Source organism: Trichoderma aggressivum (assembly GCF_033847375.1).
Source record: "Trichoderma aggressivum f. europaeum strain CBS 100526 chromosome Unknown scaffold_006, whole genome shotgun sequence".
NCBI lineage: Eukaryota > Fungi > Ascomycota > Sordariomycetes > Hypocreales > Hypocreaceae > Trichoderma > Trichoderma aggressivum.
Window position 1 is genome coordinate 1 of NW_026946372.1, and position 138,228 is coordinate 138,228.

The following is a 138,228-nucleotide window of genomic DNA, read 5'->3' on the forward strand; positions in this document are numbered from 1 at the left end:
CCCCCCCCCCCCCCCCCCCCCCCCCCCCCCCCCCCCCCCCCCCCCCCCCCGCGCGCCGCCGCAAATATATGGCATAACGGCACAAAGGCGTCTTATTAGCGAAGCGCAACAAAATATCCACGGGGATGCTGCGTTTACAATTTTCTCGGAATTTGGGTAGGGGAGATATTACAAGTCAGGAACGGTAGTTTAGTTGAGAAAAGAATCAAGAAAGATGAGTTGAACGCCGTAGTTGATGTGTTTGATGGGTGACGGATTTCATACGTGGATGAGAAAGAGGTTCGGCCGTTTCCTCATGGTAGACATGAGGAACATCATATAGACGTCCTTCTTTGCATCTACTCGTCATGCATGTTGTAAGAACTGTAGCTAAAAAGAAAAGTGCAATTGATTTGCTTCTTTCGGAACTTGTATTGAAATATTGAATGCGGGGAGATCCCTAGCAACCTGACTCTAAATGCCATTTTACGGGCTATGCGTGATTGGCGGCGATGCGCCAGAGGCGTGTTTGCTTTGGCCTCCTCAACGGGCTTCATTGAATCACACAAAGACAAATATCTGCATGCATGTGCTCGGGAGAAGGAGAAACACGTCCTTCATGAGTGAGGACTTATCCACGGGAAGCCATGCAAGGGGGAAAAATGCCAATCGTTTGAATCGTGTAGGGTACGTTCTCACTGCCCCCCCACGCGGCTATATCATTCTCTGCGAAATAAGCGTGAATGAGACATGAGAGGTTTAGAAACCACTTGTGACGATGAAAGTTGACACGCAATGAGATGGCAAAGCAGGGTGGCCAAGCCAATCGCCGTTGGGACACCGAGGACAGATATGATTGAAACCCTTAGGATTCATCGTAGACTAGGGTTCTGGGTAGTGTCATCACACCAGCCTACTTGTAAGCTCGACTTAATTGTGTCGCAGCTTTTGTCAGGATTTCAGGCAGGATGAAGCAGGTGATACGTTCTCCTATTCGACGTAGGTAGAGCCCATGACCTTGGTAGTGGCATCGAGTTCACCTACCTGTTCACATCCAATATTGTGTCAATACTTATGCCGTAGGTGGTGACACGTCCACAACGGAGAGATCGGCAAGGAACAAGGAAAAATTTATTCGTATATGCAAGTGCTGCTGTGTTATAGAGATTGAGCCACAGTGGTTTCGTGGGCTCGGGCTTGGACTTTGGCCGCATCGCCAGGCTGTCTCCGCCGTTGGTGAGCCCAACATGCCCAGGTAAACTTACTTGTCAACCTATGATGTGTTGGGTGCTGATTCCGCCTTTGCATCAAAGTATCTTGATCCCAATGTAGGCCGAACAGCAACTCAATAGACCCGTGCCAGTACGCCGCTGATGGAAGTGTGTTTCTCCTCTTGCTGCCTCTCATCCAGCATCAACTAGCCACAGTCTCGTCACTCGCTTGACGAGACAGGGAATGCTGGGCTTTGGAAAGGCGGCCGGTAGCCAACCAGACAAAGCCACCTGGCCAAGAATCCCCCCGAGGCACTCGGGTAACCTCCTGTACCGGATGAATCGCCAATGTTATTGCTTATGCAGATGGGTGAATGAATGACGTGTGTGTACACCAATAAACGAGTTCTCGTCCCGTTTACTGTCCATACATTGCCTCTGCATTGTCGAGGATCCCGAGATTTATGAGGGAGCGAAATTCAACACCGTTTTATGCACTTGAATCTGTCGGGGAGGGAGATACCGTTCCACCGTGATGCTCTTTCATAGAGTGAATATACTGCTCGGACAGCGCCGGTCACAGACGCTTTGCTAAGACATCTTCATAGTACTCGCTCAACAGGACCATGTTAAAATAAAGTACGTGCATAACTAGCATAAAGGCATTGGCGGAAAAGATGGGCTGTGTTCTTTGGAGGATTGGAGACTTGATAACACTCCGAAGGCTGCTCAGGATCGTAGCATCGGCCGATCCAGGGCAGTGCTTCGATTGTTGGATCGCAATCACTCCGTATCACTCCGCAGGTGGGAAACCGGTTGGTGCCTGATGAAAGGGTGGCCGGACAGCGTCAATTAACAATAAGGCCTGATGTGCCGGTGATGGGTGGGTGGAGGCGGAGTCGTAGTCGCAAGGATACCATCGACTCGCCAGCCTGCGCCGGTATGCTCCCGTGATTTCACAATGTGTGCTCATGTACGCTTACGTGTAAACCAATGGCGCAGCGTACGGAGATGCACGACGCCTTGTTGCTGATAGTGTACTCTGCAGGTGTAGCAAGTACAGGCCCGTAGTACAGTTTTGCTGGGTTCCTGCTTCGCGATCTGCCGAGAAGCTTAACCGGCAATCTCAGGCCATTGTCACCATGGTCCACAAGCATCGTTTGCTGTTGAAACGTTGATGTTCATGTAGCTGGGCCAGGATGGAGATGTGACGCGTGTATTACTTGGTATAGGACCATGAGGGTTGGGAGATTTGGTCATGTTTCTTCTATTGTATAGGCGACAGCATCAACGTAGGCGCAAGCGGGATAAAGTGATGCCTTGGCCTGCCAGAGAAGAAACTGGGTGCACCGGAACTCGCCTGCAGAACAGAGCTAGATTTGTAAGAGAGGAATTCCGTCGTACAGCAGTGGTAACACGGGAGCCCTGCTGCATCGATATTGTTTCATAAAGGCGGGATGAGAAGCCAGAGCGTCGGGAGGCTGGCAAATCAGACGTCTCCAAGCCCACGGCGAAGCTGCCATTGTGGCTTGCTTCTCTGTCCCGCATTGCCTGATCGAGGGTGATGGCATGACGCCAGAGTGCCGTGTAGACGGAATCAGGCTGTGGCTTGCTTGCCTGGGGGCGCGAGCTGGCTCATGAGGTTCAAAGCACCCCTGTTGATGTCGTTGTGGCCTTCCCTGTGATGACCGCTTTGATGTACATACTCAGTCCTTGCATCTAGTACACATAAGCAAATAAGGTAGCTTTGGTCCAGTCATTGAGCAGGACGCTCGAGATGGCGCCGTTACCGATCGCCGGTAGCCGCCATGCCGTGTTGATCTCTGCTGGCAAGAGGAGCAAGAGGAGATTGTGCGGTCATCGATTGCAACTATCTCAAGGACCCGGCCAGATGAGGTTGATGGACGGATTACCTGTTGCCCAACCATCCGTGAAGAGCTGTCCCACGTGGGCGTGTATTTTTTTTTTTTTTTTTTTTTTTTTTTTTTTTTTTTTTTTTTTGGGAACGGAGCTCCGGAACCCTCTCCCTCTGTATTGTCTTCCAGGTCGATGGACATGGCTGAAGGCTAGCAGTTCCTGTACTCCCCCAGACCTGGGGCAATAAGGCTGGTATGGGATTGGCAGTGGAGCTCCCCCATGCCTCTGCTCTTCTTTTGCCCCTCAGAAGCTTCTATTTTTGCGTCAAGGTGAGACATCGGCGCTATATTGGCTGTAGTGCTGCCAGGCCAGGCTTCCAGACCATGGAGGCGGCAGAGAAGCTGGAAAAACTTGGAAATCTGGGCGAGGAGCCGAAGAGCTGAACGGCTGATGGACAAGGATATGCCGTGGCGCTGGGTCGAGATCATGACAGACCGTCCAGAACCAGAGTTGCTCAACGGACGCCACGGCCTCAACCAGACGAGCTTCAGGGCCTGGTTCCGGGTGAGACTGGCGGCGGCATGCGAGCAATTGCTCTCAACTGCTCCAACTACCCCAGGCCGGGTTGATTTGATCAGAGACATTTTGCTGCGTGGAGGCTGTGCTGAATGCGGCAATGCGCATGAGATTTGGGTGGCTGATGGCGGAGGGAGGTTTGACGTTATTGGCCTGAGGATTCGATGGTGGTGACGGCAGGTTAGTGGAAGGTTGATGGATTGGAACAGCGCACATGACTGCGGCTTTGTGGCTGTTGGTGGTCACCTTGGGAGAGAGGCTGCTCGCTATTGGGCATACAGCATCAATCTATCAAAGTTGATTGTTCAATGTCAACATACGAGTAGTTGCTACCTTATGCAAGTCCTATTTGATGGCTGGTATCTCCATGTTGTATTCACAGCTCTGGTCAGTGAATCACCTATCGAACATATGCAAGTCTACACGTGCCTGTACATTGCATCAAACAAACTCTCCGGTGACAAACGCTGATAAGAGCTGAGCCAAGGGTACCTATGTTTCCATTTGGAGCTGGGGCCGGCATGGGATCAATCTCATTCCGGCGTGATGCATCAATTCATTATTGTCATGGAACGACAAACGGAGACACCCGCCACCACCTTGCAGTACCTACTCGTAGCGTTACGCGCCCGAATCTCGTCTGCCGTGGCTCAGGACAAGGGTTGCTGCATAGGTACCTATACAAAGTGGCATTTGCATCATTACTCCGTGTCCTCGCACCTGTACGAAGCAGCGGCAGCGGCAGCAGACCATGGATGGCATCGACTTGCATGGATTAGTGGCCAATGTACGAGCACAGCAAGTAAGACAGGATAGATGCCATTTGCTGCTGCTGCTACAATACCGGGCTGTGATCTCTCCCTGGATAGAGATCCTGTGGCTGCCAAAAGTCTCAGCCTCTCTGGCCGGGCAATGGAACGGCAGCACGCGAGAATTCCGAGACCTTGTCTTGATTCCACGGCTCTGGGTCATCGTCATGGCTGATTGCCACTCTTTTGCGCCCAACGGTTTTAACCCATCCATGCTGAATTGTGTTATCAATCTGTCACCCCCTTAATGCTGTTGGCCTTTTAAACATCATATACAAACTGCATATAAATAAAATATTCTGCATGATACCGCCTGTTCAAGCATATTGCAAGGCCATCAATCCATTAATACACCATCATTTGACGGATAGGCACATACACGGAAGTACATGTAGATATCCACAGCAGCGAGTGGGCGCAGAATCCCACTAAAGCTGCCGGGTTACAGGGGTCTCGGTACCTGTACCAGCACCCCCCCAAGCTGCACCCCCCGCTACCTAATGTTCCTGTTTGGGCAATGCATTACCCATCGCTGGAGCTTCGCCCCGACTGCTCGAGTCTTGTGTGGCTTCCATTGCTTGCCTCGCCTTTTTTAAGCTTGCCGGATGCCCGCTCCTCTCTTAGTACCTTTCACTAGTTTCGTAGTTTGTGCCATCATATTGAACTCTTGTTTTTCTCCTCATTCTCCCATCTGCCTATATCCTTGATTCCTTCATCACAGGATTCGAGTCTCACTGTTAGTCGCTATCGATACTTGATCGAAGCTTGCATCTTCACCAATCACACAAACACAAACATCCGGCATTGAGAGCCCCACAGCCTCGTGGCAATATCAGTATCCAACATACCTGACCTGACTTTACTCCCGTCTCTTTTTCCAGCTTCACACATGGATCAGCTCCTCACCACTCTCTGGAGTAGAGGCGGCTGGTTCCGCGCATTTACACCTCCTTCACCTCTCGACGATGCTCCCCAGGCTCCCCCATCTCCCCAAGGAACTCCTATTCTCGACGTCCCATCCGATGTTCTGCTTCTCATCGGAGACTACCTCAATGATGCAGAACTCCTCAGTCTCAAGCTCGCCTGCCGGAGCACCTATGCTCTGTTTCCACAAACCTACAAGTCGCTGCCGCCATATCTGAAGAAGCGTTTCCTCCCCATCATCGAAAAAGACCCCTTGGGCAAGGGGACGGTCTATTGCCACGTTTGCAACAGGCTTCATCCTTTCAACGAGACGACGGGACCTCATTCTGGGCCTGAGCTCGGAGTTGACGGGAAAAGACTCAAGTGTATGAGCCGAGATCGATTCTCTCCAACCGGCAACCCCTTTTCGCTCAGCTACACCCATGCCAGGCTAGCCATGAACAGCCACCTATACGGGCCCGAATACGGCATCCCGCTGGCCAACCTGTGCACCGAGCAGAGCGAGCGTCGAGACCTGATGACGATACGGTGCTCGACGTCGGCCAAGATCATGGACGACGAGCTGTTCTTGCAGCGCACCTATGCCCTCACAGTGGCTGATGGAGATGTGGCCGAGTTCCGCAAGTGCACCGGCGCTCGCGACATCAAGCTGTGCGAGCACACCTCTCTGTTTCCCGCCTCATCGCCCTTCCGCCAGTCCATTCCCGAGCTGCTCAAGAAGCCCGCAGCTGGAGGCGATGGCCTCGTCCCATGCCGCGAGGCTCCGGGATCGTGTGGCTTGTGCCTGATGGACTATGACATCACGATCCAGCCTTGTGCGGACGAGCGCTCCAGCATCGTCATCCGAGCCATCCACCAGCTCGGATCTTGCCGCTCTCCGCGCGACTGGAAGTGGGCGAGGTTCAGCGAGAGCTACCGCATTCATATCTTCTACCCCAGCCGGCCCAATCGTCGCGGATCGGCCTACAGTCCCGGCTCCCTCCATAAACGATGGGACGATGACGAGAGGGAAGCCTGCGCCGTGCTGGGCGGAGAATCCGGCAGTGCGGTAATGGGCCTGCTTGGGTTGTCTGTGTTTAGCTAGAGGGAAGGGTCCTGTTCTCCATGGTTTTGGTTATGCGTGGCCGCTTTCGAACGATTGGATTGCGGCCATGGTGAGACAAAAGGCGTGTACTTGGCCTTGCACAGCCACTTGGGAAACGAATCCTGTCACACGGCAATTCGTTGTGCTTTTTTTTTCTGCATTGGGTCGGAGTTGGATCTTGGGCACAATTTTCTTTTCTTTTTTGTCTTGTACTGGGCGTATGATACGGAAATGGACACACACGGATTGGGCCGGAACAAAGGAATCTGAGACGTCACGATTTACGACACCACTCTTGTTTTTTTAATGTACGAGCGCGGCATTTGGGCACCTTTTATCTCTCTCCCGTTTCTAGTCGGCACTCTTTACAGATGGGATATCGGTGGATTTGTTCTTCTCTTGTTTCTTGTATTCAATCTGCCCTCACTCGTGTATTTGTATTATATCAATCTCTGTTCTTTCTCACCTTACTTCACAGTCTGGACACCAAAAGACGCATCTTCAATTCTCATCTCGAATACCAAATTGCAATACAAATCTACTTGGTTCGCTCTCAAAGGCTACCTACTCCATCCACCTCTTAGTCCCAATCCGGTGTACACTTGATATCATACCATGACAGATGGATGTTCTTGTAATGTCACCACACAGCCTCCCTGCTTCTCTCGCGCATAATCAATTGATCCCCATGGCCCAATCCGGCACACACCCCATTATTACCGCACCGACGGGATGGGTCAATCTGATTGATGCGGTGACACCCCTAGGATATGACTTCATAGGCGTGTTTCTTTCTTATATTGGACGATTTCTTTTGTTTTGATGCTGGGATACCCGAACTACGTCATATCCTGCGAGTTTGCAAAAGTGAACACAAATTTAATAATCATGCAACGCTCGTCTCTTCTTTAGGTTGGGCCAATGTTTTTCCGTGTTTCTTGTACGCACGTCGGATGTCGCTTGTGTGGTAGTGCAAGAGAGACAGGCAGAAGGGTATGACCGTTTTTCTTCCTGCTCGTGTGACTTGCCGGCGATATCCTTGCCGCATGAAAAGCCAGGCTACTGACCGAGTAGTGCGTACAGAAATCATACACGCCAGCAAAAGACACAGACTGATGAGATTCTTTTTTTTTTAAACTTGTTTTTTGGTTATTTTACCATGCCGTGAGTGAGATATTCAAGCAGTGAAGCTCAAATATCCACGCACCGACACACGTTGTAGTAAGGTTGTACATGCATACATATTCTAAACCGCTTTCTTTTTCCTCTCCTCTCTCGACCCTCCCTTTTTTGGGGTCCTCAAGGTACTGAATGCTTGCTATATCTCAATACACTTTTTGGAAAACCGTGATGAAATGAAATCCCCCTCCTAGTGACATGTTTTTGAAGAGTGAACAAGATGGTTGTATGGCGCGAGTAAACTGGGGGCGTTCGATTATACGTACGTTTGGGAGCAGCCCCAGTTACGTGGGTGAGTGTGTTTATGAGTTTGCGGAATAGTGGGTTGTGTAGTTGATGGTTTTTGCGTAGTTTTGCAGCGGTGCAAAAGGCAGCGGTAGAGGTGACAAAGGTATCAAAAAGTGATGGAAAAAAAAAAAACTCGTTCTTTTCCCCCGTTCTTTACAGCTTGCCAATGATGGCAGCGGCGTACTCGTGGGTCTTGGCCTTGCCGCCGAGATCACCAGTCAGAGCCTTGCCCTCAGCCAGGGTGTCGAAGATGGCCTTCTCGATCTTGTTGGCGTGGTCGTTGAGGCGCATGTGGCGCAGCATCATGATGGAGCTGAGCAGCAGAGCAGTGGGGTTGGCGAGGGCCTTGCCGGCAATGTCGGGGGCGGAACCGTGGACGGCCTCGAAGATGGAGCACTCGTCACCGATGTTGCCGGAGGGAGTCAGGCCGAGACCGCCGATGAGGCCGGCGCACATGTCGGACAGAATGTCTCCGTACAGGTTGGGCATGACCAGGACCTTGTCGTTGTAGGGAGTGGGGTCGGTGACCATCTTGAGGCAGGTGTTGTCGAGCAGCTCGGCGTCGAACTCGATGTTGGGGAAGTCCTTGGCGACACGCTCGGCAACGTTGACGAAGAGACCGTCGGACATCTTCATGATGGTGGCCTTGTGCACGACGCGGACCTTGGTGCGGCCGATGGACTCGGCGTGCTGGAAGGCGAATCGCAGGACACGCTCGGAAGCCTCCTCGGTGATGAGCTTGATGCTCTGGACAACACCGTCGACGACAACGTGCTCAATGCCAGAGTACTCGCCCTCGGTGTTCTCTCGGATCAGGACGGTGTCGACGCCGTCGTAGGGGGTCTTGAAGCCGGCGACGGATCGGCAAGGTCGCAGGTTGGCGAACAGGTTGAAGGTTCGTCGCAGAGTCAGGTTGAGGGAAACGTGGCCCTTGCCAACGGGGGTCTGTCAAGCGTGTCAGCACAATCTATCCATCTCCATCGCATTCCCAAGTATAGTTCCTGCACGTACAGCCAGAGGACCCTTGAGAGCAATCTTGTTCTTGTTAATGTTCTCAATGGCGGCGTCGGGGATGGCGGTCCTGCCGTCCTTGATGATGGGGTTGACGTCGACGGGCTCCCAAGCAATTGGGGTCTATGTCTCATTGTTAGCCATCGTTGGTGTCGCTTCTCTTGCAGGATCATTCTATCCTGACTTGGGGAATCATGTTTGTCGTACCTTGGCAGCGGAGAAGATGTCCTTGACGGACTGGGCAATCTCGGGACCGATACCGTCACCCTCGATCAAGCTGACGAGGAAGTTGCCCTATTCACATTCATTGTAAGCATCTTGTTCAGGACGGCTGCACCAGTTCCCAGCTCTGCGCCTTGAGTGAATTTTATTTCCCCCCACCCTCGATTTTTTGGTGACATGGGTGAGACGCAGCAAAAGTCGTCCAAAGAGGCCGCGGATTGGGGGGAAATGCGCATATTATGCGTCGAAAGGACGTACATTGGAGTCCTTGGTTCCCTCATACTTGGCAACACGCTCCTGGGAGTAGAATCGCTTGTTCTGGACCGCACGTTAGCCGATAACTCCCATCGAGGGCCTTCCGTTGCGCCGTTGCTTCATACCGAAACGGACCAGGTGGCGGCAGCGCGGGGAGCTGCTCGCAGGCAGTGCCTGGCAGGGTTGGAGAGAGAGCGAATGGCCAGCATTGTGACGATGATGTGCGTGTGTGTATCTGGAGTATATATGGGTTATCAGGGAGAGGAAGAGAGAGAGGGAAGAGAAAAGGTCGGCCGGTGGCACCCAAGGGGAATAAAAGAAAATGGAACCGGAATAAACATGGAACTTGGCCATCTGAAAGTTTTTTGGCTCGGGTCCGGCATGGGCGACTCTGAAAGCCGGCGATATGCACGCTTCAGCCTTGGTTGCTGCGCTGCGAGTGGCTCAATCGCGAGCTGAGTGGAGCGCACCAGCCACACGGCCTGTGGCGCGCCTGTGGAATTTCCCTCATTTCGACGCTACTTCCGCTCTGCCGCTTCGGTCAGGCGCCTCGGAGCCGGTCGGTTTGCGGGCTGCAGGCTCCGAGCTACGCCTAAATTGGTTGAGCTTTTTCGGGCGAGGCCGAGGCAGAAGTGTCGCAGGTTTTGATTGGATTTTTTATTTTATTTTATTTTAATTTTTTTTTTATTGCGCACGCTAGCGTCAAATGCCAGTGTCAATGCCGCATGACTTAGCAAGGAATCAAGATAAATTGAGGACTGGGAATGGAATCGGAACTGGCAGCGGGTGTGGCTGGTGGCCCCTGTGGCCTGTGGCTGATGAGGCCCCGACAGTTGGGCGCCGTTGCTGTGGCTGTATCTGTGGCTGTATCTGTGGCTGTATCTGTGGCTGTATCTGTGGCTGTATCTGTGGCTTGTTTGCAGCTGGCGTCTCTTGCAGTACGGGGTAGGTACCTCGACTACTGTACTCCGTACTGCTATACCTACATGATCTTGCATCCCATCTCATCTTGGTAGCGGCTGCGTGCTCGCATCCTGGAGCTGATATTGCTGCGAGCAAAGCAGTGGTCCTTGCAATACTCACCAAACACGCATCTCGACTCCCTCAAGACTTCCCCCAGCAATCTGCATCTCCGCATGCATGGGCTTGTTCTGTCATCCTTGATCCCGTCCCCAAGCTAAGCTCGCGAGCTTCATCCTCCCCCGCGATTGCGTCGACGCCGCAACAGACAACATGTCCGATTACGAGCGAACAATCCTCGAATTCTACCAGCTCCCCACCTCGTACCCCTCGGAATGGCCTGCGGAGAAAGATGACCACGACTCTTCCGGGGACGAAGCCGGCACGAAGAAGCACAGCCGCCAAAAGTCGCGATACCAGGCCCTCGAGGCGGCCACGGGCGATGGCAAGGCCGCGGTGGGAAAAGGAGCTGCCAACAACCACGTTCTAAAGGATGAACCAGACCCCTTGGGCACCACAGATAGCGTCGTCCGCTCGCTGAGAGAAATTGGCCTCCCGGCACAGGATGACGTGCGACTTCGTGAGTCTACCCTACCACCCCGAGTCTACCTCGGCAGGGGCTGATCGCATCTTGATAGGCAACCGGTTCATGCTGTCCTCGACTACCTTTTCGCCGACCCTGTTCTTGTCGCAGATACACGCTCACGCCGACACGCGCACGTTGCTTGAGGGCTTGGATACGCTCTCGCAGTCAATCGATCAAAAGTCGGCCTCCCTCAAGGTTCTCGTGGAGAGCAACTTTGAACGATTCGTCAAGGCAAAGGCAACGATAGACAATGTGTATAAAGAAATGAAGTACCGTGGGACTGAGGCCAACACCGGCAGATCTTCCATCCATGGTCGCCATTCCAGTCGAACGAGCTTGCGTTCTGGCAGAGCTGGCCTGAATAATCCCTTGGCTATGTCGTCCGATTCTCGAAAGAAGAACGCCTTGATTAAAGAGAGCGAATATGGTGTTTTGGGTATCAAAGTTCCCCTGCTGGACGTTTCTGCCAAAGCCGAAGATGTGTGGGGGCCAGCTCTAGGAGGTCGAGAAAAGGAGGAACACCTGAGGTCCTTTCAGAGATATGTACAACAGTTTAAAGATCCACTGGAGCTGAGCACCATAATATCCGACTGCATCAAGAGGAAAGACTACGAGACCTTGGTCGAGGCATACAACCGCGCCAGGAAGTTTGCCGACGATGCGCGCGAAGCATCAAAGTACATTGACCGCCAAATGCCAGAAGATGACCAGCTCTACCAGATCATGGTTGCGGCCCGGGTGTGGTATGACGTTGATCGCCAGATCCAAAGCTTCAAACGGGATGCATGGAAGAGATTGTCTACCTTGCATACACTGTCGAAATCCGAGAGTCATGTCGGCCGAGGTCCAGACCAGCACATGGACATGATTTCCCTGCTGCTGGAGCTTGGTGTCGAAGAGAATCCAATATGGGTGTGGCTAATGAGTCGATACGAGTACCTCAAGACCAAGATTCAATCAACAGCCGAGCACACAAAGGCCGAGATCGAAGTGCTTCGCCGAAGGCTAGCGGGTAGCGAGAAGCCTTCCAACAAGGTTGTAGCCACTCATCTACGTACATTGGGCCGACAGAGCATCGACAGCAAACCAACTTCGGGCGATTCGGCGGATGTCATTGAGTTGTGGGAGAAGATGCTTGCTTTTCTGACCGGCCTCATCTCTCCTCAAGGCATTCTTGGAGACCTCCTCGAATTCTGGCAGACTGCGCAAGGCTTTATTGAAGGCAGAATACAAAGGACGCTACCTACGGGCTACAATGATGAATCTCAGGGGCATCACCAGCTGACACCCAAAAATGTTACGGACCTTGAGAAGGGCATCGTGGAGCTGGTAGAGTTGCTGCGTGGACACGTACATGAGTTCTTCGCCGGGTTGCCCCCTGAAGATCTTAGTGTGGTCTTCTCGCCGCTCCCCGTCTCACCCAACTCACCGGCCTCAGCTGGCGGCTTTGGCCATTCCCTGAGCCCAACCTCTACGCGCGACCCTCGATTCAACTTTGATCCGAATAACCCGCCGCCATCGTCGCCAAAGAAGGGCGAGCCGTGGGAAAAGCTAGCGTTTTGGCCTCCTTGGTCGAATTCCATCAGCGGAGTGTACTACCTCTGCAGGATGCTGGCACTGGTCGGCTCAGGCGCCTCTGACCTCGCCACCATTGATCCCATTCGTTCGGGAAATGGCCAAGTCCTCGAGCAGCTGAAGGCCTTGACGGGTGTCTCCAGGGAGCGATGCGTGACGGCCCTGTGCGCTGCGTGGAACCGGGACGCCGAGAACATCAAGTTCATAGAAGATTGGCTACCGTCCGCCGAGTCTGGAGATGTCACTCGGATGCCTGCCAGCTTTGCCGCGTTCGAGGGTGCTCTTCTCACCGGCATGCAGAAGATTCTCTACATCTCCGAGGCCATGTCGAAGCCAGGTGCTGGTGACATTGTCTTGCCGCCGCCGGCCAAGCTGCTCCAGATGGTTCGGAGTCAGTATGTAACCACCTTGTACAAGGCTTTGAGCGGCATGGTGGAGAATGCAGAGCGATCAGTCAAGAAGACGGAAGACGAATGGTCTATTGGTCAGGATGGGGTCATCTCCAACATTGCTGCGTCGTCGGTGGGCAAGAGTACGCTTGATGCAGGAGACCGAGTAAGTCTTGAACGCCCCCTTTTTATCCCTTTTCTTTTTTCCATCTCGTCCCCAAACTAACACTGGCGCCAGAATGTCCGAATGCTCCTTACCCTGAGCAACCTGCAGGCTCTACGGTCACAAGTAGTCCCCAACCTGAACTCGCAGTTTGAGAATGCATTTTCCGTCAAGCTCACGGATGAATCCAAGACTATCAAGGACGTGCTCGGCCAAATCGACGCTCGCCTCTTCCAGTCCTACACTAAACAGGCTACTGAGAAGCTGCGTGAAATCATCCACTCTGGCCTCGCGGACCATGACTGGGCACCAGCGCAGGGCGAACGGCCTCAGACAGCGAAGCCATACGTGTACGAGACGCTTCTGACTCTTGTGCTCGTCCACTCCCAGGTTTCCACTACGGCTGCCTCACTTACGCCTCAGGTTCTTTCGTTCCTGCTTGAGCAGACGTCTCTGCAGCTGCTGGATGCGTTCCGCAAACGCGCTCGCTATTCTCTCAGCGCCCTCATCCAAGCTACACTCGACGTCGAGTTTATTGCCCAGACGCTGAGCCACTACACCACCGACAAGGCCTCGGAGCTGCAGGGCCAGATCTACCAGGAGCTGGACAGCCGCACGGATAACGATGCCCGCGCACGGCTGCAGAACGAACTCCCTGAGATGCGCAACGTGCTCAAGAAGCTCAGGGAGGCGAGCAAGAACCAATTCGCTTGCTTTAGGAAGCCGAAGCGCTCGGGGCAGGGCGTTTCAAGGGTGGATAGTGGAAGCATGTCGCCTACCTAGAAGGTTCGGGTTCATGGATAGGGGGTAGATGCATAAAAGGTTATAGGAGACATCGTAGAGATGTTCAAGTATTAATGATGAGTTGGAAATTTCACGCATATGAAGGGGGAAGAGTATAAGTTGTCTAATATCATATTGTTCTCCCCTTATTGTGAACTCGGTGGCTAAACCGCCCTCAAATGGTTTCGATAAATCAGCGCGCGTGGGCGTCTTGCAAACGCCAGTATTGCGCCATCGCTCTATGTAATTTTTGAATAAAAATAAAACACAAAGGAAAAAAAAAAGAAGAAAACAATCTCTCCCCACCCATACAAAAGGGAGAGAGAAAAAAGTAATCCGAGCAGGCCAAATCTATCATGCTTTTTTTGTGCCTCGCTTTTTGTAAAAGCCCGATATAAAACCGCGGGGGGAGGACCAGAAACAAACGCCGAGTTCATGCGAAAGAGTTTTGTTTCAGAGACAAAAGAAAAAGGGAATGGAAAAGTAAAGTAGAAGTTTTTGCCCCCTTTGGTTTCCTCCGTAATCGTGAATGCGTTTTCGTCTAAGTGGTGCTTTTGTACTTTTTGTTCCCACCTGCCAACCAAGTCTAAAAAGCGCGCCTCTCCTTTTTTTTTCTCTCAAAAAAAAGTAAGTAAAGAAATCCTCTCTGTGCCAGTGAGGCAAAAGTCAGTTTAGTCATCTAAATGGAAGAATCACAGATTGTTTTGGTAATTAGAGTGATGAAAAATAATGGTAAAAGAAAAAGAAGAAGTTTGCGCAAGGTCGTAGTCTCATGTCTCGTAAGTTTTTTTTTAGGCCGGGAGGTTGGGAAGTAAAAGGTGGGAGCAAAACGCCAGCTCGAGGGAACGGGAGTCGGCAGGGGAGAATTGTGATGCCTTTTGGCGGGCTTCAATGGTGTCGACTGTAGGTAGTATGGTTAGCATATGAAGCGGCAAAATTTGAGTTGACTTGGAGAAGGAGGAGGAGGGCTTACAATCAAGATCAAGAGTCTGAAAGTATTCCGTGATTTCCGGGTCTTTGTCTTGAACTGTCAATTTCCCATCCAGGCCCCTCAGGGTTTGGGGCAGCGCCTTGCGAATAGACAAGAGCATCTTCAGCAGCCCGGCTAAACTGCCGCCCTGCTGGGTGAAGACACTTGGGTCTCGCTCAAGGGGCCAGCCCGGGCGGAGATGGTCCTGCTCCCAAGCCTTGAACGCCCAGGTGGACTTTTCCACACAGTTGAGGAAGATGATGGCGGTGAGGTAAATCTTGAATCCGACCTTTGTCTTGCTGTCAGTGAGCAGCCTGTCCATGTGGTTCAGCAGGCTTTTCGAGGTGCTGTTAGCCTTTCGTTCAGCGGCGGCGTTGAGCTGCATGCAGATCATGGTGTAAATGTCTGCGTCGTTTTCGTTTTGTGCCTCTTTTATCCATCTCGGCTCTTCTCCCTCAGTACTTGGCTTCTCCAGGATCGTCCACTGCCGTTCGCGGTCGATGCTCTCGACGAGACCCCATAGCTCCAAGGCCTTCCTGAGAAGGTCGTCTTCTCCCTTTGAGAGCTGGTTGCATGCAGCTTCGAGCGTCACTTTCATAAATTTTGACGGCTCGCGCTCAATAAAGGTATTCAGCACATCGCGCATGTACGACTCGGCCTTGGCCGGGATATCCTCCGAATCCTGGTCAATCATGATGACCTGGTGAAACGGGGTCTTGTCTCCACGAGCCTCCGCCTGTGTTTCGCTTGGCTCCAGTGGATAAACCAGGGCTCCAAAGACAATCTTTTTGCCTGCCTCTGGAAAGTGGGATACTTCAATCAAGCTTCCATCGTTGGTGAGCTTGAGCTGATCTTTGATGAGGTTGATACGGTTTTGAGATAGGACGACCTGAACGCCAGCAGCATATAGGTCGAGCTGTTCATGTAGACGAGTGCGGACACAGCCAGTCCTCCAGACACGGGGTGCCAGAACCTTGCGGCACGTATCGCAGGGCGTTCCTTTGCCACAGTTTTTCCTCAGGATCCGGCATCGAATACAAGCGCCTATCTTGCGGACTTCTTGAACCTCCTTGCGTCTGGCAGGAGTAAATCTCGACCGTGCGTGACGGGCTCTACCGTTGATGAGCCCGTCGCTTGTGTCCATTCGAACACCACCGCGGCTCATCAGAGGCAGTGCTGGCGAATTCTCCGTGAGCAACGGAATAGGGGTAGTAGTGGCCAAGTATGTCATTTCGCCCCACGGCTGGGAAACGTTCGTATCGGAGAGGGTGGTTGGTAGGGAGGTGGGTAGAGTGGTGGGCAAGGAGGTTGGCACTGGATCGATGGGTGCCTGCGCCTCTACGGTTGGAGGTGATGAAGTCGGCGGTGGGATGTCGGTGTTGACAAGCTGGGGGTCGAGAAAGGACGGATTCAAGCGGGCCGTGGCAGCAACGGCGACGGAGATGTTGGATGGATCTGGCGACGTTTCGCTGGCGGGGAGGAGAGCCTGAAGACGTTCTTCTGGCGAAAGCTCAGGAGTCGGTGACGGCACCTGCACGACAGCGTTGCCAGCAAAAGCTGCCAGGTCAGCCCCCACACCCGGCGTCGAGCGAGAAGGGGACTGCTGTAGGCCTTTCTTAAGGCTGGTGCCTGTCTGCGGACGGCTGTCATAGGTAGCGGGAGGGTTCTCCAATGTGAATTGCTCCTGCAGCTCCAGACGATCTGGCACAAAGCCGCCGCCATTGATAGCAGCAGCAGCAGCAGCAGGATTAGGGGTCTCGGACGCCTTCTGGCCGCGATTGTTTTCATTCAGATCGACCTGGCGCGATGCCTCGGCGAGAGTCTCGAGGGCACTCCATCCCTGCGGCAGCGCGAGCTGGGCGGTGGGCTGGCCATTGACCTGGGCCCCGCCCTGAGGACGGTCGATGGCAGCTCTGGCGGTGGTGATGCCGTGAAGCTCGAGGCAGGCTCGCATGCGGTCCGAGTCGGAGATGGCTGGGCACTTCTTGGTGATGTGCGTCGTCAGGCTGTCGATACGGCCCTTGGGGAAGTTCTCGCCGCACTGCTTGCACGTGTGCGGATAACGGTTGCTGTTGTCGTTGAGCTTCGGCCCGCGGACGAAATACTCGAGGATGAGGGGATTCGGCTTGCGACCCATTGCGCACGACGGGCCTCGATTGGGGGCGCCCGGCTCGCGGTGTGATGCGCACAAAGGGCCTGGCGACTCGATTCCGCCCGTTGGCTGTGAATCCAAGCTCTCCGTGACGAGGCAGCTCGGACGATGCTTTTGTCTGGCTGGTGGCAGAAAAGGCGGAATACAGCAGCAGTACGGGTTCAGACGTGGGCCTAATGGATTCTGCCCGCGTTATCGACAAAATATTCAGACCGCCTGGTCGGTGGCAAGCGGTATGCAGGGAAAAAAAGAGGGACTCTGAGGGCAAACACGCGCCTACATGTCCGCAATATGGGCGTGCAGAGCCTCAGCATTTGGGAGCGGCGATGATGTGGGATGATATTGTCATTGTGTGTGGATAGTTTATGAGGGACCGCTTTTTTGTGCACGCCGCTAAGGTTAGGCTACCGGCGGTATGTTAATCCGACCACGCGACAAGATTGGCTGAAATTCTCCGATCCGACGATTTCGATTCTCAAGCCCTGAAGAACAACCCCCCACATTGTTGTGCCTGTTTGGCCTGCGTGTGCAGTGCATGTGAAGAGAGAGAGAGCCAATCACGAGATATCTCCGTACTTCGTGGGTTCTGCTTGGTTGGTGCTTGATGTTGTTTTTTTCGTCTGATGCTGCTCGTTTCAAGCACTGGGAATCGATACACCCCGCTTCTACTGAAGAATGCCATCAGATGGATCACCGAGACGCCGACGAGAACAGACGAAGCGGGCAAATCACGATTCACAACATCCCCAAGACTCGACTCGACTCGACTCGACTCGACTCACACGGCGTTCCTGGGCCTAACTTGTTTAGGGTCTACACCACGAGAACAAAAAAAGTGCCTCGAGATGAGAATCCTACCTCATGCAGTGTTAGTCTTGGTCGTGATGCTACCTGTTGAGCCATCCCAAGTCATGCGACACGTTTGTACACTCACTTACAGGCTTCATCCTGGGTGGCGCGTGCTCTTTTGATGCCCTTTTGTCGAAGCGGCGCCAAATCTAATTTCCAGCATGAGTACTACTTCGTACGACTTATTGCCGTGTCTTGGATGCTCCGAGACAGAGACTCGGCGTCCTTTCTCCCGACCTGGCATCCCCCTTGCTTGTGTAAAAGCGCGCATCTGCATGTTTTCCCCGATTATCTCAAGATTCAACTGATAATCATGTTGTGCCACATCGGCACTCGACTGCCCTTCTCCTCACAGATCTCCGGCCTTTTCCACTAGCGTTTTGCCTATTCCAGCACAAACCTGCCCCTCTGGACCATTCACATGGCATGCACATCCCACGTTGTCTCTCAGTCGTCGCCCACTTACGATGATCCAACAAAACAGGAACGTGACTGTGTTCGGGATGCCTGTTGCAACCACGCCATTGCAGCTTCTCGTGCGGAGAAATGCATCGCCGTGTTGCTTTCCGCTTTCCGCCCTTGGGCACTTTGTCTCAGTAGGGGGGTAGGATCCATGGATCCATGGTCCGAGGGTTGCATATAAGTCTGGTAGGATGGACGGCCGCAGCGGCTCGTTATTGCGAGTATGTTGTGTGCTTCTATTGGGCTGTCCATATTCGTAGTCGCAATGTATTCTTCATTATTATTATTACCTTTGATCCCGTCGTTGGTCAACTCAGCTGCGATTCGTTCCGCTGACTTGGCTGGCTATGTGTTGACCAGTGTAAGTGAACAATTCGAATACGCAACTCACCTCCAACTGAACCAATCTGACTCTCTACAGACGGGGACTGTCAATGGCGGAAACACTTTCCCCGGTGTTTCTCGACCACTGGGCATGGTGAAGCTTGGTCCTGATCTGTACTCGGGCACCGATGCTTACTCTGGCTATCTTTCCAATGGCAACTTCACGGGCTTCACGATGCTCCATGAGAGCGGCACTGGAGGCGCGCCGAAGTACGGCGTCATTTCTCAGATGCCAGTTGTTGGAACTGTCGCGAACCCTCTGAGCGACGCCATCAATGACACTCGTGCCGCACCTGATTTTACCGAGATTGGCTACTACAAAGCAAGTCTTGGCTCTGGAACTGTCTTGGAATTGGCGGCTACCAACAAGGCTGGCATGTTTCAGTACACATTCCCTAGCGTTGGCAAGGATCTCAATGTGCTTGTTGACGTGTCTCATGTCTTGTCGTCCTACCGTGGCCAAGGGCTGGAGCAGCATTTCTTAGGAGGTGGCATTAATGTCCAGCAAGACACCAAGCCCGGATATTATTATTATACCGGCAACGGAACTTACAATAATGTAAGCCAAGATAGTATCCTTTTGACAGCTCTGAGCACTATGCTGAAATGCTATGCTGAAATGAATGCAGGGATGGAACAGAGCTGGCCCGTGGACGGTTTACTTCTGTGGATATTTCGATGCTCCAGCTTCTTACAAAACATTCATTGGAACGAGCCTAAACTCGTCAACCTTGTCTGAATTTTCCAACAAGACAAGCTACAGCTCCCAAACAGCAAGGCTCGGAGCCCTCCTCACATTCCAGCAGCAATCTGTCATCTCCAGGGTTGGAGTTTCGTTCGTCTCCGAGACGCAAGCCTGTGCCAACGTCAAAGCCGAGATTCCCCAGGGGACCAGTCTCGCGACTGTCCGCCAAGGAACTCGAGATGCCTGGAACTCTCAAGTCTTACAAAAGGTGACAACAACCGAAACTAACGTCACCAAGCTGAACCAGCTTTACTCAGCTCTGTATTTCATGCATCTACTCCCGACAAACAAGACTGGAGAAAATCCTCTCTGGACCTCTAGTGAGCCTTACTACGATGATATCTTCACCTTTTGGGACACTGTAAGCTGCACGACCATATTGAAAACGGACTGTGATTAACCGTCTTGACAGCATCGATGCACAACTTCGCTACTCCACGTCCTTCAGCCGGCATACCATGAAGAGCTTCTCAGATCCATGGTGGACATTTACCGCCATGAAGGCTATGTTTCGGATGCTCGCTCTTCATTCTGGAATGGCGCCGTCCAAGGAGGCTCCAACAGCGACAACGTCTTTGCCGATGCGTTTGTCAAGGGTGTCCGTGGCAAAGTCGACTGGGAAGGCGCCTACGCTTCCATGGTGAAGAATGCTGAAGTCGTTCCACCTAACAACAAGGACCCACGAGATCCTACGGGCTCAACCAAGGAGGGAAGAGGTGCTCTGTCGGATTGGCTGAAATATGGCTACATCACTCCTTCGTTTGGACGGTCTGTTAGCAGAGCTGTTGAGTAGTAAGTTAATCCGCTTATAGCATTCAAGCTGCGTGTCTAATTTCTCTGACAGCTCGGTTAATGACTTTTCGTTGGCTACCGTTGCCAACGGCCTTGGACTTCAGAATGACTTTCAAAAATATCTCAGCAGATCACACAATTGGCGTAATCATTGGAACACTAACATGACTGCTCTCGGATTCTCGGGCTTCCTTGGCCCGAGAAACACCAGCGGCTTCATCTCTCAAAATCCAATCTCCTGCGGTGGCTGCTACTGGGCAGATTACTACTACCAGGCTCTCCCGTGGGAATACTCCTTCAATGCCCACCACGACTTGGACACCATTGTTCAGTACTCTGGCGGAGCAGATACCTTTGTGCAGCGCCTCGAGATGACCTTCCAACCCGGCGTCTACTCCGGCAACAGCGCCTTTGGCAGCACAATCTTCAATCCCGGAAACGAGCCCAGTTTCGCCACTCCATATCTGTACAATTTCGTCAACAGACAAGACCTCGCCGTCAAACGAAGTCGCTTCATCGCCAAATCGTACTACAAGCCCACGCCAGGTGGCCTACCCGGAAACAGCGACGCCGGAGCCATGGAGTCGTGGCTATTGTGGAATATGATCGGCCTGTATCCCATGACGGGCCAGACGACCTTCCTCATCGGATCTCCCTGGTTCACCGACCTGACCATCTCCCTAGGCGGTGGCAAAACGCTCAAGATCACCACCACCGGCGGCAGCGAAGATGTGTACTATGTTCAGTCGCTCAAGGTCAACGGCAAGGCGTGGAATAAGAGCTGGGTGAGCTGGTACGACATCTTTGCCAACGGAGGAACGCTCGACTTTGTGCTTGGTAGCTCGCCCGCGAACTGGACGACTGGTCCGACACCGCCGAGTCCTGGGAGTGCGAGCGCGGCGAATGCGAGGAAGATATTGATTGACATGTCCAAGGCGAGCTAAGTCTTGATGTTGTAAATACAGAATAAAGAAGAGGAGGAGGAATATCAAATAGATATAGTACATAGGCAGCAGTAGTATATTGAAAAATTGGTAGCTATACGCTTTAACCTATGCCTCTCTTGTCCATATAATTGAGCAAAACACGCATCTGGTAGGAGGCGCAGAAAGAGAAAAATTGAAAACAAAAAGAGCAAGCTGAATAGTGATAGTTGAATGAATAGCGGCTGGTATATAATGAGTACATATCCGCATACATCAAGAAGAAGAAAAAAAATCTGGTATTTCCCCCCTCCCTAATTTCCGACACCCAAAGAACGCCTCGCTATGCCTGTCTGGTCCAGGGTAGACACATAGATCTGAAACTCTTCTAGCAGTTATTTTTCTTTTCTTTTTTCCATAGCAGCAGCAAAACAAAACCAACTAAAGGCGCTTACTTATCGCCATCCCAAACGTTGCGGAATTCGTCAGAGTCTGCAACTTGATAACTGGGTGTATGGTCGTGATCGTGATCGTGTACGTGGTCATGTACGTGACCGTGTATGTCGTCGTGTTCAGTAGAGGCCCACGGGTAGCCCTCTTCTATGGCGGGACTCTGGTTGCCATCGTAGCTTGGTGCTGCTCCAGCACTGCTCTGGTCTTCTTGATGAGATTTTGCATCAGATGGACTGGGTTCTGTGCGCTGTACAGCCTTCTTTGCCTTCTTCTTCTTTTTGATAACAACCACTGGCGGCGGCTGCTCTGATTCGGTGTGCTGGTCCTGTTGGTGCAATGAATTGGCTGAGTTGCTACGTGACGGTGTAGGGGCGTGAGATGGTGAAGAGTAGAGCCTGGTTTCTGAGTTGCTTGCCCAGGAGGCATAGCGCTCCCTGAGCGGCTCGCTCGCAGTAATGACTGGGTACTATTCGCGCAGTGTAAGCATGGGCATATGAACAGTTTGGAAACGGACTGACAACTTACATTCCAATCCCCAAATTCGAGCTGCCGGGCGTTGTCGTACAGATGCTCGTCATCGGCATCAATTTCAGGCTCCTCAAATGTGCCATGTGCATTCTCATTCAACTGATCAGGGCGAGTGGAACTGGACGACCCATTGCCCAGCAACGGCGACGTCGAATTCACTTCGCCCGGTTTGGGAATCCAGTATTTCCCTTTGCCTCCGCGTTCATACCGCATCCCTTCTCTCAATCTAGCAGTTCTTGACCTGGAGTCTTCATGCGCCATGATCCTGTCTCCAGAGTCGAAGATTCGGTACCCGTAATTGTCCCCCCTAAACGTCTCCTTGGAATCCTCAATGAGATCTTTGACTCCAAATGCGTCGCGGAAGGCATAGTTGAGTGGCATACGGGCCGACTGGATGCGGTTGTCGGCAAAATCATGCCAAGAAAAGGCATACCAATGGGCGACGGCGAAAATGGGCATTTCCACGCAGATTAGAGCGTCTTGGATAGCCGCAGCAAGGTTGTCGCGGGTGTAGCCTTGGACGTCATCAGGGATGACGTCGAGCCAAACTAGAATCGATAGGAAGAATCCCTGCCAATAGGAAGCAAAGATGATAAGCTTGATACACAAGAACTTGGGGACCGGCCGAAACGGTACCAGGTCTCGGTGCATGCAAACCCAAAACAGTCCAAGAGAGTACAGACTGACTGTGACACTGATGTTGTAGATGATACCGCTCCAGAAATAGCCGGATTTAGCTCCAATGTATCCCTCCTGATAGGTACCTGTAGCCTTCATGATGATGGCTGCGAGAGCCAGGATGGGCTTGAGCCATGCATACTGAAGGATGCCCCGCTTGATGGCCAAGAAGGTATACGGGTCTGAGATATCCACCTTGGGCAGTAAATGGTTCATGGGCCACAGATGATGGACTGGCGCCCGACCGTGGGTGTTGATGATGACTGCTCGCTCTCCACCCATGTAGTTGATAAGAAGCTGGAAGAAGGTGTAGATGGTAAACGCTTCGTAGATGTCTCGGATCGGGTCCACGAAGGAGGCGGCCTTTAAGGAAACCATGCTCGTCCACGACGCGATCGAGTAGATGGGCACCATGAGGAGAATGCGGACGACATAGCGCTGCAGCAGCGGCTTGCGATAGTTCTTTGCTTGGAGTAATATTGAGCTGTCGAGGCTGGTCAGCAAGCTGCGCGGCCAGGAGAAGAGCACAGATGGCTTACATCACCGATAGCACCGTAGCTACTATAGAAGCGACACCTGCTACTATGGTGGTGGCGGTGGTGAACTTCTGGCCGGTGCCATGATCAGGCATGATGGCCACGACGCGACCCTCTAGAGATCGGGGGAGAGACTCTGGATAAAGCGCTGGGAGGAGAGAAGAGCTGGAGATTAGCTCATGGCTTTGCTGAGCTGGATTTAACCAAAGTCTGAAGTTTGCTGTCGAGGCACAACACACAGCACTCGGAGCGATCAAGACAAGCTCCGTGGCTATGGAGGAGGAAGAAAAGACGAGGTGTGACGAAGCTCACAAGATCAGATCGACTGGTCATGGCCTCCCCCAAACCAGGCGTCGCGGCCGGAGCTTGGACCCGGGGGATGTACCCGCCCACCAGCGCGTGGCGCGGAAATACATCCAGATGATGTACCGAGCATGTGCTGCGTGCTTACAGTAGCTCGTGCATTAAAGCTCCACTGGCCGCTAGTGGATGGTCCCTGCTGAAAAGGGCAATTTAGCGGGTAGCTCCAGTGCTCCGTAGGGGGTAACCGCAGTGGATGCCCATCCCAATTCCACCTGGACCTTGAACTCCATCCAGTTGATCTGATCTTCCATCACCCACAGCAGAGCCTCGAAGCGCCTTGTCGAAGCGCACCGCCTCTATACCGCAGCTTCGGAGCCATGCAGAAGAGCATTTCCCCGGCATTGAGCATCAACCGCCGCCTCTCGCGATAACCCCCGACATTCGGACAGCGGCGGCCACGGACAATGCTATTGGATCTCCGGCGGGCGTGGGGAAGCTCTGCGAAGGTGTCGTCGAGATGGAACGTCTGGTGATCCCGGATATCGGACCTGGCCAGCCGCGGCCGGGCTTCAATTAGTGAGTTACACTGGCCATGGACGTACCCGGTTGTGAAACTAATCAGTGTCTCCATCCAGTGAGTTTCTCATCTTCATCATTTTGTCCGCGATCCTCGCCATATTCTTCCTGCTCTACTTCAACCGAGTGTTTGGCTCCATCGTGTCCTATGGCATTAGGACCTGGACTTGGCATCGATACCGCATATATCTTGACATCCAGGCGCTTCAGGTCTCTCTTTTAGCCGGGCGAATATTTTTTATGGGCTTGCGATATCACGGTTCCAACGAATCGTTTTTGGTACAGCATGGAGACATCACATGGCGATATTGGTTGCGCCGTGTAAGAGAGGCCGACATATTCGTGTCGAAAGCGGAGGACAATGTGGCATCGGCAAGAGAAAAGAATTCCAATTTGCCATGCCGCATAAACGTAAATCTTGTCGGTCTTGAGTGGTTTGTCTACAACCGCAGCCCGGCATACGACTCGGTTCTCGCCGGTATCATCGACCCAACTTCATCTGGCGCAAGCTCAAGCACCGGGGCGTTTGATGAAAAGGGCGACGCAGGCTTGCGATCGCGAAATACGACCCATGAGGACTCCTCCGAACGAGCTCCCATGTCTCGGGAGAAGGGCAACGGGCCGCTGAATGGAAACGCAAGTCGACCTAGCACTGGCTCGAATAGCGATAGTAGCGACGAAAGCGAACAAGACAAAAACGAAGAGCTGCCCTTTATCCTCAAACTATTTCCTATCCAAATAGAATGCGAGAAAGCCGCAGCAGTGTTCGGAAATGACAATACAAAGGCAATTCTTATCGTGAAAGCCGATACCCTCTCTGGAGATGTCGATGCTACAGAGACAAAGACTGTCGACCAGTATCGACAAGTATTCAAGTTCGAATTGGAGCATCCCGTGATGGAAATGCTGGACAACCTGGACTATAAGGAAGACCAGGCAACACGTGCTAAACGAGAACGGGACAGCGTGCCTCAAGAACCACAGCATGTCCCAAGGAAGTCGTATTTCCGCCAGCAAAGGCGCAAGGCGCTTAGTTCCCTGCGAAACTTGGTGCCGTACTGGCGGAGGTCTGTCGAGTCATTCTCAAGCGACGCCCGAGCTGGCGGGGGAGTTGTGCCGACTCACGTCCCTGGAGTTGTCCAATGGCAGGGTCTATCACGGTATCTTGACGATCAGGACATAGATGATAAGACTCGCTGGGCCCCCGTTGAGTATGCTGCTGTTTCGACCATTCTTGATAGCCCTTTATGCCAGTTGACTATATTCTGGGATGCCGTCAGCAAGGTCACTGAAGAAGCTCATCGCCAAAGGCAATTGGACCCGTCCTTGAACATCAACGGATCTGAACCACCGGCCTGGGGAGTGCAGTTGTCGGTGAAAGGGGGAACAATGAATTATGGGCCGTGGGCCGATAGGCAAAGGGCTGATCTACAACGTGTTTTTGTGCCCTCCTTGTCTAAAGATGGCAGTGCTACCGGGCCTCTTCCAGTTGGCGCATGGAGAGTACCTACCCAGTTTGACCTGCTGGTAGAATTGGAAGACACAGTCACGTTGCGCATCCCTATAAGGGAAGAGTCCAAGAATTGGCGTTGGCGTGGCAAAGAGCACATGGTTAAGCAGGATACGACTCGCAATACGCGCAAGCATCGGCCCAGGGGCAAGAAGAATTCCAAAAGCGAAGCAGTCCAGCCTCGCCCTGCCGGATGGCTCGAATTCAAGCTTCCTCAAAACTCCACCATCAGGTATTACATGGACATGGTTGCGAATTCGGCTGGGTATAAAAACAAGTGCAACATTCACTTGCCGACTTCTGAGCTGCGGAGCAGTGTCAATCACGATGTACTCTGGCGATCTGGTGCTCTGAAAGTCTCATGCGATCTATCAACTCCTCTCTCGTGGAACACGCTACGTAATTGGCATTTCAACCTGACCTTTGATGGCATGGATATGTATCTCTTGCGAGATCACATCTTTCTGATTGTTGATTTGGTTGACGACTGGGCGGCAGGGCCTCCCGCTGAATACCTCGTCTTCACACCTTTTCTGTATCACCTTCACCTCAGCCTGCAAAATGTCAAAATATTCCTCAACGTCAACGATGGGAACATCATCGACAAAGCGACTGCAATGGACGATAATTCATTTATTATTCTGTCTAGTCCGGAACTGAAAGCCGAAACTTGTATACCACTTGACAAGTTTCGACCGAGCACAAACAGTATTCCTTTTGACGTCCGAGCGGACACTCTTGACTTGGCACTTCATGCCTCTCAGTCCAGTACCCAAGCGACTTTTGTGAAATCCAAAGACCTGGGACATATTGAGGGCTTGGGGGTTAATGGAAGCTATCAATACAACGCCACGACTTCTCCTGCCAACACGGACACTTTGGTCTTGAACATCCACGCACAATCACCATGCCTTTACCTCTTCGGATTCTTGGTCCGATACGTCATGGTACTCAAGGATAATTACTTCGGAGAGCATGTCCATTTCAAAACTCAAGATGAATATCAGGAGCAACTGCAGGCTAAGATACAGAATCCGGACGCTGAGATGGTGGCTATTCGCCCCCCTCCTAAAAAGTCGAATGATATGGATGTCATTTTAGCCATTAGAGTGGACGACCCTCGCCTACTGGTCCCGACTAATATTTACTCTGCTAAGCGCTATTTGCAAGGCGAACTGGCCTCGTTATCTCTGGATCTGCGCTTCACAAACTACTATATGGATATGGAACTTGATCTAAGCCCCTTGAGTTTGTCCTTGGGCAGCTCTGATAGCGATTTGGATTCTCCCAGTATGTCATCCTCCAGCACGCAGCTGTTTATTGATGGCATTCGGGTATATGGCCACCGCACATTTGGCCTGCCTCCATCAGAGCCAACGTACCTTTGTAACTGGGATGTTTCTGTTGGCACTGTTGCCGGAGAATGCACACCCGATTTTTTGGCGGCTTTAACCAAAGCAGGACCAGCGTTTGGATTCACATTTGATGACGTGGAGAACGCCCTTGTCCCTTATTCCTCTCTCATCTTCTACGATGTGACATTTGTCCGTCTTGCCGTCCAGTCAGTCCGCCTTTGGATACACGTTGAAGAGAGCGTTTTCTGCTTCTCCACCGACACTATCGACGTCAATAGCAATGACTGGGCCCGTTCCCATTATTCTAAGCGGGCAAATGTGCTCATACCAAATGTTCAGTTCTCATGTATAAATGCAGAGTCAGCGGCAAGACACAAGGCGCGTCCGCAGCACCCTGTTGAAACCCAAGCATATCTGAGGACCGATGTTCGACTTGCGACCGTTGGAAGGAAATTCCACTTCACGGAAGAGCGCAAAATCCAGCAAGATCTCATCTATCGCGAGGATCAGCGAACAGACCGAACCCCATTCTTAATCCTTCCTGGTACCGGAGGCGATTATATCCCCGAGCAGGTCGACCCTCCTGCGCAGTGCATGCCACCTCCTCCCCCTCCACTCGGTGAAGCCGAGTACGATAAGGTCTCGGCTCCGAGTACAATGAGCTCCCGCTCGCGGAGGGTGACTCGACAAAAGTCGTTTGTCTCCTTTGCCAGTACTTCGAGTAGTAGCAGTTTTCGTCTCAACAGTCCACGCACCATGCGTAGACCGTCGAAATTTGGCGACAGTTTGTCAATACGATCTGCAGCTATGAGAGGTTCTCGCTCCGAGTTTGAGAAGGGCGAGCAGTCTGTTTCTCCAGGTAGACGGTCTTCCTTCTACAGTACCGTTGGCGATTTTTCAGCACATGAGAACCCTGAGCAGTCGGCCATTGCTTTCTCGAGCCAGTATTTTACGCCAAACTTCCCCCTAGAAGGCGTCAGACCAGATTCTCGAGACGCGACTTTCCCACCTATTGAACGTGAAGATATGGACTTTTTTAATCGACTGAAGACGGACCTGAACGATATTGATCCCGCTGATCTGAGTGAAGACCACGCACAGTCAAGCACCATTATCGAGTTCCCCTCTGGAATAAGTGCCTTTGTTACGCCTGAAGCTGTGCGTCATGCAACTATTCTGCTGGCCGCCCTACAGCCAACTGAGCCCGAAGATGTACTGGATTCTCTCCAATCAAGCACCATAACAGATATTTTCAAGTCTAAAAAGGAGGCAAATATTAGCGGGGAAATGACTGATATAATGGTCAAGGTGCCTAGAATCAATGTCCGGTTTCTCAACTCATCAACACTAGACTCTCCAGATCCGTCCGAGGAAGAGCTGGATCAATATGACTTGACAATATCCAAAGTCTCTCTTGTGACTCGAACTACAAAAGAGCGGGATGTCGTCAATTCCAGGACGTCGCTAGATCTGCGTCTAGGCTCCGCTGAGATGTCTGCCTCAGAGCGCCTTTCATCCGTCCACAAACCGCAAGCAGCTGTGGTGCTGCAAGTAGACGGCGTTAGAGTCTCTTTGGGAGCCAAAGAGATCACATATTTTGACGCCGATATTGGTTCAATCGCTGGAAGGACTGCATCCGGCAAGATCGAATACCTTGCTTCTTTGATCCATCGCACGGGAATTGTCGCTTCAGAATTAGAGCGGCTGCTAACCGAGGTTAATGAACACCACTCGACCTGCGTCAAATACTTTGTTCTGCGTCTCTTGCAGGTGGGAGAGGCGACAAATGACCCTGCTTTCCTCATCAGGCCTTCGGCAGCTCTTAGATCTGCACCCCAACATTTGAGGACGGTTGATTCCTGGAAGATGATAACACGACTCCGTCAGATTTGGGATACCAAAAACGAAATAGAGAAATCCCACCTGGTACAAGAATGCTGGGGTCAATCGCCGGCTCTCCCACCCGATGCAGCTCAACGTGTAGTGAGCTCCTTTGAGAAGTGGAGAAACTGGGACTTGGGAAATGTTTCAAATACTCTCCTATTAAAGAAAATCTTCGGCGATACTCAACCAAATGATGGAAAAGATGAAGAACTATACCCTCTCCTTGGTGCCTGCAAGCTTGGTAGGATCTGCCTGGTACTCGATCCAGGACCAAAGGAAAACAAAATTGGGTTTGTAGACCTCAGTGCAAGGGTTGAGAGAAAGCTGGGAGACCCTACTACCGCCGTTTTAGGGACGATTCCCGTAACGGTGTTGAATATATGCTGCGGTAATGCCTCGATCAACTTGAACTGGGAACTGTGTGTTCTGGCAGACGACATCTTGCGATTATACAACAGAAGCCAGAGTCAAGGCCCACCACCGCCATCTTCTGTCCAGAAGATAATTTCGGACCCCGCGAAACCGCTAAAGAAGTCATCATCTGCCTTTCACATTGCTCTTGAGCTAATCAAGGGATCCATTGAGCTTGAAACCGTCAACCTGAGTGCAATGACTCTGGGTGATGGACTGAAGGCATCTCTGCTGACATTTGATACGACTGATGGCGCAACCCTCACGAGTCTGATGATCAACTGCGAGGCTGTCACTTCTTCGCTGAAGAGTCATTCACATACGCTCGGCAGGTCCCAATTCTCAAAGCCCAGTCTGTGTGTCTCCCATGAACTGCGATCGGCCGATGAAGCGGCAGCGCACAAGGTCAAAGCGACGGCCAGTAGCCGGAACTTGACTCTTGCCGTAAAGCAAGATCCTATCGGCCTCATGGAAGTTCTCGATCTTCTCTTCAGAGATGAAATTGCCCAACTCTACCGCTTGAAGACACAGCTTCCAGACTCACCAAGTCCGCAATCGCCCGTGGAGAAGGCCAATCGCCCGCCGAGCTTTAGGATTAATATTGCCACATTCTTGGATGCTTACGAAATTAGACTGCCTCTGGTTCCGACTCTAACGTATCAAATCTCTGGTGTCGTGGCGCGGGCAGCGTGTGCAGCCAACTCCTCCAAAGAAATTATCTTTGACTTTGACATCAAGGAGAACTCCCATGAGATGCAGATTAATGTCAAGAATGACTCTCGCACTATATCTCTGTTACAATTGCCGCCTACCAATGGACGCGTCACAATGAGCCAAGGACAAAAGGGGGAAAACATATTAAACATACTCTGCTCTGTGGAAGTAACGCGCCTCGATGCATCGGCAATATATAACCTTCTCACAGCGCTGAACCGACCCCAGATTTCCACCGCCATTGAGGAGGTGCAACAGCAAGCCAAGTCCATACAGGAACATGTAGAAGACATCTTTGGACCCAGCGAGACAAAAGAGGTCGAAAAGCCAAGCTCGAATCTCGTGTACGCCGTCCATCTTGCTTTCGCTGGACTGCAAGTTGCTGCCAAGACGTCGCTGAAGTCTGATACTGAGGCGATTGCCCACGTTCTCTTTTCTATGGATAAAGCATATCTACAGGCGTCCAATCGCCATGAAATTCACGGTCCTATTCTCAAGTATCCGGAAGTCCATCTGAACCTCAGGCACGTTGGATTTGACATTGCAAGGGGAACTGAGGGTAACATGAGGTCATGCGGAAACTTTGGTGCCAGCTTTACAGTATCAGCCAGCTCTAGCCCTGGAGATGATGGCAAGGATGAGTGGTCGTTCAACTTCAGGAGCGATGACTTTGACGTAAATATGTCACCGGAGACGACCTCTACGGCTGTTGATGTGCTGGGCTACCTCGGAACAAAGATCAAGGACCTGGATACATCGCGAGAACTAGACTACCTAAGGAAACTTAGACAGTCGAAGCCTCGCATCTCCATCAACGATGATGAGGTACTACCAGAGTATACGGATATCCTCGACTCGATCTTGGGATCGGTTGTATATCGCTTTGAGCTACGCAACATCCGCGCTTCCTGGAACGTCGCGGACGAAAGTGGCCATCAGGAAAGCGATGAAGAGGACCTGGTGCTGTCCATCAGGCTCATTGAATTCGGTACGAGGACGAAGCGGTCCGCGCGACTGGCTATAGAAGACTTTCAGCTGCAGACCGTACCGCCTGGGCAAGACCGGAACATCAGATCTGTGCACTCTGCGCTTCTCCCGCAAATCATTTTCAACATTGCCTACTTTTCCACCCTAGACGCTCGTCGTCTAGCATTCCAAGCCGTGGGCGCATCGTTGGATTTGAGGTTGACGTCAGCGTTTATCGTGCCTGCTGCCAACTTGGTTGAATCAATATCGTTATCAGCAAAGAATGTGCGACGGGCGTCAGTGCAGTGGAATATAGAGGCGGCGCAGAACAATAACAATACCGCCGCCGGCAAGAAGCCTGCGACTGCACCAAGGACAGAGAACTCACGGAGCATCTTTGGTAACAAGCGACTTGAGAGCTTGCTCGTCGACGCTGATTTTGCAGGCGCTGTTGTTTATGTCTCAAGTGCGAAGGGTTCTGCTCGACCGTTACGAAACGACCGCCCATCACTGGCAGGGAAATATGGCCAGTTCACTACGGACGATACAGGAAGCGGCGCGGTCCTACGCAGTCCTGGGCTTGCATGGAAGGCAGAATATCGGGATAACGGCAAGAATGACCCTGCATTGTCCGGCGAGGTCAAGATCGATGCTTCGAGCAATATTCTGTACCCCTCAGTTGTTCCGCTCATCATGGATATCGTGGCGAGCGTAAAGGAAGTCGTGAGGAAAGACACTGACAACGAACCGGCCCTGAAGCTCGAGCCGCCGAAACTGAAGCCTGAGAAGTCTGGTGATGAGGATAACATCCTCACCACAGACCCCAGTGCGGTACTGGGTCGCGTCAAGCTGAATCTGGGCCTGCGTATTTGCCGACAAGAGTTTTCGCTAAGCTGTCAGCCAATAGCCCGTGTTGCCGCCACGACAAGCTTTGAAAGTGTCTACTTTACGCTCAACACGGTCTCTTCGCAAGAGCACGGCAATTTCTTTGCCATATCCGGCGTTCTTTACAAGCCACAAGCTTCAGTACAGCACGTATACTCAAGAGAGTCGACTGCAAGTTTCGAAGTCGACACAGTCACTCTGTCATTCATGAACAGCAAGCACGTCAGCGGCACAAGCGGTGTTTCGGCCATCCTAAGTGTGAGCCCCATGAAGGTTTCCATCAACGCCAAGCAAGTGCAAGACTTTTTACTGTTCCGTGAAATCTGGTATCCAAAGGACCTGAGAAGTGCAGACTCCACAGCACCAGTTCCAAAGCTAGTTACGGAGACATCGCAGGGACACTTGGTTCAGAGATATCAGCAGGTGGCTGCCACGGCAGCCTTCCCCTGGACGGCGACTATATCTATCGCGGCCCTTGATGTCAGCGTTGATATGGGGCAAGCGATAGGCAAGTCCGTCTTTGAGATCAATAACTTTTGGGTATCGTCCAAGAAGACGTCAGACTGGGAGCAAAACCTCTGTCTTGGCTTTGACAAGATTGGTATTGACTGTACCGGTCGCCTGAGTGGTTTCATTGCCTTGCGGCACTTCCGACTGCGAACCTCGATTCATTGGCCGAAGCGAGAAGAAGCGCTCAACGAAACACCCCTCGTACAAGCCTCCATCGCATTCAACGAGCTACGTGTCAAGGCCGCATTTGACTATCAGGCCTTTTTGATTGCAGACATTACCTCGTTGGAGTTTATGATGTACAATGTGAGAGAGAGCGGTGATGGGCGTGGAGACCGGCTCGTGGCGATCTTTGATGGCGATGCCGTGCAGATATTCGGCACAGCGACGTCAGCCGCTCAAGCCGTCGCGCTCTATCAGGCTGTGCAGAAGCTTATGCAGGAGAGAAGAGAGAATTTTGAGTTGTCGCTCAAGGAAATTGAAAAGTTTATGAGACGAAAATCTACGGCGGCACGTCCATCGGTCTCTGCTCCGACGAGGGTTCCCAAGCTACCGGAGGACGACACCATGGCCAAGTCACCCATCTCGCTCGACACGGATGTCGTCGTTACACTACGGGCACTTAACCTGGGCGTGTTCCCCAACACGTTTTACGATCACCAGGTGTTCAAGATGGAGGCGCTCAACGCGTACGCGCGGTTTGCCGCCAGCATTGAGCAACGACGAGTACACAGCATCCTGAGGATGACACTGGGACAGCTTCGGATTGGATTGGCAGGGGTTAGGAACATTGAGGCTCCCAAGACGCTGAGCGAAATGTCTGTGGAAGACGTGGTGCAGCGGTCTACGGGATCGCGGGGTGGTACAATCCTCAAGGTACCGAGAGTCGAAGCGGCGATGCAGACATGGCAAGCGCCGAACAGCAACCACATCGACTACCTATTCAAGAGCGCCTTTGAAGGCAAAGTCGAGGTTGGCTGGAACTACTCCCGCATCAGCTACATCCGGGGCATGTGGGCGAAGCACAACAAGTCGCTGGAAGAGACGTGGGGCCGGCAGCTGCCCCTGACGGCAGTCAAGATCACGGGTGTGCCGGAAGCTGAAGAAGGGCAGCGTGAAGGCGGCGAGCAGCAAAAGATTACGGCCGAGGTGAATGTGCCACAGTCCAAGTATGAGTATCTCGCGCTGGAGCCTCCCATTATCGAAACGCCTCAGCTGAGAGACATGGGAGAGGCTACGCCACCGCTGGAATGGATTGGACTGCACAGAGATAGGCTGCCCAACTTGACTCATCAGATTGTCATTGTGTCGCTGTTGGAGCTGGCGGGAGAGGTGGAAGATGCATATTCGCGGATTTTGGGTTCGTCCTAGAGGTGTCGGCGTGAGTCATCTGGCTGAATAGGTTTGAAAGCGAAGGAGTATGGCGTTTTATGTCCTTGTTGTTAGTTGTTCGAATGAATGAGTTGGTCGGTGAGTGATGTGGGATGTGAAAGAGTGAGGCGAAAAAAATGGAAACTTTGCGTATACAGTAGCTAGCTGTGTGTGTAGTGATTAATTAATTAATATGAGGCTGATGTTAGTTACTTATACATTATGAAGATGACTGGAGCTTGGGATAGAAGCTTCAAAGCCTCCAAATTGGAGCCTCTGGGTACGAGATAGAATGTACTCGTACCATTCCGGATTGGGCAGTGTGAGCAGAGTGGCCAATCAGAGAGTCACGGTTGACAGCATGAGCATGCAGCGCCCCACTCTGCCCCTCCTCTGAGCCCCTCCATTTGCTGCGGATCGATTTGTTGCAAGTTTGTGTGAGATTTTTTTTTTCTTTTCTTTTTTTTTCTTTTTGGGGCTGGTGATGGAGGAGGTGGATGACAAACGCTGGTGGCGAGTTGGAGATGCAGGTGATGGAATACGAGGTCGAGAAGGTGCAGTGTCTAGGAGGTAGATGTATGGTAGAAGGAGTTCGTTCAATGGAGAGGAACAGCTGAGGAGAGTAACTGGTGCTGATTAATAGCTGTGTCAAGTACATGAATATCAACACTGTAGAGGTAATAGGTACTAACTTTGATACCACCTGCTGAGAGAATGGCTAATTGTCACGGCAACAGCGTCAATTGAAGCCGACGGCAGTGCACAAATGCGCTGATAAGCCCGTTGGGCCTCTCGTCTCTTCTCAGCTTCCGCTTCCAGCACAGGCCATCGAACGACGGGCTTTAGGCCGTATCACCGTGAGGGCTTCTTGCCCTCCACTCTGAGCCTGTGAATATTTTTTTTTCCCTTTTTTTTTTTTCCTTTTTTCCCTCCCTTTTTTGCCAATTTTGCATCCAGTTTTTCCCAGTTTCTGATTGACAAGCAGCTCTTACAGGCCTAGCGGCGTCCACTCGCAGCTGTTGGCCCTAGCCCTGATGGAGCAGTTCTGGCCTGAGCAATGACGCCCACTTCTGGATTTTCATCGATGCCCGCTTTGCTGCTGTGCCCACTCGGACACTCCAATCGTGCCATGGCATGTTACCACCTCGTGCCCTTTTGTCTCCCCACCAGAGAGAGGCAAAGAGAGAAAAAATCGACGGTACATAGCAGGAACCTCGTCCTAGGGACCAGTTTTTAATTTATTTTTTCTATTTATCTTTCTATTTGTTTCATTCTTGCACTGATCCTCTTTTTTTTCTTCCTCTTTTTTCTCGCCGAGTGGATTCACAGCTGTCCAGTAAAACGCCCGCTAAGCCCAAGCTGCCCGTGCTAGTCATAGTCATGCCTCACCTAAACCTTGTGAGTCGCAAGCGCCCAATTCTGCTTCCTCGCACCAAATATTTTCCTCTCCCTCCCCCTTCTTAAATCCCAACCCACCCTCTTCCTACCTTTTCCCCGTCAAACCCGACACTTCTTGCAGAGCAGCAGTGATCGATTCGCTGTTTCCCTCTCCATCACTCCCGTGTCTCCCCTTTGCTATTCGCTCCCTCTAGGCACAAGCTTGTGCTTACGCAGCAGTAGCAGCATTTAGTTCGCTTGAGCATAAAGCGCGGGGTCAAATTCTTCAACCCCGCTTTGCTCTTTTCTTCCTTTCTTCCCTCCTACACACCAAAAAAAACCACATTCAATTTTTTTTGTAGGCTCCGAGCCTCAATACCGCCAAGATGGTGAAGTAAGTTCATTCTGCTGCATCTGTCCCATTTAGCTTTGAGCTTCATCGTCGTCCCTCTCCCCTCTTTGCTTCTCGGCATTGGTCTTTGGCTGGTGTGGTGAAGCATCCCTCTCCTGTCCTGTCTGGAGGGGCTCACAACTATGCCGCTGCCAGCGATTTTTTTTTTTTTTTCATTTTTTTTTCACCACATATACACACAAACTGTTACTATCCCGCTGCTATGCCAGCTTCCCCTTCCTTGCTCGGAGTTAAGCACTTGTTAGATCCATGTTGCTGACCGTGGCCTTCACCATGATAGCTTCACAGTCGACGAGATCCGGGCGTTGATGGACAAGCCCACCAATGTCCGAAACATGTCCGTCATTGCCCACGTCGATCACGGCAAGTCTACCCTGACCGACTCCCTGTTGGCCAAGGCTGGTATCATTTCCACCGCAAAGGCTGGTGAAGCTCGAGCAACAGATACTCGTGCCGACGAGCAGGAGCGTGGTATTACCATCAAGTCCACTGCCATCTCCCTGTACGGTCAGCTCGAGGATGAGGAGGACATCAAGGACATTGTTGGCCAGAAGACCGACGGCCGTGATTTCTTGATCAACCTGATCGACTCCCCCGGTCACGTTGACTTCTCATCCGAAGTCACTGCCGCTCTCCGTGTCACTGACGGTGCCCTTGTCGTCGTCGACACCGTCGAGGGTGTCTGCGTCCAGACCGAGACTGTGCTCCGACAGGCTCTTGGTGAGCGCATCAAGCCCGTTGTCATCATCAACAAGGTCGACCGGGCTCTTCTCGAGCTTCAGATCTCCAAGGAGGACCTGTACCAGTCCTTCTCTCGTACCATCGAGTCCGTCAACGTCATCATCTCCACTTACCTCGACAAGACCCTCGGTGACCTCCAGGTCTACCCCTACAAGGGAACCATTGCCTTCGGTTCCGGTCTGCACGGCTGGGCCTTCACCGTCCGCCAGTTCGCCGTCCGTTACGCCAAGAAGTTTGGTGTTGACAAGAACAAGATGATGGAGCGTCTCTGGGGTGACAACTACTTCAACCCCCACACCAAGAAGTGGACCAAGTCCGGCACCTATGAGGGTAAGCAGCTCGAGCGTGCCTTCAACCAGTTCATCCTCGACCCCATCTTCAAGATCTTCGCTGCCGTCATGAACTTCAAGAAGGACGAGATCGCCACCCTGCTCGACAAGCTCCAGCTCAACCTGAGCCCCGAGGACAAGCAGAAGGAGGGCAAGCAGCTGCTCAAGGCCGTCATGCGCACTTTCCTGCCCGCTGCTGACTCTCTGCTGGAGATGATGATCCTCCACCTCCCCTCCCCCGTCACTGCCCAGCGCTACCGTGTCGAGACCCTCTACGAGGGTCCCATGGACGACGAGGCTGCTATTGGTATCCGTGACTGCGACCCCAAGGGCCCTCTCATGCTCTACGTCTCCAAGATGGTTCCTACCTCCGACAAGGGCCGATTCTACGCCTTCGGTCGTGTCTTCTCCGGTGTTGTCCGCTCCGGTCTCAAGGTCCGCATCCAGGGCCCCAACTACCTGCCTGGCAAGAAGGATGATCTCTTCGTCAAGGCCATCCAGCGTACCGTTCTCATGATGGGCGGCAAGGTCGAGCCCATTGACGACATGCCTGCCGGTAACATTGTCGGTCTGGTCGGTATCGATCAGTTCCTGCTCAAGTCTGGTACCCTGACCACCAGCGAGACTGCCCACAACCTCAAGGTCATGAAGTTCTCCGTCTCCCCCGTCGTCCGACGCTCCGTCCAGGTCAAGAACGCCCAGGATCTGCCCAAGCTGGTCGAGGGTCTCAAGCGTCTGTCCAAGTCCGACCCTTGCGTCCTCATCAGCACCTCCGAGTCCGGTGAGCACGTCGTTGCCGGTGCCGGTGAGCTGCATCTCGAGATTTGCTTGAACGATCTCGAGAACGACCACGCTGGTGTTCCCCTCATCATCTCCGACCCCGTCGTCCAGTACCGTGAGACTGTCCAGGGCAAGTCCAGCATCACTGCTCTGTCCAAGTCCCCCAACAAGCACAACCGTCTCTACATGGTTGCTGAGCCCATGGACGAGGAGCTCGCCAACGCCATCGAGGCCGGCAAGGTCGCCCCCCGTGACGATTTCAAGGCTCGTGCCCGTGTCCTGGCTGACGACTTCGGCTGGGATGTCACCGATGCCCGAAAGATCTGGACCTTCGGTCCCGATGGCACTGGTGCCAACTTGCTGGTTGACCAGACCAAGGCCGTCCAGTACCTCAACGAAATCAAGGACTCCGTCGTCTCCGGTTTCCAGTGGGCTTCCCGTGAGGGTCCCATTGCTGAGGAGCCCATGCGTGCTATCCGCTTCAACATCCTTGATGTTACCCTGCACGCTGATGCTATCCACCGTGGTGGTGGTCAGATCATCCCCACTGCTCGTCGTGTCCTGTATGCCTCTGCTCTGCTGGCTGAGCCTGCTCTGCAGGAGCCCATCTTCTTGGTCGAGATTCAGGTCCCCGAGACTGCCATGGGTGGTGTCTATGGTGTCCTGACCCGCAGACGTGGTCACGTCTTCAACGAGGAGCAGCGTCCTGGTACTCCTCTCTTCAACATCAAGGCCTACCTGCCCGTCCTGGAGTCCTTCGGCTTCAACGCTGATCTGCGTCAAGCCACCTCCGGCCAGGCCTTCCCCCAGTCCGTCTTCTCCCACTACCAGGTCCTGCCCGGTGGCTCTCCTCTCGATGCCACCTCCAAGGTTGGTACCATTGTTACCGATATGCGTAAGCGCAAGGGTATCAAGGTTGAGGTTCCCGGCGTTGAGAACGTAAGTTATTATCCAAACTCGTCTGTCTCATACTCCGATGCTAACATATCTTCTAGTACTATGATAAGCTGTAAACGGCTCCCTGATTTGCCGATAGAATTACGATTCGTGTCGAAATGGGCACAACACGTCAGCCAACTGGTAGCAAAAATTAAGGGCCACTACTCGTATCCCAGAGGGCTCGCCGCCCTGCTGATCTGAATAGTAGATGGACGGTTACGGTTGTTTGATGAAAGAAGAAAAAAAATACCACCCCGTCGAAAAAAAAAGGGAATACTCGTTGAGGCTATAATTAAGGGACGCCTCACTTGGCGGCTTTCATGCATGTAGTTATGCCGATGGAGTCGGATGAATGAAATTTATGAGAACTTTCAAAAAGTAATTGCACGTGCCCATGATGTGATTAATGCGTAGACTTGAGCTGTTACTTTTCTGTGGCCAACTTGATTTTCTCTCTTTCTTTTTCTTTCCTTTTTTTGGAGGAGACAATCCATATATCATCATACCTAGGTTAACCATGCTTTGTCCAGGAGAGCTTCATGAGCTTCAGCAGCATTGTGCGGCGGATATAGTCGGCTCTGAACAGACTCGATAAGCGCCCAAGTAGAAATACAGTTTGATTTTGTTAAAACATCTTCATCCGCAATAAACTTAAAACAACATTACGGGTGTCAAACTTGAAGAGCTCATGAATTTTATCAGAAGCTTAACTGGGTACCTTGAGGTAACTTTTTTTGAGCTGAACTGCCGAGTCAAATCATAAATGCCAAGTCTCCACTTTAAAAGCCACTGAGCACCTTCCCTCGGCCATCGTCAGGCGCAGCCTCGCCTTGCAACTGTGCCAAATCAGAATCCATCCTTCCAACCTCTTTTTTCCTTCGCCATCAGACGTGAGAAGAAACGAAAAAGAAGAGCCCTTGGCTCGATTGTCCTTCTTTTCCCTTACACACAACGCCGGGTTTATCCCAATTACGATTTTATATCTCCTCCATGATTCATTGATCATTTATTTTTCTTGTTCTTCTTCTCCTTGGTTTCCCTTTCCCACTCCATACCCGAACGATGCTGTTCCCGGAGGAAGATGCGCCGCTGTTGAAGACGTGGATTGTCAAGCGCATCGAAAACACGTTTGTCTGCCCGCAGCCGGGGGATGCGCGACGCTCCCTCTTGGCAGCCGTCTTGCTGTTGCAACGCTGACTTTCTCCTTTCTTCCTTGCATAGGTCCGATGCAGATTCTGATGTGCTTGCCGACTATGTCATTGCTTTGCTGAAACACGATGGCGATGCCCAGTCGGTGCGGCAGCTTTGCGAAGCTGAGATTCCCGACTTTTTGACCGAAGGTTCGTTTGAGACGCGCTGGCGGTGGAGATTGGTTGCAGATGGGGGGACATGGCATGCTGACTCGTTTATCCTCTTGGTTTTCATGCGCTTTAGATTCAAAGGCTTTCCTCGACGATGTTTTCCAAGCGATCGCGTACAAGTCATATCGACCAGGTGCTCCGCCGCCTCCAAAACCTGCCACCGGTGCCATTGGCGCTGGAGCTCCTCCCCTTCCTGCGTTTTCGGGCGTACAGAGCACTGCGCCGCATCAAGGTGCCTCAAGGAAACGAGGGTTGGCAGATGATATGGAATACGAGGGACAGGCGACGTATGGCAGGGGACACAAACAGCCCCGGCGAGGCTCGAACCATGGGAGGATGGACGACCCGACAATGGGTGGTTACGTGTCTGTGGATTCCATGCCGGGCATGAAGCACTTTGATCCCAAGAGTGCACTTGAGACAATCATGCAGATGCAGGCTATGGGACTTCCGTACCCTGGCATGGCCGAATTCATGGCTCAGATGCCTCCTGTTGGCGGTGGAAGGAACTCGCAGCGGCGGAGAGGGCGTTGCCGAGACTTTGATACCAAGGGATACTGTTCTCGTGGAAATCAGTGCATGTATGATCACGGCAACACTTCCGTCTATGTTCCCCCCATGTTTTCTGGAATTGAAGGTACGCATCGCGAGATTATACTAACTGAGCATCGAGACCTATCAGATATGCAGACTAACATGAGCTTTCCTTTTCAGAATACGATCCCAGCAATGCTGTACTTGGCATGTCAGGTCATGCCGCAAACCCTTACTCGTTCCCTATGGATATGATGGGCCGTGGTCGAGGTCGTGGCAGTCGTGGTGGCCGCGGAGGCCGCGGAGGGAAGAAAGGGGGTGCGCGAGCCCCCTTTTCGGCAGAAGGTCCTCTTAACGATCGTACTAAGAGTACTATCGTCGTGGAAAACATCCCCGAGGATCATTTCGATGAAAACGAGGTGCGGGCGTTCTTTTCACAATTTGGCGAAGTGGTTGAGGTCTCGATGCAGCCGTACAAGCACCTGGCCATTGTGAAATATGAAAAGTGGGCGTCAGCCAATGCTGCATACCGGTCGCCAAAAGTCATTTTTGACAACCGATTTGTCAAGGTATTTTGGTACAAGGAAGAGGGCGTCAAAGCACCATTCTCGGCAGCAGGGAATGGAGATGGTGTGCTCTCTAAAATTGATGGCGACGGATCTGCTGCACCAGCAGAAGCTGAGGCTGAGATTGATATGGAAGAATTTCAACGGAAGCAAGAAGAAGCGCAAAAGCAGTACCAGGAGAGAGAAGCAAAGAGAACAGATCTAGAGCGACAGCGACAAGAGTTGGAAAAGCAACAGCAGGAGCTACTAGCAAGACACAGGGAAGAAAGCGAGAGACTGAAAGCGAGGCTGGCAGAGAAGAGTGGCGCGACCGCAGATGCCAAAGCCACGGGGTCTTCATCATCGACGGATATGCTACGTGCTCAGCTGGCGGCATTAGAGCAGGAAGCCAAGATTCTCGGCATCGACCCGGATGCCGCAGAAGATGGAAGCGGCTACAGCTCACGAGGCCGCGGATATAGAGGGCGTGGTGGACGAGGTAGCGATCGAGGTTTTGCACCTCGAGGCCGTGGTTCATTCAGAGGTCAGGCGGGAAGACACGCAGCCTACGCGCAGTACTCGCTGGATAATCGGCCGAGGAAGCTAGCCGTCACTGGTGTTGATTTTACTCCCGCAGATAAAGACGAAGCTCTTCGACATTTCCTCTTGGTAAGTGAATTTGATGAACCCCTCCCGATGCAACAAGCTTTTCAGCGACTCATCTGCGGGACATGGTATGAAAACGGCAAGACTAACTGATTATACGTTTAGAACCTGGGAGAATTCGAATCTGTAGAGACCACCGCCTCCGTCACACACGTGTCTTTCCAAGATCGTAAAACAGCCGAGAAATTTTATTACAGCTTGCACGGCAAAGAGCTACCTGGTGTTAGCGGCACGCTCGAACTCTCCTGGATCAACACCCCGTTGCCACCCGTGGGGTCCTCCAAGAAGAACGAGGATGTTGAGGATGGAGATGCCATGGCAGGGTTGAATGATGAGGAGGGGAATGCGGACGAGGGCTTGCCGGAGGAGCATATGCGGGAGCGGCAGGTGGATATGGACTATGAAGTCGGGGTTGAGGAGGGTTGGGTTGAATGATGGGGGTTGGATGGAGTAAGGAAGAAAAGATGAATAATTTGATAAGTTGGCGCGAACCTGATGGATTCAGCGCAAGACAGATATATACACGGAAAACAGATGGATACAAATCATGGATGCAAGGCCATTGGAAAGGATAAACCTTCCAAGCGTAATGAATGAGATGTCATGAATATACAAGAATCATTGCCCACAGACTTGCTTGCAAGGGTTTTGCTCACAGAGACTTATCATATGGTGAAAAGGTATATATATACTCGTAGTGTATATAGTGCATACTTATATAGATGTTCATGCAAGTATGTATGTCCCATCATACCATGCCACTTCACCAACAACTTTGTTTTCAGCGACATCCCCAGTTTTCGACTGCTTCAATCTCCCCTCTCTCTCCACACTCCTCTCATGCCAGTCTCTATCTCTACTCCTCATAACAAACCAACAAAGGAAAAAAAAAAAAAAAACCAAAAAAAAAAAAAAAAAAAAAAAAAAGGTCCGCAGGCGGGGGTATCGTTGAGATATATAATATGCAATTCCAAAGTAGAACCGGGGCTCCATGCCAATTTTCTGTGCCCAATCTTTTTTTTGTCCTTTTCTCTTTTTCCACTTTCTGTTGTGGAAAAAAAAAACCACCAGCAAAATGCCCAAAATGGATCGAAACTCGACCATTTAACCCAGATGTCCCGTTGCGCCCGCCGCCCCGGGTTAAAAGATAAAAATCCCCGTTGTTCATGAATTTTGCTACCGGTGTGGCTTTTTGTTGAAAAAGACACCGGCTTCGCCTCTGTGCAAAAGAAACGCCGCTTTTTTTTTAATCATCCGCGCCGAGATAAGATGAAGCGAGAAATAAAATATGAATAGAATAAAAAGGAAAAGGGGGGGTAATTGAAGCCATAGTTGGGATAAAGGAATCAATACTCAGAAGTGCGGATTGGTTAACCCACAACAAGACTTTCACTCCCTTGGAAAAACCATGTCAAGTCAAACTAAGCCGTGCCAGTGGCAGGGACGGCGAGGTCTTTGACTTCAAGGCCTTCGAGGAACCCGAAAATGGTGCTGTTCTCGCGGAAATCATTGTTCACTAGACATCGTTAGTCTACTAGGAAAAGAAACAAGGCGTTAAGAAACTCACCAATGTTAACGAGATACCAATCATTCATGATTCCCTCGATCAGCGCGCGGCTAGGCGTGTTGGCATCGAAACAACGAGCCCAGTCGACGCCCAATCGGAAAGCCTCATCTCTCCAGGCCAGGAAGCTGACGGACTCAACAATGGTAGGCTGCACAATCTCCTTGCCAGGGAAAACTCCCCAGGTGACAGCGTTGGGGCCGTCTGAAGGCGCATTGGACCTGAGCTCCCCGTTCTTGGTGACAGCATAGTAGGTCAAGTTGGGGAAGTCGTCAAGGCGGCTGATCATCTCCTCCAAGAGGTAAGGGGGCATCAACAGCTCGAGGTAGGCCTTTTGGTAGACGTAGCCGTTTGAAGGTCCCCAGCCGTGAACAGGATGGTTGGACTTGGCGCCGTCCACCGCAGGCTGAGAGTTGATGGTGAGGAGGCCTCGCTTGTTGAGAGCTACGAGGTCGTCCTTGATGGGATCAGCTTCGGCGGAAAGGCCTGACTCACTCCAGGGCAAGGTCTCGAGCTTCTTCTCAAGGTACTGGACAAACGTGTTGGCAATATCCTGGATCGACGCGGGCTCGCCCCATTTCTTGCGGTTCTGCTCGTTGGTGCCAGTCAAGCCAATGCCATAGGCGTCGAGCTCTCCGAAAGCGGGCGAGCGAGAGTCACCCCATCGACCGTTGGGGAACTCGTCCCAGTCCTGAGTACGAATAACATAGGACTTGTTGCGGTTGCGCCAGAAAATGGGGCGCACGTCCTCATCGCGTCGGCCGAAGCCTTTGGACTGCTTCCAGGGGAGGGCTTGCTTGAGAGGGTTTTCGGCCGAAGGAGTCCAGTTAAGCTCGTCAAGGACCATGCGAGTGGCCTGAGCAAGGTTCATGGTGTAAAAGTGAAGATGGTGAATGCCATTGGCAAGGAGCTTCCTGCACAGCTCGGCAACCAAAGTCTTGCCAATCTCGCGCACGGCCACGTCGTCGTTCTTGACCGGCTCGAGCTTGGCCATCCAGTCCGGAGGGACCCTGCACTGCATGTGTTTAGCACGACGGAGGAAACTAGCATACGTGGCAATGGGCATGATTCCGGGCAGGATGGGGATGGTGATGCCGCGTTCGCGGACCTTGCCAACCCATCGGATAAAGTTGTCCGCGTCGTAGAACATCTGGGTGACAATAAAGCCGGCTCCCATGTCCACTTTCTCCTTGAGATGGTCAAGCAGCGATTCCTCATCCTTGTTGTCGTCGCAGCCCTCGGGGTAGCCGGCAACGCCAATGTCGAAGTGGTCGCCATATGTGTCACGGATGTGCTTGACTAGATCGCGAGCATACTGGAAGTTTCCATCCGCAGCAGTCCACGATTCTTGGTCACGGGGAGGGTCGCCACGGAGGGCAAGGATGTTGGTGCATCCAGCCTTGTACGCCTTTTGCAGGGCGTCATTGACCTTTTCAAGTCCCATGTCGGTGCAGGTAAGGTGCATGCAGGTCTCGAGGCCATAGACCGCCTGAGCCTGAACGACCATTTCACAGGTCAGCTCTGCGATGCCACCACCGGCACCCCATGTGATGTCGATGAACTTGGGTCCAAAGTTGTTCATGCGGTCCATACGATCGTAAAGATTCTGAACACCCTGGGCCGTCTTCGGAGGGAAGTACTCGAAGGAGAAGGACGGGGCCTTGGACTTCTCCGTCTCGGCGACTAAACTCTTGATGTGCATGTTGGGCGAGCAGCAAGGAGCAAGACAGTGCTAACAGGATCAGCAGGAAAGGGCAAGAGACGACAAGCAGATTGACGGTGCGAGCGGCGAAGAGTCAATTTAATTGCTCGTGCGCAACAAGTTCCTATTGCCGTCGAAGAGCGAAGAGTCAGCAAGGACAGAGTCCGACAGAGGTTGGCCACGCGGATCAACCCACCACAGACAGGAGACTGCCGAAAGGACGAGAATGAGCGAATTGGAGCGTTTGGTTGCGCCGCTTCGACTGATAAATGCTGCAAAGAAGCGGCAAAGTCGAACCGACAGCGATCGTAACGATTATTCGCAAGCCAGACTAATTTCGTCCAACGCCGCCGACAGTCCGCCGAGTGCGGGTCGCAAATCTGTCGAGGATGGATTCGAGCGATTCACTCGCAGGAGAGAAGAAAGCGGCAAGAGATGAGAGGAGGAAGGGAGAAGAAGAAGGGAGAAATAGAGGAGAGGATCGAGAATAACAAGAGGAAAAGGTGCAAACAAATCAAAGAGAGGGGGGGAGAGTCACAAGTTAAAGTAAAACGGCGATGAAAAGAATATGGCCGAAATTTGTATGCGGAACAATGAATGACAGATGCGACCGACCTGGGGCTGGCGCTCTCCGAATTCTGGAGGGGCTGTGATTGGGCCAGTTGCGGGTCACCGCCCGCCGAGTTGGGAATGGTGAGGTACAGGGTACTTGCAGGGTACTCGCCAGGTGTCCGCTTTTGTCCTTCTGTCCTTGTCTTTGTCCTTGTCCTCTGCAGCCGTACAGTACCTAACAGCAACCGGGGCATGCAGTGAGTGATACCAGCTGCAAGCCATCATATTCTACAGTATGAATTCACGGAAAGAAGTCCACAGAGGTGACACAGAATTTCGAGAAGCATCTATAGATGGCAAGTAGCATTCGCTGATGATGGCCAGGGATGCAAGACGCATGCCCTTTGCGTTGCGCATGTAAGATGTGCCAAGGTAGGAATACATGCACGGAGCCTGCAAAGCGGCGCAAGGATCTGTACCCTGTACGCTCCGGGGCCGCGAAAAAATGGGATACAGCATACAAAAAAGAGCAAATGAATGGATGGATTGTTGAGCGCGCAACTCTTATACGTGGTACAGCTGCTCGTACTCGTATATAAACCGAGTCTTACTGGTCTATATGAACCACTTACCAAGTGTGTATCTTCCTTGCAGTATCTGCAGCTACTTGTGGGACATGGAAAATAGCAAACAGAGTCAATTAACAGAGTCAGTCCCCCGTGGGATTTTTTGCTGACCATCTGCGAGTACGACGCCGCTGTCTTGTTCTTCCACATGGGGAATATCTCCGAGTCTAGCGATGGTGAGCCGATTGATTGATTGATGGATGGATTGATTACAAGATGGCATAACGTACCGGCAAACAAACCCGAACGACAGCAATCGAGGGAAACTGAAACAAGAATCTTTCTCATTCAAAGCAAACAAGCAACTACTACTATAGGTATAGATTAGCCTAATCGACGTTTCCATCTACTAGAGTCAGTCAATCCAGTTGTTTCCATGTGATTCATTTCATTCATCAATTTGTTGAGCACCCCTCCCCCGCTGTCGTAAAAGTCGCATGTGGAGGTTCCCGGTACATCCACTCTACTTTCTCCTCGTCTGACAGCATCTCACCCGCACTTTCGTTCCCATGGCTCCGTATGAATAACACACTGTGCTTTGATACTACCCATTGTCATACTCGTTTGCTTTGTTACAAAGTGCTAGGCCATGATCCTATTTACATTCGAAATCTACAAAGGCCAGATCAATCTACTCAAATTACGACGCCAATGACGAAATCAAGGGTCCAGCTGTCAGATTTAAAGTTGAATCAAGGCAACACCGAGGTAGTTTATCAGAGCTTCCCGCAGGTAATCAAAGTCAAAATGGGAGCATTGCCATAACTTATACAGTTTATGGACATATAAACACTGTGGGCGTCATCTCTTCAACTCATCCTACACTGCATACACAGTAGCCGGCCACCTGCTTGTGCCTCGGTGGATTCTTTGCACTACTATGTGAAACCTAGATAGGTAGCTTATTTTCAAGTTCAAACTTGGGAAATGCTTTGATACCTGTATTGCTGTAGTAGTTTGAAGCAACCAACCAACCCTGCTGGCACTGGCCCGTGTAAGCCCACAGCGGTGTGCGTGTGTGCGTCTAAGTAATCCGCGATGCTACCCCGAATTGCGCCGACAGAATTCACCGAACAGGCTTCGTTGCTGCCAGTACCGAGGACAGTGTACGGAGTAGTGTGGATCTTATTCTTGAGACGAGACTCCACGCGGATTCGCAGTGATATATCTCGACACATATCCCATAGCTGCTATACTTGTACATCCTGAGCGCCTTGTCTGACTTTATGCCTCCTCTCTCATTCCCCTCATGTCTAATGCAAGCACCCGTTTGATTGCCGTCTTATATAGACTGCTAGGATAGCTCACAACGTGCGTTAGCAGGTGATACTAGCTCAGATTAGCTTCGGGCCTCTGCATCTAAACAAGTGGCCGAAGCTGGCTGGTCATCCTCGGTCTCACACAGAGTGAGCTGTCATGTTCCTCGCCAACGATATGTACAGGCCCGGGACTCTCTTCCTCAAAGTCTCATCTCGGCCGTTTCAAAAAGAGAGTCAAGGATAAGCGGTGTGTCGAGTCCGGATTCACCTTGAGGAAATACGCCCCTCTCAAGATGGCGTCCCCTTCAATGCCAGCGGCGGCGCTCCTCTCAGTTGGCGCCAGCGGTTGCTATTCTCAATGACATCTCGGTCAAATATAAACCACCATCGTTCAAACAACACCTGACCCACCTCCCAGCTATTCGGATCATACGGATCACCGCCATAGATACGGATCCCCTCCGAATTATCCTCAAAGTCATACGCAAAGTTGACCAAGGCAAGCGGGCCGGTCGCATTGGGCGGCCGCATCTCATCGGGCATCGAAAATATGTGAATCACTCTATCACGAACTTCCGGCCACGGCAGGAAATCCAGCATCGGGTGATGGGAGACCAGGAGCTGAGAGGCAGTGGGCTTCCATGCCGCGGGGAGTTGCTCGCTTGGTGTGGCGATTCCCTGGGAGAACGGAGACACGGCCTCCAGATTCCAAACCTGTTGGCCACAGCCGATGCGCTCTGATATTCGCAATACAGCCCGCAATAGAGTGAGTTCGTGAACAGGTAAGAGATAGCTGTCGGCAAAGCTTCCATCCGAAGACGATGATGGAGACGTGCTGTCCCAAGCTGGTGGCATCACATCCGTCAAATTTCCATCCAGTCTTTCGCTGTTGCTGAAGATGAACCCTCCCTCCCCAGAGCCTGTGATTGACGCAGATGAGAAATCTGAACTGTTTACTGTACTTGAAAGTAGAAATGGAATCGACGAATCGCTGCCCACGTTGTTGCTGAACATGGTCGTAGTCCATCCTGCCAAACCAAGGTCAATCTCGTTCAGGCTTCCGGCAATGGGGGACTGGCTAGAGGTCGAGATGATTTCAGCGTCAATTTCTCCATCATTATTGCCGTGTGATTCGCTTATAACATTGTTGTCCTCTTTGTTTTCTTCGTCATTTTCTCTGTTCCTCTCTTTTTGTCGTCGCAGACGCTTCTTCTCTCCTACGCTCACGGGTAAGCAAATGACATGGCGCTGACAGTGTTACTTCTAGTATAACACCAGGAGGTCACCGACTGTATCTGCGCTGTGCTAGCACATTAAGGATCCGTTTTCTCTCCGGCGCGTTTTCCTCTATCTCTGGTACTTCGAGAACTGGGGCTGGCTTGACGGTTCTTTGCCTCGAGCGCGGCTTACCGGCGATACTAGCTTGAGATGAGCACTCTTCGTTCGCCATCTCTGGTCTCGCCGGAGACACTTGATGGAATTAGTCGTTGTGGTTGATCAATTGGATTGCCTGTAGAAGAATAGCTGTGTCAATTCACAAATATGCTTTGGTATTTCTAAGCTCGAGATCATCGTTTGGAAGGGCTGGCTATTTATTAACTTGCATCTATTTAACTAGGTAGAACATAACGCTTTACAATCGAATTAGCGCACTGTGGCGTAGCAGCATAACGGATATGGTATACCTGTTTGCGCATATCAACTTGGCGTGGGTGTGAGGTACTTTCCATCTAGCTCCTGGCAATGGCCGTTGGGCTACGAGCCTCAAACAGTGTAGCGTCTTTGAGCTGAGGTGCCCTAAATTCACATGTAAGTGCCATCAAAACACGGCACATCATATGCAAGACAACGGCACCCCATGATAGTTTTGTACATTTACAATCAATTCTTGACAGTTCTGTCCTTTAATGAATGACGATATTTGATATCCAATTTGATATTCATGGCCGCAAACTTGGTGAGCCATATCTGGCTCTGTAAGCCGGGCAAATTCGAGTCCGACCAACCGTGTTCCTCAGTAGCAAGCGAAGTCATTTGGGAGGCAAAGGCCAATAGTGCCCTGGCCATATGAAACTCCTAGGGCTGTAATATAGGCTTCATTTTATAGTCCATTGATACATCAATTTCACTTTTAATCTCCCGTTGAGGCGAAACGATTGTCTTGGTTCGTAACGGGTTAGAGGACTGATCAATGGAATAGCTATTCAGCAACCTAGTGACTGCGTGAGGTTCAAGCGTCGAAACAACATACGAAGGGAGGCCTTGCATTCATTTCTACCCAGTAGGCAATACCTAGATATCCGGCTCTTTGGTAATAGGCTATTATTTAGTTTTTTTTTTGGTATCTGCTATTACTACATACATGTAGCTATATTTCTCTACCTGTATCCGCTACTATGGCCCAACTTCCACAATCTCCGCCACTGTTTGTCTCTTCCTCTAATACCTGCTACCATGACTATCTATCTTTATAATCTGATAATTTGCACTTGGTTCCAGTCTGAGATCGAGTTGGTGTATAGCAAATATTCAATACAGGGTACTGAATACCTGTAGCTACACGTGCTCTCCTTACCTATTCAGAGTGTGTCCTAACTTCTATACCTACCAATACATACATAAAGAATACTACTTGTATCTTTAGCTGGAGTAGGCACTCATAGCCTCCTACACGCACAGCCATTCATAGAAAGAGAGCGACATATCGTATACTGCATCATGTTAATGATTGCCCCGGCAGAAGGTCAAAGAAGACCCGGCAGCTTAAAAGATACGCGCGCCAATCAGCGGATACCAATCACTCCGGGGTACATGCACGCAGGTTATATGCTACCAACAATGGAGTTCTTTGGCCAGCCAGTTGGAACTAAAGCATGTTTATGGATGTGAATCTGGGCACTCTTCATATGATTTCATGCTATTTGCAGCATTCAAGGCCACTCTCAGCTGTGCCGATAATGCAGGCGGAGTCCGGGATACATACCGGCGAAAAACTAGCCTCTAACAAACGACACGGATGTCGCTCTTCCGTCAAAATTCTCGACTACCTTGGTTAACGCTGTCAGGATCTTTGAGAACATGTCATTTCTCTTTACCGATCTTTGTTCGGTGGAGGAGAACAGAACAATATGATTTGTCTGAAGCCACAACTTAGAGCTAACCACAAAAGCCAGGTGCTGGAGAGTCGCTCACAGCTGCGCAGATATTACGAAAAACAGCATAGAGCTCCCTCGCGGAAAATCCGACAAAAACCAACCCCTCCGGATAAATGACTACAATCATGTACGTTAAAGTGCAGACTCACGCCTATACTTAAACTCATCTCATCAGCCTAGCTGCGATGACAACAATTACCCGTGAACCCAGGATGATAAGTAGTCTGCACCTGAGCCCATGAAGTCCTGCCCATGGATTCAAAGTTTACACCTCTGATTGATGGCCTCTTTGCTTCTTCACCAGGTTTACAATGAAATCGTCCATATGCCTCTGTACTGCAGCCCTGGCGGCCGTTGGCCAGGCTACAGCAAATCAACCACTGTACAAGAACCCTCATGCCTCAATTGATGACAGAGTATCAGATCTGCTCAAGCGCATGTCTGTCAAGGAAAAGATGGCTCAATTGATTCAAGGCGACATGTCCAACTATCTCGATCTCACATACGGCACGTTCAACAAAACGGGTCTCGAGTGGAACATGGAGTACCGGGCCAACTCGGTATGGACGGGCTATTATACCAACATGACGACGGTTAAAAAGGCAGCTCAACTGGCACAGGATTATCTGGCCAAAGAAACAGAATTAGGTTAGACTTGGTGTTTTGGAATTACCTGACCGACTCCCTTTAACGCCTTCTAGGCATTCCCGCTTTTGTCCAGAGCGAAGGCCTTCACGGATTTTTGGGGTTGAATGCGACCATCTTCAACTCCCCAATTGGCATGGCATGCTCATTTAATCCTGAACTCGTTGAGGAGATGGCGAGGGCTATTGCGACGGAAAGTCTAGCCCTTGGAGTCAACCAGCTTTTCGCTCCGCTAGCTGATCTTGCCCGAGAGTTGAGATATGGCCGAGTGGAGGAATGTTTCAGCGAAGACCCTTATTTGTACGTCTTCTTGCGCATAGTGTGCTTTTTGGGTCATGTACTAACATGTGTCGCCAGGACGGGAGAGATGGCATACAGCTTTGCCAAAGGACTTCAAGAACAAGGCGTCTCGGCAACAATCAAGCATTTTGTAAGCCAGCTTTTGTTAGTTTATCCTGAAGGAAACCGACCAATTGCTGATTCTTCAACGAAAGGCTGCGTTTGCATCACCGGAGCAGGGCATCAACACTTCTCCGGTGCACGGAGGTGAACGTGAATTAAGGTCTCTGTATCTTCCACCGTTTAAGAGAGCCATTATCGATAGCGGTGCTACTTCTATCATGTCATCTTACAACTCATACGATGGCGTCCCGATTGTTGCGAACTCGGATGTCCTTACTGACATTCTTCGAGGCGAATGGGGCTATAAATATTTTGTTACTTCCGACGCTGGTGGCACTGCTCGCCTTGCCAATGCCTTTTATGTCTGCGAAATTGAAGATAACGATTGTATCACTCTAGAGGTACGCTGAAGATGTTGCGCTGTCTCATATATCACGATGAACTAACAGTCATAGGCTCTGCCTGCTGGCAACGATGTCGAGATGGGTGGTGGATATTATAGCTTCGAGTCTATCCCTGAACTGATCGAATCGGGAAAATTGAGTGAGAACATCTTGGATACTGCCGTTTCCCGCGTGCTCCGCGCGAAATTCACAATCGGACTCTTTGAGAAGCCTTTTACTGGCGTTTCTGACAAAGACATCTTCAAACACATCAACACCGAGGAACATAAACAAATAGCCCGACAGCTTGACTCAGAGAGCATCGTGCTCCTCGAGAATCACGAAAATATTCTCCCCTTGAAGAAGGATGCGAATGTCGCCGTAATTGGCCCCATGGCTCATGGCTATGTCAACGTGAGTATTTTGGAGTTGACATTTTGGGTTCACTCGAAGATAGTTGGCTGATGCATGCTGGGGCAGTACGGAGACTACGTGATTCACACCGCAATGACCCGAGGCGTCACCCCTCTCGATGGTATCAATGCTGTCAGCAAAGGCAAAGTCGCTTACGCCAAAGGATGCGAGCGCTGGTCCAACGACGAATCCGGATTTGATGAAGCCATTGCCGCCGCCGAAGCATCAGATGTCGCCATTGTCGTTGTTGGGACTTGGTCGCGAGACCAGAATGAGCTTTGGAGTGGCTTTAACGCGACTACTGGCGAGCACATCGACGTGAGCAACTTGAACCTCGTCGGCGCCATGCCTCGTCTGGTCAAGGCCATTATCGGCACCGGAAAGCCTACGATCGTTGTATACAGTTCCGGAAAGCCCATCACGGAGCCGTGGATATCAGAGGAGGCATCTGCTCTGGTTCAGCAATTCTATCAGTCTGAGCAGGGCGGGTACGCTCTTGCAGACGTTCTGTACGGCAACGTCAATCCTTCCGGCAAGCTCTCTGTGAGCTTCCCTTATGATGTTGGAACTTTGCCCATCTATTACGATTACCTCAACTCTGCGCGGTCTTATCCCAACCCGGGCCATGTGTATGATAACGGCACCATTGTGTTTGGTAGCACGTATGTTCTCGAGAATCCTACGGCACTCTACGAATTCGGATACGGCCTCTCGTACAGTCAATTCAAATTCTCCGACATTTCTGTTTCCAAGTCTCGCGTTTCCGCTTCTGATACCGTAACTGTCTCTGTAAAAGTGACAAACACATCAAAGCGAGATGGTGCAGAGGTTGTCCAGCTTTACGTCAAGGACGTCCTGGCGTCTGTAGAGGTACCACGTTATCAGCTCAAGGGCTTCAAAAAAGTGACTGTCAAGGCCGGTAAATCTACAACTGTCAAAATTGACCTTGCAGTGGAGGATTGGGGTCTCTGGAACCGCAAGATGCAGTACGTTGTTGAGCCTGGAGAATTCACAGTGCTTGTGGGCAACTCTAGTGAGAAGTTTCAGGGCAATGTAACAGTCATCGTTTCATGAGGTTACCTACTAGGTGTCTAGGTATATCAATGACTTATGTGGACATAGTGGCAAAGGGAAAACTACTAGAAGAATTCCTATTGCATTTACAGAAAAAAGTACAGATTGCATCTTCCAACTTTATCTAGATCCACGATGAGATCTCCATCTTCAGTGGCAAGTTCATCTCAAAAGCTAAAGTTGTCATTTTCGATAGCGGCTCAATGGTTGTTAAACAATTCTCGTCTTTGCAACTTCCAAGATTCACCTAGAGAAGGATTGTCTTGATCTTCGCTGATTCAATTCTGTCCACTTTCGATTCGTTTCTGTTCTGAAAGTTTTTACTTCTACACGCTAGCTCGTCAAGGCATTTTGTTCATTAAGCTAACGAGGCGGCATCATCTCCCCTCCCAGCATAATCGATGAAACGACTATAGAGTGGACCGGAACCAGAATTTAGCTGTCCGTCAAACGCCAGTTGAAATGCGACAATAGTCCATGTAATCTAGGGAATCAAAACCAACCACTTGGTGCCGTATTACTATGTCGTCTCATGCTTTAGCAGGGTTTGATTGACCGATACTAAAAGAACTTGACCCTTGTAAGATAAACCAACTCTAATCCTAAAAAGGCGGGGCGAGAAAATCAACGCTACTGGAGACGATATAAGCATTCACTACGACTCTATGATTGACAAACGATAGTTCTGGTCTATATTAGCGGATAGGTTAGGCCAGATAGGTATTCAGGCATTGTATTTCTTGTCACGTAACCAGGAGAGAGAGTATCAAGTAAACACAATCTATTGTTATAATAACAATTGACCATCCCAAATTATTCCAAATGAGTGTATAGAAGTGAATATATATAATGCGATGTTCCCCTATGTTCACTCCCTGAACATCTTCCTAAAAAAGGATCCCATTCGCCAGTGTTCCTTCTAACAATGAACGTATTCCTGATTAGCTCGGCTACCAATAGTTCTTCCGTGGTGCTTACCCGTAGGTTTGCTGTTGTGAGCCATTAAGGCTTTGGGTCGTAGCCCAACAGCTTATTTGTGAGGGGTGCATTTCTTGCTGTTTGCCAGCGAATACTGGGTCGCGTCTTTTGGAATGCCAGCCGAGCAGCCTTCAAAGTCCGATGCGGTTTGGAATGAGAGGTAGCCATTGCTCTGGAGTTGCCAGTGAGATCCGATGAGCGAGTTGCAGTTGGCGCCTCCGTAGGACGACCAATGCTTGGGAACCTGAACTTGGTTCAGGATTTGAGCACACGAACCAGCTTCACCCTCCACAACGCTGTTGTGGTTGACGCTCAGGCAGAGGCTGCTATCGTCGTTTTGCCACGAAAAGTAGTGGCTTTGAACGCAGTTGACACCGCCGCCCGTGGCACCGCCAAGTCCAATACAGCGGGAGACGCATGAAATGGACGTTGCTTGGGCACTGGCAGCGAGTGCCGCAAAAATGAAAATGGCGTTAGAGAAGAACTGCATGTTTTCTTGTCAAATCAGTTGATAGGATGCTTGATGCTTTGGTGGAAAGACTGGAAAGGATGGATGTATTAGAAGATTGCGGGAGGTAAACGAGGAGATGTACATCTTTTATAGACATTTCATAGGCGGCTCTGCATGTGTTCTAGATCTATATGGGTGATTCTGAGTTAGGTTCGGAAATTGTTTCGCCGGCGGTGAGAATGCCAACTCGCTAATAGTATATACAGATATCTTAGCGTTACCGCGTAGCATGGACTTATGGAGTATATTCCTAGGTTGTTTGGAATCTGTAAGCATCTTCCTACAGTTTCAAAGTCATAGCTTTCCATCCGATTGGTGGCCTTTTACTAGGTTGAACGATTGCTATACGATCTAAACATGCTAGTAAACTCGCCTTTGGCTCGTGCGCGTCTGAAGCCTAAGTAGTTTGTATATAATAGTTAGAAATAGGTATTATGAGTGTGACATTTGCTAGAGAGGAGAGTACTATATTTGGTTTGGTTTGGTGTATTTTACGCCATGCAGCCTAACTAATTTCTTCGCCAGGCCGGGCCTCCCGTGGGGCATAAGGCGCTTAGCGACACACTCGCCAGTGAAGCTCACTATCTAATACTATGCTAAAAGGGAGTACTATTTACATCGTAGCTGAAGGTTCGCGGAACAGAGGGAGGTTTACAGTGCTAAGACTCTAGGGCTCATCTTGTGGGCACAGGTCAGTGTCAAACACATTCGTACAGGCTTCATGAAGAGAGGGCTTCGGCCCTGGGGAGTACTATAGGCATTACGAATTGCTGTAATGTAGTTAGCTTGTAGCCAATTTCTACTATTTGGAAACATGAAGTCCTGGGTCAGTTGTGGCTGTGGATCATTGATATCAGTGGAATACTTCATGATATGGAGTCCAGTAGTATACTCCGTAATACCTTAGTAATAATTGTTATGCTTATGTATTAAGTGTGCCCGGCTGTCGTCGGATTAGTTCCGGTTGTCGTGGGGTAGAGATTGATGCAATGATGATCCGATTGTTCCCATGCCTCGGGACGAAAACAACATGTGAAACGCTGACACAAGACTGTCAAGAGACAATTCACGGCTGGTTGGCATTTTTCACAGCACTCCTGTCTACTTTGGAACATGTCAGCTCTTTTCCTTCACGATCTACTTTGAAACTGGTTGATTTTCTACACATAATATCCCCCAATAGCCCCTCAACAGGAGGATTACACAATCGTGCCATGAGGGTTGTAAAGTCTAGATACACCATGAAATAAGTTTTTTTAGGTCACCATCACAGGTTTTAGTGTAAGGAGTCTAATGTTCTAGAAGTTTATTCAAGTCTATGAAGAACTAGTGGTATTCTTTGCAGACCATTTTCCTATTTGGGGATAATTTGACGGAGTAAAGTAAGCTTCATAAAAAAGTTTGCCCCTGAAAGTCTTAATCTATTTGACAGATAAAGTCAATCACGCTAGCTGATGAAGGCGTAACTAGTATAAGAGTCCTAGGTAGCTTTAATTTCTTACCTATGGTTTGCAAACACACTGGGGTTGGAGAAAAGTGCAGCACATGAGAATACTTGACTGCTCAAGAGCCCTTATTTTGGTGTCTTATTATACGGATATATAGGTGTGTTTATATGTAGTCTGAATATCTTTTTCCTTTCTTTTTCCTCTTCTTTGGTGTAAACCGCTCGCCTGCATCTGTCTGGAGATACCCAAGTTTCATAAGATCTATGGGATAATTCATCCCTGGAAGCTTTTACCAGGCGAAAACGCTTGATTTATTTTACGGATGAATGTAAGCCCTAACTGGGGTGGGCGCATAAGCAAGATCTAGCTGAACCACACACATCAAGTAATATTGTGCTCCGTGAACCAATAGTGCGATCAGCCTATTCTTTTAAGGAAAAGTTCGCTGATATGATTCGAGCTACTATATCGGCATTCTCCGAATAGCGTAATCAACAGAGAGGAACCTTTGGGATTTACAAAGCCACACTATCACTGGATGAATTATCTTCTAGACATGAAAGTGACTCGACTTGACGAGCTGCACTCTTCCTCGGGTCTAATGACCCTTATCACGGATGAGGCCCTCGAATGTGAATTTGACCTAGATCGATTGTAATCTACTTCTGTAGTAGTTAAGGTGTTCTACTAATCAGTCTCTGTATGAAAAAGGGACATTACATGATTGCATTTTCCAATGATGGACACTATATAGATAGATTAAGATGGCCGAGTTCCTTCGAAATCAATCTTTTAAGAAATAAGAAAGGCCAGAAATTTATGAATGAGTGATTAAGGACGTCCTCCATTCCGATACTTCCATAACCTGCTTATTTGACCCATTTGTTCTGTCCCGTTGTTCCTTATACCATGGCTTGAACCATCCATGGCTGAGCTTCCCAGCACTGATTTTTCGACATCGGTTCGCTGCAATGTATTGTTTAACGCTGTCTCAAGTTCACCGGTCTGATCACAATGTGCCAGACATGATTCGGGTTGTTCTTGGCCAGCATATCGATCGGGTGTTTCAGCAGATGAGTCCATTTGCATAAAATCTCCAGCAATTGGCTCGCGAGTAACACGTCCGGTCGGGTCCAGTGGGAAAATAGAGTCAAGGTAATGCTGGTTGAGCTGATGGCCTGCCCGGGGATTTACAAACACTTTACCCATAAATCTGTTCTCGAGATGTTTCTCGGGGTCTATCCCAGTAAAGTTGAGCACTCCCCATCTGCTGGCGAAATCATAGGCGTTAGCGTAATGTTCTATATGTGAGATAGCCCTCGGGTTGGTCGCCTGAGGTGCTGTCCTTTTGGATTCCGGAGCTGCTGTAGCAGATGAGACTCTGCTGCGAGACGGGTTGCTGAAATGGTTTGCAAGGCACCCAAAGGTGTAAACTTCGAGAATTTGAAGAAGGTCTTGCGGAATTTCATCAAGAAGCCAGTCCAGTATCATTCCACCTTCAATGCCACCCTGGGAGTGCAGGATGAGGACAACCTTTTTCACTCCTGGGCGGTAGAGTGCCTTTTTGACTAACACATAGCAATCTCGGATATCGGAAGTGGCATAAAGCAAAGCCCGTTGAATTAGGCATTGCACAAGGTCGAAAACAACACCGTATCTGATCAAAATTAGAAAATTTGTTATTCCAATCCCGTAGATTAGGGTTATGGAATGATATATATGATGGGCGCAACTGACGTTTTGTTATGTACTCCGACCACAGGACGGTGAAATGTACGGGATAGCCGGTCAATATTACTTTGAAGCCAGTGCTTTCTGAGTAAGTCCGAACAAAACATTAGTTCACGTCATGCTTTTCCTGCCAAAGAAGATAATGCAACTTACCCTACACAGATTCCGTTGAGAAAAATCCAATACTCATCATCGTGAGCAGTCCATTGTCGCGAGTATTCATCCTCTGTCGACGGTAAACCGTTCTCGGGAATACTCCGATTAAAATGCCAGCATATGAGTGCATTGAGGCACAGAACTGCTGCAATGTAAAGGAGATAGACAGAAACTGGGTTAAATATCAAAAGTGGCAGAGTTACAAGAAATGCCAACTGGAGAACGAAAAGAATGCAGTGCAATGAAATGTCAAAGACGTTGTCCCATGAGGGATAAAGTTCGTCCAACGGTCCGGAGGGCCAAGGATAGAGAGGTAGAAATATAAACGGAATATACAGTATATTAGAAAAAAACAACTTGACATCTGAGATGAACAAGTGCCAAGGAGATCCTGTGTGTGCGAGTGGACGCTCTGTCTCTTGACCTGGCTGGGAACGCCAGACACTGGGACAATTTGTAGGCATTATTCTTCAAAGTGATTTTGCTTGACTTGTCTGTCAATTGACTATGAGAAAGAGCAGAGTGCTGTGCGGTATATATGCACAAATAGGTTTACTTTCAAGAGACATCTATTTTCAAGTACAAGTACCTCATCTGTCGGCAAGGTCTCACGCAATTGCGTGCCAACACCAGCAGTCAGAAGTAGTAAGTGACTGGTTAGACAATTAATACATGGAAATTCATCATAAAGCTTATGTCGTTTCTTATCATTATCACATGTCTGAACATTTGGTTACATTCCAGAACCGGGGCTGAGAGAAAGAGTTCGTTTGATGCTTTTGCGGCTGACGCAGCCAGTGTGACTAATACTGGCAGACTGGCTGGAATGAGGCACTGATACACATTACTAGAGCTAGATTTCATATTCGTTTGTCAAAATATCAGAGCTGATTCGCGTAACCATTTATGAACAACCTTGAATTTAAGCCAACACGGTGAATTCCCACTGTATCTTCAAATTTACTTTTCTCCGCTTCCACGAGCAGCTTGTTTACGTTGTTGATAACGCGCCGGTAAGACTCTGCTACTTACTGAATGCTGAAAGCTCATCAGCCCCCCATCAATGAGATAATAAGCTGACAGTAGTACGGATGTAACTTTGTAGTATTTTCCATCGCAACGCAATAACGACGCAATAGTGCACTCACAGGCTGTTCTTAACCTCCTCAATTAACTACAACATATATCGGGGGCCTCTAACGTATGACATGTGATACTCTCTTTTTATAATGAAGCATTCACAAGTATAAGTATAACATCTATGGCTTCTCGCTCAGGAGTGTTCCAGTTCCTTCTTCTATGCTTGGCTGCTTCTCAGAGTTTGAACAGCATCTGTGATATAATATCTTACTCAAATCTATTGCAAAAACGTACCATTACTTTGAGAACGTCATGCCCAGTGTAAAGAAACCAGCCGTTGTAATTAACGGTGAAAAGATGGCCGAAGCTGTGAAAGCTGATGATCACCTCGGGGCCTTGAATTCTCAAAGCTCTTCCTCGGCCCGCGATCACAACGGCTTTCGCCAGCTAGATGGCGTATCAACGCAAAGAAATCACCGGCGAAAGGCTCCTCGGCTTGCTGAAAAGGATACACACGAGCACCGATCTCGTCGCCCTTTCCCCCGAATCTCACTACCAGTTGAGCTCATGCGAAGCTCTTATGATGTTGTAGTAATTGGAACCGGGTACGGAGGAGGAGTTGCAGCCAGCCGTATGGCAAGAGGAAGACAGAGTGTTTGCGTCTTGGAGAGAGGAAAGGAGAGGTGGCCTGGCGAGTTTCCCGAAACTCTCGCTGATGCCGCCAAAGAGATCCGCGTAAGTGGCGAGTTTGCACCAGGGGATAGGAGGAGTATCCCAGGCACGCTTGTGAACGGCGGGAACCCTACTGGACTATATCATTTCGCCACCGGGGACGGGCAAAACGTGTACATGGGCAATGGGCTGGGAGGTACAAGCTTACTGAATGCGAACGTGTTCTTGGAAGCAACTCCTGCTGTTTTGTCGATGGACATATGGCCAGAAGAGCTTAGGGGAGCAAAAGAATGGACGAAATGTAAGCCTTACGATATTACTGGCTCAAGTGGCATTCATATCGTGTCCCTCCAACTAAGGAACTTTAACAAAACTCAGACTGACATTTAAATAGACTACAACAGGGCCAGAGATGTTCTGGAACCAGCACAGTACCCGACGTCATATCCCAATCTTCTCAAGGCAGATTTGCTCAAGAAGCAAGCGGATCTTAAGGGAGTTGGAGATAAATTCTATCGCGTTCCCCAGACAACCCGATTTCAAGACGGGCCCAATGCTTCTGGAGTTTCCATGCGAGCTTCAACTCTGACAGGCATGGACGCCACCGGCATTAACGATGGAAGCAAGTCTACTACCCTAGTCAACTATCTCAGTGACGCATGGAACTGGGGGGCAGAGATGTTCTGTGAGTGCGAGGTGCGGTACGTGACGAAAGCGCCCGGACGTGACGGATACATCATCTACTTTGCTTGGTTGTCTCAAAAGCGTGGGATGTTTACGAGTATGTACGACGACCTGATGTGGGTTCACGCAAAGAAATTGGTCTTCTTTGGTGCTGGTAGTCTCGGAACTACGGAAATCCTCCTCCGTAGTAAACAGCTGGGCCTGAGTATGAGTGATGATCTTGGGACAGAAATGAGTGGGAACGGAGACATGTTGGGGTTCGCGTAAGTGAATATTTTGCCCATGTTCTTCTGTTGGCCCACAGAGTTCGTTTGACTGATCTCATTTTGTGGAACAGATACAATACAGATTTCGAAGCCAACTGTCTAGCACAACCTCACTCTACGCCGGAGCGGCCTGTTGGACCTTGTATCACGTCAGTGGTTGATTTGCGCGATCAACCAAATCCATTGGACGGTTTCGTGATTGAAGATTGCGCGGTACCTCGGGCACTTGGCCCATTTATGTTTCCTATGCTGGAATACTTGCCAGATCAGATAAAGCCTTCATATCATCTCGCCCAAGCCTTTGCAAAAGCAGCAACCAGGTTGGGAAGCAAACTTTTCGGGCCGTATTTCGCCAAAGGCAGCGTATCAAGAACAGGCGTATATCTTATTATGTCTCATGATAGTAAGTGAAGATTACGAGCAATTGGTGACAATAGTAGTGCTCACATACTTTCTTTAAAGGTAGTCAAGGATCCCTCACTCTCAGAGACGACAAGCCTGTACTGAGCTATTCCGGCGTCGGTCGTTCCAAATCCGTTTCTCGTATTCATGATTTCCTAGAAGAAATGACAGCAGCCGTAGGCGGAGACTTCATTGCCAATCCTGCTTGGAGTCTTCTAGGATCTCAAGAGATTACCGTTCACCCAATGTATGTCCAACTCACAATATTACATCTCCCCATTTTCTTTGGTCATCTCTAACAAGTGCTACAGAGGGGGAGCTCGAATAAGTGCCGATGGAACTGGCAAAATGGGCGTGACGAACAGCATGGGAGAGATATTTGACGGAAATGGAGACCAAGTCCACCGAGGCTTGGTCGTGTGTGACGGATCTGCCGTCCCCGCCGCTATGGGTGTGAACCCGTTTGCTACAATAACAGCCCTTGCTGAAAGATCAGTCGAAATGGTTGGTAAAAAATATGGAATTTCGATAGACTATGACACCAAGATTGGTGAGTCACACCCACGAAACTGTCTCCAGGTTCACAGACTAACAGCTGAGCAGAGCTGTTGGACATCTACGGCTCCGCAGAGCTCTCTTTGCCGAAAGAGCCAGATATAGAAAAGCTGGCGAACACGATCAGCAAAGCCCGCGAGAATAACTATTCTGGCGTTGGTTTCTCCGAAGTCATGGCAGGATTTGTTCACGTTGGGCAAGATGTAGGTGACTTTGTCATTGCCACAAATATTGCTCGCAGCCAATGCGAATCTGCGCGCTTCTTTCTCAGTGTAAAGTCCTGGGACAGTAGCGAATGTAGGTTTTCACTCCATCCAACTCGTTGTATCTAAGCTAAGATATTCCGAACAGTGGTTGATAGCAACTCTCACTCGGCCAACTTGACGGGTACTTTCTGCTGCAGCGCTCTTGGGGGAACGTTCATCGTTCATCGTGGTACCTTCCAGCTGTTCAATCAAGATCCCCGACAGCCGGAGACAACGAACTTGACGTATAACTTCGACATGATATCTCCAAGCGGTGCGAAGCTGCACTTTAACGGTTACAAGGTCGTCAACTCAGCGGCGTATCTCAACATCTGGGAAGTCTGGAAGCAAACATCCACACTATTCGTGACAATCACAAACAGTGAGGCCACAGTAGTTGCGCGCGGCACACTACACATTCAACCAGCAGACTTCTTCCAAGAGCTTCAAACGTTTGAGGCAACCGCGCCAACACTCTGGGCAAGGCTTACATCCGCTGCCAAGTTTTTCACATTCTTTGCCAGCCAGGTTGCCACGCCGCTCTTCTCAAAATTGGGCAGTCTGCAATGGCCAGGCAATGCAGTAGATCATGCTGCTGGTGTTACCGCGGCGTCCCAAGTGATATCACTGGAGGCAACAGACGGCGTCAAGACAACAATGCTCATGTGGAATCCCATTGGAGAGAATGGGCAGGAAATATCCTCCGCAGCACCGACCATTCTATTCATTCCAGGCGCCGCGGTTGATCATACTATATTTGCGCTTCCAACAATTAAAAAGAACGCTGTTACCTACTTTCGCGAGGCCGGTTACAGGGTGTATTGTGTCACTCATAGGCTGGGCCGGACGGCTATATCTAGAGAAGGACACACTTCGTACGATGCGAGGCGAGATATTTACGCTGCCTTGGCTCATATTCGGAAAGTCAGTGATGCTCATAACAAGGAAGAAGAGAAGGTCTATATCATTGCGCACTGCGCTGGCTCCCTTGCCCTCGCCTGTGGTCTCTTGGATGGAACAATCCCCGGTGACTGGATCCGTGGAATTACCTGTTCGATGGTATTTATGAACCCTAAGTTTGGCAAGATCAATAACTTATTCTCCGCGTTCCCGGTGGATGTGTACAGCAATCTCGTCAGCTCGTACTGGGACTGTCGAAGCAGTCCTAGCGACGGATATCTTCAACAGCTTTTCAACCAGATGCTACGTTTCTACCCCACTGGCAATCGTCAGGAGATTTGTAGATCGGTTGTCTGCCATAGAAGCGAGTTGGTATTTGGTCGGTGAGTACATACTTGGGAACTACATACCCCTAGTCCAATAACACACTTTTACTAACCAGACGTTCTATTCCAACGCCGTATTAAGACTCTGGACTCACAAGAATCTTAATGAGGCTACTCACAGACAGCTTGAGCGATTTATCGGTGGAACCTCGATGCAATCTCTCAAATGGCTTACAAACTGCGGGCGTCTTGGACAAGTCACGACTAACAACCCAGGTACAAGCCTGGTAACGCCAGGGAACATTGATCGCCTCAAAGGGATTCCCATGCTCTTCCTATCAGGCTCAGCCAACATGGTGTTCACAGCGGAGAACACGGATACCACGTACACTACGCTATGCAATGCCCATGGGAGGCAATGGTACGAAAGAGAGCTCTTCCATGGCAAAGGACATTTGGATGCTTGGATGGGATCGACAGCATATACAGATGTTTACCCAAGAGTGCAACGGCATGTTGAGAAAGTCTTTAAGGGACTGAGAGAGTGAATCAGGATTATGAAGGAGAGGGTATGCGTTAGCTTTGTAATACGACAACACTGTAGTTTCTAATATTTAATGAAGAAAAAAAAAGCAAGGAGATTTATATAATTAACAGTTCTTATTATAATAAACTGGAGTTTCACGCAGGTTATATTTATTATCAACATGGTCGGTAAAACTGCAATAGCTAGGTCAGAGTAAGGCTACGCCCCATCATTTAGTTCAAAATCGAGACTCAATCCGTAGCTCAACCCGAGCGGCCACAGCCGACCAAGCCAAACCTCGAAGATTCAAGTCGCAAAGAATGACCGATTCAGGCACAAGACCAAACTCAAAAGACCACAAACTGGGTTTTTATAAGATAATCTATCACAACCTAACTATTATCATTACAACAATGGGCGTATATGGTAGGCAGAACTGGATTAACTAACTTATTAATAGGGGCATCAAGACTTCAAACCGACATAAGGTCACTCAATCTAGATTGAAACATCAGCAAAATGTCGCTTAAATAAGCTAAGAGTTTATTCAATGTCTACTATGTTCAAGCTGGACTTTGTGTCTATATACAATGTTCCTCTTTTCCGTGTAGATGACAGTAAACAGGCTAGCCAGAATATAACTTGCTAGAACGCGAATGAGACAAATGCCACAAAAATCCTGTGCAGCATTGAAGGATTAAGCAAAGCCAGCGCTGACCACGAAGCTCACGTCGTCGTTGAACAACGTAGTTGAATCAAACTCGTGCTCGCCGCCATTAGCCGCGATATAAAGCAGTGCATTGAAGTGACGCCAATAGCGGGTAGGATAGCTCCACGAGCGCAAGGAATTGCCCTGGCCGTTGAGGCCGGCCTGTGGACAAAACGTGGCGTCTTCATGGAAGAGCTTGCTGTTGTCGTTGGCATTAAGCGTAAGCTGAAAGTTGGAGTGTCGGATGAAGCTGCCAGGGGTATCAACGGATTCGAAAGAGAAGCAGGCACTATTTCCGAGACCTGTACGGACTGTCCAGCTAGCTTGTTGCTTCAGGGCAGTGCTGCTAGATGATGAGACAACCTGAGTGTTAACAGTGGCGCCAGTATGCGCAATATAGCGTGTTGTGCAGCAAGAAGTTGTAGCTCTCAGTGAGATAGAGGAGCCGACGGTGAGAGCAGGACCGCTCGTCATCAATGAAGTGTCATAGACATATTTGGCAGCCACAATATTGGCCTGAACCGAATTCTCGGTGCTGTCTGAGGGATAGCCAGAGGTCATGACGCCCTCATAGAATGTGCCTTGGGCGCCATCGCTGTTATCTCCACCAATGCCGAGAATAATAGCACCCTCTTTGCTCATTGGATTATAGCCACCTGAAGGGCGTGCGCCGCTGTAGAATGTCGAAAGAGTTCCCGACGCAGCATCGCCTCCACGGATTGCCCACTGGTTTGGCTCACCCTTGACTACTGCAGTGACAAATCGAGAAGAGATGGTCGGGTCTGCAGGGTTATTAATGGCACTAAGACCAGAGAACAGGCCGTTCTCAAGATCTGCCATGATCCATGGACCACTACCGGAGCCAGTACCGCGGCCAGAGCCATCTCCAGTGCCAAAGTAGATGGCCTCCATGTGGCCGTTACCCGTGTCGCGACTATTGGTCTCAGCGTTGCCATAGTCAAAGCAGCAAGCCGTATTATAGTGAGTTCCATCAAAGATAGCATACATGCCCTGTGATGCATCTCCCGTGGCCGTACCATTAGGGGCGTTGTTACGATATCCAGTTGTAGGCGCGATGAAGACACCGTACGCCTTTTGGCCGTTCAACCGAACCGGTGCTGCAAACGCGCTGGCCAAATTATCAAAGCCACCAGGGAGAGGTCCGCTTGCAGCACCTCCGGGAGGAGCCTGGGTAAGGTGGTTGCCACGGCCAGACTGGTCATAGATGATGGTGATGAGGCAGGTCGTGCCAGCACAGAATGAATCTTGAGCAGCGGCATTGGCAACACCACCAGCAGACAATGGCCCTACATTCGTTGTAGCACCATCAGAGCCGCGTGATACTTGATATAGCGGCCCGGAATAAGCTCCGTATAAGGCACGAGTGCTGCTATGCGCAGCAACACATGGCGTCCCACCGGATGCGTAGATATCGCAGGGCCCTGCAGCAACAAGAGAACCACTGGCAACAAGGCCAAAGGTAAGGACGCTAGAGCGTCGGTGATTCAATCGAGAGAACATATCAGAAAGTAGCGTTGTTGTGTAGGGTCACCATGAGATGGATCGACAAGAATGTTGATCTGCTGCTGGGGAAGAGGGCGATATCGTTGGGTTTTTAAGCGACACAATGTCTAACCTTTTCACCTGTGCTCCGTACCAAACATAATGAAAACTATTCTTTTGAGTAATAGCAATAGCATCTATCACCAAAGAGGCAGGAGAATGCCCTTGTAGTTATAGACAGAGTATTGCATACTCGTATGTTTGCGAATGCTACCCATGTGCGTGCCTTGCTCTAAATAGGATCTAACTCACCATGCAGGCTGCAGTAGTCTTAAACATTAATCTGGAAAGGCCGAGATAGTTCCGTATACATTGTGCTCTTGTGCCTTGTTTGCTGCTCTATAACATCTGGCAAACCGGATCTCATGACACGCGTGGCATGAGGTCACCGCCCAGGCACGGGTCAGAGACGGATCAAAGATCGATCAACAAGCTCTTACTCAGTTCGTGTCTTAGCGGCAGTTTACTAAGCTGACTTTAGAGTTTATAGAGAGCTCACCAAAAGTAAACAATCCGGCTAAAAACCCATTGAGTTGCGATATGTAATTTGACTTTCGATAATACAGCCCACATAAAGTAGGAGAGGTGTAAGCACAAGAGATACCCTGTTCAATGGGATTAAACTAGTTAAACCCCCTCAAGGATTCATAACATATTCGGCTTTACTTAGCCCTTACATCGTTCATCGACTTGTAGGTGTTCCTTTCAACTACCGGCGTCATCGGAGACTATGACGGACTACCCCAGTCCCGACTCGATATTAACCAGATCCTCCCCAACGCTTGAAACAGAATACCGCTTCACTAGTCACCAGGCTACTCGAATAGCTTCTTTTCGGCTTGCTCATTTTGGCCCGTGCGGGAATTTCCACCAAGCGTGCCAATAGCAGCAGACATTCCCAGCGCTGCCTGAAGAAGGATCAAACAAGTATCCACTGCCATCGTGGGGAAATCTTGTTAATGTCGGGGATTAAAGCCGTCCTGAGGCACCATCACATGTCCAAGTCAGAGCATCATTCGAGCCGCACTTCATTATCCTTTCAAGCTTGACCTCGCTTCAGGAATTTGTGCTTAAAGCCGAGAAGCGACTTTTCAAATATGACGCCGACGAAGCTGCGCATACAGCCTGTTCTCTGGATGGGCAGATCCCTCGTGATTCCATTCTGGTTGCTGCTCACGGGAATCACAGAGTTGCATTCTTGTGGGGAAACCCCTGCCGAAGCCGAAGCGAGGGGAAAGATGTCGCTGTGAGACGATCTATTTGGCGCCATTTCCCCAATCATTGCAACCACATCAGAGCCGATCCAGAGTTCAGGTGTGCGTATGACTAGATTCACAAGTCCCGAACTAGCTGGATCAGCTGGGACAGCGTCTCCTCGGATGGCGAGGGCGAACACGTGCTCATACGTCGCATGATGGCGGATAGGTTACAAAATAACACAAAACGAAAAGGTCCGCCAACAGTCTAGGGCAAAGACATGTTGTAAACCTCCAATAAAGAGGCGTATTCCCACTGCAAATACGTCAGTCGAGGAACCCAGTTAATACGACTTGATCCCAGAATCAGGAACCAACTGTGGCGGATTTCCTTCTCAGGCAGGAGATCCACTTCTTAATTACTTAGTTAGGGAGGTGTCCATTTTCAGTTCTGTCGGCTTACAGCCACAGAAAAGTTACCCTGCTCTCTTCGCACGATGATTCTCTTCTTCACACGTTTGAACACAAACTAACAAGGTCCACAAGTAAAGTCACAAGGTTCCTGAGATCCAACCGTAGCGATAGTATTGCATTAGTGCGTAATGTCGTATTATACATGGATTGATATAAGCCGCGTGCGTATCCGACGATATTCTGTCAAGTTGCAAATGGTCCTTCCGGATCACAGAAGTAACAATGTCAATTCAGAATAAAAGCCTTCTTTATGAAAGATAGGCAATGAACGGTTCGAGAGTTATGAGAGTTGAGAACTCTTCAGTTGCCATACCTGGCCTTACCATATGATATTTGAGCTCAACAGTGAGCTTTGTAGAGATTAATGCCAATCTATTACTAATACGCACTTGTTCCCTGTGAGATTCCCCCCTCCCCTTTTCTCGTATAGGGGAACAAGTGATTGGTAGAGTACACATTATTGTAATGTAATTACGTTATATCGGCATGGTTGGTGATTCGAAACCAAAGACGCTCTCTCATAAGTTTTCATAACATCCTGTCTCGGTAATTATCTTAGTCTAGCTTCTCTATCATATCTCTTCGGGTTGTCGCTGACGTTTGGTTAGTCTCCTAGCGTCACTGGAAATGCTCACAACTCGAGCCATTATGACGCTGCAGAGTCCCTAGTATACCAGCTATTTAAGCCACGATGACTGTGTCTAAAAATAGGAATATCGAAACGGAAAGATTTTGATTCTTGGCGTGAATAACCTCCTAAATCCTCTTCTAACTAGCCATCAGCGTGTTAGCGCCAGGCGGATTACATAGGCTCACCTTCAGCTGAGAGTAAGACACCAGTGATGATAAGCTTCCCGAGCACAAATGCGAGATTAGCGTAGTGCCTCATCGTCATGTCAGTCGGCTCATGGTTATCGTCATTATGGTGCCGGGATAGGGGGATCAAGTTCGTCCGATGGGACAATTTAACTGCACTCAACTAAAGCGGTTGCCGTATTCGAGAGCCTGGATCAAGGCATCTTCATCGATAATGGCTTTCCGTGCGGTGTTGACCAAATACGAGCCGTCTTTCATTGCCGCAAACTCGGCAGTGGAAATAGAATTGCGAGTATCGTCATTGAGTGGACAATTGATCGATACAATATCCGACACGCTCAATAAAGCATGTAGAGAGTCACGATACGACGCGCCGCACAATGCCTTCTCTTGATCGCTCAATCGACGGCGATTGAAGTACTTGACGCGCATGTTGAAAGCCTTCGCCTTTGACGCTACTCGCGTTCCCACTTTGCCCATTCCAACGATACCGATTGTCATGCCCGTGATATCGTGAGTAGGATACAGAACGTTAGTCCACCGCTGCGGAGCGTTTGCTCTGTACGATACGTATTGCGCACGGCAGTGAGAGTTAGGAATATAGCCATATTAGACGTTGATTCGACTATCGCATCGGTCGTATTACAAAGCCAGATTCCCTGGTTCGTTATCCATTCAACGTCAAACTCATCGTAGCCCGCTTTTGACGAGGTGATGATACCACACTCGGAAGCTAATGGACCGAAAAGATCTTGGTCGAAAGGCGCATACGTTATTGTGCCCATTGATACAAGAAAAGCGTCAATAGAACCATGCTTAGCTATTAGAGCCGGGGTTTTTTCTTTTACTTCTTGGCAATCATCGGCTTCGAGGATCTGCTAGACATTAGATCAGCCAATTATCTTAGACTGCAATTCAACGCAACGTAGTCGACCTACAGCATAGTCAAATTTCTTCTGAAAGGCCGAGAGATATTCTCCTCCCTCATGCCTTGGACGGCCAAGCCAGACGACAAACGGCCGTTCTTTGTGACTCTTTGGTTGCGTTATTAGAAAGAAGTAAGCGGATCATAGAACAGAGGTGTTAGTGGATTATACGTGAATAAGAGATGTAATTTATCGAAAAATAGCAGATGATAAGGGTTTTGAAGTCTATGATACGGAACAGGTTTGCACCAAACAGCTAGGGCAAATGTTGTTACTCATGGTAGGATTATACTGCATTTAGACTCCGTGATTGATCACTTACTTTGACCAACCATCTTTGGCGATTCGTTTCTCATTGTTTCCGGACTATGGATCTCTTCAGAACAAGTGTCCGCCCCGGCGCTACGGGCCGACAGTTGAGCTGCCTCGTCAGTCAAAGTCACTTCCGCACTCGGAGAACATCGAGGCCATGACGAAGGCATGCAATCTGGGCCTGCCAGTTTATGAAGCAGCTGTAATCTAGAACTTGTATTCAATAGCCATTGGACTACCATTATAATTGATAGGGTTGAATCCGATGTCGCTTGTAACCGCTGTATTGTTATCCATCCTATGTTTGGGCCTGATACGCAGCGTTGACATCCTGTTCGATGCTAGTCTCATTGAATACGAATGATGCTGCTCTGTACTGTCAAGATCAATGTCTATGGATATTCAAAATTCATTCCCAATATAGCTGCCATTAGGATACCTCTTCATCTTTAATCCCCAGAGGTTGCGGCAGATTCAACACATCCAGCCAAGGAAAGTCTTCGGCGTCAAACTCGTTGTAACCGAAACATGACGAGTTACCCAGGCTTTGTCGCCCATTAAGCAATACGGGCTCATCTTTATCGCCCACAAGTCTCTTAGTTAACAATTTCCGGGGATCTAATGCAAATTTTACCACAGGTTTCACTGCCACACGCATCCAAAAAGCATCGCAAGGGCGACAAAACAAGACAATAACACCGCGGAATGAGCGAAGGATACCGTTCTTGCTGACTGGATTCTCCGTGAGGTCCCATGTGACTGAATTTGCTCCATCGTCATGGTCGTCATCTTGTGCCAAATTACCATGAACCTCGAGTCGGCCCTCTTCAGTGAAAGTCGTCTCTTGGGACCACTTGGCAGACATCTGAGCCGGGCCAAAGGGTGTGTGAAAGACGATTGGCGCGCTAATCTCTAATATTCTGTGGTTCTCTCGCGGTTTGGTCTGCCCAAGTATCTGTCTGGGCGCAAAGTTGGCAACAATTGGGTCCAATGAGGCATCAGTCGAGCGCAAGTAGGGTTTGCTGGGGTTTAAAGCTTTCTCAAAAGTGACTTCGATCTCTGCAGAGGAGAAGCGGCCGAGTCCCTTCGGGGGGAAACGGAAGGCGAAGTCAATGCCAAGCAGACATGCAGATTTATTCTCGTAGGCGCCGTATTGAACATGACGGACGTAGGCACTGTAGCCTGTTTTGCCGATTTGATCTTGGGTCGCAAGAGACCGATTCACACGTTCATCGTTCCGAATACCCAGCAGACCGTCGTCTTCATCTGAGAATACAAAGTCGGATTCAAAACCGAGCGCCGGTGGGTCTATTGTATCTGACATCGGACTTATGATCAGAAACGGCTGACGAACATGTAATTTGTAGTATCTGGTGATGAGAAAGAAGGGGAGAAGGCTGAGTGTAACATGAGAAATTATTACATTATCTCTGAGTCCAAGGATTGAGACAACTGTGCCCCGCCACACCAGTAACAAAAGTCCGACGCATCCCAGCGCATGACCACAGCCTTGCATAAGTACCTACATGTAGGTGTGGAAAAATGTATTTGCTGCTACTGCAAGGCTCTTCTACTATAGATTTGAGTGGCTAATAGCTAAAAATGCGAGGGGCTCAGGATTTCTCTTCTTACAACTGTTGACTACTTCCATAGCGTGGACCCCATCTAGTAAAGCAGTCATTTGTTTCGCTCAACACACAGGCGGAATCTTTAATAACCAGCAAATGGAAGCCCATCCGAAGGAGCCTGCTAAATCGTCACTTGAGGACATTAGGCACAAAATCAGAGGTTATCGCTTCATAGGGCACTTTGCTGAAGCAACGCTACTTATTGAAAAGTTGCCCGAAGATATTAGACACGCGAGGGGCGTGGCAATTGAAGCCGTCCAATTATACCTCACCCAGGGACAATATCGGTTGGCGGCCGATATCTGCAATAATGTTCCAGGACCATCTTCTGCAGAAATCGAGAGCGAAAGTTTTGCATTTTCCAACCAGGATGAAGACGTTGTTGCTTTTGAGCTTCTGCGTACCCTCACATTGCGAGTCGTGAGATTCTCAAAAGTCAAGACTGCGCTCGAGATAGCGCAACGCTTTGGCACTGCTTGGAATCTTGGTATGATCGTCTCGGAGTGCAATCTGGATAACTAGCGCTGATTGTAACATTTAAGATAAGCCTATCACACTTGATACATTCGTTGGAAATCGCAGAAAAAGTGAAGATAGAAGTCCACTAACTTCCAGCAACGAAGGGCCAGAAATAGCAGTGTTGGGCGGGAGTATATTACACATCTCGGAATACAGAGTATGTCACTCATACATTCACATGCGATAACTAAGTCTGATTTGCTGTTCAAGGTATTAATGATCTCTTTCTATTGGAAAATAATGGTTGCTGCTGCCGTTCATGGCCTGCTTGATGAGTCGGCCACCAAAGCTTCTGCTTTAACGACCATTTCTTCTTTACGACAAGCTTTGCAGGCTATGAATCGCTTACAAGAGGCCTCCTCTCTATTCTACTTCGAGATCCAGCTTATTGAAATCCCAGAGGAAGCAATGCAGCGGCTTCAGAACTTTTTAAATGTTCTGAACGGCGATAAGTGGGATGTAGAGAGGGCTCTCACTTTGGCTGAGATTTTTAAACTTCAGATTCAATCTTCTGATGATACGGTTCTCTCAAAGGCTGAAGACACGTTTAAAGAAGCACAAAAACTCTTTAACAAAGTTTCCCATACTTTTGGCAACATTGACCTGGATTTTACTCGCATTTCCTTTGGTCACACATTTTCGACCGAAGAAAAATTCGTTCAAATAAGTGGTCTTGTGGAAAGGTACTTTGAAGTCAACCACTATGGGCAGATGATGTTATGCCTCACAACTGCCCTCTCGGTGCCAGTTGATGCCTATGTCGAGCAAGTCAAGTATACGACCGAACTCCAGCAGCAGTTGGCCGATGAAATGGGCAGTGAAATGATGCAAAACGCTGCTCTGATGCGCGCCGCAGGCTCAGCTAATTTGAATGCGTCTGAATATGGTTTCGCACTCAATGCCTTGGAACCTCAATACATGAACCTCCCTAAAGAGGTTGATCCAATGAGCCACTCTCTCCTGGCAACCACCATGTCAATGATATATGGAAGTTTTGGAAACAATATGGAAGCTCTTAAGGCCGCCGAAGAGAGCCTAGAGATTGCAAAATCTGGAAAATCCTACAAGGCTTGCTCAGACGCTGCTTTGATCTTGGGGCTTCGTCATCTCTCTATCTCCGAGCAGTATCCAAGGAAGTCCGCTGAAGACATCAAGTGGCTATCATCAGCTATGGATATTCTAAAAGAGTGGATAGAAAGTGACGCTGAAAACGGCTATACCGATGGAGAAGTCCAAAAGTGTATACTGGTTGGTAAATGGGAGAATTTGAGAGCATCCGACGAACCGGAACTGAAGACCACGCCAACTGAGAAACCATGGATTGAGAGAGTGAAGAACCTTTTACCAAGCCAAACGGATGTCCTGAAACGAAGCGAACTTGTGGACCTCGAAGTCAGCATGCTGATGCGCCAGGAGAACTTCTTCGAGAGTTCGAAACTATCTACGGATTATCTCAACGATCTTGATAAGTTGCCATTTGTGCCGCCGATGGTCAAAGCGCAGGCGTACTCTAGGGCTGCTCTCCAGGAATGGCTTTGCTACCGGGCAATACTGGGTGAAAATAAAACTACCACTGCAGAAGAACGACTCCAAGCCACAACACATCTATATTCCGCTCTGGACCTAGCGAATAAATCGCTTCAGAAATGGCGACAAACCAGCAGCTCTGAGTTGATCATTCGCAGCACTCTAGCTCTTGGTAGTCTCCTTTCAGACGTATTACCAACAATCTCAGAAGATTTAGAGCGTGAATTACTCAGTGGATTCATGGATGAATTGCAAAAAACAGAAACGATATGCGACGATATGAGACAAAGCATCATACCCATTGAAGGGCTTACCTCCCTCATGAATAAAAGACTTCTTGTTGCCAAAGATTCGAGTCTCAAGATATATAATCTAGGAGTCCGCATAGCGTTACGTCTCAACGACTCGGCTGCAGCTTGGACATGGCTACAAAAGGGAAAGTCCAGGGCATTCTCAGACTCTCTCGGCACAAAACTATTGGTTCCGGAAAAGCTATTGCAGAGAATCAATAGCGATCAAATAGCATGTGATCTGTTGAAGGCGGAACAGGTACATTTGGACGCTCTAAACGAGCCTGGAGCAAATCACATCTCTGTAGCGCGGGAGCTTACTTCGATCAGAAAACGAGTTCAAGAGTATCCTCCACTAGCTGAGATTGCACGAATCAGAAATACGACGCTGAATCTGGAAATAGACCTAGAGTGTCTTGATATGGCACTCTCTAGAACAAATCTTTCTCGAGAAAGAGTAAAATTTGTCGACTGGTATGTTCCGTCATCCAATACCAAGGATAACCCGCAGATAATATGCTTCGTACGGACATTAGACGGTATGACCCGGACGAAGCAGCTGGTTATATCGGTTACTCAGGTGGAAGCATGGGTTTCTAAGGCCTTCACATACCCCGATATGGCTGAACATCCTCTTAACAAAAAGACGGGCAATCGTCTGCTCCAGGAGATGAATGCCCTTGTCGACTGGCTCACAGATTACTCGGAAGAAGGTGATCTTTTAGTGCTCTCACCATCAGGACAACTAAACAACGTACCGCTACACGCCTTATTTATCGAAAAAAGACCTTTGGTTGAGCGTAATATGGTGGTTTACGCATCAAGCGCGGCGGTCATGAGCCAGTGTCTGGACCGTAGCGCCTCCGCAAGGAATTGCGAAGAACGGGATATAGAAGAAACCACGGCATTTTTCGCAGTGTATGAAGAGCCCCTTCATGCCGACGAGCGCAATCTTATATTCAGTCACATTAAATCGCTTTCAACGATCCTACCTGGCAATGTCTTTCTCGGGCCCGAAGTAACCAAATCGCGTTTTGTTGAGACCTCCTCCACGGCTACATGGTTGCACTATCACGGCCATGCAAGTTATTGCAATGAAGATGTTCTCCAATCATCGCTCATTTTGAGCAATGGAGAGGACATTTTCGATAATAACAATGCGGAAAACCCTCTTCTAGGAAGAGATGAGCTCTCCGTTGTTGACATGTTCAACACTACTATGCCGCAAGGAGGCGTGCACTTCACAATCATTGCCTGCGAATCAGCTGCTCAGGACTTATCTCCCGGAGATGAACCTCTAGGAATCATTCCAGCTCTGCTTCATGCTGGAGCCACTTCAGTTTTAGGATGTCAGTGGCCGATCAAAAGCTCTGCAGGTCGCGCATTTAGCGAAGCCTTTTACAACGAAGTGAAGTATATGAGAAGCACCACCAAAGACGGTGACCAAGCAGTGAACTTGTCCCAAGCCTTGGGCATCACTGTTGGAAAGATGAGACGCGGTGAACTAGGAGCACAGTATAAACAAGCGTACTGCTGGGCTTCGTTTGCGATGCATGGCCTGTGGTTCTTTCCGGATTTCGACAGTGAAACATGAATCATACTCAGAACTACTCAACTTGCTCACACTTCTTTCGTATGTCATATATTCGCGATATACTTAATGAACAATGACCGACGAAAATATCGAACGCCAATCGCCAAGAAGCCGAATGACTTCGAATTGAATGAGTACGTGAGTAGTAATTATGGACTTCGTATCTTCTGCTACGAAGTATCTTCTTGACAAAAAAAACTGTGTGAAATGTTAAGCATTTTTCTGTATATGCTAAGCTGATAGAAGACAGCGCAGTCTGTCCGTCTTTCCGATGTCTTAGGGTTGACTTAATAGAATGCTATAGGCAGCTAGCCTATCAATTTAATGGCCACATACTGTCTCATAGATTGATACCCTCAAAATAAATATGTACTTTAATAAATTTCTAAGATTAAACCTTTTAATTTTCTAGGATAATGCTAATAGGAGAAACTCAAGTTGCGGGCCTAAAACGGACTACGAAGTTCTTTACATAAGAAGGTTCCCTCTCAAAGCCACGATAGGAAAATAAAAACACTAAGAAGTAAATTAAACAGATCCGGTTAAGTTAACTGCCTAAATCATCTACTTGTTCAATATCTCCCCATCAAAGACCGCCAACTGTTTATTAGTTCTTATCAATTTTGAGTCCGCCCAGGGCAACATGTCCCGTATTTATAGCCGAAGTCAACCAACTATTTAGATGCTACATCATGCTGTATTTGGTCAATTCTGATTGACTCTTGTGGAGACGCAAAGAATAAGCTTCAAAGCGCTGAAGAGTGTAATGATGCAATGGCTCGGTTTATGTGCGATGAAACCCTTCTTGCCACACTATGGAGGGCCAGATGAGCTTCATTAAGAAGACTTTTTGGTGTTTGCCCCGACCTCTGACAATCTCCATACCACAAAGTCACTCGTCATCTGACCATGACTACCGAAATTGGACAAACTATCGATTCTATTTACTGATCACTCACATTTGCCACCTCAGCTACGAAGTAAATAGCCCAGCTTGCTCAGAACCAGGCAAGGTAGGCTACGGGCACTACGTCTCTGGGTGACAAGGAAAAGGCTTCAATTTCAGAAACTAATTGCCTCGACTAGTCGTTGGCGTGCCGGGAATCGAGTCTCAGTCCATAGCGGGAGCCAATCAAGTTTCAGAATCAACTCCCATTCGGAAATATTGGACTAGCATCTCAGCTTTGGCCCTCGAAATCAATAAAGTACAATTAGGACAAGATAATAGTGAACTAAGACTCAGCTAGCCATGAAGCGGACGGTTACGAGCCGTGGGGGCGGCATCTTCATAGCCAATAGTGCATATGCCCGAGCAAGGCAATTTTGGATCGTTCGCTGAACCAGGAATGCCTTACACCCCTCTAACTTCTTCGGATACGGCGCGCCCAGAATTGGTCCAATGTGCATTTATAGATGAGAGAAGATGATCAATATTCCAGTGTCCCTCCACTCCTAGTATGATATAAAGTATTGGCATACAACTGCCATCTCGGCGTTCTTCGGCTCTGACCCCATCTCCTCAAGACTACAGCCTGCGTTCTTCAGTTTTGAACCTCAATATCTCACACGACTTCCACAGATTAATCACTCTAGTAGGCTTTTTCAGGCAATTAGACGGACTACTCAGATTGCATCACAAAACCCTGACATTGTCAAGACACTGGTACTCAATCTGAGTCACGATTTCAACGGTGTTGCCACAAACGGCGTAACAGGAGATAAATCTGCGGACCTCAGCGGCTTACTAGGCAGCATCTTTCACGTTTCTAATACCAGGACCTTTGTTCTCGCTGGGAAAGCCTTGTCTCACGATCTTCGCCTCGACGCAGCTTTTTTCCAGTCTCGGAGCCCTACCGAAGAGGTTACTGGGGCCCTCAATTCGTTCGCCCGCTTTTGCCGTTTTCACCCCAGCCTCACATCAACCATGTCCACTGCTGCTGGTGCCTTGGGCACAATTCCTTCAGCATATCCCGGAACACTCATTTCCAATATTCTCGCTGGTGTTCCTCTATTGGCCGGCACGGCGCCATTCTCCTCTAACCATCCCAGCAGCGGGATGCTGAATGGTATTCTGGCAAACGCTCGACACAGCATGCTGGAAATGCTCGACAAGACGCTCGCTCTAGTATCAGTCTCCGAGCAATGGATGAAAAACATCCCTGGCGTGCCCACAAAAAAGGAAGAGATCGCTCAGTGCGCAGCCTTTCAGAAACAGGCCCTAATCTCTTGCAGAATGGCCATGGAGAATTCACGTCTGGCCAACAACGCCTTCATGGACTTCAATGGGTGTGCCAGAGAGGAAATAAGTCGTCTTGAGGGCGAGATTACTTTGCTGAAAGACAGAGCCTTGAGCGTAGAAGCTCAGTACAATCAGGAGATTAAGCAAAAGCGCCCACCTCAATTCGCGGTGTTTCAAACCTTGGGACTTACTAATGGCCCGAAAATCGACACGCTTGAAACGCAAAGGGACTCTGAAATAGTTAAACTCAGAAATCAGATCATCAAACGCACTCAGGACTTGCAAAGCGGCAACCAATTCATGGCAAATTCAGGGTTGTGGGTCGAACTCTGTGAGCGGACAAGTGGTTATCTTGGGTCTATTTACAACATTCTCACAGTTATTGGATACGACATTGATACCGATGCCGTTACATTTACGGACCTGGTGAGCATCCAGTGGGATCAGATTCGCAAGGAGGCTGAGGAGGTGAAGTCATTTCTGCAGCCTAGTAATGGTGCTACGGACATGATGGGTATGAATGTCGAAGTCACCGACATGTAAGCGAATTCGACGCTCGTACATACGTGTATTGTTTTGCCAGCTGCAGCCTTGCTTCAGCAGCGATGCACCCAAACTAAGAACCCTACTATCATATGCCGCAACATCAATTAGCTAGATGTACAGAGAATCACGTACACTGATGGCATTGCCGAATACCTTGACAACGTCTCCAACCGCAAAATCACCATCTATATCATCAACGGCATTCGAGAAGCGTATTTGCAAACAGCCACCCTGCACTATGACACCATCGAGTAAATCAGCATCGTGACCATATCGCACTGAAGACTGTATGCGTCTAGGTAAAGCCGGAAGTGATGAGAGCGAGTGGTGTATGGAGGGGAGGAGTGAAGATGAATGTGCTCAACATTGTGGACTGTCGTGTTTCTCTGACTAGAATTTGAAACAAAAATTTGCTCTTCAAGCTCGTATTAGTACGGGTTGTCTGGAAAGAATTACTGCTCTCACGAAGTACCTGTCTGAAGGAAGCCACAGGGATATGAACATTTATGGGCAGAGACTATGCGCGCCGAACCACTTTGCAAGAGAACTAGAGTGAGCTAATGTTGGAATCCGGTAACCATTTATCTCAAGAGGTGGCTACCGGGATATTGGATATAAACATGCACTGGTTTGATAATATATTGAACAATGAAGTACTGATCGTTATCTTTGCACATTGATATGGTACCTCTATGAAGCGCTCTAACTTAAGCAATGTCCTCAATATCGCAGTCTAATCTACAGACAAAGAGGCAGCTTATTCTGCAACTTGGTTAGATAACTTCCAAGAATATTAGAAGCTTTCCAGATCACATCAGGATACTGCCGGCCACGAATCTGGTAAGCTGGCTACTTGATAGGTCGAGTACCCACAAGGATTTTCTCTCAGAGTATGTATAAGAGCATCGGGCAGCAAATATGTTCCATCTACATAGCTGCAGCCTGATCCAACCACATACGAGCGGGGTCGAGACGGCTGCCATATTTTCTTATTTTTGCTCATTTCATCTCTCCCATGTTTTTGTTGTAGAGTCTCGCTAAAGTTCTACGATGAAGCTCACTGAGCTCAATTGATAACATTTTGATTCCCCAGCGAACATGTCGAACCCGGAAAATTACACAGTTGGTTGGATCTGTGCCATCAGCACCGAGCGTGTCGCCGCCGAAGCTTTTCTAGACGAGAAGCACGAAAGTCCTGAAGATGTTTCTGTCCATGATAACAATGACTACGCTCTGGGGAGAATGGGAAGACACAACGTGGTCATTGCCGTCCTACCTGACGGCGAGTATGGAACAGCTTCTGCAGCTACTGTTGCGAGAGATATGTTGCACACCTTTCCGAATATTAGAATTGGCTTGATGGTGGGCATTGGCGGTGGTGCACCAAGTGCCGACCACGACATCCGCCTGGGCGACATTGTTGTCAGCGCGCCTCGTAACGGCAAAGGAGGTGTATTCCAATATAACTTTGGGGAAACGATGCAGGATCAAGCATTCCAACAAACCGGATTCTTAGACCAGCCACCAATAATCTTAAGGACGGCCATCGCCGGGCTTAAAGCGCAATACGAGGCTGAGGGTCATGAGTTTGAAGAAACGATTGATGGCATTCTTGCCAAAAAGCGAAGGCTTCAGAAGAATTATAGACGGCCAGACCCGAGTAGTGATAATTTATTCCAAAGCGAAATAGTCCATCCGCCAGATGGAAGAAGCTGTGCAGCGGTTTGCCTCGATAATCAGACCAATTTACAGCCTCGACATAAACGAACAGAGGACGATGATAATCCAACAATTCACTATGGCACCATCGCTTCGGCAAACCAATTAATAAACAATGCGAAGTTGAGGGACAGGCTTGCAGCCGAGAATAATGTGCTATGCTTTGATACGGAGGCTGCAGGGTTAATGAATCACTTTCCTTGTCTGGTCATCCGAGGAATTTGTGACTACTCAGACTCGCACAAAAATTCAGATTGGCATGGTTATGCGGCAATGACGGCTGCTGCATACGCCAAAGATCTTCTCATCCGAATACCCCCCAGGAAAATTGAGTCTGAAAAAAGGATCACTGATATAATCATGAGAGGTGAGCTCTCAGTCTATTCCTTTTCGGTAAGATGCACTGCTAATAGAGCAAAGTTGACGAAAAGATCACTGAAGTCGATGAAAAAATAAATGATATCAGCCAAAGTCTCATGTTTATCAAGCTTCCAGTTGCGGAAGGGGCTGCATTTGACTCCCACGCCGAAGAGCACAACCCGACTTGCTTACCAGATACGCGAGTTGAGTTACTCCAACATATCGTGAGCTGGACTCAAGATCCAAGCGCCAAGTCCATTTTCTGGCTAAATGGGATGGCTGGAACAGGAAAGTCAACTATTTCACGCACCATCGCCAAATCTCTTGTCAGAACCGGTCATCTAGGCGCCAGTTTCTTCTTCAAGAGAGGCGAGGGCGATCGGGGAAGCTCGACAAAGCTATTCACAACTATAGCCGCTCAACTGGCCATAATGCAAACCGAAATCGGGACTCATGTCAAGGATGCAGTCAAATCAAATTCTGACATCGGCAACAAAGGGCTACGAGAACAGTTTAACGAGCTCATCTTACAGCCTCTATCCAAGGTTCCTCCAGATCAGAGAAAATCAGTCTTTATCGTTATAGTCATCGATGCCCTAGATGAGTGTGACCTAGAAGATGACGTTAAACTTATCATCCGTCTCTTCAATCATGACAAAAGATTGGGGCTAAGAATCTTTCTCACTAGTCGGCCGGAGCTCCCAATTCGTCTAGGATTTTCTGCAATCCAAGGAGTATTTCAAGACGTAATTCTTCATGAGATATCTGAGCCTGTGATTCAGCATGATTTATCGGTTTTGATAAAACATGAGCTACAGATAATTCGAGACAACTATAATAACACAGTGCAAGGATATCGACAGTTGAAGAGAGACTGGCCTGGCCAATCCAGTATTGATACTATGGTTAAGATGGCAGTTCCGCTTTTTATTTTTGCCGCCACTATATGTCGGTTTCTTGCCGACCGCAAATGTGGCAACCCTGATGATCAACTTCGCAAGGTCCTAGAATATGAAACCAAAAGCCAAGAGTCTAAACTCGACGCGACCTATCTACCTGTCCTTAATCAACAGATCGCCGGGCTTACTGCAAAGGAGCGAAACGAAGTGTTGCAGCAGTTCAAATACATTGTTGGCAGCATTGTGCTCCTGGCAAGTCCTTTATCGACATCCAGTCTATCACAGCTCCTAGAAATTTCTATGGATGTCATTGATACAAGATTAGATATGCTTCATTCCGTCTTAAGTATACCGCAGTCATCTGAGACTCCAATAAGACTCCTGCATCTATCTTTTCGCGACTTCCTTGTTGATCCTGAGAAGCAAGGGCTGAACCCGTTTTGGATCGATGAAGCAGAGACTCATGCAAAAATAACAGACAACTGTCTGCAAGTCATGAAAGGGTTCCTTCGAGAAGACATGTGTAGCTTACGATTACAGGGACTGGAAAGTTCCACAGTTGACCGTGAAAAGGCAGCTACATGTATTCCTGCCGCGATCCAGTATGCATGCTTAAATTGGGTATTCCACCTTCAAGGAGCAAATTATGGGGTCGAAAACCATGCAAAAGTACTTCAATTCCTGGAAGAACATTTTTTACATTGGGTTGAGGCATTGAGTCTGATACAGAAAACACCAGAGAGTGTTAAGATGATTGCAAGCTTACAAGGACTTATACCGGTAAGTTTTCTTTTCTTTTTTTCTCAATAAAACTAAGCAAAAGTCTACGATATCAAGTGGTTAACTTGATGACAGATGAAGAGTAACAAGCAGCTCTCTGGATTTTTATATGATGCTCTGCGTATCCTTCAGTCAAATTTACAACTAATTGCCAGTGCACCCCTTCAGATTTATTCTTCAGTCCTTCTATTTGCCCCGAGCGAGAGTATCGTGAGAAACCTGTTCAAGGAGAGAATGCTCAAGTGGATATCCCTCGAACCGAAAGTAGAGCGCAGTTGGAGCCAATGCATCAAGACACTGGAGGGTCATCAGGGTTGCGTTAGTTCCGCGGTCTTCTCTCCCAACTCATCGCTTATAGCATCGGCGTCAAAAGATAAAACTATTCGACTATGGAATGTTAATACCGGCGAATGTATTGAAGAATTCAAGGGCCATAGCGAAAGCGTTAAGTCGGTGGTCTTCTCGCATGATTCTTTATCTGTGCTATCAGGCTCACAGGATACGACTGTCCGTCTGTGGTGCATTGATACGGGTGAATGCGTCCATACATTCGAGGGCCATAATTCCTCAGTTATATCCGTGGCTTTTTCGCGTGATTCGTCATTTGCAGCATCAGCATCATCGGATAATGTTATCCGGCTATGGCGTGTTGACACGAGCGAGTGTGTCCATATACTGGGCATTCCGGGTAAAGATGGTGATCATCAGATCTCTTGTATGACCTTTTCACATGATTCATCGATTCTGGCATCAACCTTTGGTTATATGGTTCCCCAGCTATGGGACACGAATACCGGCACGTGTGTACGGGCGCTTTTTAGCTGTGATGCATCACAACCTTACGACGGTGCTTCGCTGGCTTTTTCGCATGATTTATCACTTGTCGCATCAGCTTCTGGTTATCTCATTCAAGTGTGGCGCACTGATACAGGCGAGTGCGTCCAAGAATTTACAAGGAATCATAGTCATATTATTTGTATAGCCTTTTCACATGATTCATCTCTTATGGTATCAGCTTCATATGATGAAACTATTCGACTGTGGAACGTTAAAACGGGCGCGTATTTGAGAAAGTTTACAGGTCATAGCCTTAGCGTTACATCTGTGGCTTTATCGCATGACTCGACAATGATAGCATCATCCTCAGAAGATGGAACTATTCGGCTATGGCACAACAACTCAGATAACGATGTCCAGAAATTCGATGACTATAGCAATAAGGTTCTCCCGCTACAGCGTTCCGAAACAAGCAGCAACATCCAAGAAACTACAGGGCATAGCGATTTCATAGGTAATATGACCGTTTCTCACGACTCATCGCTCGTGGCAACGTCTTCATACGACGGCACCATCCGAATATGGCACGTTGAGACAGGAGACTGCGTACGAGAACTCAGGGGATGGCGTGTGTCTCGGGATTCTCTGCAAGAAGAATCGCTTATGGAGCATTATCACATCATTTTCTCACATGATTCAGCATATCTGGCTATCGGTACACTCTACGAAAATTGTCTCTGGATATGGAATGTTAGTACAGACGAGCGTGTCCACGAGCTCTTATATGACGGGTACACGCCGTATGTACATGTAGCCTTCTCACATGATTCATCACTTATAGCATCAACTTCAAAGGGTACCATCCCCTTATGGAGCGTTGATACAGGAGATTGTGTCTTTGAACTCGAAGCTAAAAATACCAGTGAGTTTTTGGCTTTCTCACACGATTCATCACTTATAGCATCGTCTTCAAAAGATATGATCCAGTTGTGGAGCGTCAACACGGGCGAGTGTATCCGCAAAATCATGAGGGGCGAATTTTCCTTTATCGTGGTGGCCTTCTCGCATGACTCATCACTCATCGCATCAAGCTCTGTTGACGGCGCCATCCAGTTATGGCGTACGAATACTGGCGAGTGTGTTCACGAATTTCACACGCTCAGAGGCGGCATAAAGGATATGTCATTTACACCTGATGGTTTACATCTGGTAACAGAATTCGGGGCGCTTATTACGCTCCGTGAGCAAATTATCCGTTTTGATGGCTATGGATTCAACAAAGATTACTCGTGGATTACATGGAATGGCGATAACCTGATCTGGGTACCTATAGAATATCGGCCGTCCGGCGGGTACTCCAACGTTGCAAGTAAGGGAACACTAGCTGTCGGCTGCATTTCAGGGCGAGTTTGGATTATGAGGTTTTCGGCATATCCTCATTCTGATATCAAACAGAGATTCTGACAAGTGAGTCTTGTATCTACGCAAGGATCCAGTTGTATACAATCTAACGCAATAACTACCATTGGCTGAAGGAAGGGTTTGTGCTTCAAAGATTATTCAATAGCCGGATGTAGTTTTCAATTTGCCAAATCACTGCATCCACTGAGCGCATATAACCGTCGACAATATTAGAAACAATATCAAGGTCCTAGAGCTCAGCAGCAAAGAGATGTCATGGCTAAACTGCAGACATTCAAACCATCCCGTTGAATCACACAGCGTGCATTGAGTAAATCCTGTATATACCATAATAAGGACGCCGTCATTCAACAAATCGAAAGTGGAGTCACATCCACCAAATCCTCCATCCGGATTGGCTTCCGTAGCTCAGTTGGTTAGAGCTTCGTACTAATACTTTCAAAGTCTCACGACTGCAAAGCCTTGGTAATGCGAAGGTCGCAGGTTCAAGCCCTGCCGGGAGCAATGCTCACCAGCCGCCGTTCGGATGGGATTTCTTTTTTGTTTTTTTTGCGAGTTACTTTATACATCTCTTTCCCATTAGGCCTCCTCTGTTTTACACATCTATGGAATAAAAGGGTTGTTTGTCGAGGTTGGAAGCGCGTCCCTAATTATCCATTTTTCTTCTCCTCCACTTACACACGATATCAACATATAGAGCTGCCTCACATTCACCCTTTCTTAATTAACATTTCACAATGGCTGGCTATTGCACTAAAGGACCAAACTTTTTATCATTTCAGCAATTCAATAAATGAAACCGAGTACCAACGTGGCATGAATAAAGGACACTCCTCATAGTATACACCAGTCCAATCTGTAGACACCATACTGTAAAAAGAAGCGAGATTACACACTCTGGTTTTGGCACCGCTTTCGTACCAAAGTAAAATGATAATGAAGATGGGCTGAACAGGGTAGCTCATCGAGTCAAGATTTAAAATTAGCGGTGGGAAGTGGGACGAGAAGTTGCAAATTATTTCATGTTTATTTTTTCTATTAAGAAGCATCCAAGCCCGGCGCTCGCGTGCTGGCCTCGAAGCATCAAGTAAATCCAGCTTGATGAAGCCAAGGCATTATCTAAAAAGAGTATCTATAAAGCTAACAAAACAGACTATCTTGAAACCCGCCAAGCCCGCCAACCAAGTGAGCGTCCCTCCCCCTCGTCGGGAAGATGAAGGACGTCTCACAGTGGCTCTGGAGTGGCAGGCTGGCTGCGTTGGGAGCAGTCAACAGCCTGTCCACTCTGAAGGGGCTAAGCGGGTCGGTATAAGATATACCTTTTAATCAAGATAGTAACTTCCAACATCCACAGACTTTTTGCTACGTAAACCTGCGGTTTCTATATCTACACATGCTGTTGCAAGGATTCAAGGCCTCGGGGCTTTAGCCGAGGTAATTATACAAGACCTTTAGTACTCATGCCATTAAGCGGTTCCGTTGACAGTGCCGTTGGCTTCATTTCTGAGCTGGCAGACCTCCTTGGTAACCTCGTCGAGGCATCCGATGGCGGCGGCTACCAGACCAAGGATGGGGAGGGAGGGGCTAAGCGGCTGGCTGATGTACTCCGGGTGGTATTGCACACCGACGAAGTAAGGGTGGCTCTTGATCTCAATGATCTCCATACGTCTGCCGGTATCGTCCTTGCCGACAAAGGACAAGCCAGCCTTCTCAAACTCGTCAACAAGGGCAGGGTTAACCTCGTAACGGTGTCGGTGGCGCTCATCGACAGTCTCCGCGTTGCCGTACATGGCTCGGAGCTTGCTGTCCTCGCTGCCAGGCTGGAAGTGCGTGGTGCGCAGGCCGAGTCGCATGGTGCCGCCCTTGGTTTCCTTGGAGCCCTCGGGCATGAAGATGACGGCGGGGTACTCGGCATTCTCGTCAAACTCTTCAGAGGTGGCGTTGGCATGTCCACACACGTTGCGGGCAAACTCGCAAACGGCCAGCTGCATACCGAAGCAGATACCCAGCCAGGGGGTGTTGTGCTCTCTGGCCCACTGGGTAGCCTTGATGATACCTTCTGTGGCTCTCTCGCCGAAGCCTCCGGGGATCACCACACCAGACGCCGAGCAAACATCGTGCCAGGCCTTGTGGTACAAGGCGGGGTCGGCCTCCCGGGTGGACTCCTCGAGATGCTCAGAATCAACCCAGATCAGGTTCAGCTTGCGCTTACAGTGGATAGCCGCGTGTTCTAATGATTTGTAGAGACTGAGGTAGCTGTCGTGAAGTTCGACGTACTTGCCAACCAGGGCAATGTCGATCGTCTCGGTGTAGTTCTTTGAGATGACATCCTTCCACTTTTGCCAAATTTCGGCACCCTTCTTGACTTGGGCTGGCTCAGGGGTGAGCTTGTCCAGCATCAAGATCGACTGCAGAACAGTGATCAGGCCCTGCTCTTTCAGAAGGACTGGCACCTGGTAGACTGTGGGCATATCTCGGACGGCAATCACCTGCTCAGGCTCGACCTGGCAGTGAAGGGCGATTTTGTTGATGGTATCTTGATCAAGAGGACGTTCACAACGGCAAGCAATCTACCGGGGTCGTTAGCTGAATACCGACTAGGCAAAAGGTAGATTTAAGCTCTTACCAAGTCGGGAATGAGACCAGCACTCCGAATTGTCTTGACGGCGTGCTGAGTGGGCTTGGTCTTTTGCTCGCCGTTGATGACGGGAACATATGAGACCTGGATGTTGATAAAGTTGCCCTTGCCACACTTGTGTCGGAGCTGTGTAAGCGCCTCGACGAAGGGCATGTTCTCGATATCGCCAACTGTGCCACCCTGTAGTCGAAGGTTAGAAGGAGCGCAAGCATAAGGACTGGAAGAGAGTATATACAAGCTCAACTAAGCGGTTGTCAGCGAGTGTCCAGTATAGCTTGTGACAGCGGATGCGGATGTAACATACTAATGCAGACATCAGGCTCGGCGCCCGACTCATCGATGGGGATTCTGGCGACCCGCTCAATCCACTCCTTAATGAGGTTGGTGACGTGAGGGACGACCTGGACGGTACGGCCCAAGTAATCTCCACGACGTTCCCTCAAGCCGACCTCCATGTTGATCTTGCCGGTGGTGATGTTGTGGTCTCGGGAGAGGTTGATGCCCAGATATCTCTGGTAATGTCCAAGATCCAAGTCACACTCGCCACTGGGACACCAAGAGTCAGTTTTTACCCCATGTAAAAGTTTTCTCCCTGTGCTCGAGATTGTCGACTCCGGTAGGAGATGCTTGTCGTTGGCTGCCAGAATCGTTTTGGAAAAGGTAACAAGGGGCTTAGAAAGCTGCTTACCCGTCGTCCAGAACGAAACACTCTCCGTGATCTTTCGGGTTCATAGTTCCAGCATCAATGTTCAAATAAGGATCGATTTTCTACCGTCATCGTTCAAGTTAGAGGCCGATTCTTGACTTTATAAAGCGATTCCAGGGAAGTAATGCTCACGATGCAGGTGACACGCAGGCCGAGCGTCTTGAGAAGCTATTCGGGCGGTTAATATTCGAAAATCCGAGTCCCGCCATGGACGAATTCTAGAAGCATACCAGGCCCGTGGACGAGGCAATAATGCCCTTTCCAACACCTAGTAAACCGTTAGCAGACGTCAGATTATTGTTTTGGGTACGGTGCAGTACCGGAGATGACTCCGCCCGAAACGAGAATGTAACGCATGGTGACAAGAACTGTTCGTCAATATCGATGAGGTACAGGGATAGAATGACGATGACAGCGCATGTGAAGGTTTTAACAAGTTTGGAACTTTTTTTTTTTCCTTCTAATCGCGGACAGCAGGTCCGTGCACAGCCCCGCATCTGGCAGGTGGCCAATGATGCATCCGCGTATGGAGCTCCATCCGGTAAATCTGCACACACCGCCCGGCAGTATTTGGAACGTCTGCATATGCATGCTCTTAGTGTATCCGAGCACGCTTTTGCCCGACTGCCGCGTAGAATCATGTGAATTGCATAACCTCGATATCGCATGGCTCACAGCTTTATTGACTCTTATCATGCATGTGATGGTTCCTCTGGTCATTCTGGATTCAGCCAAATGACACCGGATGAGTCTGTTGACTTCTCGGCCGAGTCGGGGAATTACAATCAGGGATTAACACCTGCCAACCAGGGTCGCTGCGGCTACCCGGGCCTCATACGCTCTATACATGCGCCATACAAGTGGTTGCGAAAACGTTTGCAGAAAGAGGCATCTGAGATTTAAATGGTTTATTATTCAACATATTGTTTGTGCTTAGAATATTGTTTGCGTTTCAAATCTTCCCCATCCTCCTTTTAAAGGTATCATCTCTCGTCATCGCATCTATGCCAGAAGCTTCGCTTATCCAAATTCGTATGTCCCCCCAAATTATCTTCTATCGGCATTTAGAAATAAAAAATGCACTTCATTATTTATCCTTCAAAAACTCCTGTAACTCCTCCATCTCTCCACTGTGGTATATCATGTCGTAAAACAAGCCTTTAGAATTGTACAAGTCTCGGGGAGAACCGTATCTATCGAAAGTTAGCAGTTATGCAACGAAATAAGCGCCGTACCGCTGGAGATATGGCTACTTACTCTACTACTTTGCCAGCGCCCATCACGACCACGGAATCATAATCGATAATGGTCCGCAAGCGATGAGCAATCGTCACAAGTGTGCGGTCTCCGCCTGCAGATTCAAGTTCGGTGCGTAGCACTTGCTGAATGCCCTTGTCCGTTTCGTAGTCCATGCTGGCGGTAGCCTCATCTAGCAGCATCAGCTTGCTCTGGCGGATAAGCGCACGGCAAAGAGACAAGACCTGGCGTTGGCCATGGGAAAAGTTCTCTCCGCGGGCATCTACCGGTGTCGACAAAGAAATTCCTTGGGACTGTCCGTGAACAGAGTCATCTACACCGTCGACAACCGTCTCATCAGAAGAATCGTCACTAGAAAATGACGCGATGCCCTTGCAGTTTTCCAACGCCTTCTCGAGAATCGCCTTGGGAATGAGGCTGGTAGGATCAAGATTAGACTCCACAGTTCCGTTGAACAAAGTCGCCTCCTGAGGGATGATTGTGAGACCTTCACGCAACCTGCGCCGGGGAATTTTGGTAATGTCAATCCCGTCGTATAAGATTTGACCAGAGACAATGTGCGTAAACCGCAAGAGAGAAAGAACAAGAGTACTCTTGCCAGAGCCCGTTCGTCCGACGACGGCAACTCGCTCTCCAGCTTTGAACTTGAGATTGACGTCCGTGAGAATGTTGGGGCCATCAGGATCGTATCTAATGGTGACGTTGCGAAACTCGATTTCTCCCGACTTGGGCCAGTTCTTGGGAATAACATGGCTTTCATCATCCGCAAATTCCCCTTCTTCGGCATATGTTACATCGTCTTTACCTTCAGGCTCCAATTTGACATATTCTTTGACGCGATGGAAGCTCTGCATCTCTACCTCAAGGTCGTTCATGGCTCGTACGAGCATGAGAATAGTCTGACTCAACCCGTTGGCATTGTTAAGGGAGAACCCGACCAAACCGGCGCCAACTACTCCAACCTTGGAGAGTGCGATAATGCCAGCAAAAAGAGCGACCACGGAAGTCACAAAGTCTACTCGCATAGCTACCCAACGGTTGCAGTTATAGTTGGCCTCTGCTGCTGCCGACCAAACGCGCAGCTTGGATGCTAGATCGTGGCCAAAAGTTTCACTCATGCCTGCCCTAGCCCTGATGATGGGCAGCCCAGCCAACGTATCGGCAAACTGGGAGAAGACGGGTGACTGTGCGGACGAAGCAAGTCGCTTGATGATGACGGCTGTTCGTGTGTACATCTCACCAACCACAACGCCAAAAATGCAGGTGAAGAAGGCGGGTATCATGAAAATCGGCATAATTGAACTGACGGCGGCAATACGAGCAAAAAGCATCATGATGGAGTCAAAAGTCACCCGGAGCATGGAGCTGAGTCCAGAATCAATCGATGCCATGTCGCCGGAGAACCGATTGGTGATGCGACCGATGGGGATCGTCTTGAACCATGATAAGGGGACTCTCATGACCGCCCGGATGAAGTCATTGTGAAGCTTACGACCAGCACGCCATGCACCCCATTCGAAAGCGATAATGACGAGGCCAAAGGAGATTATCTCGGCAAAGGTGAAGGCGGCATAAATACCCATGTAATAGGCAATGTCCACGTGAGCGTTGTTATTGTAGGCCTCTACCCATATGCCCATCCAATAACTGGACGCGAAGAAGAAGACGTTGGAGCCGGCGAGGCCAACCAAGCAAAAGACGGCGAAGAGCGGGTGTCCAAAGTATTTCATATACTCCAAGGAGGCCAACCGACCGACCTTGCCTGATGCCTTCATTTCCTGATTCACAATGTCTTTGGCCGAGGTTTCGGTGCCCACCTTTGCCGGGTCATTCAGGGCATCTCCACTAGATTGAAGTTCAGGCTCCGGAGGGGTTTCTGTGCCGGTTTCGGTTTCGGTGTCAAGGTCATCATCATCTCCTCCAAGGATTTCGGCAATCTGGATAGGTCTGCGAACTGCACCAATGTTGGCCTCGGCACTCTTGACTTGACCCCTTTCGAGGAGGACGGAAAAGTCTGCCTGTGATGAGATCCAAGGAACTTGAGTGACGAGAACAACGGTCCTGCCTTTGAGTAGATCGCTACAGAAACAGTATTTCCAAACGCCAGCCGAGGTCTTGGCATCGAGAGCGGAGAAAATATCATCTAGAAGCAATAGAGAAGCCTTGGAGTATAGGGCTCTAGCCAAGGCAACTCTAGCTTTTTGTCCTCCAGACAAGGATGTACCATTCTCGCCTACGACAGTCTGGTCGCCGTCAGAGAGCTCCTTGAGGTCTATATTGAGACAGCAAGCTTCAATGACTCTGTCATATCGAGCGCGGTCCATGGGGCTTTGGAAGAGGATATTAGCTTGGATTGTATCATTCTGGAGCCAAGCAGACTGCGAAGCAAAGGCAATGTCGTTGGGCGCGGTGACCTTGCCGCCCTCTAGATGCGTTTCACCTAGGATCGCGAGCAGAAGGGTACTCTTCCCGCTTCCACTTTGGCCGGTAACGACGTTGAGACCACCTTCGACAAAATCTAGCGAGATGTCCTCGAGGCGGAAGGTGGCCTTCTTGTTCCGACGGAACGAAGCGCCTTCGATTCTCAGGGGTCCAACGGGATATCGGAGGAGGGGCACAGTACTATCGAAATACTTGTCGAGCCGGTTGAAGGCTACGCTTGCGGCAGCAAAGTTTCTTGAGAAAGCACTGGCCATCATGATGTTTCTACGGATGTTCTTGACGAGGAAGGCGGCAGTAAAGGCGGTAGAAGCGTCAAGGGGATGCTTTTCTACCCCGACGTGCAATCCAAGCATGACGAGGAGGCCGATGTACGGAAAACATTGGGTAACTTGGTTGACCATGGTCTGCAGGACAGCCACTCGCCACAATTCCTTTTGTTCGGCCGCCCTCGACTCGATGATTCGGTTCGTGATGGGATCTTCCCAGGCAAAGTACTTGATGGCGCGGATGGAAGCCAGATACTCAGCAACAAGAGAAATGCGTGTATCTTGCGCTTTTCTCACCCGTCTCTGTGCGCCATACATCTGACGGCCCATGTACACGGATATCGGAGTAGCCAACAGCAAAATGGCCGTTCCTACCAGGGATGCCCAGCCCATCATTTTGTAAAGGCCGAAGAGAGATATGATGGTACCTGCAGGAACACCCGTGGAAACCAATATGACATCTCGTGCTCGATAGACAGCATCCACGTCAGCGGCCATCAAATTTGCCAAACGTCCAGCAGACGTCGATTTCTGGGCGCCCTGCGCCTCTTTCTCCTTGTCGGCTTTTCCTCCTGCCTTGAGATCAAAGGGATCTTCCTCCAACTCCATGGACTCCAAGGCCCTGTGATATAGCTCCTGAGTCATGGCAGATTTGACTCGAACAATCAGTCTGGTTGAGTTGAAGACGTATTGCTGAAACAAAACGGATCGAGACAAGGGCCCGACAAACATGAGAATAAGCCATACAACCGGATGATATTGGGCACCACTAGGGTTAGCGAGATAGTCGAGTAGACGATACATGCCATACGGGGAGACGTTTTCCAGTGTAAAAGCGGCGGCAGCCCACGTGGCCATCAGTAACAACTCCTTGCGTTGAAATTTCACGGCTGTCCACAGAGTCTTCTTGTAGAGCGCCCGGGCCTTCTTGATCTTCTGGAGTAGATACATGGGCTCATCATACCAGGCTAGCGTTGGGATACCAGACATGTCAAGCTTTCGTCTAGTGCCCTTCCATACGAGGGGTGTCAGCCACTCATAAGTGAAGTAATAGTTAAACCAGCTGCAGGTCTCTTCAGGAGCAGGATCATTTTGGTCCGTGTAGCCCGGAATATCATGCTTGATGGTAGGTGGTACCCATTCTCGGGGAGTAACCAATGCGACAATTACGGCCGCGCCCAACGAGACCAGGCAGCCAACGATGCCGGCATCCCCAACACATTGATCCGTGCCAATCTCAATACAAGGAAGCAGCTGTGCGGCTGCTAGAACGAAAAACGTGGCAGTCAGGACATAGTTGATTTGGTGAAGAACGAGATGGCGCCAAGCGAGATCATGGCTGATGGGTCGTATCAAGCCGAGAACAAAGGCGTAGGCAACAGCAACAACGTTGAGCAGATGCACTCTGCCCTTGATGAGAGCCGCCGTCAAAAAGACCAGCGAAGCGATGCGGGCGGCTTGCGACACAATTTCGTAGGGCCATTTAATCGACGATGCCTTGGACCTGGTAGTTGGCACGGAGCTCTTGCGATGCCGAATAAGACGAAAAGTCAGCCAAGCCGCCGAAGTGGCGAGAATCGCACCCTGAAGAATACCAGACCGAGCAAACTCAGAGACGCGACCTATCCATTCAGTCTCAGAGGTATCGATGCCGAGGCTGAGAATTGCAGAGGCATATTGTCAGCGGGAGAAACCAGACGGAGGTTGGGGGAAATCAAGTATCGGATGTATTTCATCACGCAAGAAACGAGAGGCGCACGCCATTGTGCCATCCAGACAGCGAAATGCTGACCAGATAAAGCTTCCATGGGATACACGTACCGACTTAGAAAGGTGGGAGGTTCCCGAAACAGCAGCTCGTCTGTACTGGGCGTGAGCAGCTGCGTGCCAAGGCGGGATAAGACGACGTCCATGGTGCCGTCATCCAGAGGTTCGCCTTTGCTGGAAAGAAGGCTGAAGCTGTAGAAGAAGAATTAAAAGTGAGGAACAAAGAAACGGTTCGAGTTGGAGTAGAATCATGGAATGTACCGAGCGCAGCGAGTGGGTCCTCCCAGAAGGGTCAATCCATGGATGGCAAATTCGCCCAATTAGACCCCTGTAGCCGGCCCTGTGGCATCACCGCTCGTAGGCCTCTGCGGCGCTGTAGGCCCTGCATCAGAGGGTGTCGCAATCCCTGTTGGCGAACTGCAACATGCACCGCGGCTGCAAAAATCCCTGCGCTAGCCCCCCCACAGTTGACCGATATGGGGACATCGGATGCAGTCGTCCTGTCGGCGCTTCGTATCTTACAGTCAAATGCCGTCCATTGTTAATAAGGGGGGGCCTATGAGAAAGCGGACAGCTTGAGGCTCTCACCGTTTCTTCAAGCAGACGCTGGGATGGTGAACAAACCGAGCACTCGGCCCATGCTCTGGACCCTTGGGAGAAATGCGGTCAACAAGATGCCACGGATAAGAGGTGATGATGCTCTCTTCCAGACTAGGCATGTCTCATACGATTGCTGCCATTGACTAATGGCGGGTAAATGCCAGCCCTGATATCAAATCTAATAAATTAGTGAGACTTAGTAGGACGGCAAGCCGAATAAATCAACTTCGGCGAGCCAAAAACGTCGGCGCCGTGTCGTCCTTATGCGGTTCAAGCGGCATCGGCAGAGCTGCAACCACCGGAGGGTCAAAAAAGGCGCGCGCCCGGCTGGTCCAATTGCGTGTCAAGCGGCCATCCTTTTCGGAGGTTTGGGTGGCTGCCTTGATAGAAGTCTCACATATGGGTGTGATGTGCAGCATCGCAACCAACGTGAGTTCTGGTAGATGAAATCGAGCGTCGAGAGCAACAGGATAACATGCGGTCTGTAGATGCGTGAACCGGTCGGCATGCCGTATCCCAAGCCGGGTGGTCGGACAGAGAGAGAATGCCAGCTCCGGAAAGTCGAGCCCTGGCTAGCCCATGTCGCCCTCCAAGGAGTCTATCGCGTGCTCGGCAACTCGGGTATCTGGCGAATGTTGTCTTGGCTCGCCAGGAACACTATTGGCCATTCAGTTGAGTCATTCATCAAAGTCGGAATAGTATATATGAAGTCGCAACACCACAGTCCTCCCGACGTCTACGAGGACGCCACACAACACTGAGAGTGCGTTTGCAAGGCCATTGGAACACCAATCCACTCACACTTGGACTGTCTCGCAGGTCGTCCATCAACCATCGAAGCTAATATAGCCTACAACAGGCAACGACGGAACCAAGGCCGTAATCCTGGCATCTAAGCCACACTCTGTCCCCGCAATGGATCGGATCGGAGCCGTATCGGCAAAGTATTATAGCACGTTTGATGGTGTTGTGTTTGAAGGTTCAACGATTATGTGTGCAATAGCAAAAGACACATGCCACTGCCTCACAAAGATGAACGATATAAGATGGATGATCAGTCTGAAGCTGAAAATGGTTTGGTGTTGAAAACTGTAGCGATGTACTCGCTGTACCTCTACCTGTAATTTATCAGTGTACTACAAAAAGGGCAGGCGCAACCAGCCCAGCTTTTCATCTCAATCCCAATTCCTCCACACAAAACTCGTCTCGTAGTTTATCAATCATTCTTCGTTTCGGCTTCAAAACTCTCAGGTGAGAGAAAAGACCAGAAAAAGAAAGAGTCCACATTTGCGACAGCTTTATAGGGCAAGCTAAGTTCGCGCCCTCCATTAGCCACAATTGGTCCAAGCCATCAACTGTCTGTCATTCAGGTGTGCTGGCGCAATGGTAGCGCGCAGTCCTCCTAAGACTGAGGCTCAGGGTTCGAGTCCCTGGTACATCGATGTCTGCGAATGCCTTTTTTTGCAGCATGTGACAATTCTATTGTTATTATTTTTTGCCAGCTGTGTGAACATTTGCGGCAGCATTTTCAATTGCTTTGCAAGGAGGTCTACGAAGTAGTGATCAGCAATGCAGCAGCTAATACCAGGAAATGGTGAGATATCCTGTTTGTCCTCTGAACTAAACATGTACAGTATATACCATTCGTTTCTTTTCTATGTCTCTTGATTCATAAATAGGGTATACCAAAGAGATCAACATCTCTTCATCGCGCTATTCCCTCGTCTGGTTCACCACTCACACTCACAACGCTCGGATCATACGCCATACAGACTGCCGTCGCATAGTCGCCATCATGGCTAATCGAAATCATGGCACTCGCATCCTCATCTTCACCCTCATCGCCCTTGATTCGTGCCACAGGCGGTCCGCTCCCTAGACGCTCCTCGTTTCTGCCACGGCGCTCAATGACGACGTCGTGAAATGTGAGGCGACGGTGGGAGTGAGCCTTGATGGCGGCTTCTTTGGCAGCGAATCTATGTGAGTGCAGCATTCCCAGAGTTAGAAATTCCTTTCATATAAAAGTTTTCTTTCTCATTTCTATAAGAGAAGCAGTGTGCAAGTGTGAGAAAGTAATCTTACCTGCCCGCAACAAACGTAGCAGCCGCCCATCTCTCAGGATCCTGATGAGCAATTACTTCACTGCTCGGCGTTGTCCCAATACTCGGCCGAAAGTGTGTGCTTTCTTTTCTCGAAACAGGCCTATCGATTGGGCGATTCTCGAGACATCGCAGCCTGGGATCCTTTCTCGCCTGTTCTTCTGGAGAAAAGATGCGGTTCACAAATCGCATGCCCCGAGGGCTCCTCAGGATGCCATAGATGCGAGATATCCGGCATATATCCGTTCCGATGTTGAGCGGGAAGGGAAACGGCCTGAGAGGCTTCATCTGCTGCAACACCACATGAAAACTGAACGACAAGATAAAGGTTGATTACAATTATCGACACGAATGACAAGATCAAGATGCATTGTGCAAATGCAGAGTTGCAGTGGAGATGGTCTGCTCTATTGCCACGCCGGGGGTGGCTCCAAGGTGCTTATCGATACGGGTGGCCAAAGCTCACTGCTCCGTCGACGTCATCGATCCGTCAAGGAAAAGTCATAAGCAGAATGTCTCACGGGTGAATGATGCTTGTCTTTACGGAACAAAAGGTCCTTGCTTGGCAGAATGTAGGGATCATTGCATGCAATTATGAAGGAAGATTGTATGTTGTGTAACCAAGTGAACGCGGATCTGAGACACAGCCAGAACCGACCGATGCTACCAATTACGAGTACAGGACTGCAAATACCCTAATCTCAACTTAATTTCGTACGCCGAACCAAAACATGGCGATAAGCCCCTTGCCAACGCAGATCCACAGATCTGTGGTGCTACTCTCCCCTACGTCACATCCATCGACATCGAGACTCTTTTTGTGATTCAGCAAACAGGCTTTTCGGGTGATTCTGTCTGCTGTGAAACAAGCATCTTCTCACCGCCTCTGGGTTCACGGAGTCGGCGAGGAATTGATGGGCTTGATTCCACCTTAGGCGGCTGACTCGTTGAGCAGCGGCGCGCGTTCCTCGTCTCTGCTCGTGGTTCGCCTCCATCTGACGTCTCTGCCCGACATGGCTGGAACAGCAACGGTGGCTGTCGAGATGAAGAGAACAGCCATGATGACAAAGGCAAAGATCCACTGGAAAGCAACCACCTGGCGCTTGAACTGGGCGACGCCAATTGCTGCCGAGAGGACGCTGAGAGCAAAGCCCATGGTGTAGTCCTGGATTGTGATGATCAGTACCCGATGCAAGGGAAGCGATTGAGTAAACATGGCTTACATTGAAGGCAATAATGAAGAAGAATCCGTACACCAGAAGGGACCAGATGAAGACGTTGCCAAAGATTCTGGCCACCAAGCTGTGAGGGTGCGGCACCATGATGGCGCCGTTCCAGTAAATGGCCACAAACGTCCATGCCAACGGGCCTGTAGCAACAGGAACGTGGATGAAGCGCGGGACCGTGTTGTGGCGGAAATACAGCGAGCTGAGGTTGAAGAAGTTGAGAACCAGTATGACCTCGGCGATGTGGAAGTGCGAGTTCACAAAGAGGAAGACGAATACAGAGTGAAGCAAGTTGTTGAGGATGAAGTGGCTGCCGACGCCAGCAGCCGCGGCAACGACGTCGGCACTGCTGGAGAAGAGCGATGTGACGTATCCAAACTGGAGGATGAAGAGAACGACCCTGGATCACAAGTGTCAGAAGGCTTCAACGAGAATTGACGAAGCGATGGCGAGATTTACCAGTAGATGTCAGCGAGGATGTGGTTCATGGTAAAGGCGCTGGGATACAGGTAGTTCTGGTCCCATATGTTCCGGCGGATATGGTAGCCATCATGAGGCTCGTGAACGGCATAGTAGACGGTGACGACGACGGACAACAGCCACGAGAGCAAGGTCAAGATCTTGTATGCGACGATGGAGCCGTTGCTGTGCGTCTCCCTCTTGCTGAAGGGGTTCCCTTTGGTGCCAAAGTCAGCCAGCTGTGTGAAGGACGAGCATTGTCGGAATCATTTGTCTCTTACAGGACTGCCACCCAGCCATGATGTCTGCCTTGTTGTGTCAAACTCGGCGATGCTGCGAATTCGTATGACGACGCGACGCGGCCAGGGTACCGTACCTCGAGTACGAAGGAGGAGAACAAAGACGAGATGCTGGAGAATGAGAAAAAGGTCGATGAATGCTCACAAAGAAACCAATCGTCCCGGACAGTGGAAATTACTTTAGCTGCACAAGACGAAAAAGAGTAAAGAAGGGCAAGCTACTCAAATCGAGGGCTCCGAGTGGTTTAAATACCCCTTGACGCCATAAGCAAACGAGGCGACTGACTGTATACAATGTACATACAACGACACAAAGAACAATCCTCCATTACTCAATCGCCTCACTCTTCATTCGTCCAATTCACTCCAAAAGCTTGACACCCTTGAACTCGTCACCCATTTGCGGGGAAGCATGCAAACTCATCCCGCCACCAAAGCAGAGGAAAAAACAGAGACAAGCCCGCACACGGTGAATCGTCCCCCCTTGTCATACAAGCGCCAAACAAGGCCGCACGCCGATTTCTCTTGCGATCCGGCTCATGACGCGCAGCTCCCGTCACCATTTGCTTGCCTGTGTTCCCCAGCAAATGAAAAAGTACACGCCAAGTCGACAAGGATTCAAGGGGGGGGTGTAAGCATCACGCCCTTTGCCCCATGCTTCCCTTTATACTGTACGACTAAGACACGTACTGTAGCTTCATGGATGCGAATACAAGGGAAGAAAAAAAGGTTTATGCCTTTTGCTTCCCCCCCCCCGCCTTGTCACGATGCTCACCAGCTAGGCCGTCTTTTAGCTCCTCTTGAAGGCGGGAGGCGATGCTCATCGTGGGGATTCGTCTTTGCCTAATGGGTTGATCGTGTCTGTTCTTATTACACGTACTGTGGGGGAATGGGAGCAGGTGACCCCATCGGGCCACGGCCGTGGTGAGCTGAAAGAAGGAAGCTGTTGCTGTTGCATTCATCTGCAGTATGAAGTCTGGCTTCACGATACTGTGAGAATAGAGTGGTGATGCATTGCCAAGCCGACGTTTTAGATCATACGATACCTTGTGTACGCTGCTATTTTGACGATGATCCATGTACCTCTTTTCACATGTTCACACAGGTACTGATGGCATCTCAGCATCGCAACCAGCCTGCTCGAATCCCCCAAATCACAGCACCCGCAAAATGCCTGCACCAAATACCACAAATAGCTAATAGTTCACTAATAAAACCACCGCTAGCCTAGCCGATTGTTGCAAGCATCGCGATTCCAATCGCCGACTCCAACCCAACGAATACGACATGCCTACCCTAAATAGACACGTTTGGAGGCGCCGGCTCATGCATGTCTCTCCTCGGCCACCAACTAACCATAAGTTACATCCTTTCCCCAAGTATAATTCTTGGCATATTGTTTTTATCATGTATAAAAGAGCTGGTGTATGCAACGTTCAAATTTACACAAGACGAGCATAGTGCACGAATTCTATGGCTTCCCACTACGAGTCTCACCTTCAAATGCTTACTCCGTAGAAGTAATATTATATTGCAAAGGCGGCCCTTGATCTCCGCAAACCACAGCACGGCAATGTCTTTTGCTCACGTATCCGATGTTCTCATTGTCTCTGCACGTGGTTTGCTTTGTTGTTTAATATATTCATTTCACTCTATGCCCCGTTAGTTTTGGAACCATGACCGGGCTACAAGGATATTTAGATCATTTTTTTGTTGTGTATTGATAGTTAATCTATAATCCTGAATCGTAAGAAAAGAAAAGAAAAATATTATATTATGGCGAGATAAGTACAACTACTAACCCACTCATGAATGATGGACGCGTCACATACTCCATCAGATGGTCTTGCCTAATGAGCGCCAAAATGAAAAATAAAACCAAAACACCAAATTAACACACATTCTCAGCAAAGCTATACTCCATCACAATGCCAGTCTGTTTTACCATAGCACACGTATCCAACCCAACCCATGGTATAACCAGCATCACAAGTCGACCTCTCCAGACGCTCCATGCTGTCTCGCCAGTTGTAGTTCTCAACGATGGGTATCCAACCACAACCTCTCAATGCTGCCCGGAACATGACCCGACCGCGGCCCTTGGTCAATCCAATCTGACACACCAGCATTCCGGACATGCAAGTTCAAACCAGTGTCCATGGGCGTACCCTCTCCGCCAAAGTCGTGCCAGGCCCGAATCGTCGCCATCCTCCCACTCTCGGAGACACAGACTTCATAGTCTGTCGGGCACCGTGGACAAGAGCAGATGATGCTGACCCCCCTGTATCTTATGGCGTTTTCTATGGCTTCCTCAAGGAGAATAATCTCTCTGGCATTGGGGTTGGCCTGCCGAGCCAACCTGCCTCCCCGCCGTTTCCAGTATTTGGAGTTGATAACGCCCTTGCCAATGACACACAAGTGTGGGCAACTTGGGATGATGATGTTATGGAGGAGAGGCCGAGCAACGTTTTTCTCATCTGTAATAACCCACTCTTCCCGCAAGATGAACCGGCCATTGATAATCCTGGGCTTCGCCGTGTAGGTCTCTCTAATTTGTGGTTGAAACACGCATTCCGTGGTGAAACTGAATCTATGGGGACTCATCAAGCGAGCGAGGTATTCCTGGTGCGAGTTCCCCATGCGAGAGAGCTTTAGAGCAGTCTGCATGTGATTCTGTCGGAGAGAATAACCTCCTTCGCTGATCCTTCGTAGGGAGAGTTGAGCACCACAAGGAGGATCCTGCGGTGTACTTGGCGTATCCGACGTATCAACACGGTGCAGTCTGCAGCATCGTGGACACGCCCAGTGGTCAGGAGAAATAGATGCTAATCCTGCCCAAAATCGAAGCCTATCCTCGGGGGAGAGTTGAGCGAGCGCTTCGTCCCAGTTGCGAGAGAAGACGCACCGCAAGCCACGACCTGTCTGAGAAAGGACGAACTCGTCGTGTAAGTCCATCATATCGATGATATGGCGGAAAAGCTCTGGCGGAAGGTGGAATAATGAATCCATCTTGTCAACATTGCTGTTGCTCACGTTGTTGCCGTTGCACAGCAAGCGACGTAGAAATCGCAAACAGGACGGGATACCACCAATAGATATACCTGATCCGATTCAGTCGTAGTAATCAATATAGAAAAGCAGTTGGCGATATTGGTGTTTCGATGAAATAATAGTTTTCAAGCCGCCAACATTTACAGCACTGGTTCTGGGTAGCTTGATGCGAGACAGATAGTGTGTAAACACGGATATGATTGGTAGCGACGGTAAATACCTCGATGACTGTATTAATGAAGGCTGAAACAGCAGACGAGATGCAAAATCAGTTGAAATGGAAGTTCAAAATGACAGAAGAAGACAGGACCGGGGCTTCTTATGTCTCTATTTTGTCTCAACGTATATTCAAAACACAAAGATGCGCAACAGAACGCTCATATCGTGCACAAACATTCTTATACTTGTTTCAAATCCGTTCAGATCTTTCCAAAAACATAAACCAAGGCTCATTTCCAATCTCTCATACTGATTCACTCTAAGCTAGCAATTCAGTCATGTGCTATTTGAACCACAATACTGGACATCCATCAGCCTGTTTTTGAACGTAAACGTCAGCACCCTTTATGCCCGAAAACACATATTTTGTACCGCCTCATCAGCTATTGAACCGATCCTTCACAATTACCATTGAATTTTCGCCTCTCAGGCTTCTCATACTTTTGGTCCTTCAAAAAGACATTCACCAGCCGCCTTAGCAGAGTGTAACCATGGCGGGCGTCCAATTCTTGGAGTTCCATGCAAATTTACCACAAAAAATGCTTTGAACAAAACAGAATTCGTATTTCAGTAGGTACGTATTATTACACCACACACACTTAATTCCAGCCTTTGAATAGGAATCGTGAAGCCATCATAGAACAGAGATTAGGAAAAGAGTGATGTAGCACGTATGGAAAAGTAAGAGGAAATCATGCAAGCAATCATGTCTTTGCTCCAAATTATTCTTCGCACCATCTCCTAGAAATAAGAATGAGGATCAAACAATACAAACATTAGCAAGAGGAATCCAGCAATATCATGTTCAGCCATCCACATAATCATCAAATATAATCACATATCAGCCGCTCGTCAATATAAATAAAGGCCATCCCAAAGCACCACATTCATCCATCCACACATCAATCACCAAACTCCAAGTGTACAACAAACATAATCTAAATCATAAAAAAAACATATATATGCATACCTCTAAAACTACCAATCAACAAGTCTCATCTCAGGGTATCCGCATAATCTCATCTAAGCAGCATCCCTTCCATAGCAAAACAAAACAAAAAAAAGGACATAAATTACCACCGGCTAATCATCTCAAACCTCAAAAACGTCATAGCCCATAATCCCGTCATCTAATCTTCCATCTTCATTCATGAATCCGTCACAAGTCTCTCATTCTCATCCAACAACCCCGTAACCTTGCGTAAATTCTCGACCAAGCTCCTGCCCAAGCCAACCAAGAGCAACTTCTCCGCATTCGCCGGCAGACCAAGATACGTAGGGGGCTCACGCTCAGGAAGCTTGTGCACCCAGGCCAAAAAGTCTTGCAGACCCGTGCCCGATGGAACAAGGAGAGGGTCATCTCCCTCCACCAGCTTGTGGTCGGAGTCGTAGGCAGCAGGCGTGAGGAACGACGTAACCAGTTGTCCGAGGAGTTTAAAGTCGCCTTCATCGTCAATCTTGCCACCATACGTCTCCGTGACCAGGTAGCGAATCATGTCCCACGGAATGTTTTGCGGCGCAATGTTGGTTCGATTGCCAGCAACTCCCTCAATCCAGACGTCAACAATAAACGCACAGCATTCGTACTATGATCACGAGTCAGCAAAGTTCTAATTACACATCTGAAGGAGAGAAAAGGGTGATTCTTACGTCGCTATCATTAAACTCCCAGAAACCCTTCCAACCAAGGTTCGGCGCATATCGTAACCTCTCCTGCACAACAGCGTGCAAGAATGAAATCAAGAGATAAAGTCTCGTCCTCTCCACAGGGCTCTTAACCGCGCGCGTCGAAAGCGAAGACATCGAGTCCTTCATGTTGGCTCGCACACCGGCCGGCTGTTCATACATGAGCACGCGCGAGGCACGGAGCAAGTTGACAGGAATCTTGGGACTTGATTCCATGGATAGGAACAAGCGGAAATCGCCATGCGGGTTGAGCGACTCCATGCGCTTCTCCAGGCTCTGCAGCCACGTCGGCGCCAAGTGCACGTTCTTGATGAGGACCCACGATCCTGTCTCTGCCGCACTGCTGACGGCCTTGTCGGCGCTGGCCAGACCTTCGTTCGAACCCATGGCAATATTCGTGCAGCGCACGTTCATTCTCTGCACAAGACTGTCCACCTTGTAACTAGCATCGAAACCAGGGCTAGACACCAAGGCAATGGGGAGAGTAGCAGAAACCTGGCTGACAGTCTTGGTCAAATCATCCACAATATCAAACGTGTCGGATCCAAACACGAGGGTAGCAAAGCGCTCCGCCGCGGGAACAAAGCGATCCATGCGGAAAAGCTTGACCAGCAAGAGGGAGTAAAGAGCTTGATCCGTCTCCGAGGTGCCCTCTTCCCAAATCTGGGGCACCACAGCCTCGGCCACCTCCTCGGTAAAGAACTTGTCCCAGTCGCCACTCGGAATGGCATCGAGCTTCTCCTTGAGCACGCTCAGCTTTCGGGCATCCTGGAAAGCCGCATCCTTGGCATCGAGGTCGGAAGACACATCCACGCCCGCGATTCGGTTGTCAAGAATCACGTCAATCATCGACTTGTCCATCTTGTACGGGGACGCCTGAGCGAGAAGCATGGCCAGAGTGATGCGGTCCTTCTGCAGCAAACCAAGCGCCGTTCTCTTGAATGTATTGACAAAGAGGTCCTTGACGATGATGTCTCGGCGAACATTGTGATTCGTCTCCTTGGCCAAGTTCTTGTTCCCCCGCAGCACCGACTGGAAAATGTCCAGGAAATACTGCAGCGAAAACTGGTAAAAGTGGTTAATGTAGTGCAGCTGTTCCAAAACGGCAAACACTGCACTGCACGACTTGGCAATGATGCTATACTGCTGCGTAATCTCCTCCACTTCGGCCATGACGCCCTCCGTGTTGCGCATCTTGTCGGAGATGTCTGCCGCCTCCGTCTTGAGCGTCTCTAGCGTTTCTATGACCTTGTCGTCGTCCAAAATGTTACCACGAGACTCGTTGAGAGCCTGCAGCAACTGCTTCTCCAGCTGTCGAAGATGGACCTTGAATTCGCCCTGCAGCTTAATGAGGTTGGATCGCCTCTCGTCCACGTCAGGACGCTCCGACTTGAGCACATCGTTAAGTGACTGAGTCTGAAGACTGCTCTGAGTGACGGTAAAGTTGACAAAAGTGGTACGACTGCAAATATCCGGCGCAAAAGTAGCCGACGGATCTCGAGTCGAAAGGTAGAGCTTGAATGATGGCGAAAAGTCAATGTCTTGCTTACCAAGCTGGATGAGGACACGACCACCAGTTCGCTGGTACTCCTTGTTCAAGACGTGGTTGAGAATAGGGTCCAGATGCTCAGCGTCCTGGATGAGAATGGGGTTACCGAAACGCAGCGAACTCTCAAGCTGCTTTGTAAAGGTATCATCCAAGAAGCTCGTGACCGTCAGGCGGCGATCCTTGCACTCCTTCTGCAAGAATTCTGTAACTCTTCCAGACGGGTCAATGATGAGAGGATATCTGTTGAAGCGCTTGAGAATGATGGCGTTCTCCGTGCACAAGTCGTCGACCGGCAGTGTGTTCTCTTGCCATCCAAGCCGCTCATCCGCACTGGACAAGTATTCCGTCACCGGGTTAGGCGACTTGAACTGGATACCGGACAGATCCAGCTGGTGATACCAGTCGTCAATCATGTTCTTTCGGAACGTCTGATCGTACAGACCGCTATAAGCCAAAAACGCCGAAGCGACGAGAACATCGCCAACAAGGGTGCTGATTTGAGTCTCAAACGACTTGCTGCCTTCCTCCCAACGAGCCCTCTCAGACGACAAGCTGTCAAGAAGCCTGACACTTCGGTCGACCTTGAACTGAACCTTTGACATCTCCGCCTTGATGGCCTGGGTTTCGCTAATGAGAGTGGCATACTCCGTCTTGTAAGTGTTGATGCTAGACTCGAGCTCCGCAATGTTCTTCTCGACCGCCATGGCGCTGGCCTTTGTCTCGAGTGCCTGCTCCTCAAGCAGGCCCACCTCCTCCCTGAGAGGTCCGACGCGGTCCAAGATATCAGAATAGCTGACCTGGGCAATGACCCACTGGACAAGGGGACCACAGGCCCTGGAAGCGTGGTTCACCTTTTCAAACGTAAACTCGGGGTTCGACAAGAAGTCGTTGCGCATCCTGTTCCGCAGGCCCTTGGTCATCATCTTGGCATTGTCAAACATGATGATGCTGGCAATAAAATCTTCCCTTCGAACCACACCTTGGACCGCCTTCCAGTCGTTGATCTTGTGTCCGAGCAGGGTGCACACGGCATCCAGTGCAAGCCGGACACTCTGCGGAGGATTAGACATACCACGCACTTCGACCAAGTGCTGTCGCTTAATGTTGCTGACACTGGCCTTGGCCTCCTCGACCGCAGGCTCAGCCTTTGCCAAATCCTCGAGCACAACCTTCTTTCGCATCGCCACCTCCGCCTCTTGCTTCTCCAACGCCGCCTGAATCTCCAAGGAAGTGTTTTTCCTCTGCTCCGCCTCTCGCTGATCTGCAACCATTCGCTGCAGCTTTTCGTTTGCCTCGGCATCCTTCTGCTCGAGCTGTGCCTTCTTCTCCGCAAGACTGACACGCAAATCACGCACCTTGTCTACGGTATCTCTCAACTTCTCGAGACCGACGTTCAAGTGGCGCTGCTGCTCCTCCAGATCTTCGCGCTTCTCATTGTACAGTTTGACATATTGGGTAACAAAGTCCAAGAAGTGACGAGGAGTCAAGAACGTGACCTTGCCTTGTTGCTTGAGAAGCTTCTGGTTATACCGCTGCAGCGAGTAATGGATGTAGACCATAGAGTTGACGACCGTCTCGCGATGCGACGGCGGTAGCTGCAAGCCGCGGTAAGCCACCGGGATTGTGTCTGGAGCGTTGAAGCTGCTCTTATCCAGGTCGATAGAGTGTGTGAGTTCGTGGCCAACCTGGAACAGCGCCTGGTCCGACCAATCTCCAAACCAGTTCAGCACACATCTGTTGAACAAGGCCGGACTGGTGGCGGCCTTTGAACCCAGGCCACCCTCGGGCGGGTTCATGGTGAAGACGACGTGCAAGTTGTTGACAATCTGCTGGGTGAACCACTTGTACAACTCCTCAGGTGAATCAAGGTGCAAGTTTTGTCGCTGAGCACCTTCTTTGCAAGCCGTCATCAGGGCAACGTAATCGTCGCCCTCAAAGAGACCAGGCACCTCAGCGTTGGCAAGCAGTGTGTTCATGCGCTCCAGGAAACCAGAGTCCAAAACGTTGGCTTCGTCCATGATGAAGCAAATCTTCTCACCCTTGCAGCCACATCTCCGCAGCACGTCTCGCAAGTCTTCGTCAAAGTCTTCAGCCGAGTACTTGCCGTGAACCTTGATCTGGAACACCTTGAGGCCGTTCATCCATGCCACGAATCGCGAAAGCGTAGTCTTGCCACCGCCGCTCACGCCAATGAGAATCAAGTGACCCTGCGGCTGTCGGAAGACACGATCAATGCGCAACACATGCTCCAAGACGTCGTTGAAAAGGATAAGCGGAACATCAACCTCTTCCTCGCAGAAAGTCTTGAGACGGGCAGACACAAAGTCTCTGAGCTGCTCTCGGTCGACGGGGACGTAGTTCTTGGACAGCCAGTTAGAGAACAAAATGGGGCCGCCAAGAGCCTTCTCTTCATCCATGGAGGGGAAATACTCGAGAGCAATGCGGCGAACAGATTCTTCGGTCCACTTTCGCTCCTCTTCGTCTACAAGACGATCCTGGAAAAGTCGCAGGGCTTCGTGCGCCCAGATACGAATGAGACCTTCCAGGGATAGCGCCTCCAGAGGCTTAATAGCTTCATATACACCACGAACCCAGCGAGTAAGTTCACGAGGACTGTACACGTAATGAGGCTGGATCTTGGGCGTGAACCTCTGCTGAGACTCGAGGTAGAAGCGAACCATGGCATGCGTAAGCGATTCGGCATATCCACGCAACGAGGGCACAATCTTGAGCACGGCGGCATTGAACGTGCCGTAAATCTGGTTGAGAGAGAGCTCGCCGGGGTAATCAACCATGACAAGGGGAGCATGGCGAAGGAAACGAGCGCCCATGGGCGTACGGCCGGCATCGGTAGGCGGGTTACAAGCACCAACGAACTGGATGCGGTCAAGAGTAACCCACGACTTGTCAGAAGTTCGCCAGAAGCCGTTGTGCTCAACAAGTTGGCGCAGGAAGGAGATTGCTCGCTGAGTGCCATACTTGTCGGGAGCCGGAAGGTTGATTTCATCACAGAAGATGACCAACCAGCGACCGATTTGAGTAGGAGACAGCATGACGCCGTTCAGCGTCTTCTTGTACTCGCAGTACTGCTCAAACGTCTTGATCAAAAGATCAGGCGTGGTTGCGCTGGAAAAGTTGAGACCGACAACCTCCATGTTGGGCAGCTTACGAAGAGCGCTGAAGAGCGTCATCGTCTTACCGGAACCAGGAGGACCGCAGAGCAGGAGAGGCTTGTGCTCAGCCAGCCAGGAATAAAGAACATCCTCGTGGCGCACGGTATCCAGGGTCGGGATAACGACGTCGGTTTGAATGATGGAGTGCGTGTTGACCTCAATGGTGGGGACCTGGTTCTGCCAGGGCGTCCACTCAGCCTGAGGCAGGAGAACATCGAAATCAATAAGTGAGCTGGTGCCATCCAGAGGCGGTGACCCAAAGTTGGCAAATGCGCAAATGTCATCACCGAATAGCTTTCGATCACCAAGCGGACAATCTCCCGTAAGTGCCCAGACAAGCGCAAGAAGCAGCTTCTTCGCCATGAATCCCTCAATCTGATCGTACTCCAGAGGGAAGTCGGCATGCTGTCCATTATACTCAATGATATCACGGGCAGCCTTATTCAATAGCGAAAACAGAGTCGTGAGAACACGAGCAACCGTAAACTCCATGATGTGGTTGTATCGCTGAGCCCGCTCCAAGGCCTGGTTGATAAAGTCTTCCTCGGTCAAGTATCCCTTGAGCATATCGGCAACCTGGGCCTGAACGGCCAGCGTCTTAGCCGGGCTTTGGCCCGTGGCAACGCTATCCTCATCCAGGTCTTCAAAGGGAACGCTGCGAAGCGTCTCGATGTAGTTGGTCACCATCATGTTAGGCGAGACGGTATCCTCGCTAAACCAAACCATACCACATCGACTAACGGTGGCGAGCGTTGCATACTTCAACGTCTCGACTTCAAACATGATGCGGACATTGGCCGGCAAGTTGAGACGCTCTCCGTTGGGCAGGGTAAGCAGCTTGTTGTCGTCAAGCACGCTGTTCAAGTTTTCTACCCACTCGGGATCAACATCGCCGTCAAAGACAATCCAGTGTCTCTTGGAGTCTTCGCCACGAAGGTTGTCCACAATTTTACGCAGGATGCTGGTGAAGAGACCGTCCGTCCATTCACGAGTGGTGGAGTCCAAGTTACCGTAGAGAGCCTCCTTGGACATGACCTTGGAGTCAATGACGTGAGAAACGCCCTCAACATTCTCCACCTTTTGCAGAGCATCAAGCAGGAGCCTCCAGGCGGCCGATTTACCCGTGCCAGAGTTACCAACCATCATGACACCGTGATGAATCTTTTGAATCTGGTACAGCTGAAGAACCTTGGTCATCCACAGTTCCGTCACCACGAGTTGGCGCTCGGCAGCGAGCGTACGGATAGCATCCTCCAGAGCGTGCAAGTTAGCAGGCACGTACTGGACGCCAGGGAAGCAGTCCTCTTCGATGTTGATCATGATGTCCACATCCGACTTGATCAGCTTGGGTGCAATGGTCTCGCGAATACTCTGTACGAGAATTTCCGGCTCGACAATCTCTTCAGCGCCGAGATCTCCATCGCCCAAACGAGAACGCTTGAGACCACCAGAGCTAACCAAGACACTCTTGAGCGCACGAAGACCGAAATCGTAATGGGCTTGCTTGGACAGCTCCTTTGAACACTTGTCGAAAAAGGGCACCGTCTGTTTCGAAAGCCGCTTGGCCTGGCCAAAACCTTGCGAGTACAGCATGACTTCGGCAATCAGCTCCTTGTCGGGCTTGGACATGGCAACGCTTCGGAAAAGCTTCTTCAAGTTATCGGGCAGGTTAGAACGGCCGGCATAGCCCGGGTTCATAGTGATGAAGATGCCCGTGTTCTCGTTGACGCGAAGCTGTCGGCCAACAAGCTCAATCTGGGACTTGTCGTTCTCGGCTCCCTGCTTCAGACCGAACTGGATGTTTTGAATCTGTTGCGAAACAGCAGACAAGATCCTCTCTTCGAGACGGTTAAACTCGTCGAAGCAGCCCCACGCACCAACCTGGCAAATACCCAAAAAGATACGACCCATGGCCTGGAAATCAAAAGTGTCGTCACAGCAGAAGACGAGCGTAAACCTTCCGAGCTGCACACCCAAGGCCTTGACGGACTCCGTCTTTCCTGTACCAGCGGGGCCATACGGCGAACCTCCGAGCCGCTGGCAGAGGGCTTGGGTAAGAGTAAGGAAACATCGGTCGGTAAGGGGAGTCCGAACGAGACGATCGGGGACGCCGAGATACTCGAAACCGTAGTTGAGCTTGGCATTGGCCATCTTGATGTACAGGCGAGTGAGGAAGTTGCCTTCGGGAGTGTATACATAGCGCATCTGGAGCTGCCAGAGGTAGTGGCCGGCCGAATCAGCCTTGACATTGACCAGCTTCTCAATCACGTCTCGCTGGTGAACGCATTCGGTAATCAGCTGTTCGCACTTCTTGCGCTGGATGACCTCGAGGTCTCCCAGAACAGTCTCCGCAAGGACGCGAAGAACCTGCACCTCCCTCTCAAAAAGAGTCTGCAGCGTCTGGCCACCAGCAGCAAGCGAATTTTCGACAGCCGTCGTCCAGGCAGCCTGTGTTGCGAGGACAACAATCTGACTGGGGAAAGCATCCATAAAGGCAACTAGAGCCTCCCGATCGATGTTTTCAGACTCGAAAATGGGAGTATACTCCTCCACAGCCTTGGCCAACAGCTCGGCCAGCGACTGCTTCATTCCGTTTTCCAGCAGCGCAAGCCAGTCGTTGATTCTAGGCGTCTTTGCCAAAGAAATCTCCTTGTTTAGTGTGACAGCCTCACCCTCCTTGGAGGTGAAGCCAGATATGACTCCCTCGTCATCCATAATGAGGCCTGCCAATCCGGCAAACATCTTCTTGAAGTGCTTGGCAATACGTAAAGTGTCGTTGCTGTTACCAATCATTTCCAGCAAGTCCTCGTCACCGACAAAGTAGAATCGGGGGAAAGAAACACGCTCCTTCTCCAAATATTCACCAAGAGCCTTCTGGATCTTGTTCAGCATTTCTGCCAGACGCTCCAGGGACTTTTGGGCATTTGGAATGTTCAGCACGTCGAGGACGTAGGGCGTCTTGTTGGCCTTCTTCATGACGGCCAAGAACTCGCTGTTGATGTTCTGGAAACGACCAGACTCGATAGGAAGAAGGTGCTTGATATCCGCGTTTCCGGTAAAGACACCCTCGAGGTACACCCACTGGCGCTGCACATCAATCCAGACGTCGAAGAGCACGTGGACGCGGTTCAGCTTGTCCTCCCACCCCACAGCATCTTCTTCAAATTCCTTGTAGTAAGGCGAGTGCTTCATCGCCTGGAGAGAGTTCAAGTTCTCGCTACACTTGGCAAAGAGGTCATCCCAGCCACGGATAAGCCTGCATTTGTTTTGGTAGTTGACCATCTCGAGGGCATAGTTCTGCCACGTCTCGCGAACTTGCTTCAAGAACTCTTCGAGAGCCATCTCGCCCTGGGCCTGAGCGATAATGTCCTTGACGATGATTTCGGTAGCAGTGAGGTTAAGGTCCCAGACATCACCAAGTGTCATGGAGCTAGGTGAGAAGCGCTTCTGGGGCTTGATCTGCTTGTAAATCTTGTGCCAGTGTCGTTCGCGAATGGCATCGGATTTCAAGTCAGACAGGATATTGTTGACCTTGAGGAAGCCTCGCAAGACTCCCTGGACGTGCTCAAAAGCGGCGTACTGCCTCATTCTACTAGGCATATCCTTTGTGCTCTTGATCAAGTCATCAACCTTTTGGCGAATCTTTCTCGGCTGAACAGCAGTCCACAGCATATCTCGGGTTTCGTTGAGACTCGTCCAAATGGTGGAAAGGTTGGACCAAACAGACCGGAAATCACGAACCTCCTCCAGAGTGATTTCCAAGATGCTGTCGTTGTTGCCGGGAATGTCGAGGGCTTCCCTTGCCTTCATGACCTGCTGGGACTCAACCTGCAAAGCCGTGATGCGAGTCTCAAAGGTGGTCAGAGTTGCAGAGGCGACGTCGGGCTGAATAGTTCCAGACACAGGCTTCTCCTCGTTCCATTGGGCCACAATCTCATTGATGCGCTCATTGATCAGCTTATCTTGGGCAATAATGTTTGCCCGCATAGCATCGGACTGCTCCTCCATAATCTTGGATTTCTTCTCCAGAATCTCCTTGAGGGCCTCCCACTGACTCTCAATCTGCTCGATGTGAAGCCAGTCATTGGGGAATGGGTAGCGCTGCCTCACCAAAGTAGACTGTCCTTGGCGGAACATGTCAATCTCTGGCGCCCACAGCTTTGCGTTGCGCCGGCAGCTCTGCACCGCCGTGATGAACAAGACGGCGGCCGCAGTAGACGAGGTGTCTGAGCTCTGTCCCTCGAGGTTCTTTCGCGCCTTTTCGATCTCGGCGTTGATATCGCGCATTCGGTTGCCCAGTCGGTTGGCAAACTTGATGAGAATCTCCTGCTGCCACTGGTCGTACTTGGCATTCACTTTGGTCTGTACTTGATCATAGTCAATGGTGATGTGGCCAAAAGACCGGCTGACTTCTTGCGTGTCAAAAGTCGTTCGGACCTTTCGAATATCCTGGAGACACTCGAGCCATCGAGGGAGGTGGTCACCGAGCATGTCGTAGACCTGGTCAGACTGGAGATCCCAAAGAGACTGGAACTGGAGCCATTTGTCGACGTAGATGCTCACTTCTCTGAGCTTCTTCTCGACGGACAGGTAAACGCGGTGAAGCATATCCGCACAGTGAGAAGGGAGGTCGGTGAAGCGAGCTTCCTCTTGGGCGTCAGTGTTGAGGCTCATCTGGTATCGCGTGGCCTTGATCTTGCGCAGGTTGCAGACAATGCCCAGCCAGTCGTGGAGGTGGAGGAACCAGCTCGCTCTGGCGTACTCCAACGGCGGGTCAAGATAGATGACCTGGTTGCGCATGGTAATCTCGAGGATGAGGCGCTTCATGGTTGGGCCATCTTGCTTTCCATCGTCCTCCTTGGACTGCTTCCAACGGTCCTCCTCGGTGACATCCTGCTCAAAAGCAGCTATCCAAGCCTGAACAGCGGTGGTAAGACGCTCCAGCAAGATGGTCTGGACCTTGTGATTGACGCCACGTACCCAAAAGTCCAGGTTGGCATACTGTTCCAAGTTGAGCTGATCAACAGCGCCCTGGATAGTATCGAGGTAAGACTGGAAAGCAGCAGCATCATAGGGGCAGCCGCTGAGGTCCTTGAGGGCTTGCTCGATGGTAGCGTAGATGGAGTTGAGGGTAGCCGTCTTTGACTGAAGAACGGAAACGGCCGCCGAGAAGCCCCAGATGAACATGCCATGCTTGCTCTCCGTGTTCTTGGCCGGCCCAAATCCGGTGCTTCCGGGAAGCAAGGGGCGGATCTGTCTCTGGTCGGCATAAAAGAGCTCGTGTGAGTTGACAAATGACTCCCACCTCAGCGGGACACCATCGCCAATGAGCTTGTACACCTCGTTCTTGTATCCGTTGAGGAGGATGGCTTCCTCGCCCATTGTGGATATCTGCCGCAGCGTCTGGGACAGAGTTCGAACACCCTCCATCAAACTGACAGCATAAGGATACACTCTCTTGGCATCTTTGGACACGGTGGTCACCGCGTGGGGAACCAGGTAAGACTGCCAGGTCAAGTTTCTGGTCTCCTTGAACAAGGTGATGATCTGAGGGTCAAAGTTGACATTGAGCTCGAGAATACCACCCGCGGACCTCACTCGGTTGATGTTGAAAAGCTGCCCAGCGATTGAGATTTTGCGCCGGTTGGCATCAGCCAGCCAAGCGTCGTATATCCTGCCCGTGTCCAGCTTATTCTTGAACAGCTCGCTTTCCTCCCGGAGCTTGTGACCCTCGGCATGCAGGGTCCAGTCGGGCCCAAGGACGGCCTCGACCTTTTTCATGTATCCGTCAAGCTGGAGCTCAATCTGACGGGCCCAAATGATGGCACCCGAGACTGGCGGGAGATCGCGAAGCTGCGCCATGGCGTGGGCTTCAGAATGGCCATACTGCTGCTTGAACCTCTCGTGCAGGCCATTGATAGCCTGCTTGACGTGATCCATCAGCTGGTTCTGGTACTCCTGAATGGCACCACGAATCTTGGGCCGCACAAAGAGGGCGTTGAACTTGGAAAAGACTCTGAACATTTCGTTGGCGGTCTTGGCCGTGGCAAGGCGGTCACGCAGCCTCGCAATGATGGAGTTTTCCACTCGTGTGGTGCGCTCATTGTACAGGTTTTCGGCCTGCGCCCACCGTTCCTTGCCCTGGTCCGTGACATCCAGGAGGTCGACATTCTGCAGCGCCTCCCAGGCTCGCTTGACCTCCTCAACTGCATCTACATCACCCATTTCCTCAATGACGGCGCCAGCAGTAGCAGTGGGGTTGGCAGAGGAGGAAGTGATGTCGACAACGCCGGGAATAATGGCCTTTGGTCCCAAAACGTTGACAATGGTCCTCTGCAGCTGTTCGTGGTTGTCTCGGAATGCGCTGACATACTTGATTCGCGACTCCAGCTCGGAGTGGTTCTTCTCGACGTTGATGGGAATACGCTTCTCGTTTCTGCGGATGATGAGCATACGAGCCAGGTGCGTAAACTCCTTGATATTGTCCTCCCAGGCAACGAAGATGCTGTCGCACGTTCGCATGACGTTTTGAAACTCTGGGTAGCCCAGGTTGACCAGCTCGGTACCCGGAAGCAAACGAAGCAACACGTCGTTTAGGTCCGCCGAAATGGCCTGAGCCAAGCTCAGCGCTCTCCGAATAGGATACGGGCAGACCCTCAGCTTCTTCATCAAGTGAGCAAAGATCTGAGTAATAGCCTCCTCCACCTTGAGCAGAGACGGGGCAGACAGCAGCTCGTCGAGCGGGAAGTCGCGCATCAGCTGGTTGTACTTTTGCGCCTTCTCCTTGGCCTCCTTCAGGCCCGTATCGGCGACGAAACTGACCGTGGCCTGGAAACGCTTCGCATGCTTCAACACGTCGAGGGTCAGGAGGACACCTTCGCTCCTAAGCTGGTCCTCGATGCCCTCCAGCGCAGACTCCATGGACAGCCAAAAGTTGACCTCTTGGCTGGCGGTGCTAAACTCCTGAACGGCGTTGGACGAGGTTTCCTTTGTCAGTTTGGTGATGCCCTGGATGGACTTGATCCAGGTGTTGACGTTGGCCTGCAGCTTGTTGAGAAAACTGCTGTCTTGTAGAAGATTCTTCGGAATCGCCTCCATGGAGGGTTTCGTCTGGGTGACCTCGGCATCGTCGAGGACATTCTGAATAAGCGAGTGGAACGCCAGAGAAATCTCGGGGATGTCGACGTTTTGCTGCAGATGGAGCAGACTCAGCTCCAAGTCGTTCAACCGCTTCTTGGTAACGGGAATGCCCGTCTTCGCATCGACATCTCGCCCCCTGGATCCGTTGGCAAGCTGCTGGCTCTTGCTGTTTGCGTCAAAGTATGGCACCAAGGCATGGTGGACTTGAGAATGGAGCACCTCCCACGGTGAGAGCGCAACGCCCTGCTCTCCCGAGGCGGCATTAAGGGAGGCAGGACCAGGTAGATTAGTAATAAATATCTGAGAGGTAAGAGGACGAGAAGGATCAATCGCTTGCGATGCCTTGAGCAAAATCAAAGTGGCGACGGTAGTAGGTGTAGAGGTGATTTCGGTCGAAAGAGTGTAGTCGTAGGTAGAGGGAGCTTATCGGCCAGCGTCAGTTCAAAGAAGGCAAAACAAAAGCTGCTATAAAGAAACAACAGCAACAACAAGGAAATATTGGGGGGGAGTCGGGGAGGGAGAGGGGAAGAGAGAAGTACAGAAATCCTCACCAGCAACGCCATTGCCATTCTCGCCCGCGTCTCCGTTCTCGTTGCCGTTCTCCAGCGACCCAGACTGGACCACGTCCTTTTGTATATACAGCACGTTGAGGGTATCGTTGGCAAAGCGCGTGCACCGCGAAACGGTCTCTGCGTACGACGCCTTGTGCAGCAGGTTGCCCGGCAGCTCCAGGTCGCTCCGCAATGCGCCCAGGGCAATCTCGCAAATGGCGGCGAGGTGGTCAACCACGCGTTCGGGCTCGATGGTCGGGAAGGGCGTCGGCGTCGGTGAGGGCGACGAGGGCGCCGGGATCGAGACGCCGTTGCCGTTGCCGTTGGAGGCGCCGAGGCTCGGGGCGTTGGCCGAGGTCACTTCCATGGCGCGAGCGTCGAGTCTGTGGAAGAGACTGAGAAAGAAAAGAAGGGGGACAAGGGAGCTTCTATGTCGAGAAGCCGGTCATCTCCAGAGACGTCGGGATAGGTTTCGATGGTGGGGTGTGTCGAGGTCGCTTCGTTTGCTCGTTTATCGGGGGGGCTAAGAAGGAATGTTGGCCAGGGGTTGTGTGGAGAGGGGCTCGGGCAGAGGAACGGGACAAGAGGAAGCTCGACAAGGGGGGGGAAGAAGTACAAGCAGTAGGTAAGTCGGTAGAAGATGCTATTCGCGTGCAGCTGGGAGCTGTTGAGAGTCCAAAGCACGAGGTTGAGGTTTCGCAAGGAGAGAATGCAGGGCGTGGCGTCGCTGCACGTTGAGAGCCGTACCTTGGCAGAAGTAGCTCGAGGTACCGCACCGCAGCGGGAGTACACCGACACAAAAATAAACACTCCGAGATTCCGGGGTCTCGCTCTATCACAAGCGAGCAAGAATCGACTTTTGGTCTCTGCAGGGGTTCAGTTCAGAGCAAACCGCGGAAAGAAAGAAAAAAGACGAAAAGACGAACAAAGACAATGCGTGCAGTAGCGAGAAAGAAGCAGAGAAACGAATAGGAGGCTCACCGCACAAGACAAAGACGAGACAGAAACATGCATCCAATCCACAAAATGCGCTACAGAACAGGCACAAGCTGTCGACCTGGTGGAAGCTAAAACGGCCCCAACCTCCAACCTCCAACCCCAAACCAACCAAACCCAGACGGAGGGACCCCTAGTTCTCTAGTCTCTAGTCTCTGAATCAATCAATCAATCGTCCGTCAGGCGGTGGGACAACACAAGCTGCCAGCGCACGCGGGTGGGGGTGCGAGCAAGGTCGAATGCGTGCCTGATTGGCTGGAGGCGTGGCGTCTGGGCCATTGTTTGGATGTTTTAGTTTTTGGTGGATGGAACAGAAAAAGGCGTTGATGTAGAGAAGATGCCAGTTGCGCATCAGTTAATTACTCGTGGTTTGGGATTTGAAAGCCGAAGCACTTTACCACCGAGTACGAGTACATCTGACATCATGTACTCCTGACACTTACACCTAGAGTCAGTCTTAGTGGACGGCAACTAATGGTAGAATCTCAATCTCCATAACACTTGTTCCATCCATCACTCCCCCAACACCTCCAGCACTCCTCATACGTAGAATCCCTCACCAATCGTCCAAAACACTCATCTCATCAACCATCCCACTATCACCCCCCTCAAAAAGAAAAATCACCACATCCATAGGTACCTACATAGCACCATTCATCCACCTAAACTCAACCTTACCTCCAATACCCGTACCATCCCGCAACTCCCCCCTAAACCTCAGGCACACACCTCCCCTGAAGAAAAAAAAAGATACCAACCACACGGGGTGCGTCTACCGGGTAACTTAACTCGACACCACACAAACCCCCCTCCCAAAGGTTAGCAGCTTAAATTCCCGTCAATGTGTACCTCCCACTCATGCTATATAAAACCGCAAAAAAACACACACCTCCCTTTTAGTAAAAAAAAAAAAAAGCCTATTTCTATACAGCCACGCCACGCCTCAACCAACAATTTTTTTTCCTAATCCTCTTTTCCCGGTATCTCGATATTAACACTCCACCCTATTTTTTTTTCTTTCCGGGACAAAGCTACATAAGTACCTATGTAGGTACGTGCATATTAGCTGTACCACGTTACAGGGTCATAGGGACTAAGTATCTGTGCTCGTCTCAATAAGGAAATGGAGGCATGTATATAAATTGAGCAGCAGCAAAAACACAGAGACAAAGAAGCAAGAGAAAGGGCCACATCCACATGAAAAAAAACATCTACTTCATCATTCAAACATTGACCCTCAAGTGAATTCTACTGACATGAAAACTACCAACTTGCTTTCCTTATCCATCACATCCCCCCTTCCTTCATCATCCTCAAAAACCAGTGTTTACATATTTGACGCCCCTCGAATCACCCCAACTGAAAAGAAAAAATAAGAAAAGAAACATCGAAAGGCAAAAAAGGATAAGTGGAAAGACCTCAATGCAAAGAAAGCCCTCTTATGTAAGTCTCTGGACAGGTCGGAAATGAATCCACCTCCTCTGATGAAAAAGAAAAGGGGAAAAAGAGAAGCAAAAGAGAAATCGAGCAACGGCGTCATATACTTGCATAAGCAAACACAAAAAAAAAGAGTCATAATGAATGGGAAACCAGCACACCATACCGTTTCTTAAACGCCTCTCCGTATGTTAACACTCCGTTAGAACCGGAACGACCAAGCTTCTCTCCAAGTGCCCCCTTTATTGTGTATATCAAAGACCCGATACGCCAGGAGGAGGAGGGAAGAAAGGGGTTTGTTTGAAGGGAACAGGGCAAAACTCAAAACAGAGAAGAAGGGCTTAAACACTCGGGTTGACACCGCCCGCCGCGCCCCCTTCAGGACCAGCTAGCCTTTCTCTCTGGAGAATGACTCTGCCGTTACAAATGTCAATAAACATTTCAAACTTTTCTATCAGCTTGTCCTTTTCCGCCATCTTGGCCTTGAGGTCGTCAATCTCCTTTTGCTTCTCCTCTTCAATCTTCTTCAAGTCTTCGCGAGCCTTGGCCAGCTCGCGCCTCAGCTCGGCTCGTATGCGGTCTTCGGGCGACTGCAACGGCTTGGTATATATGGCCGGCCGATTCTCCGCCAGGCCCGTGGCTACTTTCTGCGGATTACGATTGATGGCCGCACGCGCGTTGTAAATGTCCCTCGGTAACAAGTGGCAGTCAGGATTATCAGTTTGGAGAATCTGCAGTGTTTCAGATACGCCTGCACCTACACATAGGATCGGTTAGCGAGAATTTCTGCCCAACAGGTCTTCCGCCTCCCCCCTTTTCCACTCCCATCATTCTTAGACATTGTTTTGGGGGAGAATACTAACCACTATCTTTCAGTTGCTTCACAGCGGCAACCATCTTGCTGTCGAGCTTTCTGGCTGCGGGGTGATTTGACGGACTCTCGCTCGGCCCATGGTTATGCTGCAAGTGCGAAGGGTCCGGCCGGTAGCGGATAGTCCACTGAGTTCGCTGCTCAATGGCAAAGAAGCCAAAGGGGCAGTCGCATTTTCTCGACGATGTCTTACGCTTTCGAAACTCGGGGCTGACTCGGCTTGGCGGCTTTCCGGCCCGATCGCAAACGAAAAGCACCTTCTTCAATCCTGGCACCGTCTTCTTGGACCGTCCAATGACGATAGCATAACCGACCGAGGTGCAGTAGCGCAAGACGGCCTTCTGAACGGCCTCGAGCGTGGGATAACTGCCGCCTTCAGGAGGTGGTGACATCATCTCTCCCAAGGGTTGAGTGGCCGCCAATTGATCGTTCATCAGCTTGGACGGCGCCAGAGTGCTGTTGTCGTCGTCTCCGTCTTGTTGGCCGTCCATGTCCAAGTCCTCTCCCGCATGACTATCCTGCTGCTGCTGAGAAATGGGTTCAGGCTGCTGAGCGGCGGCTTGTAACTGCTGATGCTGCTGCTGTTGTTGTTGATGCTGCTGTTGTTGATGTTGATGCTGTTGGTGCTGCTGCTGCTGCTGCTGTACTTGCTGCTGAGCTTGGTGTTGTTGTTGCTGGTGTTGTACTTGTTGGACCTGGTGCTGGACTGGTTGCGGAACCGGCTGCGGCACCTGCTGCTGCACCGGTTGCTGAGCCTGGGGCTGTGGGATTTGCAGTTGCTGCCGCGAAGATTGATGCTGCTTCTGTACTTGCTGTTGTTGCGCCTGTTGTTGCTGTTGCGCCTGCTGCTGTTGCTGTGCCTGCTGCTGGGAGCGGGACTGCTGGACATGATGAAGCTGCTCCTGCTGGTGCTGGTGCTGGGCCTGTTGCTGAATCTGCTGCGGTACCTGGTGCGTCTGGTGCGTCTGATGTGTCTGGTGAGAGGCATGGGCCGCTTGATGAGCCTGAGGGTGCTGGGCGTAGGCAGGATGATGCGGCTGCTGGTGGTGCTGCTGCTGCTGTTGCTGCTGCGGGTGATGCTGGACCTGCTGAGCCTGCTGCTGCTGTACGGCCTGCTGCTGCTGCTGTTGCTGGTGGTGCTGCTGCTGCTGCGCGTGCCCCGGATGGCCGGCCAATGCCTGCTGAGACGGGTGCTGCTGCGGGTGCTGCTGCGGGTGGTGTTGCGGATGGTGCTGGTGAGAGAGGATGGATTCGTGTGCGACGGGCTGGCTCATCGAGGTCGGGAAGAGCATGGGCGGCGGGTTCGGCTGGGCCTGCATCTGCTGCCTAGGCGGAGCGGCGCGCTGCTGCCGCGGCAGGGCATTGGAGACGTGGAGGTTGGGCGCGCGCGACGAGGCATTGGCGACGCTGGCGTTGACCGACGCCGGCGTGTTGAAGAGGTGTTGCGGATAGCCCTGAGGCGGCTGCTGCGGCGGATAGGCTTGCGACTGGTATGGCGAGGCCGCCTGAGGCGCGGGAGACTGTTTGTTGGGCTGGTTCGGGTGGGCGGGAGCGAAGCCGGTGCTGCGTCTGCTGAAGGACGTCTGGGGGAAAGCCAGGCCGTGGGGATTGGGCCCGGACTGGCCCAGGTTGGCCATGATGAGGCTTTCCTGTGGTCGTCGAAGCAAGAAGACCGCGTCGACCGAACTCGAGTCGCGAAAAAAAAAATTACAAAAAAAATAATAAAACAAAACAAAAAATCACAAAAAGCACGAGCACGGCCCGGTCGGCGTCAGGGCGTGTCGTCGTCAGCCGGCCGGTCGCGGCTCTACGATCGCTCGATCGCGACGGTCAAGCGTCGAACGCCGACGTTCTGCAGCGACAGCGCCTCGAATCTTGGATCTCGAATCTCGACGTTTGTCCCTCGTTCCTTGTGCTTCCTGTCCGTCCCTCGTTTTCTATCCAGCAAACCCGGAATCCTGGTTCGGGGGTGTCGTTAATGGGGCTGGCAGAGGCGTGCAAAGCGTGGAGGTGCGCGCTGGGTAGGAGGTGTGGGCAGAAAAGACCAGCGAGAGAGAGAAAAAAAAAAAGTGCGAGCAGGCAAACTGCTGGTGTGCGTTTGGGGAACCTTGGGGGGTTGAGAGAGGGGGTTTTTTTTTGAAGAGGGGGGGAGAGGGGGGGGGGGGGGGGGGTTGACAAGCAAGATCTAGACGATGGGGGGGGCAAAAGTTGTGCTTCTTCTCTCTCTCTCTCTTCCCGTCTTGCTGCTGACTGAGCCTTGGGGTCCTGAGCGCTGAGAATTTTTCTTCCCTTCTTTCGTGTCTTCTTGTCACTTTTTTTTTTTTCCCTCTCTGCCTCTGTCTGGCCTCTACCACGGCGCTGGCATGGATTAGCGATGGGCTGGGTTTATTATGGGCTGGGCGGACAGACCCCACCCGCTGTTTCCCACGCCCAATTCGCCAGCGACAACAGGGGGGGTTGCGTTTTCCCATGTTCCCTTCGGCACTGCACTGCCCCCCCAGCTGCTGCCTTGTGAATTTGTACCGCTACCTAGCCGTTAGGTACCCTTCTCCAGCGATGCTTGTACATGCGAATCCAGGGATTCGATTGATGACATCCATCGGTTACACAAAAACCTCTCCCACAGCAACTCGTACTCCGAACTAACCCTGTCCTTCCGCTCGGAGCATCACATCGCTCCAGGTCAGGTTCAGGGTCCGGCATCGAGCAAAACGGGATGCTGCTCAGCCCTATCTATCCGCCACATCGAACGCGCATCTCATCTTCCCCCCCCTCCATCCTTTGACGATTCATTCCGGTCGACGTGCTCCGTCCAGGTACTGACGCATCCAAGCTGAGGTGTACGGGTAACACACACGAGCACGCAGCACTGGGCGGTATAGGTACTCCGTGTCGACTCGTCCTGTACTCGGCATGCCGGTAGCGCGACCGTCTCGAGTACCTCCTCGTACCGCTACCTGGTGCCTCTGATCCGGCCACCATGCAGGGCCTTTGCTGTGCTTTGTCGTCATACCTCGCATCCCCCAAGCCCCCCCTACCTCGCCCTCAGGTTACCTGTACTCCGTACTCGTACTTTCGTTTCACACATACCATCCCAACGTGCCAAGTATAGCACACACAAGAGACCATCCCATCCATCCAAAAAACGCCGTCGAATCACCTCGTCAAAGTCCGCCTGGCCACCTTGCGCATGCGCCATGTGATGTCAGCCCGGCCAAAACTTACGTGAGCCTCTGCCCAATCCAACCGCGAGCTGCTCTGTCCGTTTTAATGGGGTGCCAATCTCACAAGCGCCGCAAGCACAGTGTCGAGTGTCCGCCACTCAGCGCGCCTTTTACCCGCGCCAAGGGAGCCCCCAGAGAGGTAGAAAGCGGAAGCGGGAGACTTGACTTGGTCACCTGCTAGATGCAGCGTGTGCAAAAAAAAAAAAAAGGAAAAAAAAAGGGAATTCCGGCCTGGATTTTGCGATCCGACAACCCTGGCCATGCCAACGCGGTGGACCCCCAGCTGAGATGCCTGGTACTGGCATGTCTCACCTTTTTTTCGCTGGTACTGCTACTTTGCTTGCTCTGTCCAGCCTGTGCTACGTACTTGTACTTGCCAAAAAGATTTGTGCGATCCGTCAAGAGACCCGTTCGTTCGTCTATAATAGGCTGTATCGAAACTCGTACATGTGATGTGTAGTACCTTGCGCTGCTCCCCCCCGTACGTACATACAAAACTGTCAACAGCTCTGCCGGCAACAAAAAAGAGAGGAAAACAAGCCAGTTCTGTCTCTCACTCTGCCGGCAACCAAACAGAGAAAAAAAAAAAGGCCAGTTCTGTCTCTCGCTCTCCCTTCGCCAAGTCATAGATTCGGCTCGACCACACGGCCCGTCAGCAATCCAGACCACTCCGGGGCACTGCCACTAATCCTCTTTCTGATCTGCATTGCATATGCATACAAACTACTTGTAGCATAGCATCTCTGCCGACGATAAAAAGGAAAAGAAAGGAAATCCAAAGCTAAAAAGGTAGTGTAACGAGAAGTAAATACTAAAAAAAAAAAAAAAAAAAAAAAAAAAAAGATACGCGATAGGTAGACAAGGAGATGAAAGATGTAAGAGAGGAGTAGGAGAGAGGATCAAGTAAACGACAAAAAGAAATAAATAGGAAAAAGGAAAAAAAAAAAACAAGACATCATATATCGAGGAGAGACGGGACACTGCTTCTCGTGCTGGCAGCGCCCCATACGTCACCCTCCGTTCCCCTGCAGGGTAAATGCCCAATGCCACCCAACAAACACCGCTTGACCGACACAACGCTCTCGGTATGTCATGTGAATGCGAGTTGTAACCCACGCCGCCCCCCGTCGTTATGCTCGTGGATATCAAATCATTGTATCGCGTCTTTGTGGCCTGGTTCCCATATATACGCCTCGCCTGCTCTTGCTGCTCATGTAAATGTCCAAAACATGTCTCAAATGGCCAACGGAGAAAAGAAACAAAACAAGAATGAGAGGGTATGAAAAAAACAAAAAGTGAAAAACAAAAAGAAGAGAGATGAAATCCCAAATAAGACAACGCAAAAATAAAAAAGAGAGAGATTATTGAAAAAGGGAGCGTAAAATCATCATTCGCCGCCGCCGCCGCCGCCGCCGTCTGACGGACGCTTCCGTTTGCGCGGTCGCCGCCCTTGCTTCTCCTCGTCGTCCACAAAGTGGTTCTTTTCAATCTGGTGCTGCCGTAGGTTGTCCGCGCGCTTGCTGTACTGGCTCGTGCAGCCCGGGTAAGGGCATCGGAAGGTTTGGGGGTTCTCGCTGTGTATCGTCCTCATGTGCTTGGCCATGCTGCCCATGAACCACCGGGGGTCGCCCTTGGGTCGATAGCCGCAAATCTTGCAGCAGCTGTCGGATTCCACCTTGGTCGACGATGCCGATGCCGATGCCGATACCGATGCCTCTGCCTTGTTGGGCGTCGATGCAATCGGGGATATCAGCGCATCGTCTTCCCCCAGCAGCAGCGCATCAGCGTCCATAGGCCGAGGCGCTGCAAGCGTGGCTATGGCGGCAGTGCCGTCTGCTGCTGTGACTGTGACAAATGCGGCATCTCCTGGTGTCCACCTCGAGGCTCCCATGAGTGGGGCGCCGGCAATGGCCGCAGGTTCGGCAACATCGTCGTCCAATCCTTGGTCCGGATCAAAGTCGAGCATTGAGCCAAAGTCGATGTCGAAGCTGTTTGGTATCACGCCCACGATTCCATTGAGCGCTCCGGAAGACGGCGCCGATGACTCAACGCCGGCCTCCACAGTGACTGGGTTCCTGTTGGACTCCTTCATCAGCAGCTGGATGCCGCACCGGTGGTACGTCGATCGCGAGCTGAAAAACGGGCTCTGCGTGTACAGCGAATCGGTCTGCCGACGGACGACTTCGACATATTCGCCAAAGAATGCGTCGGGAGGTAGGTACGTCTAGATGTTTCCCCTGGTTAGCTGTCGTTGCATTCTTTATTTTTGGAAAATAAAAGTGGCTCTCTATCTCACCCTTCCGGCCTGCATCAGCTCTAGCTCCAAGCGACGGACCGTTCCCACCTCGCCAGAGTTGATTTGGCCAATGAGTCTTTCCATGCGGAGTTCAAACCCTGGGTAGTGAGAGTATTCATGAGAAAAGATGTTGTCAATCATGAACCTGGCTGCAATGGCGAACGGCGAATTGTGGCTTGCTCCAAGGCCGTCCTTGTGGTGCTGCATGGCAAGTTCAGAGGCCTGTCCCGTATAGCTGCTGTCATTGATGGCCATGTACTCGAGCTCTATGGTATAGCACACACACATACACACATTAGCGTCTTGAGCAAAGGGAGGGAAAGGGACGGGAGGATTGAGTGCGCATATGTACCATCTAGGAAGTAGGCCGCAATCAGTATCAGCGGGTCAGGCCTCGACCATTGAGGGAACCGTTCGGGCTGTTTGCCCTTGGACATGCCGGCACTAGGAACCGGTGACCTTGACTTCAATAGTGCAATAATCTCGTCATCGTTTACTTGACTGGGCTTCCAAAGTGTATAGACAACCTCGATGAATGATATCTTGTCGTTGTCCGAGAACCAATCGCTGTACAGCAATGCTTGCTTAAAGAGGGCAGCAGAGTGCTTGGCGACATCTTGTTCATGGATCACCACGGATAGAGAGAAGACGATGTGGACGAAGCAAACGAGATTCAGGGGCGATGAGGCTTGGCGGCCTTCCAGGATCTCAGTCATGGTCTCCAGACCAACAGCCGCGATGGAGGGGAGCGACATCTGGTTGAGCTGCATGAAGATGGGGTTTTCATTAATGGTGTCGAACTTGCTGATTGAATCGGCAACATGCATCCGGAGCGTGTCATGGACTGATCTGGCCAGTGACTGCGTGGTAGTGGTGATGGTGGTGGCGGTGGTGGTGAGGTTGGAGGCATTGGTGGTATTCTGCATCAGACTTGGCTCGGTGTTACTGGTAGTTTGCTGTGGTACAGGATGTGGCGGCGGCGGCGGCGCAAGGCCAAGGTCGACACTATCGGGTGAGGGCAGCTGAGGTTCCAATTGGAGCTGGAAAGGAATATCAGTGTTGAAGGAGAAGGCGGCCTGGTCCAGGCTCATGGGCGCCTGTGTCTTTTGAGGATCCATGGTGGAGGGCAAGTCAAACATGGGAATGTCGGCGGGAAGCTCTGATGGGCACGAGTTGGCCACCATGTTCTCAAACTCCAAGTTGCTAAAGGGTTTTGGTCTCGTCGAGGTGGTGGTACCGTCAGCAGTATTAGTAGCAGTAGCAGCAGTGGTGGTGGTCGAGAAGGGACCGACGGGCAGGAGGCTCTGAGGACTGATGAGGTCGTCAGGTGACGTCAAGGCAGACTCGAAGCCGGACGTCTTTGTCCATCCGTTGGACCAGCCCGACATGGGCGAGATGTTGTAGCTGGCGGTGCTATCAGTGCTGTCGGTGCTGTCGGTGCTGCTGGTGGACCGGACAGAGGAGCTCGGGGCCAGCACCCTGCTGCGTCGTCTCCCTTGGCCTCGGAACTGGTCGAGGTGGGTGTTGACCTGCAGCGTTGGACGATCGACCAACCGCGACGTGCTCGACTTCATCAGGCTCTGAGGTGCCACGGTCTGGGGGGAAGGTGGTGAAGGTGGTGAAGGCCTCCAATTTATGAAGTCTGCTTCCATAGTCGACGGCAGCGGCGCGGTTCCCGGGTGGGAGCCTGGTGGTGAGATGGGGTATGTGGATGGGGGGAGACAGGGGATCATCCCAGGGGCGGGTATAGGCTCAGTCTCGGTCTCACACTCCGGGATAGTGGGGAGCAGCACCTCGCTCGAACCGATTTCATGTATCTCGTTCGAGGAGAGTTCGGCCTGCGGAGGCGGAGGCGGAGGCGAGAAGAGCACATAGTCGTAGCTTGGGGGCTCGTCCTCACCCCCGCCAGCGCTGCCGCCGCCGCCGTCGCCCACGCCCACGCCCAAGCCCATGCCCATGGACGCAACCAGCGCCAGGCTATGGGACTTTGGCTTGTGGCCCAGCGAGCTGAAGAAGCTCTTGGCCATGGTCATGATCTTTCTCCTCTTGGACGGGTGGCCCAGACAGCGCCTGCACTTGACATCGCTGAGCTGCTCGGGCTTCTCGCAGTCATAGCACCAGTATTCTCCGCCGGCGAGGTGGTCGCAGGAATACAGGTGTTGCAGCATGAGCTCATGGTTGGGGAACCTCTTGCGGCAGCGCAGCAAGGGACACTCCCGCCGCTCTTCGGAAGTCATCTTTGGGCAGGCATTGCGCTTGACGGCTGCCCATACGATGAACCTGTGCAAGGCACACTCGTCGCTCGAAGTGTTGCGTGAGCTTCAGGGGAGGAAGCAAGAAAACCGAGAGTCAGTACGTAGCACATGAAACAAGAAGAAACAAAACAAAATAAAGACCAAAAAAAAAGTAGGGAGGCGACGAGGCGGAGCAGAAGGAAGAAGAACGAGGATATCAACTAATCGTTTGTCCTGGTCTTGACCAACACCCCCCGTCGTCTCCCTGAGGGTTTCCGTCAAACAGGGCTTTTTTTTCACTTACACACAGGAAGTCGGCATCTCGCCGTCGACTGACGAAGTCACTGAAGATTTCGAGCAGCTGCTGCTGGAAGAACATGAAGCACTTGTCGACGAGCGCCTGGGAGCCAGACGACTGCCGGTTGGGCTTCGGACCAGACGCCGCAAGGCCAGGGCACCAGGGTCGTCGACTTTCTTGTTCTCCATGGCGGTCTGTAGCTATGCCCTTGACTCTGGTGCTTGGTGGTCGAAAACGGGCCCGGGCATAAGGGCAAGGTGCCGTAGGGCAAGGTATAGACGCAGGCTTCTCCCAACCAAGGGGCCGTTGATGTGGAGATGGGCCTGAATCGGGGGGCTCGAATAAGATGCTGTACAGCAAAGTGGCAAAGTGTAAGAGGATAGACGGGCAGGTCGAGGCGAGCGGCCACCTTTCAGGCACCGTCCATGGTGTTTTTCTTTAATCGCATGAGCGTGAGCTGGAGCCTTGGAGGCAGCTTGCCAACGGTCCTACAAGCACGGGCGAATGAGGTCTAGGACTTTGCATCGAGCTTAGTAGGACTCGCGCAGGGGTCTCTCTGGGCCGGCTTGGTGCATGCCCACCGTTCCGCGGCTGATTCTCGATTTCGCAAGGCGACCAAGAGGAGGGAGGGGGGGGGGACCAAAGGGATCCTCCTGATGGGCCAATTCTTGTCTTGTCTTTGCCAGGCTGATCCCTGCGCGCTGCATCCCAAATCGGCCCCCCGACTGTGGCTTGAGGCCAAGTACCCTTTGGAGACCGGGCCTGCATCGTGTTAGTGCTCGTACGCAAGGCACCGGAGTAGTAGCAAGCGATGACGGGCTTGTTGCGACGACGAAGGCATCACGAGGACCGCCGCCGTTGTTGGCCTTCTTTTTCTTTTTTTCTTTTTCTCGGGCTTGGTTCTCTCTGGGCATCTTGATTCGATCATGACGGACATCGCCAACTCCGTTAGTGCCCGGGATATTTGCGTGCCGTGGAGTGCAAACTACAAAGTGTAAGAAAGGGTCTGGTTGTTGGAGGGCTTAGGCCTTAGTTCCCGTACCTACTAGGTAGTTTTTGCTCGTGAACGCTGCTTAACCGAGGGGCAGCTGCGCCACATCCAGGTACAAGCAGAGATAAAGCTGAGGCGCAGAGAGCCGCTAGTATCTGACCATTGGGGCCCAGCATCAGATCAGGGAACTTAGTCGGACAAGTACTTGGGCAAGTATTGCTGCCGGCAAATATGACGTTGACGCCGTCGTTGTTGTTCATTTGCCATCATTGCGGTTCTCTAGTTTTCTCATCATTCTGCTTTCGGGCGTCTGTTGTCTCAGATTCGATCATCAATGCAGCCTCCTCACACCCACTTTGGTTTTGCCATGTTCCCTTTTTTCTATTTTGACTTCTCCTCAATACTCAACTCCCTATAACGCACACGCGTACGGAGCATACAGGTTACGTACGTACAAACACACCAATACTACCTCCCAACCACCAAGCAAAAAATACCTACAGGGAGCAAAAAAGAGCCTCCATCCCCCTCCTCCCCCCCAACCGTTTTTGAGAGCCTCCAACCTCTGCCACCGCCAATTAACAAAAAAACAACCACAAACCGTGACCGCTCTTCGGGCATAATCGCAACGCCCGGCTCTCCCCCCCCCTTTATTCCTGATTCCATGTAGTCGTGACCTCCAGAATCATACAATTCGTACATTCGAGCCGCCAAGGCCATCTGTAATGCTACATGGCCAGCTCCGTTGTCTCCGTCCCTGTGCTTTGGCGTTTTTCTTTGCTGGCATTTGCGACGTGAAGCCACGTCAACTCGGCAAACTCACCAAGTGGGGTGATTTTTTTCTTTTCCTCTTTTCCTTCTTTTCTCTTGTTTGTTGTCCTTTTTGGTCTTCCATTTTCTCACGGTGTTTTTTTTTGTTGGTGTTGGCAACTCATGATTGATGCCAACTACTGCAGGGCCTACTGTACTCGTACGTGTAGGAGGTATGTGTGGCCTTTTGGGAGCATGTTTAGCCCCTGAGAGCCAACACAACAACACAACAACACAACAATTCAATTTTCAATATATTACTTATTTATTTTTATTTAATCATTGTTTGTTTTCTTTAGGCTCTTGTCCCTTTCTCTGTTCAACCCAAACCTCGCACCATTTCTTTCTTCTTCTCTCGCGTTCCTGATCGGTACCACCGGAGCACAAGAATCCTTCAACTCGCCCTTGCACCACCCCAAGGCATCTTTTCGCTCCCCCTATTACGCAAAAAACAAGTAAACACAAGCCACAGCCAGAAAAGAATGCCATTCCTGTGGCGGCCTGTTGATTGTCGCGCTAAAATAATAACACATGGATGGAAGCCAGAAAAAAAAAGAGTAGCCACTTCAAGGCAACTTACGAGCCTTCACAAGGCTGACTCGGGCCTCTAGACTCTTCTCTAGTCCTGTAAGACGGAGCCCACACAAAACATGACCCAAAAGCCCGTTTGCCCGTGAAAATCGAAATTCCCGCCCCCAAAAAAACAAGAAACTGCCCATTCATGGGATCAGATAAACAAAACCATTCCGTATTGGCGACGGTTGCCTCTTTGGAAGTGAGATTTCTTTCTATTACCGAAATTCCGACTGTAGTAGGTAGTACCTAGACGCGGCCCCTACTATACTTGATTCATAACGTGTGTCAGCAGCGGGTGGCGATACTTCACCTGCTAGGTTTCTTGTGGTGACATCGTCTCTCGACAGGTAGACATTTTTAGACGTGGGATTTGGACATTTGACTTTCAATACTACTAGCAGGCTTTTTGCAAAAAAGTACTCCGTACATGCCATGTACAAACTGATTCGAAGCGAGCTCACCTGAGCCGTTGTCACACAAGCACTGGTGGCAGTAGGAAAATGCCCAACCCTTCATAGCAGACAATTGTGATATTCCCCGCGCTGGGCTCGCCAATACTCCGTACTCTTATATATACATAAACTAAGGAAAATACTTTGACTAAAGAAAGGGCTCAAACATATGATATGTATGCCGTAATGTGCGTTGCGTCGCATGCGGTGCTGTGCGGTGCTGTGCCGTGCCGTATGTGTGTGTGACCTGAACAAAGATGGTGAAAACGTTCTTACAAGGCGTGCAGCTTATAGCAGCTTGCCTCTCGCCATGACTTCTCTCAACACCTTGAGCTTCTCCTCCGTGACTCGAATCGCTTCCTGCACTTCTCGCTCGTCCATGCGCTCTTCTCTCAGCTTGTCTTCCAACGTTCGCGGGTCTGCCTCTCGCCTGCGAGCATTCGACCGTTCTACCGAAAGCCGCTCCAGGCTCACCCGCTCTTCCAGCCAGTCCCAGAGCTCGCTGTCTTCCCGGCGCCACATCTCGTCGTATGCCGCAAGACGATATGCGCTCGGCATGGCGGGTTCATGCCCAAACGGTGCGGGGCTCTTGTTGTTGGGCGTGAGGCCAAACCCAAACCAAGTCGCAACCAACAACCCCACGAGGAGCCCGTAAACGATATTGCCCGTGAGGATCGGTTTGAGGATATCGACAATGGGTTCCAGGATCGGGCGCACCGGTTCCAATAGGCCCCAGTTTGGTTCTTCCTTCTTGGCGCGTGCACTTGGGCTAATGGATTCGGTTGATGATTGCAGCGCCTTGCTCTTCTTGCCCTTCTTCTTGCCCTTTGCAACTCCGGTTCCGTTAGTAGCGGACCGCGGTCGGGTAGAAACAGCCGCCTTCAGGGCTGCAAATAAATCTTTGCAGTACTGGGCCTGGCCTTCGTTGACATTCTTCTCAATGGTACCTATATCAAAGTGACATGTTAGCTAGGCTGTAGATGAAAAGCAAGAAAATGATATGGAAAGAACAGGGGACACATACCCTTGAGCCAACTCTTGCCACTCCATTCTGTAGTGCAGTTGACCTGCACACGAGTGGCATTGTTCTCAGCCCACGAGAGACAGTACTTGGTCTTGACGCGGAAAATGTTTCCGCTGGGGACGTCGGGGTTCTGCGTCGCCACGCTCACGTTAACCGCCTTTTCATAATCGATATTGTCCACGGTCTCGGTGACGATACACTTTGTCTGCTTGGGGCCAATCGGGGCATTCAGCGGCTTGATATAAGTGAATCCGCGGGTGCGGCTGTCTGGACCCATGCCCTTCTTGTCCTCCATCTGCAAATCAAAGCACTTTTGGTTTTCCGTAATCCACTTGCCCATCCATTCGGCAGAGGATTCACCAAACAGCATGCTGAATACCTTGCCCAACGGGGCTGGGATGATCTCGTCGGCCAGGAACTTGTCATAGTGCGTATCGGCGTCGCCACACTCGGTCGGAGCGTGAGTCGCAGGGCCCGGGAACGTTCCGGCGCCGGCTGCGGTGGCCTGCCCCTCTGCCGCCCCATCAATCACAGCTGCGCTGGGAGCGACAGCGCCGGATGCTTTCCTATTTGGCTTGCCGCTGTCTGCGCCGTTGCTGCTGGCGTCTGCTGCCTGAGGCTCGGGGGCTCGGTCGCTGTCCTCCTCGTAGAAATCTTCATCGTCGTCATCATCGCTGTCCCCTTCAGAGTCAGATCCGGCTGGCGTCTCTGGTTCCAGGCCCCCGGCCTCGACGTCAAGCTTTTCGGTCTTGTCACCGCCGGTGCCCTCTAGACGAACTCCGTTGAGAGTGCTAGTCAACGTGGGGTGGCCAAGCTTCCAGATGTTGACAATCAAGTCGTATGTAGCATCTCTACTAGTGAAGCTGGCAAATATGTGTTTGGCATGGAGAGTTGATATCATGAGTCCGTTTTTGAAGACGAGCGCAGTGCTTCTCTTCTCGACGGATACAATCTCGTCAAAGCTCATGACCAATGTCGTTGTCCACCCGAGAATGTTGCTGCTAAAGCAAAGATGGCCTTCTGAGACGTATAACCGACCGTGCGCGAGAATCTCTCTCTGCAACGCACAGCTATAGTCCTCGATAAGGTAGTCATCATCCGGTACACTCTTGAAGAATGTGTGGAAGTCGCGGTTCCTCTTTTTACTAGCAATGGCGAATCCCGTGAGCTTTGGAGCTGGGCCAGCTGGCGCCGGCGGCGCGACCGTGTTTGTGGTGGCTGTCGAGCTTCCCCGTTTCCTTTGCGAGTCGCTCTTCTCATCCTTCCCATCGGCCTGATCAGACTGCGAGCCGCCCTCCTCGCCATTGGCCGCTTCAAATAGCGACCTGGGCCTGCTGGGGGACTCGTCGAGGACAATGTCATCTCCGAGTCGAGGTTGGCTTTCTGCTGCTGGAGCAGACTCGGACCGCGCCCGCGTGTCGTTGAGATCGGGAAATCGAGACGTTTCGAGGGCGGGCATGGCTGCTGACGGTTCCATAATACCAAGTTGGCTCAAACTAAGTTCTCCGGTACCAATCGTCTTAGCTGCCGGCTCCTTTTTATCCATTCCGGAGCTTGAGTGAGCCTCGGATGGTGGGGGTTCTGCACGGTCGCCTTCTGCTTGGCTTGTGGCAGGGGGTGACTGTGGCTTAGACGCCTGATTCGTCCGACTCTTGTTTCCTCCAATGCCAATGCCACCGCCCTGAATGTTGCTACTAATCGTGCTGGCAGCGTTCTGGGCAACCGAGAACATGGACGAGAAGAAACCCGCGGAGTTCGGGGGTTGGACTTCGCCGATCTCAGGGGTGGGTGAGAGCGGAGCAGTTGTGATGTTGGATAGTTTGCTGGGCCCGATGCTGGCAGATCCCGACTTGGTTCTTCGATGCGCGCTTATACCCTGGGAAGAAGAGGAAGAGGAAAAGGACGTTGCATCCCCAGCTGATGCGGGCTCTGAAATGACGGGCGGTAGTTTCTTGTCCAAGTGTAGAGCGAGGGGGTTTGTTCTCTCGACGGGCGTGGGCGGCGTGTTTACAATGACGGGGCGGTAATTGTCGCTGCTGGTGGACGGTCGAGCCGAAGTCGTGAGCCTCGAGGGCGAGAGTATCGGGTGCTTCTCAGGGGAGGCTGTTGTCCTCGCGGCGGCTGGTGGTTCGGGGAGCTGCGCTATCTCGCTTAGAGCCTCCTTGGACGCATTCGGAGACGTGCTCCTGGAGGATCCACGGCGGAGGCGCCGAGAGAGAAGAGACGGTCGTCGTTCTCGTTCGCCGCGAGGGTCCAAGTCGGTGACCTGCACGACGGGAGATGCCAGAACTGATGTCGTGGTCGCACGAGCCAGTGGGGGGCGAGAGCTGCTTCTGATTCGGCGTTAGATCTGAGGTTGCAATGCAACGCACAAGTATGGATATTGATATGGATATGGATATGGATATGGAGGGTGGGTTGACGGCATACGTGGACAGAGGCGAATGAGGACACGGGAAGTGCGAATACGAGCAAAGGGAGGGAGAGAAGCGTGTGATTGGGCGAGAAGGAAAACGTAGAAGGAGTAGAAAAACGAATGTAGTTAAACGAGCGACGACGAATTAACAAACAAGATGAATCAAATGGCGCAGATGAAGAAAAGAAGAAGAAAAGAAGAAAAAGCTGGGCCGTGTGTGGCGCTTTGAAGGAGCGTGCGTCTGCGTCTGCGTCTGCGTCTGAGCGCGGACGGGAGAAGGAGAGGGAGAAGGAGAGGGAGGTGAAATTAACTGCAGATTGGCCCGTGGAGCTTCATGCAAGGCTGCGAGGCCTGTAACTTGCGCTACCTGTCATCTTTGGCCACTTGAGCAACGACAAGACGGAAGATGAAGGCGATGATGCATGCAAGATGCGTGGTGAATGATGTTCACAAGAAGAAAAAGACGACAATAATAACACGGACTCACCGCTCAGACTCTCCGTCCGCATCGGCGCCCCCCGACTCGTAGGACCCGAAGCTGCGGCTGTCCATCTCATCGTCATCGCCAACGTTGAGCGACGCCGCATCGTCACTGTCCCGCGCAAAGTCGCGGCCATCCTCCCGCCCTGAGGCATCCGAGTCCAGGCCTCCCGTCTTGACCCTTCGCCTGCGTTTGGCCAGAAGCTTGCCCAGGCCTCCTCCGGTGTTGCTGGTGCTGGTGCTGGTGCTGGTGTTGTCCATCCTCTTTTATCGCCTGGCCGCAAGACGCTACAGTATAGCTGGGCCGAGTGAGACACGGACAAGGCGGATCAGAGCCGGCTGATCCAGATGTCGACGGAGAATTGAAGTTTGTTGCAAATGGAGAAGAAAAGGAAGAAAAAAGTGCGAATACTATGGTGAAACGGTGTTGAATAACTGTTCTGGTAATAAGCGGTAGAGGAAAATCCCCGCTCCCGTATCTTGCAGCGGGCTTCTTTTTTTTTTATAACTATCACAGCTCTCGGAACGTCGTCGTCGTCGTAGTCGCGCGACCGTTTCCAGCATGATATGAAGATTATATAAATAGCACCGCCCGCCGTACCGACAGGACAGACTCCTGAAATCAGGATCAGGAACTAAACTTATCACAGCCCCGTTCCGGCTCTGCGCAATTTGCACGGGACGCTTGATCGGGGCCCGAGGACAGGACAGGACAGGACAGGATACGGAGTCGAGTCGAGTCGAGTCGAGTCCAGAAGATGCAAGAAATGGTCCGTCTGGGGCTAATGACGAAACAGGACAGGGAAGCTTGTCGAGATTAATGTGACGAGGCCCCCCTGGAGAGGAGAATTCGAGGTGGGGGTTGTTGTGCTTCCTAGTGCCAACATGACGGAGTCGTCGAAGAACCTTGGAAGCCCTTTGCAAACTAAAAGAAGCCCGCTAGGTTACCATGGACCGACCAATCTGTCGTGCGTCTGTACGAGTATAGAGTATAGAGTACATTAGTACCTATGTGGAGGACGGATACGGAACAGTCCACGTATGTTTCAGCGCCGTGTCGGAAGATGCAGAAACCCGAAACCCGCCGACACATGTGTAGTTCGACTATGTAAATCCTTGTCCGCAGCGTGCAATTGCTTCCTATTTGGATCTTTGCTTGATCCCTGATAAATGTAGGTACGTATTTGCCAATTGATGCTGTGGCACACGAGCAGAGTCCATGGAACGTCAAAAGCACGCTGCAGGTACCCCAAACTTACAAGACACACCCGCCCGCTCTTTGCAGATCAAATCGCCGCTTTCGCCCGCTTTCAGCTTGCACGCTGAAAGTCAAAATCTTTAGTTTTACGGCACAAATCGCCTTTAGACAAGCACCCGAGCGGAGGACAGGGAAACGGGGACCAGGAAGATTACGAATACCCACGCGTTGAATATACGCCTGTTCTTTAAGCAACTTCCACTATTATATATATATTTCTTCAGTACTAAGCTGCCATTATATCTACATTTCTCCAGTAACTGCTACTACCCTAGTAGGTACCTTACAGTCATATAGTAGTCAAAATTGGGGAATGGATGCACAGGCGTTCTCCTACAAGGCACTACTATACTTATTGAGCTGATTGAGAGCCCGCTTATATTGCTGAATGTATGTATTTATTTATTTCGCAGTCTCCCTCTTTCTCACCTCCGTTTATTGCTCTTCATACATTCAATTCAAACATTGACATGTCATGTTTCCACTCGAAAGCTTGAAGAGTGCTGTCGCTCTGACTGAAGCAATGATGAATCACCAACCAACAACTGCCTGTCCGCATACATACATACCCTGCACCAATACAATCAGCTCTTACAGCTGGTCTTACACCTTTCTATTGCTTCCAAAACAAACTCATATTTAAGAGCATTCTTTGCTTATAAACTTGTATGTAATGCAGCAGAGGACTTACAGATCAACCGCTGTTTGCAACAACATCTGTATATTAATGTCATCTCTGTACCCAAGTATCTCACAACATCTAGACTACCTAGGAAAGGGAAACAAATAAACGAAAGAACAAAACACCGCCGGGTATCCATCTCATGATTGGGCTGGAGATACTCAACCAAAACTAAGGACTGCTGAGCTTCCGGTACTTGTCAACTACGTTAGTTACTGCACGCAAGCTACGCCGCTGCACCCAGCCCTGCCGGGATAACGACCATGCTCTGACAGAACTTTGTGGTTACGTTGAGGTGTTTGAACTACGCCGCTGCACCCAGCCCTGCCAGGATGACGACCATGCTCTCACAAAACTCATCAACTCTGTTAGTTACTCAGAAAAACTACGCCGCTGCACCCGACCCTGTCAGGATAGCGACCATGTTCTCGGAAACGCTCCGCAGCCTCCAATTCCAGTCCTTGTTACCTCGGCGCTCTAATCATTCAGCCCATGCCAGCCTCCATCAAATTGGCCGCGGTTTGCCAGAACAATCGAGTGCTTGGAGCCTAGACTTGTCGTTTCTTCTTCGTATAGACCTCCGCAGTGGCTGTATGGAAGTGGTATCCAGGGTGCCTGAAGCTGAATACCACTCTCGAGACTTGCACCCACCATTGACTCTGCGTCTCTTCTTGCTCACGTTTGTTTCGGCTTTCTGTTTCGAAGAGGAGACGGGAGGAGACGGATCGGCTGCCGTGTTTTTACATCTTCTGCCGCTTCCGTCTCTGGCCATCTTCGTCCTGATCATCTTCGTCGTCATCATCGCCGTCGCTGATTCCGGATCGCTTTTCGGGGTTCGCAACAGCAGACTGTTGTACAGAAGAGCTGGCAGGAGGCATAGCAGGGGCCGGGCTTTGTCTTCTCTGGCGCTTGCGTCCGCGATCAACGTCATCCTCATCGTCATCCTCATCGCTGTCAGACCTGCGTCTCTTCATCGAGCTTTCAGCGGCACCCAGTGCTGAGGGAGTGTCGCTTGGTACATGTAGTGTGGGTACTGGGCTTTGCGTTCGCTGGCGTTTATGTTCACGTTCATCATCATCATCGTCATCATCGTCCTGGAATCTTACCCCCTTCTTCGAGCCCCCAGGAGTAGTCTGCTTTATAGAAGAGGCGTTTGGCGATGCTGCAGTTGCTGGGCTTTCTGATCTCCGATGCTTGCGGATAAGGCTATCGTTGGCGGGCCTGGATTTCTCCACAGCCGCAGCTCCATTGGCAATCCCATGAGCAGGAAAGAAGCTGTGAGATGCTGAGGCGTTATTATAAGGGCTATTCAATAGCCAACGATCATTTTCGTGATGGTTCATGTCTTCCTTGTCGGATGAATTAATCTCCCTAATCAGGTTTGAGCTTCTATTCGATGAGTGAAACAATCAGGGAGGGCGGTACCTACTGTATGTCTGTTGCTCTTTGCTCTCTGTATCCTTGCTCTTGCCTTAACCCTCTTCTTGACTTGGCATAAGCGTCAAGATCTTCTCCTGCGTAGAAATGATCAATGTCGCCCCAACGCTGTGTTCTACCCATGGAGGAATAAGGCGAAGGAGAACCCCAATGGCCCATACGACCTCTATACATGTAGTCTTTATAAATGTAGTCGCCAAAGCTTTGCACCTCTTTGCCATAGGGCTTTTGCGTCTCTTTGTCATCTGGCTTTTTCGGCTCTTCTCCAGAGTCAGCTATAGCGTTATTCGGCACATCATCTCCTGCTTCGTCCGCCTCCCAACCGAGAACGTTGCCTCGTAAGAGAGACACAAAGTACTCAAAACAGCCCGTTGTGCCGGCTTTGCGAGCTGCACCTTTAGCGGCCGAGCATGGAAATTGACATTTATCCCAAGCAATAGCTCTGGTGATGTCGGCAGTCAAATCCAATAGCTCTTCCTGCCGCTGTTGGTTCCTTTTCATGAAGAGATTTTCAAACTCCTCTTCATTGGCAGCAACTTCTGCTATTTCTGTTGCAGTCTTGAAGTATTCATCTTCGCCCAGGATCGGGATTTGCATGGTGTTGAATCGACGCCAGTAGTCCCCCCAGAGCTGTCGAGGACCACCAAGACGCTTGCCGCCGACTTTCTTGAGCCAAGCATCGTTTCGAGTTTTTCGCATAGTCACGTCTGGAGCTTTGAATAGCGTCATTTTGTTAAGTGCCGAGTCTATTGGTCGATTTGCCGTTGCTATTATTGTCGTCTCGATCGGTTTGAGCGTGTGGATATGAGTTCAATTGCTGGGCGTTTAAGTGAAGCTATCCGTAGACGTCTCAATTCTTTATATAGGCTCCGGCTGGTCCCAAACTCTTTACTACGGCGCTTAATCCCCCTCGTTTTAGCGCCCGGAATCGAGATTCCAGCTCTCGTGACACGTTCAATCTCTTTGTTCGATGCTTCAGTGCCCGCTCATCCACTCATGTTAACTCGACCTGCAAATAGGCGCACTTGAGTAACCTGTTGTGAGGGGGTTCCTTTGAAGCCTCGTTGCATCAGGTGACATCTTTCTTCATTTATCCTGCCGGTATCGGCTTGATGTGATGCAGGCCCTTGCAGAAGACCAGGCATCGGTGGAGGATAACCAATACTTTGGACGCCATAGTAATGCCCCGAGGGCCAGCCGCCAACTCTGTCATTTGGCTTGATGTGTACCACAGCGACAATCTCTTTGAAGATCAACGTTTTCTTTGTTCACATAACAGTACCGGTCCAAACTTGAGCCATAACATCTCCAGTGCTTCAACTCACTATCTCAGTCCGCACACCTGTTAGATTTGAAGTAGCTCAGAGTACCAGCGGAGGTCTGTGAGAATCATCCATGCAGGTATTAAGAATCTTCGATTGCCTTACGTCGTTGATTGGTCTAATGACAGCGAGATCACACAAACAATGTACCTTTAGACCTTCAAAGAGATGTATGGGATGGAGGCCTCACCTGACTAAAAACGTCAAAGAATCCATCTTTCTTTGTTCAATCTACAGAGCCGGGTATCGACC

General features: G+C 50.5%; 29 protein-coding genes across 29 annotated transcripts; 11 read left to right on the forward strand and 18 right to left on the reverse strand.

Annotated features, from left to right (window-relative positions):
- Window positions 1-5,321: 5,321 nt before the first annotated feature.
- Triagg1_2262 (uncharacterized protein) lies at window positions 5,322-6,440 on the forward strand (the record flags this gene model as incomplete). Its single annotated transcript, XM_062896424.1, has 1 exon — window positions 5,322-6,440. One exon carries the CDS (start codon window positions 5,322-5,324, stop codon window positions 6,438-6,440), a length of 1,119 nt encoding a protein of 372 aa, XP_062758474.1.
- A 1,620-nt stretch (window positions 6,441-8,060) lies between these two features.
- Triagg1_2263 (uncharacterized protein) lies at window positions 8,061-9,604 on the reverse strand (the record flags this gene model as incomplete). Its single annotated transcript, XM_062896425.1, has 5 exons — window positions 8,061-8,852; window positions 8,919-9,041; window positions 9,126-9,212; window positions 9,399-9,458; window positions 9,521-9,604. 5 exons carry the CDS (start codon window positions 9,602-9,604, stop codon window positions 8,061-8,063), a joined length of 1,146 nt encoding a protein of 381 aa, XP_062758475.1.
- A 1,024-nt stretch (window positions 9,605-10,628) lies between these two features.
- Triagg1_2264 (uncharacterized protein) lies at window positions 10,629-13,851 on the forward strand (the record flags this gene model as incomplete). The annotated part of the gene is made up of 3 exons (XM_062896426.1): window positions 10,629-10,935; window positions 10,994-13,071; window positions 13,144-13,851. The coding sequence occupies 3 exons, from the start codon at window positions 10,629-10,631 to the stop codon at window positions 13,849-13,851; spliced, it is 3,093 nt and encodes a 1,030-aa protein (XP_062758476.1).
- A 791-nt stretch (window positions 13,852-14,642) lies between these two features.
- Window positions 14,643-16,958, reverse strand: Triagg1_2265 (uncharacterized protein; the record flags this gene model as incomplete). The annotated part of the gene is made up of 1 exon (XM_062896427.1): window positions 14,643-16,958. The coding sequence occupies one exon, from the start codon at window positions 16,956-16,958 to the stop codon at window positions 14,643-14,645; it is 2,316 nt and encodes a 771-aa protein (XP_062758477.1).
- A 1,591-nt stretch (window positions 16,959-18,549) lies between these two features.
- On the forward strand, window positions 18,550-21,149 carry Triagg1_2266 (CAZyme family GH92; the record flags this gene model as incomplete). The annotated part of the gene is made up of 5 exons (XM_062896428.1): window positions 18,550-18,645; window positions 18,706-19,227; window positions 19,298-19,774; window positions 19,826-20,205; window positions 20,258-21,149. 5 exons carry the CDS (start codon window positions 18,550-18,552, stop codon window positions 21,147-21,149), a joined length of 2,367 nt encoding a protein of 788 aa, XP_062758478.1.
- A 430-nt stretch (window positions 21,150-21,579) lies between these two features.
- Triagg1_2267 (uncharacterized protein) lies at window positions 21,580-23,418 on the reverse strand (the record flags this gene model as incomplete). Its single annotated transcript, XM_062896429.1, has 3 exons — window positions 21,580-22,047; window positions 22,107-23,271; window positions 23,327-23,418. The coding sequence occupies 3 exons, from the start codon at window positions 23,416-23,418 to the stop codon at window positions 21,580-21,582; spliced, it is 1,725 nt and encodes a 574-aa protein (XP_062758479.1).
- Window positions 23,419-23,812: 394 nt separating this feature from the next.
- Window positions 23,813-33,808, forward strand: Triagg1_2268 (uncharacterized protein; the record flags this gene model as incomplete). The annotated part of the gene is made up of 3 exons (XM_062896430.1): window positions 23,813-23,843; window positions 23,947-24,202; window positions 24,262-33,808. 3 exons carry the CDS (start codon window positions 23,813-23,815, stop codon window positions 33,806-33,808), a joined length of 9,834 nt encoding a protein of 3,277 aa, XP_062758480.1.
- Window positions 33,809-35,571: 1,763 nt separating this feature from the next.
- On the forward strand, window positions 35,572-38,460 carry Triagg1_2269 (uncharacterized protein; the record flags this gene model as incomplete). The annotated part of the gene is made up of 3 exons (XM_062896432.1): window positions 35,572-35,579; window positions 35,878-38,386; window positions 38,443-38,460. The coding sequence occupies 3 exons, from the start codon at window positions 35,572-35,574 to the stop codon at window positions 38,458-38,460; spliced, it is 2,535 nt and encodes an 844-aa protein (XP_062758481.1).
- A 988-nt stretch (window positions 38,461-39,448) lies between these two features.
- Triagg1_2270 (uncharacterized protein) lies at window positions 39,449-41,927 on the forward strand (the record flags this gene model as incomplete). The annotated part of the gene is made up of 5 exons (XM_062896433.1): window positions 39,449-39,513; window positions 39,608-39,726; window positions 39,821-40,384; window positions 40,462-41,495; window positions 41,598-41,927. The coding sequence occupies 5 exons, from the start codon at window positions 39,449-39,451 to the stop codon at window positions 41,925-41,927; spliced, it is 2,112 nt and encodes a 703-aa protein (XP_062758482.1).
- A 986-nt stretch (window positions 41,928-42,913) lies between these two features.
- Triagg1_2271 (uncharacterized protein) lies at window positions 42,914-44,758 on the reverse strand (the record flags this gene model as incomplete). The annotated part of the gene is made up of 2 exons (XM_062896434.1): window positions 42,914-43,008; window positions 43,060-44,758. 2 exons carry the CDS (start codon window positions 44,756-44,758, stop codon window positions 42,914-42,916), a joined length of 1,794 nt encoding a protein of 597 aa, XP_062758483.1.
- Window positions 44,759-47,483: 2,725 nt separating this feature from the next.
- Triagg1_2272 (uncharacterized protein) lies at window positions 47,484-48,645 on the reverse strand (the record flags this gene model as incomplete). The annotated part of the gene is made up of 2 exons (XM_062896435.1): window positions 47,484-48,412; window positions 48,606-48,645. 2 exons carry the CDS (start codon window positions 48,643-48,645, stop codon window positions 47,484-47,486), a joined length of 969 nt encoding a protein of 322 aa, XP_062758484.1.
- A 2,016-nt stretch (window positions 48,646-50,661) lies between these two features.
- Window positions 50,662-53,268, forward strand: Triagg1_2273 (CAZyme family GH3; the record flags this gene model as incomplete). The annotated part of the gene is made up of 6 exons (XM_062896436.1): window positions 50,662-50,998; window positions 51,052-51,295; window positions 51,353-51,425; window positions 51,490-51,798; window positions 51,853-52,194; window positions 52,261-53,268. 6 exons carry the CDS (start codon window positions 50,662-50,664, stop codon window positions 53,266-53,268), a joined length of 2,313 nt encoding a protein of 770 aa, XP_062758485.1.
- Window positions 53,269-54,298: 1,030 nt separating this feature from the next.
- Triagg1_2274 (uncharacterized protein) lies at window positions 54,299-54,736 on the reverse strand (the record flags this gene model as incomplete). The annotated part of the gene is made up of 1 exon (XM_062896437.1): window positions 54,299-54,736. One exon carries the CDS (start codon window positions 54,734-54,736, stop codon window positions 54,299-54,301), a length of 438 nt encoding a protein of 145 aa, XP_062758486.1.
- A 4,748-nt stretch (window positions 54,737-59,484) lies between these two features.
- Triagg1_2275 (CAZyme family AA3) lies at window positions 59,485-63,770 on the forward strand (the record flags this gene model as incomplete). Its single annotated transcript, XM_062896438.1, has 8 exons — window positions 59,485-60,145; window positions 60,239-60,791; window positions 60,866-61,197; window positions 61,257-61,443; window positions 61,508-61,746; window positions 61,800-62,048; window positions 62,103-63,279; window positions 63,404-63,770. The coding sequence occupies 8 exons, from the start codon at window positions 59,485-59,487 to the stop codon at window positions 63,768-63,770; spliced, it is 3,765 nt and encodes a 1,254-aa protein (XP_062758487.1).
- Window positions 63,771-64,445: 675 nt separating this feature from the next.
- On the reverse strand, window positions 64,446-65,978 carry Triagg1_2276 (CAZyme family GH54 and CBM42; the record flags this gene model as incomplete). The annotated part of the gene is made up of 1 exon (XM_062896439.1): window positions 64,446-65,978. The coding sequence occupies one exon, from the start codon at window positions 65,976-65,978 to the stop codon at window positions 64,446-64,448; it is 1,533 nt and encodes a 510-aa protein (XP_062758488.1).
- Window positions 65,979-68,665: 2,687 nt separating this feature from the next.
- Triagg1_2277 (uncharacterized protein) lies at window positions 68,666-71,068 on the reverse strand (the record flags this gene model as incomplete). Its single annotated transcript, XM_062896440.1, has 4 exons — window positions 68,666-69,049; window positions 69,088-69,384; window positions 69,445-69,540; window positions 70,184-71,068. The coding sequence occupies 4 exons, from the start codon at window positions 71,066-71,068 to the stop codon at window positions 68,666-68,668; spliced, it is 1,662 nt and encodes a 553-aa protein (XP_062758489.1).
- A 400-nt stretch (window positions 71,069-71,468) lies between these two features.
- Window positions 71,469-75,302, forward strand: Triagg1_2278 (uncharacterized protein; the record flags this gene model as incomplete). The annotated part of the gene is made up of 3 exons (XM_062896441.1): window positions 71,469-71,859; window positions 71,915-72,048; window positions 72,102-75,302. The coding sequence occupies 3 exons, from the start codon at window positions 71,469-71,471 to the stop codon at window positions 75,300-75,302; spliced, it is 3,726 nt and encodes a 1,241-aa protein (XP_062758490.1).
- Window positions 75,303-77,226: 1,924 nt separating this feature from the next.
- On the forward strand, window positions 77,227-78,084 carry Triagg1_2279 (uncharacterized protein; the record flags this gene model as incomplete). The annotated part of the gene is made up of 1 exon (XM_062896443.1): window positions 77,227-78,084. One exon carries the CDS (start codon window positions 77,227-77,229, stop codon window positions 78,082-78,084), a length of 858 nt encoding a protein of 285 aa, XP_062758491.1.
- Window positions 78,085-79,185: 1,101 nt separating this feature from the next.
- Window positions 79,186-84,067, forward strand: Triagg1_2280 (uncharacterized protein; the record flags this gene model as incomplete). The annotated part of the gene is made up of 6 exons (XM_062896444.1): window positions 79,186-80,173; window positions 80,227-81,845; window positions 81,921-82,560; window positions 82,981-83,422; window positions 83,546-83,974; window positions 84,025-84,067. The coding sequence occupies 6 exons, from the start codon at window positions 79,186-79,188 to the stop codon at window positions 84,065-84,067; spliced, it is 4,161 nt and encodes a 1,386-aa protein (XP_062758492.1).
- Window positions 84,068-85,510: 1,443 nt separating this feature from the next.
- Window positions 85,511-87,745, reverse strand: Triagg1_2281 (uncharacterized protein; the record flags this gene model as incomplete). The annotated part of the gene is made up of 8 exons (XM_062896445.1): window positions 85,511-86,614; window positions 86,671-86,862; window positions 86,918-86,925; window positions 86,987-87,228; window positions 87,371-87,450; window positions 87,521-87,556; window positions 87,619-87,656; window positions 87,709-87,745. 8 exons carry the CDS (start codon window positions 87,743-87,745, stop codon window positions 85,511-85,513), a joined length of 1,737 nt encoding a protein of 578 aa, XP_062758493.1.
- Window positions 87,746-88,475: 730 nt separating this feature from the next.
- On the reverse strand, window positions 88,476-93,839 carry Triagg1_2282 (uncharacterized protein; the record flags this gene model as incomplete). The annotated part of the gene is made up of 4 exons (XM_062896446.1): window positions 88,476-88,581; window positions 88,646-93,010; window positions 93,175-93,312; window positions 93,709-93,839. The coding sequence occupies 4 exons, from the start codon at window positions 93,837-93,839 to the stop codon at window positions 88,476-88,478; spliced, it is 4,740 nt and encodes a 1,579-aa protein (XP_062758494.1).
- A 1,586-nt stretch (window positions 93,840-95,425) lies between these two features.
- Window positions 95,426-96,107, reverse strand: Triagg1_2283 (uncharacterized protein; the record flags this gene model as incomplete). The annotated part of the gene is made up of 2 exons (XM_062896447.1): window positions 95,426-95,696; window positions 95,803-96,107. The coding sequence occupies 2 exons, from the start codon at window positions 96,105-96,107 to the stop codon at window positions 95,426-95,428; spliced, it is 576 nt and encodes a 191-aa protein (XP_062758495.1).
- A 643-nt stretch (window positions 96,108-96,750) lies between these two features.
- Window positions 96,751-97,804, reverse strand: Triagg1_2284 (uncharacterized protein; the record flags this gene model as incomplete). Its single annotated transcript, XM_062896448.1, has 4 exons — window positions 96,751-96,984; window positions 97,043-97,445; window positions 97,505-97,721; window positions 97,786-97,804. The coding sequence occupies 4 exons, from the start codon at window positions 97,802-97,804 to the stop codon at window positions 96,751-96,753; spliced, it is 873 nt and encodes a 290-aa protein (XP_062758496.1).
- A 2,036-nt stretch (window positions 97,805-99,840) lies between these two features.
- On the reverse strand, window positions 99,841-100,812 carry Triagg1_2285 (uncharacterized protein; the record flags this gene model as incomplete). Its single annotated transcript, XM_062896449.1, has 1 exon — window positions 99,841-100,812. One exon carries the CDS (start codon window positions 100,810-100,812, stop codon window positions 99,841-99,843), a length of 972 nt encoding a protein of 323 aa, XP_062758497.1.
- Window positions 100,813-102,221: 1,409 nt separating this feature from the next.
- Window positions 102,222-115,539, reverse strand: Triagg1_2286 (uncharacterized protein; the record flags this gene model as incomplete). The annotated part of the gene is made up of 3 exons (XM_062896450.1): window positions 102,222-102,659; window positions 102,724-115,043; window positions 115,173-115,539. 3 exons carry the CDS (start codon window positions 115,537-115,539, stop codon window positions 102,222-102,224), a joined length of 13,125 nt encoding a protein of 4,374 aa, XP_062758498.1.
- Window positions 115,540-117,946: 2,407 nt separating this feature from the next.
- On the reverse strand, window positions 117,947-120,113 carry Triagg1_2287 (uncharacterized protein; the record flags this gene model as incomplete). Its single annotated transcript, XM_062896451.1, has 2 exons — window positions 117,947-118,362; window positions 118,469-120,113. 2 exons carry the CDS (start codon window positions 120,111-120,113, stop codon window positions 117,947-117,949), a joined length of 2,061 nt encoding a protein of 686 aa, XP_062758499.1.
- Window positions 120,114-123,087: 2,974 nt separating this feature from the next.
- Triagg1_2288 (uncharacterized protein) lies at window positions 123,088-126,716 on the reverse strand (the record flags this gene model as incomplete). The annotated part of the gene is made up of 4 exons (XM_062896452.1): window positions 123,088-123,924; window positions 123,997-124,218; window positions 124,287-126,276; window positions 126,535-126,716. 4 exons carry the CDS (start codon window positions 126,714-126,716, stop codon window positions 123,088-123,090), a joined length of 3,231 nt encoding a protein of 1,076 aa, XP_062758500.1.
- A 2,929-nt stretch (window positions 126,717-129,645) lies between these two features.
- Triagg1_2289 (uncharacterized protein) lies at window positions 129,646-133,538 on the reverse strand (the record flags this gene model as incomplete). Its single annotated transcript, XM_062896454.1, has 3 exons — window positions 129,646-130,304; window positions 130,382-132,714; window positions 133,285-133,538. 3 exons carry the CDS (start codon window positions 133,536-133,538, stop codon window positions 129,646-129,648), a joined length of 3,246 nt encoding a protein of 1,081 aa, XP_062758501.1.
- A 2,419-nt stretch (window positions 133,539-135,957) lies between these two features.
- Window positions 135,958-137,383, reverse strand: Triagg1_2290 (uncharacterized protein; the record flags this gene model as incomplete). Its single annotated transcript, XM_062896455.1, has 2 exons — window positions 135,958-136,588; window positions 136,647-137,383. 2 exons carry the CDS (start codon window positions 137,381-137,383, stop codon window positions 135,958-135,960), a joined length of 1,368 nt encoding a protein of 455 aa, XP_062758502.1.
- Between the last annotated feature and the right edge of the window lie 845 nt (window positions 137,384-138,228).